General features: G+C 41.9%; 6 protein-coding genes across 6 annotated transcripts in view; 3 read left to right on the top strand and 3 right to left on the bottom strand.

Annotated features, from left to right (window-relative positions):
- Positions 1–11,517, bottom strand: part of LOC145413484 (protein takeout-like) — a 21,512-nt gene extending 9,995 nt beyond the window's left edge. Inside the window, exon 1 of the mRNA XM_080283181.1 lies at positions 11,316–11,517. Coding sequence (XP_080139307.1) covers positions 11,316–11,385 — 70 coding nt within the window. The 5' untranslated portion in view covers positions 11,386–11,517. The remainder of the gene's footprint in view (positions 1–11,315) is intronic.
- A 9,605-nt stretch (positions 11,518–21,122) lies between these two features.
- LOC145413483 (uncharacterized) lies at positions 21,123–29,785 on the bottom strand. The gene is made up of 6 exons (XM_080283180.1): positions 29,781–29,785; positions 28,744–28,857; positions 27,121–27,331; positions 26,121–26,312; positions 23,438–23,629; positions 21,123–21,483 (listed from the first exon to the last, which is right to left on the bottom strand). Exons 1-6 carry the CDS (start codon positions 29,783–29,785, stop codon positions 21,310–21,312), a joined length of 888 nt encoding a protein of 295 aa, XP_080139306.1. The 3' UTR covers positions 21,123–21,309.
- Positions 29,786–31,070: 1,285 nt separating this feature from the next.
- Sgf29 (SAGA-associated factor 29) lies at positions 31,071–47,043 on the top strand. The gene is made up of 8 exons (XM_080283134.1): positions 31,071–31,270; positions 34,279–34,411; positions 34,924–35,132; positions 35,734–35,868; positions 36,349–36,471; positions 36,778–36,936; positions 37,657–37,885; positions 45,509–47,043. The coding sequence occupies exons 2-8, from the start codon at positions 34,384–34,386 to the stop codon at positions 45,691–45,693; spliced, it is 1,068 nt and encodes a 355-aa protein (XP_080139260.1). The 5' UTR covers positions 31,071–31,270; positions 34,279–34,383; the 3' UTR covers positions 45,694–47,043.
- Positions 47,044–53,154: 6,111 nt separating this feature from the next.
- Positions 53,155–64,744, top strand: LOC145413439 (guanidinobutyrase-like). Its single transcript, XM_080283129.1, has 7 exons — positions 53,155–53,314; positions 54,235–54,424; positions 57,897–58,017; positions 59,038–59,238; positions 61,819–61,963; positions 62,571–62,665; positions 64,600–64,744. The coding sequence occupies exons 1-7, from the start codon at positions 53,164–53,166 to the stop codon at positions 64,699–64,701; spliced, it is 1,005 nt and encodes a 334-aa protein (XP_080139255.1). The 5' UTR covers positions 53,155–53,163; the 3' UTR covers positions 64,702–64,744.
- Positions 64,745–64,747: 3 nt separating this feature from the next.
- LOC145413438 (putative methylmalonate-semialdehyde/malonate-semialdehyde dehydrogenase [acylating], mitochondrial) lies at positions 64,748–83,438 on the bottom strand. Its single transcript, XM_080283128.1, has 11 exons — positions 83,398–83,438; positions 81,654–81,809; positions 81,193–81,342; positions 80,486–80,564; positions 79,534–79,688; positions 78,937–79,149; positions 78,089–78,240; positions 76,457–76,733; positions 67,798–67,977; positions 67,428–67,526; positions 64,748–66,658 (listed from the first exon to the last, which is right to left on the bottom strand). The coding sequence occupies exons 1-11, from the start codon at positions 83,428–83,430 to the stop codon at positions 66,557–66,559; spliced, it is 1,596 nt and encodes a 531-aa protein (XP_080139254.1). The 5' UTR covers positions 83,431–83,438; the 3' UTR covers positions 64,748–66,556.
- Positions 83,439–89,626: 6,188 nt separating this feature from the next.
- On the top strand, positions 89,627–91,732 carry LOC145413364 (uncharacterized). Its single transcript, XM_080283042.1, has one exon. The coding sequence runs from the start codon at positions 89,756–89,758 to the stop codon at positions 91,478–91,480; it is 1,725 nt and encodes a 574-aa protein (XP_080139168.1). The 5' UTR covers positions 89,627–89,755; the 3' UTR covers positions 91,481–91,732.
- The last annotated feature ends 13,268 nt before the right edge of the window (positions 91,733–105,000 follow it).

Here is a 105,000-nt window from a genome sequence, read left to right as displayed (position 1 = left end):
TCCTCCGCTCCTCTCTTCATCCCCCCCTCCCCCTGATCTTCTAACTCCTTTTCCCCTCCTTTTTTCCATGTTTTCCTCCCTTTCCTTACACCCCTTTCTCTCATCATCCCTTTCCCCTCCTTTTACCCTCATCTCTTTTCTCCTTCTCCATCTTTCCCTCAAAATCCTCTCCGTTCTTCCATCTTTCCCCTCCCCCTACACCCCCTTCTCCCCTCTATTCATCTCCTCTTTTTCCATCTTCTCTCCTCCTCATACTCTTTTCCTCTCGCTCCCTCAGTTCTCTCTTCCCTCCCTTCCCCCTCTCCCTCGTCCCCCATCTCCCCCTCCCCCTCTTCCCCCATCCTCCCCCTCCCTCTCTTCCCCCATCTCCCCCTCCCCTCACTCCCACTCAAATCCACGTTCCACCGTCACCACAATTAGTAATAAGTGAAGGTCCTTGACAAAAGGAACTTGGTAATAACACGAGAGAACCGGACACTCCATTTACTTTAACCACCTGCTAAATTATTATTATTATTATTATTATTACCGTATTGTAGTAGCCGTAGCAGTAGTAGTAGTAGTCGTAGTAGTAGTAACTTAACTGTAAAAGTAGTAGTAGTTGTTGCTGTTGTTGCTGTATTACTATTTTTACGAAAGTGGTGTACATTTAGATCAAAGTGTATTGCTGATTTCCCTGGCAGACTTACTAAACGGTCTCATGAGGGGGGCAACTCTACCACGATACTTTATTCCATCTAACCCCAGCTCCTGATTCAGAATGCGAGGCTAAGAGTCTTACTAGCCACCACTACCCCTCTCATGGTCGGGATAACTTTAGTATTTCATTACACCTAACAACAGACGACTTCATTCCGTGGCATGTTTTGGTTCTCCTTACGCTACATTATAAATCAGCAGTTTCCATTTGTGTATTTCTGGGAGGGTCGAGGGTTAATTTTAAGACCGGTATCCTAAGTAACAGAATTTCCTTATAATTTTCTTGAGACGAACTTTTCTGAGGAATCTTGTTTTTATCCTTGTCAACCTTCTTGTAAAGATCATACGGTACCTGGAGGCAGTGCAAGATTATTCCTGGAACTGAGATGCGGGTGATTTGCAGGGATACATTCAGAGAGGACAGTGAGGGAGTTCTGGCTATAAATTGGATGTTATTCTGTTACGACCAAACTAACACCCGGGTGCTTCTGAAATTCTTGTCTACCCATCTATTGTCTACCTCTCTATATCAAGCTCAACATCAAATCCATCAAACTGAGACATCCTAAATGGTTTCATGTTCAAGATGACAGTACCGTGCCTGTAGTTTTGATTTCTTGGATGATTTGATTTCATATCCGAATGTGTGTGTGTGTGTGTGTGTGTGTGTGTGTGTGTGTGTGTGTGTGTGTGTGTGTTGGGAGGAGATGCCACGGAAATGAAAACACTGGAACCATTATTATAAAAACTGTTATTATGATGGTAATATCCGTCAATCAGTCAGCTGTTCTCACGGTTAAGTAAAGGCAATGTTGACAATAAACTAAAATACTCTAATTAAACTCAAATCATAGTTAAATAAAACAAAACATTACATTATGAAGCAGTCTGCACAGGTTTCTTTGTCATCCTGCTTCTCTGTATTAAGAAAATCAGAACTAGTGTCACTGAATTATGCCATTTAAGTTATTAGATATGAAAACAGTAGTTACACACATTACAAATCTCTCCCTCTCTCTCTCTCTCTCTCAACCTCAGAAACGTCACCTGGCAAATGACTTCCGGGAAATCTTATCATACCTCCAATGGCCAACGTGACTGGAATATCAGGGAGGAAATTCGAGTTCTTAAATAAAAATACGAGTAATACTGACTCTTAATGACACACTGTTGCAAGAAGGATTATAAGTATATATATATATATATATATATATATATATATAAAAAAGACATCAGCTATAAACTAAAATAAAAAAATCAAATATGAAGCAAATTTACATGATCAAAAAATATATTACTAAATTCATAGAAAAACACTGACAGGATGATTTTTTTTTTTTTTTACTATATAAAAACAAAATAAATTCCTTTTATGACGTCACACTACCATAACAATCGAGGCGCCATTTTGATCGCATTGTTAAAGGACAAATAACGTTTTTCGAAAATGTACAGGAAAATTATGACAATCTAAAAAGCACACCATAAACTACAACCTAAATTAAAATATTTCACGTTATGTACTGCAGAATAAGAAAGCAAATATTTTCATCATTTTCTTGGAAACATATTCATGAGAGAGAGAGAGAGAGAGAGAGAGAGAGAGAGAGAGAGACAGAGACAGAGAGAGAGAGAGAATAGCTATAAAGGTGTAAATAACGCTACTATTACTATATTTGAAGAAAAAATAAAAGAGTACCGGTAGAAACAGTTCCGTATGTCAGTTTTTTTTTCTCTCTCTCGTCGGAAACATATATAAAAAAATAAGAATATATAAAAACTGTAAACATGGCGCCTACAATCACATTTGTGGTGGCGAGTGAAAGTTATTTTTTTTTTTTAGTTCACTTTCTTGTTCCACGTGTCTATGGAAATCTGAGAACTGTTCATCATCTTATCTGTTGTTTTAAAGTTATGTGCTAAACCTGTTTGAATAATAATAATAATAATAATAATAATAATAATAATAATGTTTTTTTTACTTTCTCCATCTCTCTCTCTCTCTCTCAAGGAGAAAAAATTGTCATGCTCAGCGGACACCACCTTAGAGAAAGTGAGAGCCAAATGCCATGTACCGTTTTCTACAACTTTCATTTTTCTTCTTCTAGGGGATACTTTTCTTTTTTCTTGTCGTGGGAATGTAAAAAAAAAAAAAAAAGAAAAAGCCCAGAGAATGTCACTCACGTCCCAAAGGAAAATGGAAAGTCGAATACTTAGGCCAAGTTCTGACGGATATTTTTTACTGAGAGAGAGAGAGAGAGAGAGAGAGAGAGAGAGAGAGAGAGAGAGAGAGAGAGAGTTATCAAAGGACATTAGAGAAACTTAACATGATGCTTTTCCTTCAAAATAAAGTCTTCATTGTGAGATTCACCCAAGTCTGAATCCAGGCCCTATTTACTAATTTATTTACTTATTCACTAAGGCTACCTATCTATCTATCTATTTATTTATCTATCTATAGCCAGATCCTTAAATCCCATCGGCAGGGGTGGCCACAAACAAATCGCCTCCATATTCCCCTGAACTCCACCATTAAGCAGCCCTTTCTCCAGCTCACACACCTCTCTCTCTTATACTGTACACCATTCCATCTCATCCTCGACCTCCCACTCCTGCCTTCACGTCACTCTCATACAGTACACTCTCCTAGTCAGTCTACCCCCTCCACCCTCTACTACACTCACATACACTCTCCTAGTCAGTCTCTCATTCTCCATTCTTTCCACAGGCTTCCTCCAAAGAAAGTGAGAGTTGAGCTGAATGCGGAACGGTACTGGTACTGGCTCACCGTTTTCTACTTTCGTTTTCTTTACACCTGCTGTGCACGACGCCAGGTGTGTGTGTGTGTGTGTGTGTGTGTGTGTGTGTGTGTGTGTGTGTGTGTGTGTGTGTGTGTGTGTGTGTGTGTGTGTGTGTGTGAGTTTATTTACATCTTTAAGGACGCTTTGGTTAACCCTTGTACAGCAGCAGAGTCAACACAAGGTTAAACAAGCAGCAACCATTAACAATATTCATTTATTTACCTATCTAGTCTTACGTTAATCTAATGCAAAAAAGAAAGAACCTAAAGCTGAATCACGACCCCTAAATCATCCATGAAGATATTTCCTCAGGTGAGAGTATGCTATTTTTTGCCCAAGGTAACACTGGCTTTCGTGCAGCAGGTAAGCATGACCGGGGGAGGGGGTGGGGAGGGCAGAGATGTTGGGGAGGAAATTGTGGAAGGGAGAGTAGTGGCGGTGGGGAGGGCAGAGATGTTGGGGAGGAAATTGTGGGAGGGAGGGTAGTGGCGGTGGGGAGGGAAGGGGGGAGAGGGTGGGGAGTACAGAGATGTTGGGGAGGAAATTGTGGGAGGGAGGGAGAAGGGGGAGTGTTGTGGCTGGGAAGAACTGATGGTGAATGAGGAGTGGGGGAGGTGGAGGGACTACCGGAGGGGAGTGGAGGGGATGGAGGGATTTGGAGGGGAGTAGAGAGGCGGTGTGGAGTGATGTAGTTGGAGGGTGATGATGGTGATGAGTGGGGAGTGAAGGGAACTGGAGGGAACGGTGGAGGGAACCTGGAAGGAAGGGGTGGAGGGAACTGGAGGGAAGGAGTGTAGGGGAAAGTGAAGGGAACCTGGAGATGAGACGTGGAGAGAAATGGGGGGAAGAATGGAGGGAATCTGGAGGGAAGGTGTGGAGGGAACTGGAGGGAACCTGAAGAGAAGGGGTGGAGGGAGCTGGAGGGAACCTGAAGAGAGGGGGTGGAGGGAACTGGAGGGAACCTGAAGAGAAGGGGTGGAGGGAACTGGAGGGAACCTGAAGAGAAGGAGTGGAGGGAACTGGAGGGAACCTGAAGAGAAGGGGTGGAGGGAACTGGAGGGAACCTGAAGAGAAGGGGTGGAGGGAACTGGAGGGAACCTGAAGAGAAGGGATGGAGGGAACTGGAGGGAACCTGAAGAGAAGGGGTGGAGGGAACAGGAGGGAACGGTGGAGGGAACCTGGGGGAAAGGCGTGTGGTGGGTGATGATTGGTCGGTCGGTCATTCAGGCTATTTTTTTTTTTCTTTCTTTTTCCTTTCCTTTTCTTTCTTTTTCTTTTCTTTTCATGCAGCCTCGCATCACCACAGCACAGGAGGGGGAAACAGCAGTCGTGGCCCCCTTTCTCCTTTGATTCATGTCCCTATTAAGCACAAACAACCGCGCTCTCAATGTTAGCGTTTAGTATCAAATGGTCTCAAGGATTCTAGAGTTGATGATGATGATGGTGATAATGACATTCTCTTTCTTTCATGTACCAGCCATCCTTCCTACGAGAGAGAGAGAGAGAGAGAGAGAGAGAGAGAGAGAGAGAATCACCCATTAGCAAGACACGGAACTAACGCAATCAAACAGCAAACAGACGCAGCAAACAGAAAGCAAACAATGGACAGGTGCATGAGTCGGGAGAGTGTACAAACAGGCGGAGTGGAGAAAGCACAAATACGAGGAGGTGAGCAGTACTTCTTCCAACTCTATTAGCATCGAGTGAGAGAGAGAGAGAGAGAGAGAGAGAGAGAGAGAGAGAGAGAGAGAGATTTTCTCTCCACCGACCCCGACAATCTCTTCTCAGTCCACGACCTTCCCTCTAGGCACAGAGATGGACCCTTTGACAGAGAGAGAGAGAGAGAGAGAGAGAGAGAGTGTGTGTGTGTGTGTGTGTGTGTGTGTGTGTGTGTGTGTGTGTGTGTGTGTGTGTGGTCTATCTTCGCAACTACACAAACAAACATGAAATGTGTGGTCTGTAGCTACGTAACTACATAACTGATCCAGTGAAAGGTGTGTATTGTCTCTGTCGCGTACCGTACCTACGTAACTACGCAACATAGCAAGCTTTAAATATGAGTGGTCTGTGTATTTACGTAACTACACAACATCACCCTATATTATGTGTGGTCTGTATCTACGTAACTGCACAACACCGTAAAGTTTGTGTGGTCTATCACCGTAACTGCACAACATCAACGTAAAGTACCGCATGTGTGGTCTGTGTATCTAAGTAACTACACAACTGGCCCAATGAAAGATGCAGTGGTCTATGTCGTGTATCTACGTAACTTCATAACTACTGTATATGGGTCTTTCTAAAGCAAGGGTGAAGGGACTGAAAAGCCTGACCCCACTCCATCTCAACTCACCACACCTTACCCCACCCCACCTCACCTAGCGACTCCCTGACCTTGACCTACGCTGGCCTTATCACTGCCTCCACCCTGCTTTGACCCTCTCACTGCTATTTAACACCTGCACTACTGCGATTTAAGTCACTTCACACTGAATATTTGGTAGCAGCATAAATATAAGCCAGTGAATGGAGAGGGCTGAGACAAAACTCCTGCTAAGGGTGACATTTTTTTTACCTCTTTTTACAACTAGGATCTCTCACCACATCACGATCAATTTTGTTACTTGCCTAATATAATAACAGAGCCAACAGTTGCGAGGTTAAGGTTATGCTCATAGAAAAATTAATGGAGAGTTTTCAGTTTGCAAGACGTTAGCATAAAATAGCAAAAATGCACAGAAAGGACACACAAGGCACTAGGAATAAAATTCATTAACTAAGAAAAGAGGAAAAAATGTTTCTAAAACACACACGAGAGAGAGAGAGAGAGAGAGAGAGAGAGAGAGAGTGTGTACGGTACCGCTAAAAATATATATAAAAAAAATAAACAGATAGGTAAACCTTATCACAGAATCTAGTACTTAATCACCTCCATCCTTCCATCCACTCTCTCTCTCTCTCTCTCTCTATTCAGTAACGACCCTTCCTCCTTTTATACTCTCTCCCTCTTCCAGGAACTCTCCTCCATCTCTATTCTTTAGATTCTCACGAAATAATTTCCCTTACGCTTTCCACGAACTGTTTTTGTTTTCGGTCGCATCCTGGGAGAGAGAGAGAGAGAGAGAGAGAGAGAGAGAGAGAGAGAGAGGAGGGGAAGTTCAATTTTTTTTATCAAAATCCAGTTAACAGACCTTACCGCTAAAATATCGGTATTCTCGTGGCAGTAGAAGGCTCCCTCGCATCTCTTCCTTAATAGTTTATTAGGATTTTTGCGTACGGCACTAATATTCTGTCGTAGAACACAATTTTTTTTTCCTTAAGTCTACCGATATTTCTATGTCTACGTTTGGCACATTCTTGTAGACAGGATTTTTGTTTTTCTTCTCCTTCTCCCCACTTCTTTTTCTTCCTTTTTAAACATGTCGATATAAAACACACAGCGAAAGAGTTCAGTATCATACGAGACTATCTTAGTTACACAGCACATTAATATTTTCTGGAAATGTAGGTAAGTGATGGAAACTGTCGACATTACAAACCTAAAAATACCATACATGACAACAGTATGATGTAATACGGCCTTATTACCTACGTCAATGGAGCCGGGGGAGGTCATGTATTCACCCCCACTTGTCTCTTTGTTTGTTCTGTCCACGAGTTATCCCAAAAGGTTACAGACGGATTCCAATTAAATTTTGTGTATAAGTGGGTCATGGGCCGAGGATGAGTTAATGAAAGTTCGGTGAAGATTTGACTCCAGTTCCGGTTGAGGACTTTATTTTTGTCCACAAGATATCTCAGTTATTAATGAATTTCTGGGGGAATCTTATGTATTGAAGGAACGACAGACACTGATAACCCTGAGCCGCCCCCACAACACACACGAAATTGCCCGACAGAGTGGAAAAGAAGCGTTGTACAGGTCCTGTCTATAGCACACAGAATGGCATAGTTGATCTACTTCCCCGCCCCTTTGCAACACTACGCGGCGTGATAAACAAGATGACTTTTTGTACGACACTTCTTGCGCGCCAAACTCTGACGTAACCCCTTGCGACACGACGAAATTACTGCTGAACTTTTTTTTCTGTTTTCATTTTTACCGCTGCGGCCAGTGAGCACGTTCAAGTACTGACATTATATATAGATCAAGGTGATTGTAATACGTAGGAAACTTGAACACTAGGCTAGGAATAGTGGCACTGAGACGATTTATTATTATTATTACTACTACTACTATACTATTATTATTACTACCACTACTACTACTGTTGCTGTTATTTTTATTATTGTCTCTCTGTTATTCTCAGTAGTCTTGTTAAAATGTTATTCCAGTATCACACCCAAGGGTATAAGAATAATGACTGTATATGAATTCTGAAAACTAATATCAACATTTTGCTAGGAATAATGGTACTGAGTCGTATCAAGATCAAAAGGTTGTATGAATGCAACAGTGAATATGAACCGCACAAAAAGATTTGAACAATAGCTACGCTACGTTTGACAGAACTAGAATTTTCTGCCACAATCATTCTCTACAGCCTCGTAAAACTGCATTATCATCTGACTATACGCTATCTATCTGGTCAGTCTATGTATCTAATTTATCTATCTGTCTAATCTCCGTTTGTATCTGTCTAATCTGTCTCATCTATCTAATCTTTCCGTCTGTATCTATGTCTAATCTGTCTAATCTATCTATACGGTATATAAAATCACGGTGCTTGTAATACATGGGAATTGTGAACATTAAGGTACGTTCAACTTTCCAGGACTTAACTGTATTTTGTCACTGCCACTTTCAACAACTTAGTAAAAGTGCTGTTTCAAACTTATGCCTGATGATATACAAACTAAGGTGATTTTGTAAGAATTTCGAACACAAGACGCCTCCTCTTATTTAATTATTTTGTGGCAAGGAAGAAGGAACCAAAGGCCAGAACCCGGCATGATTGTCCCAGAGGAAAAAAATAATATGAGAGCCAAATTCAAGATCCGTACACTTCGAGATGCTGTTACTTCCAATAGTGTCGTATCGCTATGCAAAATTTCCATCTTGGATTAAAGCAAAGTTGTAGTAATGACACGGAAAACTTAAGATTGTTATGTGTAATTATCACCTATATGGAGGACTTCTGTTATAACCACCTGTCACCTTCAACATCCTCAGATTTACACAGCATCCATCTTCATTATCTGCTAATATCATATCAGGATCATTGATATAACAAGAGACCATTATCAACTGCAACTCCCACCATCACTACCAGTCAAACCATCAAAACTACCACTAACACCATCAGCACAACCTATCTAATCATCATCAAAGATACTACTACCACCATCACCACCGCAACCTGTCTAATCACCACAACTACCACCACCAAGACCTAACACTCCTACCAACAATCACAACCACCATTCGGCTACTACAATCAGCAACAATTCCACCACCATCACAACCCAAGCCCTCCAGCAACACTACCATTACAACCACCATTCTATCCAACCTACTGAATTTATCACCATCATTACCACAACCACTACAACTGCCCCCACCTGCCACAATCACTACAACTGCCCCCACCTGCCACAACCACTACAACTCCACCCACCTGTCACAACCACAAATACATCCACCAGCCAAAACCACACAACCTACCACAATCACAAACACAGCTTCCACCAGACAATAGCCCATCCCTTCAAGCAACCACAACAAAGACAACCATCATTTCCACCTGCAAGCAACAGCACAGCAACCACCGTCACCACAAACCGCCAACCACCATCTGCAACACACACACACACACACACACACACACACACACACACACACACACAGTCGGTTTCACTTTCTGGGGTGAGGTGGTCAGGCAAGACGTTAATTCATCTTTTTGCTACTATTAAAGCATGGAGCTGTCTTTGCTAGGATGACGATGATGATGAATATTATTATTAAGTTAGTTCTGGCAGGCAGCTAGTCTTCTACTACACTGCTGTCCCAGGGCATCATCACATATTGCTGTTCGATGATATACGGTTTATAAATGTCACAGTGAGTGTATTCAAACTTGTAAAATTTGGAGGCTTAATTCTCTCCCTCGTAAAATTTAGAGGGGTCTCTCTCTCTCTCTCTCTCTCTCTCTTTCTCTCTCTCTAGCAAAATCACTGACAAAAACCGCACCATTGAGGACCCACGCTAAAAACAAGCCCCTCGCCATAGCCTTTGATGCGTGGACCGGGTCATACAGGCTAAGAAACTGGGTTACAACCGAGAAGGACGACCATGTGGCAAAACCTGCACACACACACACACACACACACACACAACTCTCAAAACAAGCAAATATTAAAATACTTCACGGGTAGCCTACATGCGTGCCAGAATTTTCGATAAAAATAAAAAGTACTTTCGGGTAGATATGCGAAAAACCTGCAATAAATTCACGCAAAAACTGTAGCTAAAATTTGCATAAGTAAATAATATAATTCCACGTGTCATGCTGAGCTGGGTAATTCACTCCCTGTACATTAATAAATAAATAAATCAATATTGAACAATAAAAACTGGTCGTGTTACATGCGGTGAGAGTTACTAGTAAAATATTGCCGTTTGGAGACTTCTCGTGGGCCTTGGAGTCTCCCTACCTCTCTCTCTGCTGCGTCACATCAATTACCACACACGGCATGTTATTACTGAAGTGTTTTATCTATAATTATGCAAACTCCTTAAGATATAATTGACATAAGTAGAGGTGTATCCTTATGTACAAAAACACACTAAGGACGAAGGCTTGGGTGTCCGTTAATAGTTTCCTTGCACCTCGTCCTTAGCGATTTATTTTTGGATACGTTTATATCAATTTGTGACATTTTATGCTGAGCACTGTAGTATTAGAATGATTTAAATGACACAGAATACGATAGTTAGGATTAATAAGCAAAATAAATCGCTTAGGATGAGGTGTTAGGGAGCTTCTTTAATACGGACCCATGACAATAAGGTTCGTATTTCCGTCGGTTAAGGAAGCTCCCTAACACCTCTTCTCTAGCGATCTATTTTTGCATGTGGCTGGTTAATGTCGTTTTGTATGATATTTATGCAGAGTATGGTGATATTCGAAGGATTTATGTAACACAGTAGAGGATGGCATGGACTAATATGAAAAGAAATCGCCAAGAAAAAGGTGTTAGGGGGCTTCCTTCAGCCACAGGAATAAGGGCCTCACATCTCACCGCCTCTTAATATTAATGCTGAAATATCCCCGACTCTTTCAATACGACATTTTTTTCCTGTGTTCAGTAATCAGCAACTCCCTAACTTATATATATATATTTTTTGTTCCTTGTTAACTTCAGACAACTTTATTATTTATTATTTTTTGACATCCGGTAATGTCAGGATTTTCTGGACACTATTATAGCAACTTTCCATGTCCAGTCCCAGTCAATAATTCCTTTACGCTTATGAAATCAACCGTTTGATTACTGTTGATCAGCACCTCATAAACTATATCTATGGCATAAATAAAGGTTTCCAATTAATGAAGAAATTAAACTGATTACTCATAAATTCTGCAGATTATTAGGCAGTCACTGGTTGGGGAACGTCAACTTCACAATTTAATGGAAAGGGTATACAGCGAAATTTTAACGGATTCTATTATAATTAACCAAAATCTCGTTAGGTTTGGACAATTTTAACAAGATTTCGAGTTTTTATATTCTGCAAAGTGTAGTGGAAATACTGACCGCTACTGAACCAATGAGTAACTTCAACTGATTCTAAAACTGCAAAATGATTCTTACCAAACTGTGTAGAAGAGGCCACAGCGACCACTGCCATCACCACAATCGCCTGCCTAAACCACCTGGACATGCTGTTGCGAGTCAGTCAGTCAGTCCTTACAATTGATGTGCTCGGATACTTTCACTGGCTTCCACAGCTCTGTGACCAGCTTGTATACGAGCCAACAAGAGAGAGGAGAACGGCACGTGTTACCCCCACCGAGGCGACCGACACACTGATTCTGAAGTTCTGATGTGGATGTGGCTTTTGATGGGAGGGAGGGTTGCTCAGGGACGGATATTAAGACTACGTATATTTTTCTTTTTTTTGTTTCTTTTTTTATGGGCATCTTAGCCATAATGGGTGTTTTTTGTGTTGCTGGGTGTAGGGACTGTTGCGGTTTTTCTCTTGCTTTTTATATATTTTTTATCGACCGCCCTGATGGCTTCTTTTTCAGTTTGTACCTTGATATTTTTTTGTATCTGGGTGCTGTTGCGGTTTCTTTTTTTCTATCACTTCCGTAATATGAATGCTGCCCTTCACCTTTTCAGTAAATATTTTGGCCATACTGGATGTGTTTTAACCACTGAGCTCAGTGATTTCAACTTACAGGCTATCACATTGTCGAGACACTCAAGTTGCAGGTGACTAATCATTTTTCCCTAAGTGGTGTTATGTGTGTAATCTTAGATCCGTATTCTCGTCGACTAAGGAAGCTCCCTAACACCTTTTCCAAAGTGACTGATTTTGCATATTGCACCTTGTTATCCTATCCCGTGCTGTATACAGTATTTCCAATATCGCCGTACTATGCATAAATAAAGTTCAAGAGGATATTAACCAGTAAATCGCTAAGGATGAAGTTCTAGGGAGCGTCCTAACCCAACGAGAATATGGGCCTTCGTGTCATCTCTTCCTTAGATATTTATTTTGCATATTACTCCTTAGTATTTTCTTATAATACAACTTCTATCGTTTCAATATCGACAGTTTGCATTAATAACATATACGAGGATAATGACGTGTAATTTGCAAAATAAATCGCTCAGGAGGTGCCACGACATATCCCAAGCCCACTTAACACCAGTCTTGACTCACTAGACAACAAGGTGTCCATGTGATTATATGGTTACCACCCAGCGTAGTAAAATAATTTCGTTAGGGTACAAGAAACTATTTGGCTTGTCATTCATTGCAGAAACATCTGAAGGTAGCGCTACATTGAGTGGATGGTGTGGCATATTTAAAGACTGTTGGGCGTATTAATGTGTGCTTAATTTGAGTGTCATTCTCTCTCTCTCTCACACACACACACACACACACACACACACACACACACACACACACACACACACACACACATACACAAAACACACACACACACACACACACAAAACACACACACACACACTGTCGCCTGTTTTGTCTGGGAATGTGCTTGTGCATGTTGAGAACACACACACACACACAAACACACACACACACACACACACATGCCATATTCCAGCTGAAGCCAGACGATTTTATTCAGCTCTGAGTGAGTCTTTGCAGCCTGGGAGTGTCAATATGCAAAGCAAGACAATGAGAGAGAGAGAGAGAGAGAGAGAGAGAGAGAGAGAGAGAGAGAGAGAGAGAGAGAGAGAGACAGGTTGAAAGGATGAAAGAGAAAGTGAGGAAGTCTACAGCAGTCCTAGTGTGAAAGAGCCTAACAAGAGATAGACGGACATATAGAAAGACAGACAGATAGACAGACAGACAGATAGATAGATAGATAGATAGATAAACATACACACAGTAGCCCTTTTTTAATCCCAGTGCAAACGCGCTGGGCAAATGACAGTCACAGACGATAAGTGATTCTTGGTTTCTAATGAGAGAGAGAGAGAGAGAGAGAGAGAGAGAGAGAGAGAGTCAAATACCAAGAAAGCAGAGGGCGAAAGGACGAGTGGAGAAACTATGCAAGGAAAGTCCAGGAGATGGAGAAAGGAAGGGAGGAGGGACAGAGGGAGGGAGGGACAGAGAGTGGGATAGAGGGAGTGAGCGAGAGAGGAACGGATTAAGAAGGTGAAGGATGGAGGGAGGGAGGGAGGAAGGGACAGAGGAACGGATGGATGGATGGAGAGAGGGAGGGAGGGGGAGAGGGGGAGACAGAGGGATAGAGAGAAGGAGGGATGGAGGGAACCTATTGGAAGAATGAAGGAAAGGCCAGAAAGGAGAGGGAGGGAGGGAATAATTGGAGGGATGCTGCAATACATAAAGGGCAGATAGGACGGGAAAGTCCAGAGGAAGAGAAAATGATTAAGGAGAATGAGAGGAGGGAGAAAGAGGGAATAAGAAAAGAGAGAAGTAGATAAGTAGACAGACAGATAGATAGACAGTTAATTTATAGACAGACAGGTAGATAGACAGAAAAAGAGACATATAAACAGGTAGATAGATAGATAGATAATAAACTTCAAATTTGGCAGTAAAACTCAACTTCTTAATTAATGTATGGGTAAAGAATATGGCTCATTTATCCTATTTACCTTTGCATTGGTGGAATCAGTTGGCGAGTTACCACCTCAATCAAGGCACACTGAAATAAACCAACAATTTTCAGTTATATTTACTCTTATGGAAAATGAATAAATGAATGCAAAGGCAGTCAGAATCACCGAACAAAATAATACTCACTGATTATATGCATTGCCAGGATCTCTCTCTCTCTCTCTCTCATCTTAGAAGCTTGACGAAATGAATTGGTCAGATGTAGCCTCCATTATTATTATCTTTTTTTGAGTCGTCTCACCGAAATGGAAAAAAAAAAATTGTCAGGTCGAAGCAAAAAATAAAATGAATCAATCAACAGTCTATATAAAAATAAAGTCGAGGGCTTGGATGGGTTTGGATACTTCAGACGTAAATGGGAGTCTTGTTATTTTGTGTGTTCTTACCTAATTGTATCTTTACAGGAATGAGTCAAGCTCGTATTGTCCCGTGTCTTAGACCATATTTATCGTACATATCCTTAAATTTGTGAATTGTTTTGGCACACACTATTTCATTCGGTAGTGCATTCCATTGATCAATTGCTCTGTTTGGGAAACTGAATTTCCTTACGTCTTTATCACCTCTCTTCTTATGCAGTTTTTTGCAGTGTCCTCTTGCTGATGCTTCTCCATATGTTAAGTAATCATTTATGTCTATTCTCTCCTTTCCTGATATGCACTTATATAGCATTATCATGTCACCTCTTTTCCTTCTCTCCTGTAGTGTTGGTAGATTCAGTTTATTTGGTCTTTCTTCGTAGCTTAGGTCCCTTAAGCTTGGTATCCATCTTGTAGCGGCCCTTTGAACTTTTTCAATCTTGTCTATATGCTTTTTGAGATGAGGACTCCGGACTACTGATGCATATTCCAGGGTTGGTCTAATGAATGATGTTATTATCCTTCTTAGCATGTCTTCATTTATGTATGTGAATGCTATTCTCATATTTGCAAGCAGTGTATACATGTTCCGTACCTTCTCGCTGATGTGGTCAGCCGGAGATAGTCTGTTATTGATAATCACACCTAGGTCTTTCTCTCTTTCTGATGTGTATAGGGTTTTATTTCCTAACTTATAATCCCAATCAGGTCTTTTTCCACTTTTACCAAACTTGATTACATGACACTTGTCCACATTGAATTCCATTTGCCATGTACTACTCCATTCATGAAGTTTATTTAATTCTTCTTGTAGCTCCCTACAAGAGTCTGTGATAGTAATTCTCCTTTGTATTTTTGCATCATCTGCAAACATATTCAGATAGCTCTCATTTCCAGTGTTACTGTTTATATCATTTATGTACACTAGAAACATGATTGGTGCCAGCACCGAACCCTGTGGTACTTCACTAGTCACTTCTTTCCATGATGAGTAGTTTCCTCTTAGTACTGTCCTCATTTCTCTTTTTATGAGAAAGTCTTGCATCCAACAAAACAGTTTGCCTCGAATTCCTCCTTGATGGTACAGCTTCCATAAAAGTCTTTGGTGTGGTACTGTGTCAAAACCTTTCTTGAAATCTAAATAGATACTGTCCACCCATCCTTCCCTTTCCTGTATCGTGTTTGTTACTCTGTCATGTGTGTGTGTGTGTGTGTGTGTGTGTGTGTGAGAGAGAGAGAGAGAGAGAGAGAGAGAGAGAGAGAGAGAGAGAGAGAGAGATTTAAAAAGTTGGAAGAAGGATGGAAGAGGAAGTGAGGGAGAAAAGGAGGAAGAGACTGGGTGGAGTTGAAGGGAGGGATGAAGAAGGAGAGAAAATGAGGAAGAACTGGAGGGAGGAGGAGGAAGAGGAAGGAAGGGATGGATGGATGGAAGGAGGGAGGGATCAGGTAGGACGAGTCAAGGTGAGGGAGGCGGAGTGATGCAACCTATCCCTCCCTCCCTTCTTCCCTCCCTCCTCTTTAATCTTTTCTTCCCTCCCTCCTCCAGTCACTTCTCATTCTTCCCCCCTTGTCCCTCCCTCCCTCTCTTCCTCCTCTCTCCTCCCCCTGTCTTCCTTTATTTGTATTCAGTCTAACACAGGATATCCCTGCATTAGCTATCATATACTATAGATATACTTGGGTCTGACAGCTGATTAGAGAGAGAAAGAAAGAGAGAGAGAGAGAGAGAGAAAGAAAGAGAGATAGCAAACATATATAGTTCCTTCTTATTTCCTGTCCTTGAGATTTAATAGGTAAGTCCAAGCAGCATAACATGTACATGTATACCTTCAGGCGCTCCCAAGGCTTGTGTGTGTGTGTGTGTGTGTGTTACATATTATGCAGAATGTGGATGCAAGACAAAAGCAGAGAGAGAGAGAGAGAGAGAGAGAGAGAGATGCATACACACTGTCTACTTACACCCTGTCCTTGAAACCTATTAGGTACAGCTCCAAACCATGAATAATGAAGGAGGGGGGGGGAGAGAGAGAGAGAGAGAGAGAGAGAGAGAAGGCTATAACGTAAAGCGGAACAAAGCCTACAACGGACTTATAATGTGGAAGAACTCATGTAAAGGGGGATTATGTGGCATGTAACAGGAAGGGTAATTCAGGGAGCAGAGGGTGTGTCAGAAGTGCCACATAAAGACAAAATAATGACTACGAGTGCTGGGATAAGGGGGAGAGAGAGAGAGAGAGAGAGAGAGAGAGAGAAGGATGCTGTAGGGTAGGATGCAAGGACACTTCCTGATGAGGCTGGCATGGTGTTGTGTGATGTGGGTGTGTGGTTGTATGGTGCTGGGGTGGGGTAGTGTGGGGTGGTAGGAGTGCTGGTGATGTGTGGTGATAGCAGTGGCAGTTGTGTGGTGTTAGTGGTTGTGTGATGATGTGGATGTGTGGTGGTAGTGGTTGTGTGATGATGTGGGTGTGTGGTGTGATGATGTGGGTGTGTGGTGGAAGTGGTCGTGGTGGTGTGGTGGGTGAGGTGGTTGTGTGATGGTTAGGTATAGTTGTGACTGTGTGGTGGTGAGGTGTGGTGGTATGGTAAAGGTAGTCTGGTAGTGGTAAGGTGGTGTGGTGGAGAGCAGAGCAACACACAGCACTAGGCAACAACACTACCTCAGACGCAACACCAATCCCTTCTCGCTTCCGATGTGGTTGCATGGGCATGTCGTAAGAAATAACAGTTATTTTGCTGTCACTTCCTACCTGCATGCAAAGAAGAGTCTGTACTGTATTCCAAGCAGCCTTGATTTTGTGACACTTCTTCTTTTGCGATTTATTCTATTGTTACATCTCAGTACAGTACAGTACTCTTGTTCTCTTGATGCAAACTGTCGATATTAACATGATACAGAACATGCAAGGAATTACACCCAAATTCTCTCTTCTGTCACTGATGCAAATCCTGTCATTATTAAAACAATATACAGAGAACATAAGACAGCACTGAGGTGTATTAAGCAAAATAAACTGCTGATGAAGAGGTGCTCCGAAGCCTACTACAACAGTTCAAAATATGGAGGTGTTGTCAGTTTGTTATACAGTTAACCAACAAATACTAGCCTTTCCTTATTATCTACCCTCATTTATACCTCCAACATTACTCATTATTAATCAAATAGCATGAGCAAAACAATAACAATAATAACAATTTTAAAAATAATAATAATAATAATAATAGCTTTTCCCATCTATCGTCAAATATGCTTCCATCAATACTGTTCTCATTATCACCTAAGTGATTAATATCGCAATTAACTTTCCTTTGCCGATGCCGCCACTTTACTGCCATCGCTACAACAATTAGTTTATCGCAAATATATACTGCTTACCTCTTTCAGTTTATTCCTTTCATTACAATTATTTTATTCTTGCTACATCCTGATCACTTCATTCAACCTAGAAATTGCTTCTCATTCTGAAAGGGCAAAGTTGGAGACATTAATTGGTAACTAAGCTTAATAAAATGGGCTGTAGTAAACTAGAAAAAAAAAAAAAGGTTAAAGGGTTTGAGAGAGAGAGAGAAAGAGAGAGAGTTGTATCCTCTCTGCTAATTAATTCAATACATACTGTACCTTCCCTGTTTAGTAAAGAGGAGGGGGGCAAGGTTAGGTGGATAAGGAAGTAAGGATGCAGATCTATGAGGGGAATTAGCTTCTGCTGAGAGAGAGAGAGAGAGAGAGAGAGAAACATTACAGCTCGTATCTTATATTTACAAGTCCACCCTCACTGATTCCTCCATTGCTTCCTTCATCTGGCATGCAGAAAACTATCTGTCTATTGATGCAACTGTAGCCACATGCTTTGACCTCAGTGAGGGTGGCCATGAACAACATGCCTTCATCTCACCTTGTCCTCTGTCATTAGGCTACCCTTCCTCCATCTCTCACCACCCTCTTCCTATGCCTTTCCACCCCATCCCTTCACCTCATTCTCGGTCTCCCTCTACCTCCAGCACCACGGGATGAGGAAAGATCCAGAAACATGGAAAGAGATGTACAGTAAGTACATGCGAGAACTATCAACAGCCTGCTCAGGGAAATGGATCACACAATCATACACACACCATTCAGTCCCTTGGAATCCTGACTCCATCTCACAGGCCTAAAAATCTGCACATTATCATCATCACCATCCAAAAACCTGTACACAATTTTTTTGTAATTTGGTATTTGATGTATGAGGTATTCTACATCAAACTGACTTTCAAATAAAACTTTATTTCAAAAGTAAGACAAGTATAATATGATCAACACTACAACACAAATATAATTTGTCACGCTGTTGTTAACTTCGTCTACCCATGCCCAGTTGGTATGATTGATCCCTTGAAATTGGGTGAGGTTTTTCTTAGCCCTCTCCTGTTGCTATGAGATGATTTTATTCAACTTAGGAAAGGGAGAGGAAGATTGAGGAAAGGCAGAGGAAGGGTTACTCAATACCTGTGTACTGCTTTAAGCCTTTGACTACTAAGGATTTTCACTGCTGAATAAAATCTCTAAATTCAAGCTAACCATCAATCATCCAGTCCCATTCTGCTCCTGATGGGGTAAAGCAAGATTGGATGATGGATGGTTTGAGTGAGTAAAGTACCCAGGATCAGCCAAAGTGAAAGGGTTGAATCACACCAGCTTTATAAAAATATGCTCTATCCTACCTCTGTATTTACAATGCTAATAACTACAGTACAGTACTACATGTATACAGTGAATCCATCCATCCATCCATCCATTATCCAGTCCTACATTGCCCCAGGAGGAGCATAGGAGCCCAGGGCTAGGCAGTTGGTCCTGACATTTAAGATGAGAGTTACCAGCCTCACTCATCCTTGAGTGGCATTACATGAGCAATCAACCCCAACCACTCCTTGGATATAAACCTTCACCGGCTCAATCTGACTGGAGTGCTATAATTACCCACTAAACCACCAGGTGCCAAAATTTGGTTATATGGTTACCACCCAGCGTAGTAAATGGCTTCCTGGTGCACAGGAAACAAATCTCGACTACTAATTTAAGAGAATTCCATATCGTTAAAATTCCCTATGGCATAAAAACAAGACTGACAGTAATGTGTTGTATGAGGTACAGGTATAAAAATATTCTTGAACATACAACAGCTACTTATTGTAGTCATCATGGAATTTATTTAATTTTGAGGGGGACCTGGATCCTGGATTACTAAAAAGGTTATGAATGAATTTTAATGAAATTTTGTGGAAAGGTGGGCTATGGACCAAGAGAGAAATGATTTAATTTTGGGGTGAATCTGGATCCCATATCCACGGAGCCAGATCCAGATCCTTTTTAATGTCAACGGCACTGGCGGAGGTTTGCATTCTCTGAGTGCTTTCTAGTTCAATATACAGTACTGGTAACTTGAATATATGATCTGTAACCATGTGTCTGCAATAAGTAATTTACAGACTACATATGAATCTTCCCACAACCAGCCATTCTGAATCAAGCTGGAAAATTTATAAAACAAATTAACATTAAAACTTAAATTTTCTTACAAAAACACCTACCCCAGGTTACAGGGTTGCATATTGTATATTGTACAGTAATTTTGTACTACTCACACAAAGGTTATACCTTCACCTGCATACAAAATAAGTAAAATAAAAGTATACTATAAAATTTGTCACATAAAATGCAAATCAGAGTTCACAGCATCAAATTTTGTACATGGTTGAGCACAAAAAAATAACAGGCTGTATTGTTCTAGGTGACTGGATGTCTAGTAAACAGAGAAGACCTATTCTTAGTCTAATACTAATAAAATCTATTTTTCAAATTCATCGATGATACACTCTACATTAAACAATTAACTAAATTCTCACTAAGTGAAAAAGTTGATATGTTATGCAACAACTGTCCTAGAATTAAAATATGTACACAGCTACAATAATTTCAGGGAAAACGTATACAGCTACAATCTAACAAGTACCACAACAGGAATACTAGGCAGATAAAATACTTCCTATGAATGACACACCAAAGGAAATACTCCTCAGTGTTGGGCAAAAGTCTGACAGATAGAAGAAAAGATAGCACGACAGCAGGACACATGTCATCCTAACACCACTTCCCACTAATAAATGGGATGGGTAGGATTTAGGAATGTGAAATGGGATACATATATGTAGGTTAATTATCAACAGTGCCCAAGGAAATGGTCTAAAACATTTATATAAGTCATCAATATCCTCATCCTGGCCTCTCCTACCACCTAAGGATAAGGAAGGCAGGTGCTCTTCCCACCTGCCATTTGTATTTCAGTTACTGATTTCCTCCCCACTGATCAAAGCAAAACTGTTGAAAATTAGGGGAGGAAAAAACAGGAAAAAGATGGAAAGATAAAGTGAAAAAGCAAATATGGCATGGATGATTCATAATGATGTGAGAAAGGTAGGAGATGAGTGACAAATGAGGAGCTCTGTGCCATTTTTTGTAACTGCCATTATGGCTGAAGTTTGGGAGTAACTGTCAAAGAACAGATAGCAGGTACATAGAAGTATCTACGTCATCCAGGATCTTATTTTGACCCCCCTGACCCCTACCTTATTTACTGTGCAGTATCTCTGTTTAAAGGATAATGCTGTGCACTATACCTAATACACAGTAAAAATTGCTGATACTGTCAATAAAACCATCATTACTGATGTACTTAACCCTTTCGCTCTCATGGTTTAGTCTGCATTTTATTTGTGGTACCTTATGCTACCTGCAGAGTGTAATATTCAGTTTAGATGAGACATCAGGTTGTGAAGGAGCTGATGGAGACTGTTTCTCTCTTTCACTACCAATAGTGGCACAAATAAAATAAAAAATACGTTTATGGATTGAGGGGGATAAATTTCAAGTCTGTCTGCTTCATGCAGCTACTGTATAAGCATTTGTCAATTCACTAACATTAATATATGCAATAATTAAAAATCTAAAATGTGCTTGGCCCACTTTTTGCTATCTTTGCCTCTTCTGTCAGCATCAACTGACAGATGTTATTCATGGTGCACTCGTCTGCATGAATCTCTCCCATGCGAGTCGTCAGGTTGTCTATGGTCAATTATACCTCGCAGTGACTGTATTTCGACCTGAGTTTCTGGCCTTGATCAGCCACGACGGGACTGCCTCCAATATGCCGGCCCTTGCAAGATCAACATACAAGTGGAAGACGGATGGCGCAATGACGTCTGCCTCAACCTGACTTATCCGATACCCAGCCAGATCAGAAACCTGTGTCAATGGAGAAAATTAATAGACCAAGACCCTGCATCAGTGGAGATAGTTAAAAGACCAAGAACCTGCATCAGTGGAGAAAATGAAAAGATCAGGAACCCCTGTCCATCCATCCATCATCTAATCCAGTGTTGCTCCATAAGAAGTATAGGAGCCAGGGCTTAGACAAGTTCGTCCTGACATTGAAGATGAGAGTGACCAGCCTCACTCATCCCTGAGTGGCATTACTTGAGCAATAAACACTAACTATCCCTCAATCCGATGGAGCGCCCCAATTACCTGTGTCAGAGGAGAAAATTAAACACAAGTACATATAGTGCATTTAGTACTGCGGCAAGCGGTGGTGGTCACCACCAACTTACTCAGCCTAGTGTTATCTTTGGGTGAGTCTACACTGAGTTACAAACCAAATGACTTCCTGTAACCAAAGAAAACATTTAGTACACTGGGTGGTGATCATATAATGAGCAAAATGATGTACACTAGGTGGTCTTGCTGGCAAAGGCACTCCAATCACATCTGACCCATAAAGGTTTAAATCTGACAGGTGGCTAGGGTTTTTACTTACATAATGCCATTCAGAGGCAGGGAAAGCTGGTCACCCTTGCTTAAAATCCCTGGACTGAGTAGTAAGCTGCTGGTGGGGAGGGATAACAGAGTGACATATATAAATCCACTGATTAGCATGGCAGTGCTCTAGTGGACATCTGTGCAAAGAGGGAGCTGGTGATAGCCAACACCCTCTTCAGACACAAAATGATCCACAGGTATATGTGGCGAGTGATGAGAAGGGTGGATGTTGAACTGAATGAATGGACAGCAATAACTGATAATGTGTGTGGATGATAGAATGAGAAGGTGTGTAATGGATGCAAGAGCATACAGAGGTTGGGGGAGTGGACTTTCTCACCACCACTAGGTGGTAGTGAAAGTCAAGGTTCAAATGAAATCGAGGAATAGAAGAAGGGAAGGACAGGAGAAATTACTTCATACAAGGTGGGTAGAAAGGTTGCAAGACGATGGAAAAACAGAATAAAATAGAGAAGTGGAGGAGCGATTGAGTAAATATAATTTGGAACAGATGGGGGATGTGGAAGGTGTGTGGAAGACATTCACAGAAGAACTCTGTGCACCATATGAGATGGTGTGTGGGGTGAAAGGAAGACGAAAAGGGGTGCAAGGAACAGCATGGTGGAATGAAAGGGTGAGACAGGACGTGGCACAAAAGAAGAAAGCATATAGTGCATGGATTAGAAACAGAGGTGTGGAGGAAGAAAAATGTGAAAAAGATTAGTGAGAGTAAAAAGAGAGTGGATGAGGAATTTGGAAGAAGTTTGAGTGTAAAGTGGAGGGAATGTAAGAAAATGTTCTGGAGAGAGGTAAAGAGAATCAGACAGGGTGTTAAAGAAGATAGTTGGGAAGTGAAAGATAAAAATGGTAGATTACTAGCCGAGAAGGGAGAAAAAGTGAACAGATGGAGAGAACACTTTAAGGAACTGATGAACATAGAGAATGAAAATAATGCAAGGATAAGTGGCTGGGGAATGGCTGGGAGAAGGAGGGATGTGAGAAGAGAGGAAGGAATCAGTTGGATGGAAGTTGTGGAAGCAAAGAAAAAAGTCAAAATGGGGAAAGCCCCTGGAATTGATGGACTGTGTGGTGATACGCTGAAGCATGGGGGAGAGATACAGTAATAGTAGAATGGATGCGGAAGATGTGCAGATTGGCCTGGGAGGAAGGTAAAGTTGCGGAAATGGGAAGTCAGGTATAATTATTCCCCTGTACAAGGGAAAAGGGAAAAAGAGTTAACATAATTGTTTGGGGGTGGCAAGTATAAACTTTAAAATCATATAAACAGATTCAGTTGTTTAAGGATTAACCTACTTCTGCCTGCAATATTCACCATATTTTTGACTAGGATAATAAATCTGCTTCTGACTGGAGCACTCACCTCACTTTTGACTGGGACATTATCAACAGTCAATGAGAGTTTCTTGATGCAAGGGATGAGCTCATCATGGCTGCCAATCTTGCCATACACTTCACTAGTCCTCTTGTCCTCATCACCAACACCCACCTCCTCCTCACTCCAAAGGGCACGGTCTACCACTTCTTCTCTAAGACTTGCTAACTGATCCGCTCTCTGAAACAAAGTATACAGCAATAAGCAAATGGCTTCCTGAGTTAAAGGAAACCATTTAACTTGTCATTTCATGTACAGCCACGTGAAGTGAAAATGAAAGTAATAAATAGTGACAAGATGGATGAGAGGAAATAGGAAGACAGGAGGGCAGACACAGAAAATGAATGCTAGAGGCAAAGGCAGCATTACATCAAGTTGGTGGATGATGGGTGCCCCTGCCTAACACCAGTGGGTGTGATAATGACAGAAGGCAAGGAATGGAAGCTGATGAAGCTAGGGAAATGAAAGGGAATTGAGTCCGTAGGACGAACTACGTATGGAGGAGCACACAACTAGGATTTGGCATCTCTTTCTTAACCTGAAAATTGATGACCTGATTTTCTGGAAAGTGATGTGAAGTGCATCTAGTTTCATTATCTCGTTTCACTTATAAAGGCTCTAACATGCTTGCATGTACTGGCCTTGGTCACCTTGTGGTAGCTCTCCATGCTGCTCGATACTGGTATCTAGCAGACTCGCTATTCAGCCCCTTATCCCTGAGGTCACATTCAATGACCTTGTACCAGATCTTTGTCAGTCTACCTCTCACAACCGTACACCAAATGTTAACACTTCTAACACTCTGTACCCAATTGTCATCCCCCATTCTCTCCACATACCCAAACCATCTCAATCTACCTCTCCTCAGCTCAACATCAATACACTCCAGTCCCATCCTACATCATAACTCATCCACTGTAGACCTAACCCCCCCAGGCCTCACACTGAATGATGCACTACACATCCACCTACTCACTGTCATTTCTGTACATTAGAGCCTGCAGATATCCTTTTCCTTTACTTCCCAGGTCTCACTACCATACAGCATTACACTCCTAACACATGCCACATACAGAGATCCTAGCATTGAGGAAGAACCCTCTCGATGTCAGGAGAGGAAACAGCTCTCTGAATTTCTTACAACCACTCCTCACTTTAGCCACAGAGCTAGCTCCAGCACCACAGAGCTAGCTCCAGCCCCACTTCTGGCACATAACATGTTTCCCATATAACAAAACTCTTCCACACACTCAAGAGACTAATCAGCAAAGTTCAAGCCTTTCACACCTGAATTTCTTCCAACCACTCCTCACTCTACCCACAGAGCTAGCTCCAGCCCCACTTCTGGCACATAACATGTTTCCCAAATAACAAAACTCTTCCACACACTCGAGAGACTACTCAGCATGTACAATCCTTTCACACCTTACAAGCTCCACATTTTATCTCCGACACACTGCATACACGAAATCAGCATTATCTTGCAGTCCACCTCTAATACCACTATATCTCTTATGCACCCACTTACCACAAACACTGCACAAGATGGAATTACTTTCCACACCCTTGCTGCAAATTGCACATGGCCACTTTCCCTCTTCTTTGACAATACTGCCATCAACCCTAAATGCCATCACCTGTTTTATCTGCATTTACTCTCAAGCCCTTGTGTCCCATACCATCTCTCCACTTTCTAATCTTTCCTCCACCTCCCTTTCATTCTCTGCAACCAACATCAAATCATCAGCATACAACATCTCCCATGGGAGTCTATTTCTGATGTCACATGAGAGGGCTTCAGTCATCATGATAAACATTTAGGGGCTGAAGACTGACCCCTTATGCACACCAACATTTATGGAAAACTCATCACTCATACCTCCACTCATTCTTACCTGGGTGCATGCACTCAAATATATAGCCATAACCACTCAACTTGCCACTCCTCGATCCCAAGCTTTCTCATTGCCCACGTCACCACTTTCCTACGCACTCTGTCAAAGGCCTACCCCAAATCAACAAAGTACAGACCCCTTTTCTTTCCTATATATTTTTCCTGAAGCTGTTGAACAATGAATATGGCATTAGTGGTCCCTTTGCCTGGCATATACCCAAACTGAATCTCATCAATATTCACTCCTTCTCTAATTATACCTTCTAAAACTCTCTCTACTACCTTCATTACATTGTCCAAAAGTTTTATGTACAGAGAAAATACAAAAAACAATGTCCAGATGGTCCTGCAAGGTAAAGCCAGGATTCTGAGTGCCTGAATGTTGAAGGAATGAATGTCTGGGTCATTTCACTGGGTATGATGTTGACAGTTCTCCCTCTGTTGTGCTTTCACTTTCCTTGTTACCTGACCCTACCGGACCAAATCCTTATTGTTGCTGTTGTAACCTCAGCCTCATCTGAACATGACCCAAGTGGACAGCAGGCTGAAGTTATCCTTCTCCTGCAGTCCACCATTCTTCTTTCGAGGGATAAGGAGGGTGGCAAGGGACATTAGTATAACCTAACAGTGGAGCTATCCAGTTTTATCAGCACCACCATACGATGCATCTCTCCAACACAACCCAATCCCTGGGTGGGAAAAAGAAATCAGGATGATGATAACTGATGACGAAGTGGGTTGCTTGTAAAAAGGGTCAAATTTCAGATATCTTCAAACCTGCAGTGCAACGATGCCTGGTCTCTGCTTGACAGCCTGGTTATGGAACATGAGGAGGTCAAGGGGAGTAGCCTGGCTCAGGTCCATGATGGTGAGATCCTCACACCTCAGCGCTGCCATGAGATACCCGCGCACCTTCATAGGGAGGCCCTTATTGGAGAAGAGCAGCTTCTCTTTCTCATTTACTGCCAGCTGAGGGTAATGACGTGAGAGAGAAGGTCATACAGTGATTCGTTTCTACTGCAGACATGGGCACAAAAAATTAATATTCAAGGTAGAATGAAAAGGAAGACTGAATCAGGCTGTAATGCAAAAGGCAATGAGGGAATATTGTACAGTAGCAAGCTATGACAGAAAATATGTTATTAACCCATAAGCTGGAACCAACATCATGACAAATAATGGAGGTCAGAATTTTCTTTCACTCACCACATCTACATTATGGACTGTACAGAAATGAGTGAAAAAGCACATCAGACATAATTCAAAATGACCTTTATCACATACATACATACCTCATCTAATCCTGTGTTGCCCCATGAGGAACGTAGGAGCCCAGGGTTAGGCAAGTTGGTCCTGACATTTAAGATAAGAGTGACCAGCCTCCCTCATCCCTGAGTGACATTATGTGAGCAATAAACCCCAACCACCCTTTGGATAGAAACTGACACAGACTTAATCCGGCTGGAGCGCCTTACTTGCCCATTGAACCACCAGGTGCCATAATTTGGTTACCGGTATATGGTTACCACCCAGTGCAGTAAATGGTTTCCTTGTGTACAGGAAACCATTTGGCTTGTCACTCAGTGTAGAGTAACCCACAGACAGAAGGAAGAGGAAAGAATGAAGGAAAAAAAGACAGAAGAGAAAGGAAGGAAGAAGAGAGGAAAGGGCTGGCACCCAAGAGCAGCACTACATTAAGTGAGTGGATAGTGAGTGCCCCCACCTACCACTAAAATACCACTAAAATAATACACATTAAGTGGTAAACACACTGAACTTTATATCTGTGGACTCTGGGCATCTTGATAACTGCTGGTGCACTGGCATCGCCAGGGGTGGAAGGCTGCTCCTGTACACCACGACTCTTTCTTCTGCTCTTCTTCCTCTGGGCCACACTCTCTTCCAGTGTTAATTCCCACAGAAGCAAGCAGTAGTAAGGATACATATCAACTTCAACTTTATAGTCTCTTTCAAACACCTCCATAGACCTGGAACAATAAATCATCATCATCCAATTTTTCTCTCCTGCCTAAAGATAGGGTTAGAGAATGAAAAAACCTGATCAAAACCACGCCCAATTAAATAGTCCACAGCCTCATTCACACACTATTCAAGCCCCAAGAATTCTGACTCCAGTTCAAAGGCATAAACACCCACATCATTCACATTACCAATCAATCAATACCTAAAATGATGCCAAGCTTCCTTGTAAGAAATCCCCATATTGAGGTTGGCCATGGTACAGCTGATGTTTTCCATGGACTGGAAGCTAAACCAAGTGCCAAAAACCATTAAATTACTTCTCAGAAGTTGCTGCAAAGAGACACTGCTCATACAAAACTGCTCACAAATTACAGAAACATTACATAAAAATGGTGGTTTATTTTAGAGCAGATATCTGTCCTAAAATACAGGTATCGCAACTTTTTCCAAACAACCAGTACTGCAAATGCAGGAAAAGCAGCTATTTAGCTTTATAGACTGCAATCAAACACTAACTGGCATGTTTCTGTACTATATTCTGGGTTTAACGTCAATAACAAACTTCACACAAAGCAGTTTATGACAGGGAATTACTGTAGGTCATGACTTCCAGAACTGTTACCTTTCTCCTAAAGCCCTGTATCCACTTGTTGAATATCTGCATATCGAATCATCATTGTGTATCAGTGTGGATGGACAAACGTTCCACCGTTGCATGTGAAAATGTGATACAAGGATACGTAATGGGCTCAATTAGCCATTTGTCAGTTTTTCACCGTCACATCAAAGAGATGATACGGCACTTGCTAAGTCAGTGCGGAAGGGGAGCACGTCATAACTAACCTGTTGCACTCTCATTCCTGCTGTGGATGGCGGAGTGTATAGAGCGAAATTTGTAAGCGTGTGTGATTGTGATTTTATTTGTTAGTTTTCTTTTGTGTTTACTGGTTTTTTCTTTATTGTGAAGCCCAGTCTGTCTGTACGAATGGAGTGGAGTAAGGAGACCATAAGGTTCACAGAAACCTAACACAAAAGGGACTTGACTTAGGACCCAAAACATTCGGATGTTCTCCTTTTTCTGGCTATATAATGAATAAAAATGGATCAGGCCACTGCTAACTGAAGAGGTGAACTCACTGACGCAGTCAGAAACTATCACGTCCGATCATTATCCCATATCCCCTGTTTTGATACAGATATGCAGTGATGATACGGGGAAGTGATTACCCGATTTATGGCACTGTTGCACTGTATCGCATCACTGGGTGATACGTCATTATAATATGAAACACGGATATGCAACATGTGATACTAGGCTTCAGCAGTACCATGCTAAAGCACCTTGATTAGTTTTTGTACTTGCAATAAGATACTGTATCACAGATGTGAGGGGTTAAGTGTCAAACACAGTACTAACCTTCTGATCTTGCCTGGAGTGAGGTGAACGGATGAGTCAAAGCCTTCCATAGTGAAAGAAATCCAAGACCCAGATATGAAAGCCTTTAGATAATCCACCTTGCCCTCTTCTCTCCTGCAATACACATCAGCATCATTGGCATCATCCTAATCTTACTCCCTGTTAAAAATAAATAATATTGTGGCTATGTATAATGAATGAAAATACAGAGACATATGCTCACATACAATATTTGTGTAAAGTCTCATTCTCCATCCTCGCCATGTGGGCAAACCATCTCCTTTAGGTATCCATATAGTATATACAGTATATTTATTTAGGTTCACCTGGGTGTTTTCTCCTTCATTTGGGTTCAGTCTGCTGTACTCTGTTCATTTTAACTTAGCCTAAAACTGTCATCTTTCCATCTTGAATGCTGTGCTATAGCAGGAGATTAACACTAGAATATGATGCAAGTCATGAAGTGCTATAGGAGGATGTACTGCTGCATATTCTTTGATTTTTTTTTTTTTTAATACATCTGGGGAAACAGTTCGAATATTTCACTTTATCCATCAGTAGCTCCTTCTTACTTTCATCAGCTGAGAGAAGTTTTGTGTTTCTCTGCCCAAATATGATTCTCTGATAAGATGCAAGGATGAGGGTAACAGACATGCCTAATATGAAGCATACATAGTGAAATAGCAAGCAAACTTTTGTTTCTCTCATTCAGCTTTACATTTTTATGAGTCAATATGCAACACACTACCGCTGCATTAGATTGGAGCTTCCAGATGAAGCTGCAGTACATGCCAAACTAAAGGGTGGTTATTATTAGTTTAAATGATACTGCTGGCTGCATATATACTATACTGACTGTATTATGAAGGTGGGATGCATACAAAAATGATTAATACATTTACTATATTTCGTTTTCCTTCATTTGGTAAAAAATTGTGCTGCCGTTTCCCAGCTCTCAAGAACAAGTAGCCTACTCTAAATTTCTGACTAGGCTAACCTATATCTGACTACTATGACACGTTTTAAATAGTACTCACGGCATGTTTCTAAAAGAATGTGGAGGGTTGTTGGGTACTTATACTCGCCAAGATTTGACAAATTACATAAAAATAACGTTAAAACCCCGCGCCCTTATATTTTTGAACAACCAAAACAAATCATAGTGGTGTCGGCTCGGCTACTAGTACCTCAGTTGTAATGAAAGTTAATTTTTTGCACTTTTTTGCTCCATATAGTTTGAAAAGAACAAGCAAGTTTTGGATTTTCAAAATCATAATTTATAACTTGCAATATGAAGAGCCGAGACCGTCAACAGTGACATATTTTCAAGATCTGAAACACTCTAAATAATTTTCTGAATGCCTTGATGCATAAGAAACAGCAGAGTTCCTAAAAGCAAGATTTCCTGACGTCAATATCAACAAACGGTAAAGCGCCCAAATATTAACAGGTCGTCAGTCGTTTGTTACTCGAATTCGGCACCTCGTTTCAGGGATGTTCTACGTACGATAATTATCGTATTTGTACTATAATTTGGGGTGCTTGTACGATATACGATATCACATTCAAATATACGATAATTTTTGTCTATTCCAGCTTCCCTAGATTTTTTATATATATACTGCAGGTTAACAACACTCAGTATTCCCGCCACACGGTTCATTGTGCCCACACCCCAGTAACCCACGCTTCCCTAAAGTCACTCATGAAATTCCTTTCCCCTCCCAGTCCCATGGGAGGTCAGGGCCAAGCCCGGCCGACCCCATAAATGTCAAGAACTTAGAAGTTCAAACTTTACTTGGTGCTTGGTAGTGCCACTACCAAGTTTTCAGCAAATGAAATTTAACAAAAACAAGAATAAGGAATAGACTGGCGACAAGAACAGTAAATGGGGGCCTCCTAGCATCAAAGAATCAGGCATGTCTTGCTCAGCATTTAAACCAATAAATGAAATGCTAAACAGAATGAACAATCAGACTTTGTATTCAGAGGAGTGTGAAGAAAGTGAAGTAGGCCTATATATCCCATCGGACTCGGAATGAAAATGCAATAAATGAAAATGTAGACTCTAATATTTTTAAGAACAATCATTTTTTCTGCATAACTAAGTTAAATAAGTAATTTCATTGTACCATAAAATACCTATGAATTAAAAATGAACAATTTATTCATTGTTTTAATTAAAAATTTACCTGTACGATAATTTTAGGGTAAGATACGATAATTTTCATGCTACGGTACGATATATTGGGTCACTGGGCAGAACATCCCTGCCTCGTTTTCATTTGCAACAAGTGAGGCGTTGTGGAAAGAGGCACAGAGTCACGGGTCTGCTTGGTCGAGGTGGATGCTGAGTTCAAATCCAAGCACGTGATTGGTATCGTATTTTCTCTGGAAATGTGCTTGTGAAAATGAAAATTATCAGTTTCTGAGGTGCATATTGAAGACGAAAGCAAGATACCGGTACTGCTTAATGTTTACTCAAGTGTATTGCAGAACAAGGCTTTCATCTCTGGTAATCAATATTGTAAGTTGGCCTTGTGGTTTATTGTAGTGGATTATTAACTCCTAGGGGACGAAAACTGTAGCCAGAGTAAACATATAAAAGATTTTAATGATTAAAAATATTAATGAAACATCTAGTTTCACAGTCATAGACTGCCTTACTTATCCTTATGGAAGTATGTTTACCGTTGATATTCTACCTTGTTACCACTGATGCCACGTGTAAATGAAAGAGGAACAGTTTTGAAATTGCTGAAATGACTCGTAGCACACATATGTTGTTTCATATTTTGGTTGAGATCTTGCAACCTTGTTATAGGCTACCTTTCCCACACTTTTTCATAATTGGCTGTTTTTCTGGTACCGTATTATTTTAGAAGTACACTCAAATAAATGACAACAATATGGGTTTACCCACCTTATATAGTGAACCCTCAATATAACATACTATTTGGGAGAAGGGGTGGGTCCCTATATCCGATAATTCGCTATATATGAGGGTCGTTATTATCCGAGGGATTACTGAACCTAGGTTGCTGTATCCAGGTAGTCATTTGGTCCTGCATGCACAACCACACCCTAAACTTACCCTATGAAGTTTTACATGGAGAAGTCAATGGTTTATAAAGTTGCACATTTAAATACAACACTGTATGAAGTTGTACATATAAATACAACACTTGTAATAAGAATACAGTATAATGTAGTACTGTTACAGTACACTTATTATGTCAGGAAGGGATGCTGTTGTCACCATGGGCTGATTCATGAACTTCCCCTGCATTTAGCAACCTTTGTTCGCAAAATCCGGGGGAAGTTTGGTCGCGATTTGGCCGTTTGCTGTATCCAAAATTCGCAATGCCGGGGTTCCTTATATCGAGGGTTTATTGCACTTTTGGAAATCTAAACCTTTCCTTTATGGCACTTTCATCAGAAATCACATGTTACTGATTTATATTTATAATGTAGTTATTTCCCATGGCCAGAGGGAGATACTTCCTTTGTACTATGATGTGTGTGGGTGGATAAAGCACATGCGTAGGTGGACCAAAACACATGAGCTAGTTTAAGTCAGTCAGATTCATATCCTTCAGCCAATCACATAGTAGGACTTCAAATTGAATTTGGTTCCCACACTAGGGCCCACTGGGTATGAATTTCAGTTTGTCTCTACAGTAGCCATGGCAAAGTAGGCCTATGCAGGCTGCGAATTGACTCTTCAGATGAATATTAGGAACCAGTTCTTGGACAGTCTTCACATTAAATTGGTAGGTAAATATTCAGGTCTTGAGTGAATATGGTAGGTCTGTTTTGGATAGGCAGAGATTGGTTACCAGTAGGTTAGGTTAGGTTGGTTAATAATGAAGCTTATAAAAGAGGTACAAGATAGGGTAGTGGATGTTGGAGTGGCCCTGGTGAGAGAGGATAGTGTTTGGAAACTCCCTGTACTGTTGTTTGCAGATGAAACTGTGTTGTTGAGTGAAGACGAAGGGGAGCTGCAAGGCTTGGTGGATGAGTTTGGGAGTGTGTGTAAGAAACGGAATCTAAAGGTGAATGTAGGGAAGAGTAAAGTGATGGTCTTTGAGAGAGGTGAAGTCAGTGAATGTACAGCAAGGTTGGATGGTGAGGAATTGGAAAATGTGAGTACGTTCAAGTACTTGAGTAGTGTGATGAGTAAGGATGGAGGTTTGGAGGGTGAAGTGCTTGAAAGGGTACAGCAGGGAAGAAAGGTTGCTGGTTCTTTGAAAGCAGTGATAAGAAACAGAGAAGTGAGCATGGAAGTGAAAAAGTTACTACATGACAGTATTGTGATACCAACTCTAACGTATGGAAGTGAAGCTTGGACGTTGTTGGAAGGACACAAGTCAAGAGTGAGAGCAGTGGAAATGAGTTATTTAAGAGGAGCCTGTGGAGTCACATGGAGAGTCAGGCTGATGAATGAGGATATAAAGGAGCGTTGTGGTGTGGATGTGGATGTGATAGGAAGCGTTATGAGGAACACACTGAGGTGGTTTGGCCATGTGGAGAGGATGGAGGGTGAGAAACTAACGAAGAGAGTGTATGTGAGTGAGATGGAGGGGGGAAGAGGGAGGGGGAGGCCGAGGATGAGATGGAGGGATGGGGTGGAGAAGAATATGAGAGGGGGGTGTGAGTTGGGAGCAGGGCAGTGAAATGGCGGGGGACAGGGCGACTTGGAGGCAATTTGTTTGTGGCCACCCCAAACGGGATTGAGGCGTTTGGCAATAGATAGATACTGGTAGTTTTATTTATTTATTTATTTTGTGAATCACAGTATTTGATTCTGAGTTGTATGTCTACTGTAAATAACTCATTTTTGTGTGTTTCCCCCATCCAAAAACTCTGGTTTCCTGCAGGTCCCTCATTATCGATGGTAGGGAGGGAGGAGGCATAACTCAGAAATGAGTGATTTCCGACAGATGGATATCAGATTCAAACGAAAAACATTAAAAACCTCCAGAAAAATTTAATTTTAAGCTTCTTTGGGAGTTGGGTGTACTGTATTTTCGAAAATTTACTATTTTTATACGGTGAGTCGAGTGGGATAGGAAAGGGTTGGCACTGTACCTTTATTACCCCATCCGTAGGTTTGGGACCTTTGGCTACTGCGGGCTACTGATGTCTGTCACTTGAGATAAAAGTAACTGGTTCTTTGCTGAGTGACACTGGTACGGTATTACACAAACATTGAATCTATTTGGATTTAAACTTTTGCCATAATTCTGGAAGGGATGGCCACAAATGAATTGCTTCTATGTTGCCATCTTCCAGTATTAGACTGCTTTCCCATGAACTTACATCATTCTTTTCGTATACCTCTCCACTCTACTCCTAACCAGTACACCTCAGCCTTGATTCCATCTGCTGTACTCTGATTTTACATTGCTCTTCCAGGTGGACTGCTTTCCCTCATATTCACACAATCCTCATTCATATACCTCTCCACCTTGTTCCTAACTGGTAGGCCTCATTCTTGATCCCTCCTCCTGTGATCCTATGTAACTCTTACAGGTATTGTTGGCTCTGGTGTTGGTCTCGTGGGTGTACACAGTATTAGCTGGTATCACCATTGCTCGCAGACATCTTCACGCAGCACAATAGTTACCCTCATACAACATGGGCAAGGGAAAGGACAAGAATCTTGGTGAGACTCATAACCTCAGTAATTTATTTTAATTTTATTTTATTGTGATGTTTGGAAAATAATTTTTAAAGCCTCATCAATACTGTGTATATACTGTACTATAAATAGTTTTAAAGTTTGTTGTAATTACTGAGATCATGAAAGGAGAAAGTTTAGCAAGTGCAATGTGTATGGTTTGTATGTTTGGTTTTCAGTGTATATATAAAAAGTCCATTTCAGTGGTCATAATCAGTCAGTAGCCTTAGTCAGTCATAATGATGGTATAGGCTACATTGGCTGGAAACCCTCATACATGGTATAGCAGGTACTTCCTGAGAGAAGCTGAACCAGACACATGAATCAACCAATGGCTTTTCAGTAATTGGTGAAGCTGTCAGGAAAAAATATAATAGTGTGCGGGTCTCAGCTTGAACTTTGTTTATTTGTAGCTAAACTTCCTACCTAAGGATGGTAATTGTGTGGTAAGTTGCCTGGGTTGAAGCCTCATTTCTAAACTTCCAAACATTCCTCAGGCAGTCCCAAGAGGAGTGTCGACAGCCCTAAGTCCCCAAAGATCCGAGGTGGTGGTGATGGGTCGTCGTCGTCGTCATCGTCCCCAGCCTTCAGGAGGGAACAGCTGTTGCGGAGTTCACCCCTTCCTCCCATCACCGTCACCCCATATCCCCTCTCCACCTCCACTGAGATGGCCATGGCAATGAGTTCGGAAGCACAGGCATTGCAGGTCAGCATTTTTTTTTTTTTTTTTTTTTTTTTCCCCCCCCAGTAAAGGGGAGGCAGTTGCTGAATCAATAGACAAGCTGCCTACAGTCCTACTGGACCCAGGATTGAATCCCGGCTGGGGAGGGAACAGTTTAAGTTTTTTAATTTCATAAAAAGCAGACTTTACTGGTCTCCCAGTAGACCCGCCGACATGTCAAAAATACCCTCGCCGGTACCAGTACACCAGCCCTGTATGAGACAGCCCTAGCTTGTATTCAGTATGGATGGTGGGTGTTAGCACTGAAATGATGACATGTGGAGGTGTGTAGGAGGACCACTGGGTCTAGGCCTTGAAGCCTTTGCCCAGAGTCAGATATGGAAGACAAAAAAAAAAAAAAGGTATTGATAGTTCTCCAACTTTTTCCAAACTTTGGATCCTGCCCACCCAGCTACCTCTCTGAAATAATTATGATTATGCCTGTTTTTAGTTGTATTTTATTTCATGTTTGTAGGTCCTGTTCAACCCATTTATTAGTTCTCAGTAAACCAGTTTCTCCTTTCACTGAAGTCTCTTGCTAGAGCTACCATTAGTTTTTAATCCCATTTATTTTTTCAATTTTCAGGAGCGCGTGAAGGTTCTGTCTGATATTGTGCACGAGCTGCAGAAGGCCCGTGATGACAATATCCCTCACATGAATGCCATCAATGCACTCTCCGACAGGATTGTTAGTGAAGAGAAGCTCACCGTGGCTAATAGGGTGGGTACTCAACAGGCATTAGGTTTTTTTTTTTTTTTTTTTTTTTTTTTTTTTTTTTTAAATGGTGGCACTGCATCTCATTCTTTATGTGTAGGATTCATGGTTGGGCAGTTTTCTGTTATCAGCTCTGGATTTTGTTGTAGCAAAGAAATTCAGAAGATGCAGTTTATGAATAAGGTTTTATTGTATAAATATGTGGATGGGGTGGCCTTGAAGTGGAACCAAGGATTTTGTAGACTTAAGTGAGTACTGAATGATTGGTATGCATTCACCAAATGGAACTGGATCACTCAGAAATGCAGTACTGATACTGTGCTATGTCACTTTTGTCAGATTTAGTGAAACCTGGGTATCATTCTGCTTAGTTACTAGATAAACTGACCCTCCAGTCTTGACTATCCCTAGCCATCAGCTTATGTGTGTAGTACTGTGAGCCACTAATTGCATATGACTTACTTTTAACCACTTAAAATTTTTCAGGGTAAGCTGAAGGGAATGTATGAAAAGTGTATTGCCGACACTGACCGGGAAGCAGCTCTCATGCAGAAGGCCCTCAGAACCGTCTACCAGATCCGCAACATTCGTCATGACCTTCGTATACAGGTGGGGTATTTTGCCACGTGTTTGGAATTTAAAATGGTTGGCTATGGTTCTTTATACAGTATCATAGTGTTTGTCCTCCTAAGCCAAGAACTCTGGGAACAAAGAAATTACTAAAACTCTATGAGATGTAGTTAGGAGTCCAAGAACTTGAATAGTGAATATGAGACTGTAGTCCATTTAATTGGACATACTGTGTTAGCTCTCCCTTTGCCAGATTTCATGTTTTCTAAACCCTACCTCATCCCATCCTTGGGTGGGAAAAAGATTGGGATGATGATAATTACTGAAGTTTTTCCTTTCTCCCAGGCCAAAAACTCCGGTAACAAGGAGACCATCCGGCGTGGTGCCCTGATGAAGATGCTACTCAATTGTGCCCAGACGCTGCCTCTCTGGATTGGCAACGCTGGAGAGAAGCCACCTGCTTTGTGTGGTGCCATACCCCCAGAGCCTAACTATGTGGCAAAGGTGAGTACAGTAGCAGCAAATCCCATCAGTAAGACTTCTTGTTTAGTTTATTTTTGCTTACATCAGACAAATACATTATCCTCCCATTGTGTGATGCTTTAGTCTCGGAGTCTGTGAGTGGGGAAAGTGAAGGGTCTATGGAGGAGGTTGCTGACCAGACTGTCTAAAATATTCTCTCATTCATTTTCACAGCTGGTTATTTCTGGAACTGTCTCCCTCAGTCTTGTTGAGAACAGGCAGATCTGCCTTACAGATAACAACAGATACTTGGATATTTGCTTTAACCGGGTATACAAATCACAGAAGTCGAGTGTTCATAAGGTTTAGTTGTTGTTTTAGCCCCAGGCACATCTGAGTGTGAACCAGGTGGACTGCAGACTGAAGTTCACCTTTTCTTGTCTAGTATCCTTTGAGGAGATAAGGGAGTGAGTTTAGGGATATGGTACTCGTGCAACCAAGATGCAGAGCTGCCTGGTTATACCGGTGCCAGCATGTGAAGACATTCCACTCCAGCGTTACATATTGCTAAGTGAGTGACAGATCCACCACAGTAGCAGAAGCTTTATTGTTATCATTATTTTGGTTGGAAGTATCATGGTAGTGTGCCTGATAAATAGTGAATTTGCATTTTTTCATATTACTTTACTGTATTTTCATCATCATACCAACCTCTTCTTCTCACCTGTTTATGGGGTGTCTTAAAGTTTATTTTGTGGATAGGTGAATGACATGGTAGCGTGCCTGGTGCGAGGGAGTGAGGGTGAGGACAACTGGATCCTTGCTGAAGTGGTGAGCTACAATGCCACCACCAACAAGTATGAGGTGGACGACATTGATGAGGAGCAGAAGGAGCGACACACCCTTAGCCGACGCAGGGTGTATCCACTCCCTCTGATGAGGGCAAACCCAGAACTCAACCCTGAGGCGCTGTACCCTAAAGGATCCATTGGTTGGTATTGCATTTGTAGTTTGTTTTGTCTCTAGCCAAGGCATTGCAGCTAATAATAGTCTGGAACTCATACCGGTAGGAGTTCTGTTTAAGCTACCACCAGAGTTTTGCCTGATGCATTGTAGTCAGTAATTTACTGGAGTAAATATTCAGAGTATTTAATCATTGAGATTTCAATGACACTTTTTGGCGTCATTTCAAATCCAACCTTGGAGATTCCAATGACAAATTTATTTGTTATTTTAACCCTATTCGGTGCAACCCTTGGCGATTTCCCACACTTACGACCCTAGTATCGAGAAAAGAATCTTGAGTAATATTATTGGTTTGACGAAGTGAAAGGAACGCATTTGGACACGTCGGCGCCGTTGCAAGGCAAGCGCCGCCAAACATATCGTACCGCACCCGCGCGCACTGAAACACACACACACACACACACACACACACACGTTTAACTATTATCAAATTTAAAATTAATGTAAATATCAAATGATAAAATATTTTACCATTCACCAACGCTTATCATGTTTGCCATATATCAAAGCCGTAGGCTATATTTTCAGTCTGAGGGCTGCAGTATCAATAAACCGTTTACTGTTGTGTCTCGCACACACACTGTCCATAACATGGAAGTTGATAGCTTACACATCTTCCTCATCATCATCACCACCCTTCCTCCCTCACACTCACCACCTCCCATCTTCCTCACCACCACCTTCCCTCCCTCCATCACCCTCACACTCACCACTATATTCCCTTCTACCATACTCTCCGTCTCACTACCACCGTTTTTTCTCACCACCATCTCTCTCACTCACTCGCCACCGCTAATACTCTCTCTTTCTTCCTCACCTTCATAACTCCTAAACCCACTTTCAGTGGATTTACTACTAGGTAGACTAGTTGATGGAGAGGTAGCTATTAGTCAAGGAAATCTAATAATGTAAGCATGTAAATAATACCTGGTTATACATGCGAGTTTTTTTTTTTATGAAATAAATAAGTAACCAACGGGCAGGACCTGCAAATTGCTCCCTCCAACAAAAAAACGACAGCAGAGCCAAATTCAAGATCAGTTCATTTCGAGATGCCTGGACACACTGTGTATGAAAGACTGGAGACCGTAGGCAGTAAAAAAAAAACAGAGATGGAGACAATTCCAGAGTTGACCTGTTGCATACATGAATGACTGGAGCAACGGTTAACTCTTGCATTAAAGTTGGACAGAAAAGAGGCTGAGTTTGTTGCTAAGACGGGTGCTGCGTGCCTGCTGTGGTGGTGGAGAGATGCAAGCAGACAGTTCAGAGGAGCAGTGACCATTGAAGTGGCGATAGAAAAGAGACTGATGCAACAGTGCCGCGAAGAGACAGAGGTTGAAGGGAGCCAGTAAGAGGAAAGTTAATGAGACGAAAAAAGTCTCCGACTCCATCCTGTTGAGAAGAACTGTGTGGGAAGCCTCCCCACACATCACAGCTGTGCTCTACACAGGAGCGAATAAAACCCGTGTATAAAGTCAACAACTGTGCAGGGCCGTGGGTTAGGGCTTCCCTGACTAAAACCTCCCTAAGTGAAGAGTCCAGTCCTGCTGTGGACTAAAAATGGAAAGTTCATAATGATGATGATGAGAATACTACCATATATTTCTTTCTAATGACTGAATATAATATTTAGCTACGCGAGTTTCAGCCACACTCAAAGTGTGTAACCTGGATATGGGACGAGGACCCAACTCGCCATGTATCCCACCAACCACTTTCCCCAACCTCCTCCCTTTAGAAAGTAGTTATTTATTTTTCAAATGTCATTACAACTATATAATAATGAATTTATAGAAGTAAAAGATTATTCTTATTAATTTTACACGTGTGGGGTGAGGACTGAGTTGGTGTGTGAGGACTGTGTTGGTGTGTGAGGACTGTGGTGGTGTGTGAGGATTGTGTTGATGAGTGAGGACAGTGGTGGTGTGAGGACTGGTGGTGTGTGAGGACTGTGTTGGTGTGTGACGATTGCGTTGGTGTGAGGACTGGGTTGGTGAGTGAGGACTGTGGTGGTGTGTGAGGGACTGTAGTGGTGTGTGAGGACTGTAGTGGTGTGTGAGGTCTGTGGTGGTTTGTGAGGATTGTGTTGGTGTGTGAAATATAATCTATTCGTGAGAACAAAACAGACTCGACCTTCTCATGGACCCACTTCACGTATAACTAAGGAGTGAGAAACAGGTAGACCTTTATCATACAAATGGATGGCGAGTGAGAAAGGGCCGGGGGAGTACAGGAGGTAGATAAGGCAGAAGGCGGTAGATGTACGGGAGATAAATGCTTGAAAAGGCATACATATTGCATAATAAATGCAAAATTCCACATCAACAGCCTTGTGCCTTACCTACCTCCTATTCTGCCTGCCTCTCTGTTGTATGATAAAGGTCTACCTGCTTCTCACTCCTTACAGCTGAAGGAGGTCCTTGAGAAGGCTGAATCTGTTGTCACCAATATATTATATAGGTATTTCTAAATCTGAGTACTGCAAATTAAAATTGAAGGGCACAGAGAAATATTTAGTTATAACCAATTATTCGAAGGGCACGGTAGCTCTATCTGCTCATGCTACGCCCCAAGGAGTATTCAGAGCAATGCAATAACAAATATTCAATTATGAATAGTTATACCCAAAACATCATCAGTATACAGTATAAATCAATGGTTAATCAGTGGGGCAGTCAATCCCAAAATACCGACAAATTAGTCAGTAGACTGTCCTTCTGATGTCAGTTTATTAATAATTTCCCACTGGTCAATCACTAGCCTATCACTGAGACCTTTGTCGGTCAGCCAGTCAGTCTCTCCAGAAGTCAGTCCCTTGATCCTCTGTTAGTAGTCACCACGAGAAAATGCAGCTGCCAGCCAAAGCTCCGTACATGCGGGATCACCATTAAATTCTTACGAGTAGACTGTTAACCAGGAAACGTGCCAGTCTTTGGATTACTGAATCGCTTAGAGCAGCCTGTAGCTTCCTGGTTAAACCCTATATCTCTTGTAACCGGAGAACAAGCTGTTCCCTGGGTAATGCACAGGCACAGTGTGGATATGAGGGTTAGGTCCAGAGCCTTGCCTGGCGCTTTCAAGGAGACAGCAGTCAATCAGGCCCCAGCTCCTTCTCTACACTGCGAGACCATGCTTCATTTCAGCTGATCCACCCCCTGTTGCATCGACCCCTGGTAAGTAAAAAAAGATCCCGGGTGCCAATTAACTAACAGGGCCCTCAGTGACCCACAGCCCGTCACAGGTCGAAAGAGTAGAAACCGTTAACTTGGGGCTATCCATGCCTATGCTCCTATGTATTTTCCGGCGGTATTTGATCCCTACGCACTCGAACATCCTTTTTACTCTACACTTACAACTAATATAAGTAAGCCGGAGGATTCTTATGCTGCAAGATCCTCACCTTCCGTATCTCTATTTACATCTATCATATAAGGAAATTTTTAAACAAAAATATAATCCGTATATAACGTAAACTCAGTCATAATCTATATTCACAGACATGCATATTCATTCTTAATTTCCAAAACAAGACTTTCACTGATTGGGCATGTTACTATAGCATTTCATACATACTTTATTTCAATTCTGATCACAGGTGTGCTAGTGACGTACTTGACATTGTTTCGTGGACGATTTTGCTTTGGGGCGATTCTGAGTGAATCCTGGACCATAAAGAGACTCCAGGCATGAATGACACTTGTGCTGCTTGCCTGACCTATTCTCATGTGTTACTTCTGGGACGGCCTCCTCTACATCTCCCTGTCCGAGCATAAGATTCATCTTAGCTATTGTATTCCTCGTCAGACCAAAAGCCTGAACTTTTCTTCTTTCAATTTGCAGATTACACAATGCCTTCACTATCTGCCAGCCATAGGAGATTGAAGCAATTTTTCTTGGGTCCTGATTATTATATAACGAATAAATTGTCTGTGAATTTACTCAGGCAGTGTCGACAATGTAGCCAAGGGCATTCACTGTCCATCTTCTAGATTTAGTGTGTACTGTATGATAACTTATTCTCTGATCCATGTCAGTGCCTCCTTTAGTGAAATCATACAATTTAAATATATATATATATATATATTATATATATATATATATATATATATATATATATATATATATATATATATATATATTTTTTTCAAATCATCATCCTTGGTAATGCCTAATATAGGGGAAACTGTGCTCAGAAGTAACACATCTTTCTTACCTTTGCTTTTGGTGGGTGTTACATAGGATTCAGTGTCATTTCCTCCCAGTGTTTCTTCCAGTAAACTTGGTATGACCTATCTTCCCTTTCTGTGACTATCTCTGGTGGTATGCCTTTCATAGTAGAATCTATAGTACCTAAGGCTGAGATACCTTGTGTTTGAAGCCACTCCAGCAACTCTATACTGGTGTACAATCTATCCAGGCTAATAATCCTACCTCTAAGGTCGACTGAGGCTTGTAACTGACTTACCAGAGCTTCCACTGTTGGGACTGTACCGCGTATGTAGTGTGGTCCTGGCTCTCCAGGTTTACCTGAATATACAGCTGTCCTAAAGGTAAATGGATATCTAACAGCATTAATAGATTTATATTGGAGGCCGTAGAGTACGGGTTTGCTCTTATTGTAGTCTGAACCCTATTTGTGTTCTGCACCCATACAACGTTTCATCAGTGGTCAAGAAGTCACCTGGCTCTAACACTGAGCAACAACAATTACTGAACTGTTCAAAAAGCTCCTGATTGCTGCAAACCGATCGTGTACCCATCTCTGGTGCCTGGTATCAATGTTGATCGTGTACCCATCTCTGGTGTCTGGTATCAATGTTGTCAAAAGTTATGTCGGCATGTAAGAAACCAAATCGTTTTACTGACATGACGGCTTCAAATATTGGGTGACCAAACCCTTCCATGAAAAGACGATTATAGCAATATTTATTTTGTCCCAACAAACCTCTTGGATAGAGCAGGCCAAAAAAAGCTTTTCAATTCTATGGCATCAGTCATCTTGACGTGTGTTGGTATTTCAGCACTGTCAGTATTAGAAATTCGGTAATTATGCCTTGTGTTAGCATGGGTTACAATACCATCAATCATATTAGATGTTATAAACAACTCCCATGCCATTATTTCTGTATTAGCTGACCTTGCCTCTCCTAACAAAACATCCTTCACTAGGCAATACCTTCTCAACAGGCCTACCTTCTGTATGATTGGTCCATATTATTGACTTACCGATATCTAATTTTCTCTGGGGTTTCTCTAAAATGCAGGTATATTCCCTGAGCTCGTGTGGCAGGACAAATTCGTCATAATTATGTTTGTTCAAGCACTGGTCCAAAGAACTGATTAATCTATTTTTCACCAGTGGCTTTCTGTTTCTGAGTGGTACCCACTTTTCTTCATTTTGTCAACATTCTGATCATCATCTACATCGTCGCCCTCAGCTACTCTATCCAAGGCAAGGTCATCATCATCATCATCATCGCCAACTACCTCTTCCAAGTAATCTTCGACTGGGTCGTCAACATAGTCGAAAATAAAAGCACTGACTACGTCCGTCGGCACATCCACCCCGTCCCCTAATTAATGCCTAACTAACCGTCGTCCAGCACGCCTACACGAGAGCCGCGAGGTTTGTGTGTGTGTGTGTGTGTGTGTGTGCACATTACAATGCACGTGTGTGTATCTGTGTGCACAATACAATGCACATGTGTGTATCTGTGTGTATGTGTACGAACAACCATTTCATTGGGTATGAGGAGTCATAGAGAAAAAACAATGAATAATACATAGATAATAAAATTAGTGAATGAAATAACTATTTCACTAGGTATGAGGAGTCATAAAGTATGAACAATGAATAATACATAGAAAATAAAGTAGTTTGAATGAAAATAGGAAACGTATCGTACGTCTGGAAGCTGTGTTGATGCCCGTTGGGCTTGCGTAGGCTAAGGTCCCAGATATTTCACTCATCTTCGAGCGTTTTCTTTTTGTTTAGCGCTCTCCACGGGGAAAAATCGTTAATTTTAGAGAAAACGCTCGTTTCAACCCAGTTTTTTCGCTCAGAATCACTATTTTGTTGTGTTTCCAGTAATTTAACAAGAAAACAATCGTGAGACCATGCATTGCTTACAAACTAGAGTTTATTGACAAAAATTAGTTAGGGCGTATCAAAAATGATACGGGGTGCACCGAATAGGGTTAAGATGCTGTACTTTTGTAAAATGTTCATTATAAATTGCGTTTATGCGTCATAACAAAGAGACTGTGGCATGATGTCGTGGAATTCTTGCTCTGTGCGTGGCAGCCACTGCATGCTTGGTATCATTCATTGCTTTGTCATTATAAATATATAATTGTAAATGTAAGAGAGTAAAGTGATGGTTATTGAGAGAGAAGGTGACTTCCAGTGTGATGTTACAGTGAATGGAGAGAGACTGGAATTGGTGAGAGAGTTCAAATACCTAGGTACAGTGATAAAGGAAAATGTGGAAAAGAAGTGGAAAGTAGTGTGACACAAGGAAGGAAAGTAACTGATAACATGAAGGCCGTGATAAGGAAACAGAGGCTTGAGTGTTGCAGCTGTGCAAGCTTAGGCCTACATGAAGGAGTGTTAGTGCCAACTTTAACATATGGATGTGAGACTATGGTATGGCATGAAAATGAAAGGTCAGGGGTAAGAGCAGTGGAGATGGGACTGCTGAGGAATGTATGTTGAGTGCAGAGAGTGGATAGGATAGGGAATAATGTGATACATGAAAGATGCAGAATGAGGAAGTCTGTGGACACAAGGATTGAAGAGAGTGTTTTGAGATGTTTTGGTCATGTGCAGAGAATGGATGACATTAGAGTGGTGAAAAAGAAATGCCTGAGCAAATTTGAAGGAGGGAGGAGGTGAGGTAGGCCAAGAAGAAGGTGGAGGGATATGGTGGATGAGTGCATGAGGAAGAGAGGTATGGAAGTTGGAGAGGCCAAGAGACTGAGCTTGATGGATGACTTTTGTGCAGAGGTGCACATAACCAGGGACTTGGCACTCCTTATTAATGTGACATCATTCAGATTGGCTCTTATCAGATAGGTATATATGAAGCTACAGAATGTGAAATTTTTCTGGCCTACCCGGTAAGTGATGGAGCCAGGAAACCTGGGGCTTGAATAATGAGTGAATGGAAGCGTGGCCCATTGGATTGGGCAATTTTGGGCTGTCTGGACATTGCTACTCCTCACCCTGCCCTTGGGTGGGAAAGGAGGTCCAGATGATGATGATGACCATTCTAATTATGGCTTGTTGGTCATTGATCATAACACTACCACAGGTGGTTTAGTAGTTTAGGGAGTTATTTTATACATATCATAGATATTGTCTAAATCTATGAAAATAAGACTGAAACATTCAGCCCATTCTTATCAGAAGGTCACTTAACCTCCATAATATGTAGTAATATCTGGGGACTAAAATGGTATGTTAATGTGTTGCCCATGTCTTGGATTATTCTCCATTTATTATGCTTTCCTGTTTCCTATCACACCCCTTCTTTGGTTGGGACAAAAAGAAATTGGGTTAATAATGCCTTTATCTTTCCCATAGTGATGGCGTTGTACCCCCAGACGACGTGCTTCTACAAAGCTGTGATTAACCGTCTCCCGACCCTGGCCACTGAGGAGTATGAGGTGTTGTTTGAGGACCCCACCTATGCTGATGGGTACTCTCCTCCACTCATGGTTGCCCAGCGCTATGTCATTCAGATCAAAGAGGGTGGCAAGAAAAAATGAGACACTGACACTTACTAGGGGCCACAGTGAGTGGATAAGATTGTAGTTTGAATGTGGTGCCCCAGGATTGCCTTCATTGTGAATATTGGCCACAGAAAAGAATTTTGGGTTCAATTATGTCCTAGTAACAACTGTGAATTATTGAGTGGGGTTTATTGCTGTTGCTGCAGCCCACCATCCTCCTTTTGGTCCACTGGTGGTGAGGGGAAGTTGAGAAGCATTTGTATATCTGGGCAGCTGCGTCAACTGGGAATATTGGTGCCACCACATGAAGGGATCCATTCAGCTTCTATGGCAGGAAGGATGTGATATTTTAGGTATTTGCAAAAGGGGCAGTTGTCGTGTTTGTTAAAGGCTTGGTGTTGGCCAGGTGGAAACATGGTACTATATGAATAATGTGGGAATTGTTTTGTGGAGGTGGGGTTGCTTCCTTTTTTAAATGTGAATTTGTACCAATGTAGATATTGAACTAAAGCCAGTCTGTTGCATAACAAGAATACAAAAAGTTAAGAACACTACACAGTTGTGAAGAGTATTGTCACATTAGTACTTTATCATCATCATCATCATCGTCATCCAGACCTCCTTTCCCACCCTAGGGCAGGGTGAGGAGTAGCAACGTCCAGACAGCCCAAATTTGCCCAAGCCAATAGGCCACTCTTCCATTCGCTCGCCATTCAAGCCCCCGGAATGCTGGTGCTGTCTGATACTTCATTAGTACTTTATTTATTAGTATTAATATTTTATTCATACAAAGGGATAGTGATACCCTGTGTATAGTATGACAAGTACAAGTATGGCCAGTGTGCTTTGTTTGGATCTCATGGTAGTTTTAAGTTATTTTTAAGAGTACATCATGGTCATATTGCCTTATGGATGGAACTCCTGTAATTATTATAATTGTAAGTATTATCACATGTATGAGTGATTAAATATCCTAGAGGTATGATGTATTTACTTTCTTATACTTGCACTGTTAAGCAATGGTGTTGAGAAGTGATAGCCCAGTGATTAAGGTGTGGATCTGAACTTTAGTAATAGCGTACAATTGAGCTGCAGGTATACATTAACCTTTTCACTACCGGGGATGTCGAAGCTAGAGTAAATTGCATTGCTCAACGGAATTTGGTTATAAAGGCTAATATTTTAGTGAGGGAGGGTTAGTGAAGTGTTCCCAATCTTCATGGAGAGGTTCTCCTAAGATAAATAAATAGTTATTTTGGGAGTAGCAAAAACAAAATTATAAAGGAGTGATGGTACTGAATGGGTTAAGAATAGTCCATCCATCCATCATCCAATCCTACATTGCCCCATGAGGAGCGTAGGAGCCCGGAGCTAGGCAGTTGGTCCCGACATTTAAGATGAGAGTGACCAACCTCACTCGTCCCTGAATGGCATTACATGAGCAGTCAACCCCAACCATCCCTTGGATATACACCTTCACCGGCTCAATCCGATTGGAGCGCAATAATTACCCTCTAAATCACCAGGCGCCAAAATTTGGTTATATGGTTACCACCCTGCTAGTAAATGGTTTCCTGGTGCACAGGAAACCATTCGTTTGGCTTGTCACTCAGTGTAGAGTCACCCACAGGCTGAAGGAAGTGTCTAGGGACTAATTTCATGAAAGCAGGTATTGTTATATTTGCACTTCATGGAAATAAGCTTTGTATTTGAATGATTGACTGAAAACTTGAAGTGCAGTATAAAGGCTGGTTCACACGAGCAAAATCGTGGTCGTTTTTTGCTGGAATTTGCATCCCGGTAGAAATTCTGGCTGCTTTTTTCACCGTTATGGAGAGACCGACATTTTGGTCTTTTTTTGCCGGAATCGTGAGAAAGAAGCCGGGCTGATTTAAATGGAAGCACCGAACAAGGCAAAGCTCTGGGAATGAAGACGAATACGACATCTTGTGTGCACACCAATCCTGCTACTAATCTCACTTTAATGTTCTTTCCAGTTTGGGTATATCTGATATAAGCATGAGTATAAAAGTATAATTATTTAAATATGAGTTAAAGGTAAAGGAATCTTGTACATGATTTATGCTTAGGAAAATTTATGTATACAGCCCCTGAAGCTTCCGGAAAGCTGAGTGGCAGTAAAGGTCTATTCACAGGAGCTAAATTGTGGCCGTGAGGACTCATCTTGAAACTGGAAAAGTGCAACTACAAGAGCTGCACACCTAGTACGAGTACGGTGGTCCATCTTTGTTTGTAAACACTGTTGCCGCGTTCCTGCCTCTGCTGTCCCCGTACGCTTGAGCACCTTGCTAGGAGAAATGCCGAAATCGGCATTTTTTCCCGCAAATCGGTGAAAAAAACGGCCGCGATTATGCCCTTGTGAACTGGCCTTAAAGCTGTTTACCCATACTGACATTCCTCACTCATATTTTCTTACACTAAAACCTCTTTATAACAACTATTTGATCATATGTGACCATTTTTAAAAAGTTGAAAATTAAAAGCAAGAGCCAAATAAATTAAGGAAAAGGTGCTACTCAGCCATTGCCACTTAAAATTTGCCCCTGCAGTTTTATACTTTGATAACATGCATGGTTTTAATTTCATGTTCTGCATGACAGCATATTGGGCTGAAAATGGTTGTTTTAGATTTTTTTGTTATAGGTACAGTGATGTTCATAACAAAGGATACACATCTGCCATACCTGCTTTGTCTCTTTGTATGTCCAGTGTTGGTGAAATATGGAACTTTCCCCTTACTGATTGGTGCATTGATGAGCAATATACCAGGCTGTAAGTGAGACAGTTCCATATCTTACCAGCAGCAGACATTACAGGAGATATTGCTAATTACAGTACATGGTGATTGGTGGGACAACTTAGCTCATGGTGAAAGGATTATAATATAGATATCCATGCGAAACGAAAATAGGAGCAGTAGTGGTAATAGTAATAATGCCTGCTGAATTTTTTTAGATACTAGGAAAGTACAATATGGTATATTTTTATAGTGAAGTCTGTAAAGCATTGTTTAAATGTAGTGCAGTATCAATAATTTCTATTTGACATGACTTTTTTCAGACGTTGGTTATCCAAGCAGTCAAAAACTTATTTTCTTAATATTAAATAAATAAATAAAATAACTTTTTGACTTACTCTCATCTTAAATGTCAGGACCAATTTGCCTAGCCCCGGGCTCCTACAGTCCTTATGGAGCAACACTGGATTAGATGATGGATGGATATTTATTAATTAATTATATATATATATATATATATATACAGTATATATATATATATATATATATATATATTTTTATATGGGGAAATGAATTCCACGAGCTAGACCTTGATAGATCATATAGCCCCGCAAGGTGATGGGAGAGCCCTACATCTCCCAGCAGAGCTGCTACCCTGGCAAGGCGTAAAATCTCGATCTTTCAGTCTCAAGTCAGTTGCTCTACCACTGAGCTACCCTGCCCCTGTCAAAAATCATCATTCACGATTTCTTTTTGTACATTTGCTCTTCATATACCTTGGTTCAGATGAGTTCACAGTCATAATTCATTGTTTTTGCATTTATGTATGTTTTCCATGTAGCTTAAATAAGCTCACCTGATAGCACTCCAGCTTGTTCAATTCTGCACCAGCTATACCCATACCTCTAGGTCTAAGACTGGATCATCCATGGTCTTCCTTTTGACTGCAGACATTTCTCTCGTCTGAACAAATATCATCTAGTTTTTGCTTGAACAAAATATCCCAAATGTGTCATTAGCAACAAGAGGGTTATTTATGCATCCATTGAGAGATGGCATGTAAATAATTTAGTCAGTGTGTGCAATCCAACTGTCGTTGCTAATTTAGGATGGAAAGATATTTGTACCTGGTGTTGAGGCAGTTTACTGTATCAGATAAGCTGGTAATTTTCTTAAGTGTTTTCCAAGGACAGAAGACAAGTTGTTATTGGTAGTTAACAATATGGGTGGGAAAAAGAGGCAAGATGATGATTAGTCACTCTTTGTGGTTGGTATACTGACTGTTTTTCATATCTGAGTAGTCACACACACACACCACAGTTATCCAAAAACTCCAGCTAAACATCATTCTTCATGGACCCCCACCAGATTCATCCCTCGGAAATTGCCCTTCCCACAGTGATACAACTGCACCTAGCCAGACTACAGGGTGGTTATCACCCATCCCTGCTTCAAGTAGCTACTAACACAGATTACAATTATACCCTCATTAATGCTGCCCCATACCACAAAACCCTCACCTCACGCTCACAGCACCCTGTTACAAAAGATCTATATGAGGCTGAAATGGTTGGTTTCCTGCAGTTCACTAGGTTCATGTCCAAATGAGTCTTGGGTACTATCAGTAAATTTTTATTTACCACTTATTAAGAGAATGACAGATGTTAAATGACCATAAAAAGAGAGTATACCTGCAATTGGCAAGTACCCATGTTACATTAAGAGCTTCCCCATTTTCACATCGTGCACCAACTGTTAACTGTTGGTCGATGAGTACTCGTTACATGGCTTAACACTGACGGACTGTGGATATTGCTACTCCTCTCCCTGCCCTGGGGTGGGAAAGGAGGTCCGGATGATTATTATTATTATTATTACTATTATCATCTGATCACTAAGCGTACGTGAAACCAGCTACAAAAAGAAATTCTGGGTCATAGTAAGGTGAAATGGCTACACTCGAAGGGTTGTGAAACTAAGCCATTGTCTGAGTTTTGTGTTAAGCAAGAGCAAAATTAACTATTTGCAGATAAGAATTGGCAGCGCTGTGAGATAACGCGTCGACGGCACTGGGCTCAGTGGTCAACGAGTTGGTCAGTTAGGTGGCACGGAAGTACCCACGGTGAGGTTTTATCCACTTCAGACTTACTAGAAAAATGTTCCCTTCTCAATATTGTTATAAAATGGTGAGATTGGTGGCCGTATGACAGTCGTGGTGTCAGAGTAAAGGGTTGTTGTTTTTACTCAAACGACCTAAAATTTTGATAACTGCTTTGCTGAAGGAGGTGCGTGGCAAGCCCCACCACTACAACTTTGAGCCCCACCACTTTTGTTTTAGTATTTAGTACTCTGTACACCTTTACAACAATAATCATTTCAAGCAATAATTCAGTAATTTGAAAAGGATACAGTTGTAGTGTACGTTAAATAAGATGCAATTGGATGAAAATAAGGATGTTAGTGTAAAAGAACTACAGTGATGAGGTGGCGGTATCAGTGGGTTTACTTGAACTCGACCGGGGACAGACATTAATCTAAACTGTTCTATAAATTAATGACCCTACTCTGATGGCAGATGTTTTCGTCTGACCGAACTATAGCTGTGCGTGTGTAGGGATGGGTGGTTGACACTGAATATTGTAGAGCCAGGCCACAAGGCTTTTGCCAACAAGGTAGAGGAAGGCGCGACAAGGACAGAGATAGGTGGGTTTGTGTGTGTCCATTTTTCCATGGCTTACTGTATTTCACTCCCATCATTTATTTTTACTATAATAATACTGCCTCTTATTCAGCTTAAGGGATATTTCTTTTGTTGAAGGGGTTAATGAAAGCTAATTAACTCCGCCAGCCGAAAAACTCAAGGCCATCCACATTCCCTACCCGTCTTCCTACTTATCTTGCAACTCAAGATCCTGAGTACAGGACAGTGGCTTTTACTATCGTTGTTGTCTTTGCTCGCTTTTGCTGTTGCCCTTTGAGATAACTTTAAATTAAATCCTCGTATACCTCCCCTGTGGAGGAGGGGAAAGAAGACTTCCCCAGCATCCTTGCTTGTCGTAAGGCAGTGGCGTGCCTGGGGGGGGGGTGCTATTTGAAACTGTCCCCCGGGCCCCCGAAAGCCTTAAAAATTTATAAGCTTTTTTATTATTTAAAAATATATATATATATATTTATCATCTCGACAATCCTGGCTGAGATATTAGATGTTTTGAGAATGTGGGGGGCTAGGTTCTTTGCGGAGGGCCCCCTCCTGGAGGGGGTACGCCCTGCGTAAGAGGCAACTAAAAGGAACCTTTTTTTAACCAGTCACTGTGCTTTTCTTCATATTCTGCCCCACCTCGCTTCTTCATATTTCGTTGTTTCTTCCGGCCTCTATTTTCCCCTCAACCCCTAACAGGTTAGACATTTGGTCTTATGACATGGATAGTAGGGCCTCCCAGCTCATGGAGTAACTGCTAATGCACCAGCCGTGAAACAGAGAAAATGGAGGATAGAATACAGAATTTTGGTGCCTTTTATGTTCCTTCACGGAGCGCCTTCTAGTATATTTACGACAACGATCGATGGAAGCAGTCGGAAAGCAGCATGGTTAAAATTAAAGTATGTTGTTTAGCCTCTGGGGTTTAATGCGATTGTCAGGTTAGGAATTACTCCACGGAGCTCCTCCATTGACACTGACCCTTCCTGTGCTTTAACGTCAGACCATTTCATCGATAAAATTAGTTCACCACCAGCCCTAGTGTCATATACCGTAGCAAGTTTATGGCTTGATGCAAATTCTTCATTATTCCATCCTTCCTGCCACATCCAGTAGGTCAACCTGCAATGCCCATTTTCACTGTGTATGTACTCCACCATGCCCCACCACCATCTCAGTCCAATAACCTGCTCCTTCCCCCCCCCCCCTTACCTTCATCTTCCCTCTAAAAAATCAGTTTCTTAAACCTTCCCACTGACAATGCCGACTCTTAAATAATGTCTGTCTTCACTAGGTGTGCTTATCTCAACCTGCCCTATCTCCCAGCACCCCATGCCCCATCCTGTTTACTCCTTTCCACTCACCTCTCTTGCTTTAACTTTCCAATATATGATAAGAACCCAGCTGGCATCCCAACAACACCCATTCACAGGTTATACTTCCCCTATCAGGCAAAGCCTCCATCCCAGCCTATCCTACCCACTTCTCTGCACCACCCCACTCTTTTCTGTTTTGATATAATCATACAATGGCTGCTGCTATTAGCAGTTAACCAACATTGTTCTTAGGCTCACACTTGCAGGACATACTTCCCCCATTTCCTCCCACCTGCTAGTATCTGCCAATTTCACCCTGTCCTGCTGACCCCACATGGCATCTCAAAAACCAATGCACTCCTTCACAGTAAATTGCAGAATAATTACCTATTCATGTTCTAATATGCTACTGTTGCTTGCCACCTCCGTGTTTTCCTAATGCCAAATGCATAAAAATGTTATGTTATTCTGGAACACACCTCTAACCTGTAATGAGACTGCACATTTCAGGACAAGTGTGAGAAACAGCAGATAACATGAATATTTGTTTTAGTCAAGTATGGTGACATTCTTTAAACACATCCCTGACCTGTAAAGAGAACCAATTTACACATTTCAGGATTTGGGACATGGAGTAAACAATATGCCTGACACAAGGACTACACATTTCAGGACCTGTGTGAGGCATGGAACATTTAACAAGGGGAATGTCTGTTATGGTTCGACACTGTGTGATGGCAGGCATGGCCCCACGCACTAGGTTCCGGCATATGCATACCACCCCTGCACATTCCACCTTCAACCAACCCATGAGTGCTGATCACATGCCCCGGGCAGGAGGTATTGCATCATTCATGAGGCTACCAGTACAAGACAACACTCAGGGTAAGAATGAAATTAGTCTTGTGGTACAGAATGCACAAGTTATTGCTGCTGTGGCTCCACACTCATTTAATATGAACTTAATGGACTGCAGACTGAAGCTGCCTTTCTCCAGCAGTCCACTGTCCTCTCTTCGGGGATAGAGTTGAGGGAATGTTTATAGCCTAATCAAGCAGCAGAACTGCCCAGTTATATCAGTAAATCAATAAACTGGCTTCTGCAAACCTTTGATATAAATCTCTGAGATAGGGAAGGTTGACATCACTGGTGGTATTGTTGTTGTGCTAGAATTTATAAACAAACTTTCAAAATATGGTAAACATGTTGTACAGCTGATTTGGAAGTAACCCAGTGTGATAAAAAACAAAAACAAAAGGAGGACATCTGTCAGTGCTTTGTACTTTCTTTGGATATAAGACTACAGCCTCATGTATCAACAGAAGGTTCAGCTTGACAATGTGGGTCACACACGATTATGTCATATGCATACTCATTTGATTCTGGAATGAACAAAGAGGTTGTTGATATACCTTAACATTTGTTAACTTCAGCTGCTCTTGACCCTTAGGGGTAAATCAGACAGTTCTGTATACCAGATAAAATCTGGCAGGTTTAGTTTTGATAAAAAAATTCTGATACATGATAGTAGGGTTCAGTAGTATGTAGGAGTAGTTAGGTTTACTGTAGGTAATAAGTGCCCTCTGGTCAGTACTCTGCAGCTGGTGGTCAGAACACTCCAGTCAGTGTGATGAGTTTGCAGAGGCATGATTCCCAAGAAGTGCAGGGAGGGAAATGGGCTGGTTATCTCCTCATAAATGTAGTGAACAGTGGCAGCCTCACTTCCGGCCCCTATACCCCAAAGGGAGCAAAACAGGACTGGCTGTTACTATTTTACAAGTCCTTTTCCATTCCCCCATCTCCAGGGCTGGATGCATGCTTTGTAGGTGTTCCACTGGATGTTGGGGTATCAAACAGGAGTGGAGCAAGGTTGGGTCCTCGTCAGATCCGCACAGAGTCTGTGGTGGTACGCCCTTGTCACCCTGTCTCACGAGCAGCTCCATATTCATGTCTCAGTGTTGCTGATGTTGGCGATATTGCAATGAATATTTTCAAGTAAGTTTGCGGCCATCCTCTCCAGAATTATGGTGTATGACTGCAGATAGTCAGACAGACATTCTTGGCGTCTAGCGATATCATGACTAGTCTCTCATGTGGTATTATTCATGTGCCTAATGTTGCCACCTTACTCTTTCAAGAAGCTACAATTTTGGGAGAGGTGTTGTAACATTATCATTTATTATTATTATTGTTATTATTTTTTTTAATGAAGTCTGTATTATACTGTATATTAGAGATACCATTCTTGTACAAGCATAAGTGCTAGTGAGAATGAACTCCATAGGAAACACTTGTGCCTTTGAGAAACAAAAGACCACATTTGTTATTTATTGTACTGGATTACAGTACCCTAGTCTCAGATTCCAACACCTTGATGGATATGCTGTTACCTCTTTTGCTGCTTGAATAACATACCATACTTGACTGCAGGGGAACACCGGTTCACTGCACAAGATTGCCCCACATGGGTGGTTGCTTGCCTGCAGTTGTTAGGTCTGCTTCGCCAGACTGACTGGGGTTGATGAACGACAATGACAATACTGTATACAGGTACTGTGGCAGTAATAATGAAATAACTGCAGCAAGTGGCTTCCACATGCCTAAGATTGATATGCAACTTTATAGTACTGTTATCACCTTGTTTACAAGAATCTTTACAATGAACGTGTCTTTGACAACTTGGAGAAAATACTGAAAATATTTTCTGCTTGAACATATATATTTCATTAACTTACCTATCTGATAAGCTGTGGGAAATCATTACACTCACCATATCTTTGGTAAAGATGCAGTATTGTGCTGCTGAATGCTGTTTACGGGGAAAAAAAATAATGTAATTTAATGGTACAGTACTGAGTATATCCACTTTTCCCATTTCATCAAACTACTGTAGTGTAAGATAACCCAGTACTGTATATAGTGGACCCTTAAACAGTTTTCACAATTTCCTGGTGAGAGGAGAAAGAGCACATGCTACCACAACTTCCCTTTCCATTACATTGTACCATCACAAGCCCATTCACCAGCAATATCCTACCAGTATTGCATCTTGTGTTCCACATTTCTCACTCTTCCTTGTATGTCAGAAAATTTGTTTTACTCATTTGTTGTGTGCTTCATATTGCTATTCCTCTTCATTAATGTTTTAATTCTAAGCAGAATGCCTTCCATCACAGCAGTTGGGAGGGAAGTGATCATGTACTTTTGGTCCTGATAGTTTCATTTTGTTTTTAAAGGGTCCAACAAGCTTGCATGTGTCAGCCTTGGTCACCTAATGGTGGCTTTCCATGCTGCTAAGTCTGTGGCAGCTTCCCTATTTAGTCCCTTATCCCTGAGGTCACACTCAATGACCTCGTACCAGATCTTTTTCAGTCTGCCTCTCGCAACCCTACCCAAAACGTTAACACTTCTCACTTTCCACACCTAATTATCATCCCCTATCGTCTCCACATGCCCAGCTCATCTCAATCTACCTCTCTGCATTACAACACCAGTACACTCTAGTCCCATCCTACCTGTTAACTCTTCCATCGTAAACCTAGCCCCCTAGGCCTCGCACTCAGAGACGCACTGCACATCCACCTAATCATTGTCATTTCAATATGGCTGAGCCTGCGAATATCCTTTCCCTTTACTGCTCGGATCCCACTGCCATACAGCATTACACTCCTAACACATGCTGCATACAAAGATCCCTTAGCATGGAGGAAGAGCCCTCTCAGTGTCAGGAAAGGCAACAGCTTCCTGAACTTCTTCCAACAGCTCCTCACTTAAGCCACAGAGCTAGCTCCTGCTCCACCTCCAGTGCATAACATGCATCCCAGATAACAAAACTCTTTGACATACCCAGAGACCACCAGCAAGGTCAATCCTTTCACACATGACAATCTGCGCATGCTTTCCGACACAACACACACATGAAATTAGCATTATCTCGCAGTATGCCTCTAATACCACTACTTCTCTTATGCAGCCACTTATCACAAACACAGCACAGGATGGAATTACTTTCTACACCCTTGTAGCAAGTCACACGTGGCTACTCTTCCTCTTCTGACAGTACTGCCACCAGCCCTAGGTACCATCACTTTTGTTTTAAGCTCCTGTGCCCCACACCATCTCTTAACTTCCTAAATCTTTCCCTTGCCTCCCTTTTATTCTCTGCTATCAACGCCAAGTCATCAGCATACATTTCCCTTGGGAGTCCATTTCTGAAGTCATGTGAGAGGACTCCAAGTACTATACCATGATAAACAACAAGGGGCTCAAGACTGACCCCTGATACACACCAACATTCACAGAGAACTCATCACTTATACCTCCACTCATTCTTACCTGGGTGCATGCACCCAAATACATAGCCATAACCACTCAACTAGCCACTCCTTGATCCCAAGCTTTCTCATTGCCCACTTTACCACGTCTCTAGGGACTCTGCCAAAGGCCTGCTCCAAATTAACAAAAAATACAGATCCATTTTCTTTTCTATATACTATAATTTTCCAGAAGCTATTGAACAGTGAATATGGCATCAGTGGTCCCTTTGTCTGGCATAAACCAAAGTTCCATCTCATGTCACTCTTTCTCTACTTATACCTAGAACTCTCTCCATTACCTTCATTATGTGGTCCAAAAGCTGAAAAAAAAAAAAAAAAAAAAAAAAAGTGGTATGAACTCCCTTTTTGTATCAGTGTTGGGATGCAGCAGCCCCACCACTAGACCTTAACTCTCACTCTGAGGACGTCCTTTACTAGTTAATTCTTGCAGTCTTCAGCCAATCTTTTCTGAGGACGGCCTCTGCTAGTTTATTCTTGCAGCCTTCAGCTGATTTTCTTAACTTCAGAGAAACCATCTGCAGTGACGTGTCCATTAACCCCATCACAACCTGCTTTCTTTCCCTAGGCTCAAAAACCATCTTCAGTTAGCACAAATAAAACAAAAAAGGGGTCTTTATAGTGGAAGTATTAAACTGTAAGTAGCCCTACACGTCTACAGAATACAGGTGGGGTAGGGATGGGGGGGAAGTACCGTGCCTGTTGCTTTATTTCCTCTCTGATCTGCATCTTCCACCACTCTCCTAAGTCCTCCCACTCTCTTCACTCTCCACCAACTCTCTCCTGATTCATCTCACTTTCTTCTTTCTTCAACCTCTCCTCTTGCTATCGTCCATACCTCTCTGTCCCTTTCTCTCATTATCTTCCATCTTCAGTCTGACTCTTCCCACTGTCTTCATCATTAGCCACCATTACTCTCCCCATTCCTATCATTAGTTTTTGTTTCCCTCTCCAATCCCATCTCTTGTTATCTTCCATACCTTTCCCTCTCAGTATCTTCCCTCTCCAACCAGACTTTCCCCAGTCTTCACCATTCTTCAACACTCCCCTCATTTCTCTTGCTATCTTCAACCCCTCTCCAACCTTTCCTCTTATGATCTTCCCTCTCCAACCTCCTTTTCCCCACTCCCTAGCCTGCCAGAAGCATGCCGGCACATAAGTGAGAGGTACAAGGAGTTGCTGGAAGGATCATGTATACCTCTGACCATGGGTGGCGACCACACAATTACCTATCCAATCTTGCAAGCCATAAAGGTACAGTAAGCCAGCAGCTTGGTTTAAATACATCAACACAATGAACCAAGATATGTTTACAGGGATTTCAAGTGAAGTGCACTGGGGAAGGTCAAATCAGGGTTAATAATGTAAGCCAAAGACTCCATCTCATTAACTCTCCTCCTCTTAGTGGCTCCCTTCAACCTCTGTCTCTTCGCTGCATTGCTGCATCTTTATCTCTTTTCTTTGCAATTTCAATGGTCACTGCTCCTCTGAACTGTCTGCTTGCATCCCTCCACCTCTACGACGGGCTTATAGCACCCGTCCAGCAACAAACTCTCATCCCTTTTCTGTCCAACTCTTCAATGCAAGAGTTAACCGTTACTCACAGTCCTTCATTTATGCAACAGGCCAACTCTGGAACTGTCTCCCTCTGTCTGTATTTCCTGCTTCCTACAATCTCCAGTCTTTCAAACGCAGTGTCCAGGCATCTCAAAATGAATGGATCTTGAATCTGGCTCTCTTTTGTATTTTGTTTTTTTCTTAGAAGGAATGGTTTGTGGGCTCCTGGCCTTTGGTTCCTTTTTCCTTGCATTAGAGAGAGAGAGAGAGAGAGAAAAAAGGTTTATAAACACGACCATTTAAAACAGGGTGAGCCACAAAACATCATTTGCATTATTTTCGGCCCACAATTCCCATCACTGTATTGGTTTTTCAATAGATACTTGTAAGGTATTCATTACAGTATTTTACACTGTGTAAGTGATACAGCTGTAGCTTTTCATTATTGATATGATTGTTTTAATCTTTTAATAATAAGTACTCATTCCAAACCCTACTGTCACAGAATTTGGTCTAAACTGTGTCAAAGGAGAATCATGGTATAATTCACCTGGGCCACAGACCACTAAATATTGAAGTAAATGTCAAATAATGTCAAATGATGTTATTCTTACTTTTAAGAAACCACCAAACTGAGGTTGGCCATAGTACAGCTGAAATTCCGATATGGACTGAAAGCCCAACTTAGTGCCAAAACAGCTAATTACTTCCCACCAGAGTCGTCACGGGCGTGTGGGTTTGGTCCACATTGATGCACACGGTGATGTGTCAGACAGCATGTTGGGAGCTAAAGTGACACATGGCACTCCTTTCCGACGGGCACTGGAGGAGGACCTGATTGACCCTAATGCTACTGTACAGATCGGCCTCAGGGGTTCTTGCTACACAACAGATGCAAATGATTGGCAGATAGAACAGGTCAGAGAGCAGCACGCTGCTGAATCACATTACAGTGGTCTTCATTACACTTCATAAAAATATTTAAAAGTACAGTACCAGTAGTCATAATTATAGTTAAGGGACAACTTTAAAAATATAACTTTTTACATAAGTCTCAATGTAAATGGGAGACCACTAGTACTTCTGTGATTTACCATGCAATAGTAAAGATGTTATTCAATTTGCAAGAAGAGGAAAAAGGAGGAGGTAAATAATAATCTAGAAAGAAAAATGAATGCAAATCAGTCTGAAAATAGGAAGTTACTCTGGAAAGAGGTGTGGAAATGTAGAAGTGACAGCAGAAAGAAATGTGAAGGATGTGTTAGATTATTAACCCATTGGGATGAAGTAAGGGCCAGATGGAAAGAATATTTTGAATGCCTGATGAATGGGAATAGTGACAGCAGAGCCACTGTAAACGTGATTGGTTTTGGGGCTGTACAGACGAGGAATGCAGTGCCAAGAAACAAGACACTCGCACAGGTGTAACTCTGTGAAGCAGCTGAAAAATGGGAAAGCAGCTGGGGTTGATGAGGTGTATGCAGCGATGATTAAGTGTAGTGGACAGAGCGGAATAAAGTGCTCGTTGGAGATTTGTAAAAAGGCATGGATGAGTGAAACTGTACTAGTAGTGGAAAAAGGCTGTGACTGTACCCCTGTACAAAAATAAAGGTGAGCAAAATGAGTGCGAGAATTATCGTGGCCTAAGTTTACTGAATGTGGTTGGCAGAGTATATGGAAGAATTATTATAGAGAAAGTAAGAGATATATTGGAAGTCCTAGTGAGTGATGAACAGGGTGGCTTTAGGAGTGGCAGAGGATGTGTGGATCAAATATTTACAGTAAGACAGATAGTGTAGAAGGCTTGTGAGAAGGATTATCTGGTGTTTATGGCATTTATGGATCTGGAAAAAGGATACTACAAAGTAGACAGAGAAGGATTGTGGAAGGTTTTGCACATGTATGGTGTAGATGGTAAGCTGCTCGGTGCCGTCATGAGTCTTCACGATAGTAGTGAAGCATGAGTAAAGGTAAATGGGCATCTAGGTGAATGGTTCGCGATCGGTGTGGGCATGCAACAAGGTTGTGTGATGTCCCCATGATTGTTCATTATATACATGGATGGGGTGATGAGAGAAGTAAAAACACGAATAATGGAGAGAGGGATTGGCGTTGGTAGTGAATGGTGGTGGATGGAATATCACAAATCTGTTGTACGATGATGATGCAGTACTACTGTACTTGCAAATACCGGACAAGAACTTGGTAGACTGGTGCAGAGTTTTGCTGATGTCTGTGAGTGTTGTGCCTTGAGAGTAAAAGGAGCAAAGTGATGGTTATTGAGAGAGAAATTGACTCCCAGTGTGATGTTACAGTGAATGGAGAGAGACTGGAATTGGTGAGAGAGTTCAAATACCTGAGTACAGTGATAGAACGAGGAAAATGTGCAAAAGAAGTGGAAAGTAGAGTGACACAAGGAAGGCGAGTAGCTGGTGCTATGAAGGCCTTGATAAGAAGCAGAGGCTTGAGTGTTGCAGCTGCACGAGGCTTACATGAAGGAGTGTTAGTGCCAACTTTAACATACAGATGTGAGACTATGGTGTGGCATGAAAATGAAAAGTCAACGATGAGAGTAGTGGAGATGGGACTGCTGAGGAATGTATGTGGAGTACAGAGTAGATAGGATACGAAATAATGTGATTCGTGAAAGATGAGGAGTGAGCAAGTTTGGACACCAGAATCGAAGAGAGTGTACTGAGACGGTATGGCTATGTGGAGAGAATGGATAACAATAAAGTGGTGAAAAAGGTATATCTGAGTGAATTGAAGAAGGGAGGAGGTGAGGTAGGCCAAGAAGAAGGTGGAAGGATATGGAGGATGAGTGTGTGAGGAAGAGATGTAAGTCGGTGAGGCTAGGGACTAACAAGAAATAGAGATGCATGGATGAATGTTGTGAAGAGAAGTGCATGATCAGGGATTTGGCACCAGTTTTTAACGTGATACCGTCCAGATTGACTCTATCAGATACATTTATGTGAAGCTACAGAATGTGGTGCATGTAATTTGGCATATCAGATAGAGCCAGGAATTCCTGGGGGTTGAATGATGCGTGAATGGAAGCATGGCCCATTAGATTGGGCAAACGTGGGCTGTCTGGACATTGCTACTCCTTACCCTGCCCAAGGGTAGGAAAGGAAGTCCAGATGATGATGATGATGATTGTTATATGATCTTAGTGATGAGTGAATGGATGATGGAATGGACGTGTGGCTCATTTCACTGGGCACTCTGCTAACAGTGATCCCATTTTTTGATCTCTCTCTTTAGGGGCCCTGCCTATCCCATTTTATTAAATGAAATAGAGTTATGATGACAAAAATGATGATAATGATGTCCGTGAGAGTAATGATGATGATCACAATGGCAGTGACTAATGGTGATGATGATGATATAAGAACACCTCTACCATACCATAGTGCAGATGCTACCTTTAAAAATTTTCTGATATGATTTTAAAATATTCCCTCTGGGCCGACTGTGCATGATGTGGAATGGCAGGGGTTCATGGTGGTGCCGGGTCATGAGTGTTGGCACCGCTCCCTGACGCCAGTTATGCAGGAGGTGCGGGAGAAGCTTGGCAACCGTCCCGTCTACCTCTCATTTGATATTGATGCCATTGATCCAGGGTTCTGCCCAGGAACAGGTCAGTGTGGTTTTATTCAACTTTAATTCTAACAGTAATGAGTCGTAGTTTGCATCTGATATTTAGGGTATATAAAAGTATTCTACCTGTTTACTGTACTGTATACAGTAGCTGAAATTAGCCTATCTATTCATCTATAGCCAGATGCCTTAATCCTGGAGGGGGTGGCTACAAACAAATTACCCCTATGTGACCCTGTCTTCCATCATCAGGCTGCCCACCCTTCAGCCCACGCAACCTTCATTCATACAACTCTCCACCAAGCAGAGTTTTATACACATGAGGGGGAAAGCATGCAGCTCAGATACTTATTACTAATTATACTGTCCCATGAATATGAAAAAATACAGTATACTGTAGTAATTTTTCTTGCTGTGAGGTTGTTGTGATTGCTTCTGAACATAAAAGCATTTTTTTTACCAACTAATAAGACCAGTATACATAACAGTATGTGGGCAACTGAAGACAAAACTGTTCTGTGTTTCTTTACTGGAAAAGAATCCCACAACATTTTTTAAAAATAAAACCATCCCAATATACAGTGCTGTACTTCCCAAACAGTCATGTCAGTATAACACTTAACACAATTTATTGATACATTACTCAGGTACCCCTGAGATTGGAGGACTGACTCCCATTCAGGCGCTAGAAATTATACGAGGCTGCCACGGACTCAACTTGGTTGGCTGTGACTTGGTTGAGGTAAGACAGATATGCACTTCATTATGGTTAACCCCTACAGTCTGATGATTTACATTTCATTCTCTTCTTGCTATCTTCAGAGTTTTATTAATTTTGGTGAAAGACTACTAATGGAGAGGTTGAACCGAGTCTTCAGTTACTCATTAGAATGTCTCCCAAAAACTGATTGAAAATAATCCAGAAATGGCATGAATAAAATGGTAAAACACATCACTGGAATGAATGGGGTTAAGCTTCACATCTGACTTTCACGTACGTGATCCAGTACTGGGACATTCTGATCATGTTACACGTCTGAGATTTCTTTTTCTTTTTCCAAAAGGCTCCCAGCAACTGCTGGGAAATCAGTTGGTGTTAGCATTTAGTTTAGTGTCCGGTCCACAAAAGAACTTTAGCTGTACCACAGCCAACCTCTCAGTATGGAGACACCTGAAATAGTAGCCAATGGTATCTATTTGATTTTATTATTACAAGTGCTTGCCAAATTTGCATTTTCATTTTTTTTTGTTTTTGTTCTCATCAGAATGGGGAAGTCTGTATATGCATATTAATCTACTTGTTCTGCTGCCATTGAGCTCCCTTGCTAGTACTCCCTCCCATGAGATGGCCATAGCTTCCAGGCTAACCTGTCCTTTTACATCTCCCTCTCTCAACCATTCACCCTCAGTGAATAACTTGGTAGACAAGAGCTTGGTAGACGAGTGCAGAGTTTTGTAGATGTCTGTGAGCATCGTGCCTTGAGAGCAAATGCAGAAAAGAGTAAACTGATGGTTATTGGGAAAGAATGTGACTCCCAGTGTGATGTTACAGTGAATGGAGAGAGACTGGAATTGGTGAGGGAGTTCAAATACCTGGGTAAAGTGGCAGAAAAGAGAGGAAAATGTGAAAAGGAAGTGGGAAGTACAGTGACACAAGGAAGGAAAGTACTGTAACTGTGCGACGCTTACATGAAGGAGTGTTTGTGCCAACTTTAACATATGGATGTGAGACTATGGTGTGGCATGAAAATGAAAAGTCAAAAGTGAAAGCAGTGAAGATGGGACTGCTGAGGAATGTATGTGGAGTACAGAGAGTGGAATAATGTTATTCGTGAAAGATGTGGAGTAAGGAAGTCTGTGGTAACCAGAATCGAAGAGTGTACCGAGATGTTTTAGTCATGTGGAGAGAATGGATGGCAGTACAGTGGTGAAAAAGGTGTATCTGAGCGAATTTGGAGGGAGGAAGAGAGGTAGGCCAAGAAGGTGGAGGGATATGGTGGATGAGTGCATGAGGAAGAGATGTATGGAAGTTGGAGAGGCTAAGGGACAGATAAGAGACCGAGCTGGATAGATGAATTCTGTGCAGAGACGCACATAACTGGGGATTTGGCACCCCTTTTTAATGTGACAGTGTTTGGATTGGCTCTGTCAGATAGGTACTATACATGTGAAGCTACAGATTTTTTTTTTTTTTAACCAACAGGGATTTGGCACCAGGATACTGATGAAGCCAGGATTTTGAGGACTTGAATGATGAATGAATGGAAGCGTGGCCAATTGAATTGGGCAAACTTTGGTTGTTTGGATGTTGCTACTCCTCACCCTTCCCTCGGGTAGGAAAGGAGGTCTGGTTATTGATGAGCAGAATGCCTTCTTGCAGCATCACTCATTATCTTATGTTAATTTTGGCTGTAACATCATCCATAAAATTAATGAATAACTACAGAGAGAAGACACAGCCAAGTTTCACTCCTACTTACCTCAAAGTTGTCACTCCAGCAGCTTTCAATAGCACATGCACTACAGTCCATGTAGATAGTTTTCACTGCCTCCAGTAGCCTCCTATGAAGTTCAAACACTCATAGTTTAAGATATCCGCTGGCCTCTGCATCATATATGACAAGAGTGTGGAAGCCCATTTCTAGTTTCATCTAACATCACTTTCTACGTCCCCAGGTGTCTCCCCCATATGACTTCGAGGGAACCACAGCTCTGACAGCGGCCAACCTCCTGTTTGAGATGCTGTGTGTCCTGCCAGGTGTCAAGACTAAAGCATAAGCACAAACAGACACAAGGCTTAGAGCATATGTATTGTTGCCACATGTTTATTGATAGGCAGCAAACGTTTTGTAGTAAAGACAAATGATTTACATGGATTAAGATGTTTACACAGATCACTGATTGTTAACTGAAAGTTAAATTTACTACTGATTAACATTTTAAGCCCAGTGGTGTGGTGAGATGGTAAACAAATGGTGAGAGGAGCCATTAGAGGTGAGATAAAGGGGACCAGACTCTGAATGTGTTTGCCATCACTCACGACAAGGAGTTGCTTACACTGTAAAGTGTAGGGAGAGAAGGCAGTCTGGAGGTAGAATTCAGAGAGTCAACACATACAGGTGCAAGTTGATGCAGTTAAGAGTGTGACATTACTGTAGGTAACAGTAACATCAGAGACCACATACTGTGTCCTGTGAAGCCAAAGACCTTCATCACGTATGTTGCTACATCACGTGTGTGGTAACACTAGTGCTTAACAAAGGATGTAGTTGTGGTTTGCATGTGTATGCATGTATATACAGACAGACCCTGAGACATTATACCCCGGCATAGTGATGGGGATAGAAATACCACCCTACCCCATCAAACGATGGCCAAATGAAAGTATAATGATTTTTTTTTTTTTTTTTTTTTTTTACCAACATTGATATTTTAGACAAATTTTGTATTTAGGTTGATTTATAAACTGTTTTTAGACTTAGATTAATGTGTATTAGTCATAGATGGGGTGAACATTATCATTTTTAGGTACAATTTACTAAGTTTGATTTTTTCCAGACTTATTTTTGATGATTTTCAGATTTTATTTTTGGGTTTAGGCGAGTTTTAACTTTTAGGTTTAGTTTAGCTTGTTTTAAAGCTATTTGAGGGTTTAGGTTAGCTTGAAACTTGTTTTTGGACTCATTTGGGTGGGTTTAGGACTTGGTTAGGGGGGCAACCCAAGGCTCAAAAAAGTATCCCTATATTTTACATGTTAAATCTACCCAGGGATACAATACCTTGCCTAGCGATGGGTTTTTACTTAACCAATTTACTGCACCAATAAAATGCCATTGGCTGATGCTTATATAAGATTGGATGAGTAATACTTCTGCATGTACTGTAACTAATTTATGGCACCTGGAGTCACTATCCACAAAACAGCACATTCTGAAGTACATTGTGGTTTTCTGGCCATAATTTTATCACTGTTCTAAGAACATTAGGTTGCACTACATTTATGGAAGAGTTTCAGAAACTCTTCTGCTTAGGAATGTTTTCTACCAGATAATAAAGGTCCCTGTAACTTCCCAAGAGGCAAATCAAATTCTACCATTCATTTAATGTGATGGTAGTTAGTAACTGATTAGTTCATGAGCAACTTCTTGATACTGCAAAAAAGTAGTACCAATATTGATCCCTTCACCCAGAGGACATCTTTTCCCCTATATTCTGGCTACCAAACAGATAATTTTATACAACTTGAGAAAACCCTCCAGTACTTAACCCCTCTGATTTGATGAATCTTCAAAGTTGGAATAAAATCATCTGGAGATAAGACCACACATACATACATCTAATCATAACAGCAATAAAAAAAAAGGGACACCCTTGAAATGATGGGATTAATATAGGATACTACAGTGACACTGACATGACAATGTCAAAGGATTACAATGAGGAAGATGACTAATTGCATCACTGACATGGTCACAAGAAAAGTATAATAATATTTTAAGACTGAAGCAGTTGAAAGAGGCTACTGTGATGTGAATATAAAGAGACTAAGGGGTTAAAACAGACTACTAGAATGTGACAACTGACATGATGAGGCCAGAGGAACACACAGCAGCTGCAGTGTGAGGAAGCAGGTTCAGCGCATCACAGGCATGGCTGTGGCAGAATGGGTGGGAGTTACATCTGTCTCGCGCCACATCTGAGTCACTGTCTTTATCTGAGTGTAGAAGTTGATACCCTGCAAGGTTAATATACACTCAATTAACATCTTGACTCTGAGTGACATCCTCTTGCTTTATTACTGCTGCTAATAGCTGATTTTAATAAACTTAGGAAAACTCCCTCATGCAAGATGTTTATGAAGGATGTATATACCCCTGTCATGTCGAAAGTGTATCATACACTGAATTAAATCTTACACAGATATAGAATAATATTAAGAATATGTCCCTGGGTCAGGGCTTGACACTGCTACAGACTGTTCTGAAGGAATAAATAACATCCAAATGAGTATAGTGAAACTGCATGCACTATGATGATGGCAGTTTTGGCCTGACTTGACACTTCAGGGTCTACTAAGAGGGTCAAATATCCAAAACATCTATCTTCACAATAATGATCTGGCATGTAAAAAAAATATATAAATAAGGACTAATGGAGACTGTTTCCAATCCCTTCAATGCCTGTGGTCTCCCCTATGCTGAATAAAATTATCTATGGCAGCAAGAACTAATTACAAAAGAAGGTTACCGGTACACTACTGAAATTACTAAGAGTGACTGCTAGGTAACGGCATAACAGAAACTGGCAGACACTTCTGACTCTCCTTTCTATTCCTGCACCAGAGTCCTTCAACTCCCTCACCAAGATCAAACTTCTCTCCAGTCACCTGAACATTTCGTTTCTCTCCACTCATCAGCACACTTTGTTTCTCTCTATTCACCAGCAAATCACAATGAGAGTTACCTTCTCTCCCAGCACTCCTCTTACCCATGGTGAATACTTACTGCCTTGCCATAGAAGTTAGCATCCCCAAGGAAGGATCCTCGTGACCCAGTGAAAGAGAACATAGGTAGAGGCACTGGGATGGGGACGTTCACTCCAACCTGAAACAAGTAGATCAACATCATCATAACATCCAGACCTCTTTTACTACCTAGGGATCAGGTGATATAGGATCCAGAGACAAAGAAAAAACCTGTGACGGGAAACTAATAAAGTCCACCCAATTAAGTGGGCCACACTCTCATTTGCTCACCATTCAAGCACCCAGAATCCTGACTCTACCCACAAGCATAAACATCCACAAACATGCCCCACATAAAAAAAAAAAAAAAAAAACAGCTAGAGCTGTTACCCCTTCATTCTCTGCCTCACCTGTCCCACATCAATCTTGTTGGTGAATTTGCGAGCAGTGGCACCATTGGTGGTGAAGATGGCAGTGCCATTGCCGTAGGGGTTGGAATTGATGATACTGATGGCTTCGTCTAGGGTATCAGCACACAGAGTCACTAGCACAGGTCCAAAGATCTCCTCCTTGTAGCATGTCATGTTAGGCTGGTGGCAAAGAATCATGGATGAGTGATGAAAAAAAAAGAAAAAAAAAAAAGTACAGCAGCAGCAGCGGTGTTTGTGACATCAGTTCATCAACCCAAAGATTTCCTTATGGCATGCCAATTTCAGCTGGTGGAGAGAGATTTATAAATGAGTGGGGTGAAAAATATTATCATTACCATCCTAAAGATCTTCTCTCATGTCATTTCAGACTGGAAGGAGATACGGTTGTAGATGAGCTGCGTGGAAAATGTATCATTATCATTACTATCATCATCATTATGATTTTTTTCTCATCTAAAGATGGGGTGTACAGCCATGTGCTAAAGTTCTCCAAAACTTCTCTACTGGCTGTGGAAATGAAATATGTCACCTGAACTATTTTTATTTATCAGCAATATGAAGTACACATTCTCTGCTGGCTGTGGAAATGAAATATGTCACCTGAACTATTCTTATTTATCAGCAATATGAAGTACACAACAAAAGTGTACGAGAAGGAAAGATACTGGTTCTGGTTTTCGTTTGGGGAGGAATGAGAAATGTGGAAAGCAGGACACATTGCTGGCAGAGGACTGCCGGAGAACTTTGCTCATGACTGTATCACTAGTAGGTTCAGAGGCAAAAATAAGTTTATAAACACAGGAAAAAAAGAATGAAAAGATCATCAATAAATTAATAATTCATGGTAAATGATAGGAGGAGGCCGTAGCACGGGCCGAACAGGGTAGTACTCCTGAGGGGAATGGGAATGGTGGTGATAGGGAGAGCTGGAGCTCCTGTTTCACTAGCTATCTAACCATCCCCCTTTGCTGACCTTTTCAGTGTGACAGTAACATGGAGAGTAGACCAGCATACTCTCCCAAACATTTCCTCTAACTATCTATGCACTACACCACATGCACTTTACATTTCGCACAACGTATCCCACTACGTTACAGGGGTTGGCGCCAGCAAGGGCATGCGGCCAGAAAACTTTGCCCCCGCTACCTAGTGGCGGACTTCTGGGGGGAGGCGTGGCGGGGGTTCCGCCGGCATAGATCATGGGTCCAGGGCGAGATGGGGCTCGGGCCTGTGCTAGAGGGTACAGGGCATTGCGGTTCCCAGGCTGCCGCTTCCACCCAATAGAGAGGGGCCCGAACCTGGGAGTAGCGTCCCAGGAGGCTGCCCTATCAGTGGGTGTATAATGGCGGGATAGTTGCAGTGCCAAGACGCGCTTGGAGGGTGTCCCTGCAGCTGTCCTGGCAGGGTGCCCCGAGGCCACTACCACAGCCACTGGTAAGCTGGTGGGCTAGGGGTCCCAGATCCATTGCCTGGACCTGGGCTTGTGCGGTGAGTGGGACCTGTGCTGTGTCTGTCCCCATTTATTAATACTGAAGATGACAAAACAAAAAAGGTTTCAAAGCAAGCCTGAGGACAGTAAATCACCCATGGGGATGAGGGTGGGTTCATGGAATGTGGGAAGTTTGAGGGGAAGAGCAGGGGAAGTCGTTGAGGCATTCAGTAGGAGGTGGGTGGGCGTGGCGTGTTTGCAGGAAGTCCGGTACAGGGGTGGATCAGCCAGAAAGATTGTTGGGAAGGACTGTTGCTATAAGTTGTTTTGGCAGGGGAGGACAGACGGATATGGAGGTGTTGGTGTGATGGTTGCGGAGAAATGGGTGGAATATGTTATGAATGTTTTGAGAGTAAGCGATAGGATATTGGTTGTGAAAATTCTGTTGGGAAGAAAGATAGCTGTGATTATATCGGCATATGCTCCACAGGCAGGATTGGATGAATCAGAGAAAGATAGATTTTGGGATGATTTAATACGTGTAGTGGGTGGTATGCGGGATGATGAGATAGTGATTTTGGGAGGGGACTTAAATAGTCATGTAGGTGAAGCAGCCCAAGGTTATGAAGGAGTGCATGGGGGATGTGCATATGGTCTAAGGAATGCAGAAGGGGAAAGGATACTCGAGTTTGGGAGGCAACGGACATGATTGTGTGCAACACATATTTTAGGAAAAGAGACAGTAGGTTAATTACGTATGAGTCTGGGGGAAATAGCAGTCAGATAGATTATTTTCTGGTTAGGAGGGCCGATAGGAGGTTAGTGAGGGATGTTAAAGTTATAGGAAGTGAGGAGTGTGTGCAGCAGCAAAAACTATTGATTTGTGATATGGTGCTTAAAGAACAAATGATGAAAAAGAGGACTTATGTACCTAGGAGGAAAATATGGAAGCTGAAAAACCAAGTAGTAAGGGATGCCTTCTATAGCGAGTTGAGGAGAGTGGTGGCTGAACAGGGAGCTGTAGACAGAGGCGTTAATGAACAGTACAGAGCCCTCAAGAACAATTTCTTGAGAGTTACTGATGTAACATGCGGCTGGACAAGAGGACCACCAAGACATAAAGTAACTTGGTGGTGGGATGAGGGTGTAGAAGCTGCAATTAAGGAGAAAAGGCTTTTCCGGGAATGGAAGAAGGGTGGTAGCAAAGAGGAATATTTGGCTGCCAAGCGTAGGGCTAGGAGAGAGGTATACAGGGCAAAGTCTGAGTCACAGAGACAATTACTTGATAACCTAAATCATGGGGAAAGGAAAAATATATTTAGGGTGGCAGGTCAGGTGAAGAGGGATAATCGGGATATCATAGGTGAGCAGTGTGTGAAGAATGATGAAGGAAGGGTAGTGGTGAACAGTGAGGATATTAAAGATGCATGGAGAGAGCATTATAACCGGTTGTTGAATGAGGAGTTTGACTGGGACAGGGAAGGTTTGGAGCCAGCAGATCCAGTGTCTGGCCCTTGGCCTTTGATTGATACTGCTACTGTGAGTGAGGCAATAGGCAGGATGAGGGTGGGGAAGGCAGCAGGTGTGTCTGGGTTGACTGCCGAAATGTTGAAGGCCTCAGGCGATATAGGGGTGAGTTTAGTCACTGACCTGATAAATAGGATTATTTATGAGTGTGTTGTCCCAGATGATTGGCTGAAGAGTGTAATTGTAAATGTGTATAAAGGGAAGGGTGATGCCCTGGAAAGAGGGAATTATAGAGGTATAAAGCTTTTAGATCAGATAATGAAGGTAATGGAGAGAGTTTTAGAAGGTATGATTAGAGAAAGAGTGAATATTGATGAGATGCAGTTTGGGTTTATGCCAGGTAGGGGGACCACTGATGCCATATTCATTGTTCGACAGCTTCAGGAAAAATATATTGGTAGGAGAAGGGATCTTTATTTTGTTTTTGTTGATTTGGAAAAGGCCTTTGACAGAGTCGCTAGAGGTGGTGAAGTGGGCAATGAGAAAGCTTGGCTTGGAGGAGTGGCTGGTTAGGGTGGTTATGGCCATGTATGTGGGTGCTCACACCCAGGTGAGAGTGAATGGAGATTTGAGTGATGAGTTTTCCGTGAATGTTGGTGTGCATCAGGGGTCAGTCTTGAGTCCCATGTTGTTTATCATGGTACTTGAAGCCCTTTCACGTGACTTTAGAAACGGACTCCCGTGGGAGTTGTTGTATGCTGATGATTTGGTGTTGATTGCAGAGAATGAAAGGGAGGCGGAGGAAAGGTTTAGGAAGTGGAGAGATGGTATGGGGCAAAAGGGTTTAAGGGTAAATGCAGATAAAACAAAGTGATGATATCTAGGGTTGGTGGCGGTACTGTCAAAGACAAGGGAGAGTGGCCATGTGCAGTTTGCCACAAGGGCGTGGGAAGTAATTCCATCTTGTGTGGTGTGTGTGATAAATGGGTGCATAAGAGATGTAGTGGTATCAGAGGTAGACTGCGAGATAATGCTGATTTTATGTGTACGGCGTGCCGGGGTGAGCAGGTGGAGATCGTCAGACGTGAAAGAATTGAACTTGCTGGTGAATCTCTTGAGTGTGTGGAAGAGTTTTGTTATTTAGGAGACATGTTGTGTGCTGGAGGTGGGGCTGGAGCTAGCTCTGTGGCTAGGGTGAGAAGTGGTTGGAAGAAGTTCAGGGAGCTCTTGCCTCTCCTGACATTGAGGGGCTCTCCCTACGTGCTAAGGGGGTCTTTGTATGCAGCGTGTGTTAGGAGTGTAATGCTGTATGGCAGTGAGACCTGGGCAGTGAAGGAGGAAGACATTCGCCGGCTCAGACGTACAGAAATGACAATGATTAGGTGGATGTGCAGTGCGTCCCTGCGTCCATGGCCTGGAGGGGCTGGGTTTACAATGGAAGAGTTGAGAGGTAGGATGGGACTGGAGTGTATTGGTGTTGTGATGAGGAGAGGTAGATTGAGGTGGTTTGGACATGTGGAGAGGATGGGGGATGATAGTTGGGTGAGGAAGGTGAGAAGTGTTAATATTGGGGGTGGGGTTATGAGGGGTAGACCGAGAAAGACATGGGACGAGGTCATTAAGTGTGACCTTAGGGTTAAGGGACTGAACAGGGAGGCTGCAATGGATCGTGCAGCATGGAGAGCCGCCATTAGGTGACCAAGGCCGACACATGCAAGCATGTTGGAGCCTTTAAAAACGAACGACGAATGATTATCATCCCAACCCTTCTTCACATATAAAGATAGGGTTCATTTGTTCATTCATTCATTTTTGAAGGATCCAACATGCTTGCATGCATCGGCCTTGGTTACCTAATGGCGGCTCTTCATGCTGCTCGATCTCAGGCAGCTTCCCTATTCAGTCCCTTATTCCAGAGGTCACTCTCAATGACCTCGTCCCAGGTCTTTTTCGGCATACCTCTCGCAACCCCACCCCTAACATTAACACTTCTCACTTTCTGAACCCAATTATCATCCTCCGTCCTCTCCACATGCCCAAACCATCTCAATCTCCCTCTCCTCATCATAATACCAATACACTCCAGTCCCAACCTACCCCTCAACTCTTCCACTGTAAATCTAGCCCCCCCAGGCCTCACACTCAGGGATGCACCACACATCCACCTAATCACTGTCATTTCTGTATGTTAGAGCCTGCAAATATCCTCTTCCTTTACTGCCCAAGTCTCACTACCATACAGCATTGCACTCCTAACACATGCTGCATACAAAGATCCCTTAGTGCAGAGGAAGAGCCCTCTCAATGTCAGGGAAGGCATCAGCTCCCTGAACTTCTTCCACCCACTCTTCACTCTAGCCACAGAGCTAGCTCCAGCCCCGCCTCCAGCACATAACATGTCTCCCAAATAACAAAACTCTTCCACACACTCAGAGACTCACCAGCAAGATAAATCCATTCATCATTCATTATCATCTAATCCTGCGTTGCCCCACTAGGAGCATAAAAGCCCGGGGCTAGGCAAGTTGGTCCTGACATTTAAGATGAGAGTGACCAGCCTCACTCATCCCTGAGTGGCATTATGTGAGCAATAAACCCTAACCACCTCTTGGATATAAACCTTCACCAGCTCAATCCAACTGCAGCGCAATAGTTACCCACTAAACCACCAGGTGCCAAAATTTGGTTATAAGGTTACCACCCAGTGTGGTAAATGGTTTCCTGGTGTAGAGGAAACCATTTGGCTTGGCATTCAGTGTAGAGTCACCCACAGGCAGAAGGAAGAGGAAAGAATGAAGGAAAGCTTGAAGAGGAAGTGTAAAGTCACCTGTAGGCAGAAGGATGAGGAAAGAATGAAGGAAAGAAAGACAGATTAGGATGGAAGGAAAGAAGGATGGAGGAAAGGGCAGACACCCGAGAGCAGCACTACATCGAGTGAGTGGACCCCCCACCACATATAAATCCTTTCACACCTGACAATCTCTACATGCTCTCCCCAACACACCGAACACATGAAATCAGCATTATCTTGCAGTATGCCTCTAATACCACTACATCTCTTATGCACCCACTTATCACAGACACTACACAAGATGGAATTACTTCCCACACCCTTGTGGCAAATTGCACATGGCCACTCTCCCTCTTCTTCGACAGTACCGCCACCAGCCCTAGATACCATCATTTTTGTTTTATATGCATTTACTCTTAAGCCCTTGTGCCCCATACCATCTCTCCACTTCCTAAATCTTTCCTCTGCCTCCCTTTCATTCTCTGCAATCAATACCAAATCATCAGCATACAACATCTCCCATGGGAATCCATTCCTGAGGTCACGTGAGGGGGTTTCAAGTACCACGTTAAACAAGGGGCACACCAACATTCAAGGAAAACTTATCAAATCTCCATTCACCCTTACCTGGGTGCGAGCACCCACATACATGACCATAATCACCCTAACCAGCCACTCCTCGATCCCAAACTTTCTCAATACCCAATTCACCATCTCTCTAGGGACTCTCTCAAGGCCTTCTCCAAATCAGCAAAAACAAAGAATAGTTCCATTTTCTTTCATATATATTTTTCCTGAAGCTGCCAAACAATGAATATGGCATCAGTGGTCCCTTTGCCTGGCATAAACCCAAGCTGCATCTCATCAATATTCACTCTTTCTCTAATCTTACCTTCTAGAACTCTCCCCATTACCTTCATTATCTGGTCTAATAGCTTTATGCCTTTATAATTTCCTATTTCCAGTGCATCACCCCTTCAATTGTGTACATTTACAATTACACTCTTCAGCGAATCATCTTGGATTACACACTCATATATAATCATATTTATCAGGTCAATGACTACCAGTAACCTCACTCCTGTATCTCCTAAGGCTTTCAACATTTCAGCAGTCAACCCAGACACACCTGCTGCCTTCCCAACCTGCATCCTGCCTATTGCCCCACTCACAGTAGCAGTGTCAATCAAAGGCCATGGGCCAAACACTGAATCTGCTGGCTCCAAACCTTCCCTGTCCCAGTGTCACGAGTCCGCGCGATTATGCAACTGAATAAACTCGTGACATCAACTTTGGTGGGAAACCGCAAATTCTAGTGGAATCCCAGTATTTATCACTCAGTCAACTGCTACGTATTCACCCAGTTGGGAGTGTTTTCAGAACAATTTTTCACTGTGTCATAAATGATCGTCTTTGTGCGAGACATTAGCACTTCCGCTGAGCGATTTATTATGGGTGTGTTTCGCTCATTCTAGCCGTTAGCAATGTGGCCATGACACTCGCCTCTTTCTCACGATTTGAAGTCAGTCAAGATTTGTACACCACGGAAGCAGGTAGTGTGTGTGCCAGTGTCCTTCCTCAACGACGCCTAGTTCCCACCGCCGCCGTATTCCCACCTAGTGTGATTGGCGAGAGACTTAGCGTGTGCAGTGTCCTTCCAGTAAGGACGCCCAGTCATCCGCTTTGTCCACTTTTCTGACCAGTATTTTCTTTTCGTTTTTTCCTAGGTTTAAGAGTTTAGCTTTTGAGTGAGCGAGTGAGTGCGATCTCCTTATTTTCAATTCATTTTGAAATGTAACGTAAATTCATTTTACTGTAATCAATAAATTTAACTTCTTTTTCTTGAGCTTAATGTAATGTAAATTCGTGTTTTATTTTCCATATTAAGCTTATTTCACTTATAGCTCCTAGTTTGCATAAACGCTTTGCTATTCATAACTGGTACTTAGGCCAGTCCTTTTGTATTAAGCTTAAAATCCGTTGTGCAACCAGGAGTTAATGCATCAGCAAGAACCTGTTATCATTAATAGCATTAGTTTTTAATTGTCAGGGGTGAAGGCACTTTCTCCAGAGGCTAACAGTACTAATAAACAGCATTTGTGAGTAATTAGTCTCTGCTGTGTACTGTTGAGAAAGTTTATAAAGTCTCGTCCTTAGAGAATCCGTGAAGTAAGCCAGCATAAAGTAATCATTGCTTGATTTTCACAAGCCGGCATAAAGTAATCATTGCTTGATTTTCACAAGACAATTCATTGTCCTGTCCTGTTCTCAGTATTACTGAATAATATCCTTTAATATTACATATACTTTAAAAACCCCGTGACACCCAGTCAAACTCCACATTCAACAACTGGCTATAATGCTCTCTCCATGCATCTTTAATATCCTCACTGTTCACCATTACTCTTCATTCAACATTCTTCACACACTGCTCACTTATGATATCCCTGTTCTTCCTCTTCCCCTGATTTGCCACCTTAAAAATCATAATCTTCCTTTCCACACAATTTAGGTTATTACAGAAAAGTCTCTATGACTCAGACTTTGTCCTGTAAACCTCTTTTCTGGGATGCCAGATTAATTAGGTCAGTTATGGTAATGACCAATCCCACTTAACTCCCTTCAAAGTGTAAGGGCCCCAAGGCCAGTCTGCCCATGTCGGGTACATTTAAAGGGAGATGAGGAGCATATTTTCTTGGGGAATCACACTTAAGGAAAGCAGCTCCTGCAACTGGGGCATTCTAACCACTTGATCACCAAGCATTCCTAACCCTTGAAGCAGGGTGACTTTTAGTTTATTCTCACTAATACCATACAATTTTATTCAACTCAGGGAAAGGAATTTAGCAATGCAATATTTAACCTTTACAGTTCAAAAAGTCTCTAATTAAATATAACCACTTGGGGGAAAAAAAAACACACTAAGTTTAAAAATATAAAACAGTACTCACCCTGACATCTGTGAGGATTGTCGGCCCAACAAAATTCCCATTCTCATACCCTGGCACGGTGATTTTTCTTCCATCTAAGATACACTTGGCTCCCTCGTTGATGCTGGCCTCTACCAGTGAACTGATGCGCTCCTTGGCCTGGGGTGAGATAACAGGGCCCAGGTCGGCTCCGGGGACATGGCCAGCATTCACCTTCAGCTTCTTAGATCGCTCCACCAGCTCTGGCAGCCATTCCTTTGCCTCGCCCACAAACACTGCTGTGCTCAGAGCCATGCATCTGAAGACATGGAAGTTAAGTTTATAATAACAAGCAGCATAATCAGTATCGCCACACCCAAATGTGAAAAATATGGCAGAAAATATGCCTTACCTACACACACCAGTCCTCAAAACCATAGCTACATCTAATTACTTGGAAATTAAATGAATAAATACAGTACTGTACTTAGATTATTCTGATGCTGATACGAGTATACAGTGGTTAAAAAACTAAATCCACACAGCATTTATACTGGTTACACAATACCAGTCATTCATTCATCACCCAATCCTACGTTGCCCCACGAGGAGTGTAGAAGCCTGGGACTAGGCAAGTTGGTCCCAACAGTTAAGATAAGAGTGACCAGCCTCACTCATCCCTGAGTGGCATTATGTGAGCAATATACCACAAACACCCCTTGGATATAAACCTTCACCGGCTCAATCCTACTGGAACGCTGTAATTACCCATTAAACCACCAGGCATCAAAATTTGGTTATATGGTTTCAACCCAGTGTAGTAAATGGTTTCCTGGTGTACAGGAAACCATTTGGCTTGTCATGCAGTGTAACGTCACCCACAGGCAGAAAGAAGAGGAAAGAATGAAAGAAAGAAAGACAGAAGAAGGAGTGTAAAGTTGCCCATAGGCAGAAGGACGAGGAAAGAATGAAGGAAAGAAAGACAGAAGAGGATGGAAGGAAAGAAGGATGAAGGAGAGGAAAGGGCAGACACCTGAGACCAGCACTATATCGAGTGAGTGGATGGTGAGCGCCCCCAACTACCACAAAAATGTATTTTTACAGACGAGATGATCAGATATGAAGGTACCTACTTTTGCTACTTTCACATTTTATTACGCAACAATGCATCATGAAAACATGATCACCAATGAACTGACTGGAAACTGTGGCATCTTCCCTCTGGCATGATGCCATCACAGATCCGGGGAAATACGGACTGATGAGACTTTCCTAGCTTTGGCTGTTATTTGATACTCTGACTCAGCTGTTAATGCTACTTATAGACGAAAAGTATAAGGTCAAAAGTGAAAATATGAACAACTCACTACTGCCTGAACTCTCCTTACTTTAGCAACCCATTAGATGCAAAGACAGAAACTCAAAGAGGCTTCATTTATTAAGTTGTGGTCTCAGGCACATCTGAAATATAACCTGATGGACTGCAGACTGAAGTTACCTTTCTCCTATAGTCTACCATGCTCCGTTTGGGAGACATCTGTATACCTGGACGGTGAAGATGATCAGTTATACTGGTGTCTCCATGTGAAGGTGTCCCACTCCAGAAGTGGGCTTCAGCTGCAAGATTCAGATGATTAACTAAAGCACAACAACATTATCTGCATCCAGTCTCACCTCTGCCCTGCAGCCCCAAAAGCAGCCCCCACCAGCTGTGTGAGGGTGCTCTCCTTGTTGGCATCAGGCATGATGACACCATGGTTCTTGGCACCCATGTTGGACTGTACACGCTTCCCCTTCATCGATCCACGCTCGTAGATGTACCGACCCTGGGGGTTGATATGAGGTTGATGGTTGATTACAAGGACAAATAAGTAACAAGCAGTGGCACACTTACTAAAGGCAGACAAAAAATTGGGGAAGGGCAGCATGCTAACAAAAGGTAGATAAAAGCAGGAGAAAGGAGTGACATGTTTACAAGAGGCTGATGAATAACAAGGATGAAGAGAGGAGATGATGACTTATGTTTTGTATCATGAGCTGCACTGATGTTGTCAAAACCTATTACACAACCATAGATTCACAGCCTTTATATATCCTGGCTCTGCAAATGATACAAAAATGAATACATTACCTTGAAACTATCCCAGGCAATAGATACACTGTATTTTATACTTGTGGCCAGATAATTATCTTAAACTGTAATGAGAAATCCTGGAATGTTAGGGATTAATATACTGTATAATTATCTTAAACTGTAATGAGAAATCCTGGAACATTAGAATTAATAAACTGTACTTCCTAATACACTACATGCTCACCATTACCTGCTCAATGGCATAATGCCTGAAAAATGAAGGAGGCAACCTCATTTACTTACACTTGATCTCCCTGCTTCACTTAATTTGTGAAACTCCACACTTTTTTAAACATAATTAACTAATCAGAGAAACTTAAACAGCTAATGAATCTAATAAATAGTAGTATCAGCCAAACTGTATAATGAAACAAGTGCTGATACTCACAGCAGTATCAGAACCAACAAATGAGATGGCCCTAATATGTGGGTTGTCACATATGAAGTTAACGGCAAGATGTTGCCCATGGATGATATTAACGACCCCCGGTGGACACCCTGCCTCTTGCAGCATCTCCACCAGCAGCATGGTGGCACCTGGTACTCGCTCTGATGGCTTGAAAACATATGTATTCCCACACACCAATGCCACAGGGAACATCTGGCAAAGGGAAAAAATATACCGTACATATTGAGCCATATATTTTACCTCTTGAATCTTGGTCACACCTTTTAAAATTTATTCTTGCTATGCCAGATATTTATTCAACTTGGGAGAGTCTGCTGGTAGTGAAGGGGTCACTGAAGCCTATATCCAACCCCTATAAATCAAAATGTCTCCTAATCTGGGTAAAAATGCCTTGAGATTAAGTATGGTACATAAAATTAAAATACACCAGATTCAATTGGTCAAATAGTTTCCACTTTCTCGTCTCATTTTTGACATTTGATAGACATGAGAAACATTTCTGAGCTCAGCAAATACAAATGAAGTAATGTTTCATCTGCCACTAAGCATTAAAACAAAGGAACCACAAAGAAATACCCAGAGAGGAATCATGGCGGGGAAATTAAAAGGTGCGATACCAGCACAGACTCCGAGAGGCACCCGGTAGGAGTGAGTGTCCATGTCACGGGAGATGCCAGGCATTGTCTCACCCAACTGCAGGCTGGTAATGCTGCAGCAATGTTCAACAACCTCTGAAACATTGCACAGTTATAAATAAGTTACAACACTTACTGATACATGATCTACAAATGGCTCAATGCCACCCCATCACACACCTTGTACAATACAAACTTAATACCGAATGAAAATTACATAACAAATGTGTAATGCTGGACATAATATTTAAATTTTGAAATGTAAAAAAATATAAAAAGGCAGTCATTATGTACACCACAGACAATACAGTTTGCTTTACTGGCTGATAACTGTCGATGACTGAAAAATCAGAGAGCATAAATGCATGGTTAACTAGTGTAGTAATCCCAAAAATAAATAAATTTATAAAAATACTTCCTTCTTTCCTTTGTTCTTTCCTCTTCTTTCTGTCTACAAGTGACTACAATGAGTGACATGCCAAATGGTTTCCCATACACCAGGAAATCCTTTTACTATGCTGGGTGGTAACCATATAACCAAATTATGGCACCTTGTGGTTTAGTGGGTAATTAAGGCGCTCCAATCGGATTGGGCCGGAGCAGGTTTATATCCAAGGGATGGTTGGGGTTTATTGCTAATGTAGTGCCACTCAGGGATGAATGCAGGTCACTCTCATCTTACATGTCAGGACCAACTTGCCTAGCCCCAGGCTCCTAGGTTCCTCATGGGGCAACACAGGATCAGATGATGAATGAATGAAATAATGAATTTTTTATCAGAAAATAAACAAAAAGATGAATTGTTGCTACTAGCTTGCACACATCTGAAGTTCTACACATATTAAACCCAAATTTTATGAGCATGAACAGGTTTTGACGGCACGGGTACTCACGCAGGCCTCTGAGCACATCGCCCTCTGCATCAACCAGTGTCTTGCCCTGCTCCTTGGTGATGCTCTTGGCAAGCTCATGCTGAAACATGTACAGTATCTCTTGTTAACACCTGGACACATTTTATAAAATGAAATAGTACTTTGACTTAGTATTTTTCCTTGCCAAAGCTCCATAAATGTTTCAAACACTAATTCAGTACAGGTACATAAGGTGGTTAAATGTGCTGAGCTCATGCAATGTGGCCCATAAGCACCATGACTTAGCACCCTGATCCAAGTCAAGAAGTACAGTTTTAAAGACATACTCTAACTCAGAAGTGATGTCATTCACAAAACAGTACGGTACTTCTGTTGTACACTAGCTATATCTGAGATACAGCACCATCTACATAATCTCAAGAATTATTCTGACACAATCTGCCTAGCTTTTAAATTTGAAAATAATGGCAGAAGAAATGCCATATACAGCAGATAACTGTCTATGTACAGTATCTCGGACGATACAAACTTCAGCATTAAGCATTTTAATATATACGGTAATCATCACCATCCTACCCCTTATTTCTACTAAACAAAATAAAGTAAGTTAGGCTCTAGGACTCTGGAAACTAGCAAATAAAGTAGAGGGTACAAAAGCAAAGGAACAATCAATGCCACAAAAAGACATCACACGAGGGGTATACATGCATGTCAAATACAGTACTTACAATGTTGTCCTTGATGAGCTGCTGGTATTTAAACATAACTTGCTGGCGTGTGAGTACTGATGTTTCTGACCAGTCTGTGAAAGCCTCTCGTGCTGCTGTTACTGCTGACTCCATCTCTGTGTCTGTTGTCAGGGGTACTCGTGTCACCACCTGTGAATTACAGAATACAGTATAAGGATATGGGGTAGTTAACCACTGTATGTGCAAAAACTGCTAGGCCTCAAGGAACAGACCGTTTATATACTGTTGTTAGATACAAAAAATTATTTGTAAACCTTCTACAGTATATTCAATCCCTACAGTAGCTGAATTAATACTGTATTTTGAAGCTGCGTACTGCATTTTACAGTACAGACCTTTATGTATTTTTATACATCCTGGGTGGACACACTGAAAATGCAGGCTGAAAGTTACTCAATCTGTGGAGAGGTTGTGTGAATCAATGAATTCTGTTTACACACCTCATTAGTGGCTGGGTTGTGTACATCAACAAATTCAGTGGCCTTGCTGTTAATAAATTTGCCATTGATGAACAGTTTTGTGGTAGGTGCAGATGCGATGCTTGCAGCAGGAGCAGCTGAGCTGAAACTGCGGAACCACCCGGCTCCTGACGCACCCTGGAGATGAGTGGGTTGACACATTAACAGAGATGGTATGTACCTTATAAACTTTCCTGAGCTTAAATAATGTATAAGATCATTTATTAATGTGTTGAATTTCACTTATATGGGCACCTATGACAGTATCAAAAAGCATACAAAATAAACTGTACCGTACCTGATTATGTGCAAAACCAGAAATAATTCCTCCTCCTAAACTGCTGCTGTGTCCAAATGGTTAGTTGCCTGCCTGATAACATGAATCTTAATGCAGGCAACTGACCGTGCAATTCAACTGTAAGGCATCAGTCTGCCTCTTTCAAGGTGACATGCAAAATGAATACTTAGGGTTATACCTAAGATAGGTACCGGTAGCTACCTGTAGTAAACCTGCTGATGTTGTATCCTTGTATCCCAGCAAAAAAAGTGAATATCTTGTCACATGTTCACAGCCTACTTTCAAGGAGCATCACGTTAAGCACTTCTTGGCATCTGCCTCCAATTTACCTTTACCTAAACCCTACTGTAATGACCAAAAGGAAACTTAACAAATTAATCACACTGTCCTGGCCAAGATTCAATGCCAGGCCCTTGCGCTTGATACGTGGACACGTTACCACTGAGGCAAAGAGAGGATCCCGCTTTACCTCCAGCAACGCGGGCTTTTATATACACCATTAAACTACCCCACTCAACTACAAAAGAGGACACCTCTCCTTTTCATAATCTTACAAACACTTTCAGAAATAGACAATGTTACTTTTTTCTCCTGCGGAATAAATACTGCAAATGTTCCTTTTGTGTGTGTGTGTGTTTTTTGAGGCCAAGGCTGATGCTTGCCAAGAATTTTGCTTGCTCTGGTAATTTGGATATTTTAAATCTGCATCATTTACTTAAATCCTGGATGGACCAAACACACCCTAAGAATGAAAACGTAGTACAGTAACTTCCTAAATATTAATTCTTACAAGAAATCTCTACTGGAATTGCTAACTCCTTCAGTGTGGTCATGCTTAGTGTTATTTTCTTGTTATCCTAAGATTTTTTCACTTATCTCTGGAGATATATTGAATTGCAGAGTTTAGATACAGCCAATATCAACTTCCAAACACAAGGTGCATATAAATCATCTGGTGATGGTGTGATAAAAGTAGGAAATACATCATTGGGTTAAAGAGAGGGGGGTGGTATAAGTCTGCCCTCCCCCTTACTGGTCCCTTGTTATTTTCATGTCATACATAATGGAACCCAATGAGCTTCTCTCACTTTCATACAAAAAAGTTGTGATAATGAACCCATTCAACAAACAGATGACTTAGACAATTGTAGTACTCCATAATCTTTTTTTTTTTTTTTTTTATGGGACGACTCCTGGGCCTCAAAAACAGAGTTAATCCTGAGTCTGCATTCTGACAATTCTACGGCCTAAATCACCACAGTTAGATAACGGTGCTCGGAATGAAGCCATACCCAATAGCCTACATAACCTTATGACAACGGATGCCTTTAACTCGGAGATTTTTTATTCAAATGGAGTTTTCTTTAACATCTCAATGCAGGTTAAAATTTATGAATAACTACATTATGAATGGCATCAAATAGTAACCTTTAAGGTGCGGAGAAGTTGAGCAGACGCCATACCGCCAGTCTCTCAGCCACGAAGAGAGCAGACTATATTGTTGTTGTGCAGACAGGCTTCACTATGCCAGATCTCACATTACCTAACATATTATACAACCATCTAGCTATCATTGCTTTACTAAGCATTTTATATTGTACATGATTATTTCACCATAATACTTGAGACTGAAACATTATCCATCTTGTATGTAAATGGCAAAAAAAAAAAAAAAAAAAAAGCCAATGGATAAGCCCATTTGGCACCGTGTGTTGTGTGGAGGCGAGATGATGATTGGCGGATGGGGAGGTGTGGCAGACATCCAGCCAATGACAACTGCGGTTAATATCAGCTTCATATCTATGACCCTCTCTTCATAACCAGTATTTATATTATACAACAAGACTTATAGAATTTTTAGAGCTAACTCTTAACTCCTGTAGGCTACTCTAATAAACACCAAAAGCTTATTCTGTAACCATGAATATGAGGGCTGTATTAGACTATTAACATTCTACTTTATAATTTTATATAATTATATGATTAGTCGTAATCAGTTTCCTACAGGACGGTTTAGGTATGTTCCAAAGTAAATTAAGAGGGAAATTCTACAGTCTGCCCTTACGAGCTTCGCGACTATAAGCCGGCAGTACAGCATGTACTGCACCGACGTACAGTTGCTGTACGTCAGTACTGTACATACAATGGGAGTCCAACTTTTGGTCATGCCAGCAGCAAACCTAATACGAAACCCACAATAAGTCTATCTATTGCCAGACGCCTTAATCCCGTACGGGGTGGCCACAAACAAATCGCCTCCACATCGCTCTGTCCCCCGCCATTTCACTGCCCTGCTACCAGCTCACACACCCCTCTCTCATATACCTCTCCATTCCATCCTTCCATCTCATCCTCGGCCTCCTCCTCCCTCTCCCCCCTCCACCTCACTCACATACACTCTCCTCGTCAGTATCCCACAATAAGTGCTCGTGAATAAAGAAACTGATTTATAATAATTTATAAACTACAGGCTATCATTCTCTCTCTCTCTCTCTCTCTTTCTCTCTCTCTGACGAGGGGTTATTTCTCATGTGAGAACATGTATTATTATCACAGGTGTTAGTCTCTCTCTCTCTCTCTCTCTCATTCCATTCCCCGCAGTGAGCAGACACGAGGGATACAAACTACGCCCGTTTTCACCAGTTCGAAAGTCGACCTCAAGTCCTCCTACCTACGATCTGTACTCGTATATGCTAACCACTGACACTACCAACACCCCCTCATGATCGGAACACGTCTAGTATCCCATTGCAATAGGAGGCTTTATTAATCTGAGTCATGGGATATCGTTTTTTTTTTTCTTTCTTTATCTGAGGGGGATATATATTTTTTTCCGGCTTGGAGATCCGTGCACCTCTCCATAGCGATTTATTTTAAATATTACACCTTAACTTTTTTTTTGTTTATATAACCCTTTAATATCGTAACATACGTCAAGAATATACAAGGGGATACTGAGGTGCAATGTGCAGAATTAATTGCTATGGAAAAAATGATGCGAAATCTCTAAGGCCGCCCGGAATACCAGGAGTCACAGAAACTTAAATTAATGAATTTTGGCTAAAATAAGTCGCTTTGGAAGTGGTGCTACGAAGCCAGTGCCAACAACAAGACGGCTCACAGTATGCTATGCTAAGAGCCAAAAACGTGTATCGTCTTTCGTAACATCTCTTCCTTCGCGATTTACACCTCAGTATATCGTCTTATACGTTACTGGTTCAAACAATGTCGATATTAAAACGGAACAAATAACACATAGGATATTGTCAACGAGTAATATGCAAGATAAATCACTACGTGGTGGGCTCAGCAGGCTTAAGTTGACCTGCAGTTCACCTTCCTTCTTCCACAGATGGGAAAGTGGATAAGGGACGTTTGCATAACCAGGCAGTCGAGCGACCTGGCTATATCGGTGCCAGCACATGAAGGCGTCCCTCTCCAATCTCCCATCCCACTAATAATTCAGGCCTTACCATAGCCGCATTATTTTTACCTGGCAAAAATCCGGAACACCTCAACTTGGGTGATGGCCGGGTGTAGTCAGACTGGAGGAGAAATCTGACTAGTAACCAAGGAGACTCATTCCCACCCCATAACGAAGGCTCGTCGAATTTAACGCAACCACGGCGTAAGATTCAGGTGGTGAGAATTTTCCAGTTCCGTCAGATAGGGACATCGGCTATATCGCTAACACCAGGGACTGATAACCCGCCTTGCCCTCTAACCCATATTCTCCTCGCGTAGAGAAACCCTAGCACCTCTGCCTCAGCGATTAAGTTTTGGATCTTGGTTGTTAACATCCCTCTGTACGTTATCTATGCAGAGTATTTTTAAAAAGAAGGATTTATATAACACACGCTAGGGAAATGGGATGTAATAAGCAAAACAAATCACTTACGAAAAGGTGTTGGGGTCGTTAATAGCGTTTTGTATATTTTTATGCACAGTATGACGATGTTGGGAGGATTTATATAACTGGGAATGGGGCAATAAGGTCTAATAAGCAAAATAAATCGTTTAGGAAAAGGTGTTAGGGACTTTCTTAACCGACTAGAATACGTAAGGGCATTTATTTCCACATATCCATAAGTAAAGTTCGCCTACCGTTCTCTTAAGTGTCCTGCCTTACACATTTTTTCATTCATCCCCAAACGACTGATTATACCTCCTTCATACACTTTTTTTGTTGTGTGCTTGATATTGCTATACTTTGTTCCCTTTGCCTTGGCTTAAAATTGTCATCCCTCAATCTTGAAAGCTGTTATAATAATTACTAAAATATGATGCTAGTCACGAAGAAGTGGTACAGAAAGAATGCAGAGCCACAGTCTTCACTTTTTCTGCCTCTGAGCTACGTGATATAAGCCTCTCAAAGGATGAAAATTTTGAGGCACGTTAAAGTGAATAAACAATAGCAGCAGGAATGAATACACTGAATCGGGTAAGCAGAACTAAGTAACACATTCCAGCTACCAGAGACAGAAATGGACTTCCTTTTACCGTGTCTTTTTTAACTATTCACATGGCGGCCGTGGGTATAGTTCCGGCCTTGAGACATCGAACAGTTTTGTGCTATTTGACAAGATATATTGCATGTGTTGCAAGGTAGCCCATGGCCTAATTGACCAGATCCTAAAATAAATGGTTAAAGATCGAGGTCACAAGGAGAGGACGACTTTAGATTTTGACTTGCAACTTTGACCGTACCATACTTATATAATTATTTTTTCTCTTAGGTTTTAATAACTGTAAACGACATAAAATGTCGAAACGTTTGGCAGAAAGAAATTAATGACGCTGTTCATAACGACTTCGGTCATTTTACTGCTCTTGAAGATGAGATTCCCAAAGAACACGCCTGTACAGCTGGTCATCAGTAACTGTATCTCCCTAACAACTGAGAATTTGGATCCACGTTCCTACAACATTTTATATATCTATCTATCTATCTATATATCTATATATCTATCTATCTATATATATATATATATATATATATATATATATATATATATATATTATATGTGTTACAGGCAAACTGTGAAATCAGTTATTTCATGAAATGAGAGTTAGACAGGGTCCCCAAAAAAGTCAGTCGGGGAGTGAAAGATAAAAATGGTAGATTACTAGTGGAGAAGGGAGAAAAAGTGAGCAGATGGAGAGAAAACTTTAAGAAACTGTTGAACATAGAGAATGAAGTACCGGTAATGCTAGTATAAGTGGCTGGGGAATGGCTGGGAGAGAGAGGGAAATCAGTAGGATGGAAGCTGTGGAAGCAATGAAGAAAGTTAAAATGGGGAAAGCCCAAAATTGATGGAGTGTGTGGTGAAATGCTGAAACATGGGGAAGAGACAGTAGTAGAATGGATGTGGAAGATGTGCAGGTTGGCCTGGGAGGAAGATAGATTCCCGGAGGATTGTAAGTCAGGTATAATTATTCCCTTGTACAAAGGAAAAGGGGAAAAAGAAGTGGGTGGTAATCATAGGGGCATTTGTCTACTTAGTGTAATGAGAAAAGTACGGTATATGGTTGGATACTTATTGACAGAGTTAGGGAAATAACAGAGGAATTAGTTGGAGAAGAACAGGGAGGTTTCAGAAAGGGAAGAGGTTGTGTAGATCAGATATTCATTATTAGATTTTTATGGAAAAGTTTCTAGAGAAGGGAAAGAAGTTGTATGCGGCCTTCATGGATTTGGAGAAAGCATATGACAGAGTGGACAGACAAGGACTGTGGAAAGTATTAAGAATATATGGAGTTGATGGGAAGTTGTTGAAGGCCGTGAAGAGTACGTATGAGGGTGCGTGTGGATAGTGAACTGAATGAATTTTTCTATCTGAAGGCTGGATTAAGACAAGGATGTGTCATGTCTCCATGGTTGTTCAATCTGTGTATGGATGGGGTTATAAAAGAGAAACAAGGTAGGGCACTGGATGTTGGAGCGGCCTTAGTGAGAGAGGGCAGTGTTTGGAAACTCTCTGTACTATTGTTTGCTAATGATACTGTGTTGTTAAGTGAAGACGAAGGGGAGCTGCAAGGCTTGGTGGATGAGTTTGGGAGAGTGTGTATGAAACGGAATCTAAAGGTGAATGTAGGGAAGAGTAAAGTTAAGGTCTTCGAGAGAAGTGAAGTCAGTGACTGTACTGTACAGTGAGGGTGAATGAAGAGGAAATGGAAAATGTGAATTCTTGGGTAGTGTGATAAGTAAGGATGGAAGTTGAGAGGTTGAAGTGCTTGGAAGGGTACAACAAGGAAGAAAGGTTGGTGGATCCTTGAAAGCAGTGATAAGAAACAGGGAAGTGTGCATGGAAGTGAAAAAGTTACTACATGACAATATTGTGATACCAACTCTAACTTATGGAAGTGAAGCCTGGACCTTGTTGGAGGGACAGAAGTCACGAGTGAGAGCAGTGAAAATGAGTTATTTGAGAGAAGCATGTGGAGTCACATGGAGAGACAGACTGACAAATGAAGAAGTGAAGGAGCGTTGTGGCGTGGATGTGGATGAGATAGGAAGCGTTAGGAGAAACACACTGAGGTGGTTTGGCCATGCGGAGAGGATGGAGAGTGAGAGACAGACAAGGAGAGTGTATGTGAGTGAGGTGGAGGGGTGGAGAGGGAGGGGGAGGCCAAGGATGAAATGAAGGGATGAAGTGGAGAGGTATATGAGAGAGAGGGGTGTGAGGTGGGAGGAGGGCAGTGAAATGGCGGGGAACAGGGCGACATGGAGGCGATTTGTTTGTGGCCACTCTTTACAGAATTAAGGCGTCTGGCAATAGACAGATAGATAGAATGAACCTCAGAATCATAGCGCGTTGTCGTTCTCTCAGGAGTGAGAGTGGTAACATGGAGGATGGGAGTCGGCTATGGGCCATCACTAAGCTGTATAGCATAGAGCTCAGTGTGGGCCATCCACTGGTCTGTGGTCTCAAACATTTTCCTTGTTTACGTACGTGTTAATCCCAGTTCATCCCTCGGCTACATTTCAGTTCGCAGGAAATAATCAGTTTTAAAACTTCGTTATTCAGATTTCCTTGCTAGCATCCTTGTTTTTAACCTGCTCTATATGGAGCTTATGGCATGAAAAAAAATGTAGTGCCGAAGGCATCTACGACCTCCGAACGTCACAAAGCAAGTGTTTCTCGTTCATGACGTCATGAATAGGGATGCCGCGGTTTGTATTGCATCACTGTTCCTACGCAGTATCAAGTCAACAATGGCTCGTCTAACTCAAAAGACAACCAAACCGACTGCAGGTATGAAATTTACAGCACATACGATGTTACTGGCGTGAGGAGTAACGTGTTGAGCTCGCCCACTTTCAGGCAGTATGCGACAACTTGACCCCCCTGGCAGCTGTGAGTCAAGTCGGGATTCAGGAATGATCTGTTGCCAAGACAGCTTTCTTTTTTCTCCGCTAGAAATGGAGACATTAACTTCTACTGAGCAGCAAGGATTAAAGTCATACTATAAGATCTCTAGCTATGTTCAAGAATTTCTTAAGTAATTGGCGGCAACAAGGAGACTGCACTTTTCTCTACTGATTTTCTGGGGAGCTTTTGCACTTAGCAACATTCTAGTTGTTTTTGAGCATGTTTAGCGATATCTGCGGCGTTGGATTTGGCAACCGTAGGGAGTAGTCTGGTGGTCACCGCCGCTGAGTGCAAATACGTAGTATTATCGAAGGGGCCATGCACGTACACCTTTACCTGCGGACGGGTTGTGGCGACTCCGAGGGCGTGTTGAGGTGAACTTCATCTCCGGCGGTAGACTGAGAATGTGCACAATGGCGGGTGTGTCTAGAGTGAGCTTTACACCACAGCAGCTGGGGATGGTGGTGGTGGTGTTGTTGCTGTGTGCCGTTGTGCATCTCGCCTCCTCCCTGCAATCCTGCGCGGTTTCGTCAGGCAAGATGCGGATTGCCAACCCAGGGATTGGGTATTTCAAATCAGACTCGGATCAGGTGCAGATCAAAGTGCGCCTGAGGGATGAGCCCCACTGCAGAGAGGTATATAAGCTGCTAGATCTCGATATGGATCCTCTTAATGAAGTTTACACATACAATATAGACATAAGCGAACTCACAGCAACTAATACTACAGTGATCACGGCGGCGGGGCGGCGCAGACGAGACCTGTGGTACGAAATCGGTGTCGTGCCTTGCAAATGGGTGGGTTTGTTTTTGAGAATCGGTTCCCGCCAGCACAGTCTATCGCTAAATAAAACCATTGTCACCGAGATCCAGACAATGGCGTCGTTATTCGAGGGTAAGGGAGACCTGGCCTTCCCCTGCTACCCCTCTCACGTCGACTTTCTGGTGAAGGATGGCAGGATGGGATGCCCTAAGGCCCAACACGACAGAGATCCTCTGTTGTCGTGTGCCCAGACCTTAGCCTTGCCCACGGTGATAGGACAGTCTGTGCCACATGGATTCTTAGGCGTTGGATCAATGGGAGATGGATCTACTGAAGGTGAATCTAGAAGCGGATCGTCAGGAGATGGTGAATCCTCTGCAGATGGATCTGTGGGAGGCAGATCTAGAGACGGGTCTTCAGAAGGTGGATCTTTGGGAGACGGATCTTCGGCAGGTGAATCTTCGAGTGGTGGGTCATTGGAAAGTGACCCTGTGGTAGGTGGAAAACTGAGAGGTGTAGATCTACCTTTCTTCCTGCACACATTACCACCACCGCTGCCACCAACACCGCCACCGCTTTTTCCGTCCGGCCCATCCATCCCACAGTCCATCTTGGACGCCATCGACCCCCCAGATGTTCTTAGAGAGGCACACCTTCCCCCAGACCACACAGGGGACCAAGACACTTTTGAATACAGAGGACAGGGGGAGGAAAACGCTGTGCCTATCTTCATCGGGGTGCTCGCCTTTTCACTAAGCATGTGTCTGAGATTCTGTTTGTGTCGAGGGAAGAGTGTGGTGCAGCGCGTGACGACGGTGACGGTGATACGGAGCAGACCGGTGGACGAAAGTCAAGAAAATCAGGAAAATGTGCATGACGCCTCGCTCGATCCACCTCCCGCGTACGTCGATGTAGTGAATGAAACCCCCAGCACGTGCCACAGCAGCAACACCGTTCAGGATCCACCGCCCCCACCGTACTCCGACATTGATCCGCCCCCGTATTACGAACTGGAGGGGGTGGGGGGACAGGAGAGCACCCCACAGCAACCCTACACCTCCCCACAGCAACCCTACACCACCACACAGCAATCCACTAACACCTCACAGCAAACCCCCTTCTCCCCTCCATACCCTACCCCAACGGAGCAATCCCACTCAGCGCCACAACCTCCTCACTGCACCCCGCAGCAAAACGGCATGTCCCCACAGCAACCCCACAGCACCCCGACGGAAGAACAGGAGCCAACAGGAACTCCCTCAGGCTCCGTTAGCTCAAACATTGCCCGAGCGATTCAGTCGAGGACCAGATCGCTACAGAAACAGTTCTCTTTTAGACCGTTAGAGGAAGAGGAGGAGGAGGAGGAGGACAAGTGAGGAAGATGCGTCTGGCTGCGATAGTGAGGTGGGTGATGGAGGATGGTGTGTGTGTGTGTGTGTGTGTGTGTGTGTGAATTGTAGGGTGGCGGTGAAGTGTGGAGTGCGAGAGTATGAATGTAGCAGAAAATGAGGAAGAGGACGGTAAGTGAAGAGCATGCGTCTGTCTGCGATGTGAGATGGGTTGTGGAATATGGAAGTGTGTAGTGGAATGTGAAGGTGTGTGTGGAATATGAGAGTGTGTAAAGAAGTATGAGGGTGATATGTGGAATGCGTGGGTGAGGGTGTTTTGTGGTGAATGACTGAGGTAGGCAGTGAAGGGTACGGTAATAGGTGAAATGACAGCCAGGTGTGATTTTCCAACCCACCTCTCTCTCTCTCTCTCTTTCTCTTGCAATGAGTTTTCCCGGCAAGGGCAGTCCACGTCAGTTTCACTCAGATTTCTAACACCGAATAATATCGTACAAGGAAAGGATTTATATCTGGTACAATACCTGGACACACCAGTCCCTTCAGTACGATAATGCGGCACGACTATTATTTATCTGAGCTTGAGGGGTTAGATAAAGCCTTCATAAACTCCTTTACTGCAACAGATTTTCCTTGCAACAAAATCAAGTGGTTATGACAAGTGTGGAATACGGGTTAGGATATTAGTAACGAGCCTCAGGAGTGTTTTTGAACAGGGTCTCGGAATAGTATGAGTCTGGCTGATAAGTTTTATATATGCTGTGGGATATATAAACCGGATATATAATAAGTGTATAATACGGATGTATCGCAATATCAGTGCAGAAATAAAGAACCAAAGGCTGAGTTTTCACATAATGTTTCCCTCCTGAGAATTGTTTTTCTTTGGATCTAGCTATTGTATCGGCATCAATTCTCACCCCCCCTGCCATTTTTTTTTTTTCTTACTGGTGGCCCGGTATATACTGTATTTTTTTTAAATATTTCCTTCCAAGCTCTCCAATCACCTTTGTTATTTACACAAACTTACCTACAACTCAGTCTTTTAACTCAGTGTGTCCAGGCATCTCGAAATGAACGGTTCTTGAAGCTGGCTCTCTGCTATTTTGTTTTTAATTTTTCATGGAGCGAACAATCTTGCCGAAATGACCGGAGATTGAATTTGACTCTGTTATTTTGTTTTTATTTTTTCTTGGAACAATCTTGCGGGTTTCTAGCCTTTGGTTCCTCCTTCCTTGTGTTTAAAAAAATTTATAAGTCTCCACCACTCCCCATCACACCTTTTCAAGTCCTAACACGTACCACACACCTCTGCATCCTCTGGGTTTATATCTATCTCAGTTCCCTCTCGCCTACACAACAAGGCCCGTATTTCTACTTGCCCTTGGAGCTTTCGTAACACCAATTCTAAGCTATTTATTCTGCCTGTTACATCGGTTACATCTTGTTGTGCGTTACTGGTATAAACTATGTCGGTATCAGGAAGGTACAGCATTGATTACAGAAAGATTTTAAGGTGCCCTACGGAAAATAAATCGCTGAGGAAGTGGGATTACGAACTCTTCAAAGGAATTAGATACAACCATGTCTTCCTCTCTCTCTCTCTCTCTCTCTCTCTCTCTCTAACATTCAGGTGCCATTCAGGACTGGTGCATTGACACAGACTATCAACGATTCTGGCCTAAGGTGACCTGGCTTAATTAGGTGTTATTAGTACCGTTATTACCGACAGCCTCGAAATAATTACTCTGATCGCTGAATGGAATTTTTTTTTCTCGTTTTTTTAAAGCAGATAATTATAGGCAAAAAACCAATTTTCAAACAGGGCTTAGAATTTTGAACTATACCGTACCTTGAACAATAATAAATAAATAAATAAATAAATAAATACTGAAACAATTTAGTGAAGTTAGGTTTAATCTCTACTGCTGGAAAAATTAATCCCTAGCTGAATAAAAATCGATAGGAATTGGCAAAAATTATATATTGGAGAGAGACAGAGAGTCCTCGGGCTCACTGGGTTAAGAGAAATCCTTTACTGTGCTTTAAAAAAAGGAAAAAAAAAAAATGTCTGGCGACTTTCTCTTTCTCCATTGTGACCTACTGAATGACGTCACGGTGCGACAGAGTAAGAGGTGCAAGAGGTGGTTTAGCAGCGGCTCCGTTACCTGAGGCCCATTTAGTACGGTCATATAGGCCTGCGGTACATGTTAGTGGTGAGAGAGGTTGCCCTAAAGGTGCAAGAGGCAGTTTTTAATGGTGCAAGACGTTGTTAATGGTGCAAGACGTTGTTCTAAATGGTGCAAGAGGCTGTCCAGAAGCAGATCCACTACCTGAGTCCCACCTACTACGGTTATATAGGCGTGTGGTACTTCTTAGAGTATACTTCTTACCAACTGACGATTTTATTCAGCCCTCTCCTGACGATTATATTCAAGTTAGGACGGACCTCTATTAATAAAGGGGTTGATGAATGATATACCAAACCCCTATTGCTAAAAGTCTCACTGGGCTGAATGAAATCGTCTGGAGTTAGCAAAATCATCCATACCTCCATTTACAAGTTTTTCCAGTAATACGTCATTGTGCGGTAGGGGTTCAGTTTGCGTGTGTGTGTGTGTGTGTGTGTGTGTGTGTGTGTGTGTGTGTGTGTGTGTGTGTTTAAGGGTAGCTACTAGTGCTATATGTTGTGGTTATGATGTTCTAGTGTGTGTGTGTGTGTGTGTGTGTGTGTGTGTTTAAGGGTAGCTACTAATGCTATATGTTGTGGTTATGATGTTCTAGTGTGTGTGTGTGTGTGTGTGTGTGTGTGTGTGTGTGTTTAAGGGTAGCTACTAGTGCTATATGTTGTGGTTATGATCTAGTGTGTGTGTGTGTGTGTGTGTGTGTGTGTTTAAGGGTAGCTACTAGTGTTATACGTTGTGGTTATGATGTTCTTGTGTGGGGGGGGGGGAAGCTGGAACAAAGCAAAGGAAGTGAGACATGCGCAGTGTAAGACAGAGTTCCGTCTCCGCCATAACACCGGATGTGTGTAGTGATTTTCCCGACTCATCCTCTTCAGGTACTTGTGTGTGTGTGTGTGTGTGTGTGTGTGTGTGTGTGTGTGTGTGTGTGGTAACAGCTGGTATGTGCAATGATTTTCCTGACTCACCCTCTCCAGGTACTTGTGTGTGTGTGTGTGTGTGTGTGTGTGTGTGTGTGTGTGTAAATAATAAATTCACTTCGTTTTAAGTGGTACTAGGGGTTGTCATGATGATGATGATGATGATGACGAAGAAGAAGAAGATGTTGATGATGATGATGATGATGAAGAAGATGAAGAAGAAGAAGAAGAAGATGATGATGATGATGATGATGATGATGATGAACTTTACACCAACTAACCTGTTATGGAACTGTTAGCCCAAGATCAGCACAGGCTAAAAAAAAAAGTTATTCAGTGTTCAGCGAAACTCAGTAGCTACCGAATATGAACAAGTTTTATTCGTTAATTTACCTATGTTATTTATTTAAGCATTTACTTATTTGGGTGTTATTTATTATTCAGTTTAATATTACCGATAACGATGTTGTAATCCCGGAAGCTTATCTCGGACCCTGACCTATTATCTTATCGCAAACATCATAACCTTTTTTTACGTAAACAAAATTTTCATGTAGTGTCAAACGATTTTATTTCGCTAGTGTCATTAAGCTTTATAGTATTGTCAGGGAAATACCGTTTACTACTTTATTTTTTGTTATGGTGCCGTTAACTACCGTACTTTATTATTTATTATGGTACTGTTAACTACTTTATTAAGGCCAACCCCAAGCGATGTTTTTTTTCTACTGAGAGAGATGCCCTTCAAAGTTGGCGCAAAAAGCAGTCCGTTAGCGAGATAGGCTTGTAGAGATGAGTGGCCTTGTTGTCAGTGGGTAGGAATACTGTCACCTTGCAAGACGGAGATAATAGGAGGTTTTAGGCCTGTGTGTGTGTGTGTGTGTGTGTGTGTGTGTGTGTGTGTGTGTGTGTGTGTGTGTGTGTGTGTGTGTGTGTGTAGCAACTAGTGTTATATGTTGTGGTGATGTGTGTCGATGGGTATGATATTTTAGTGTGTGTGTGTGTGTGTGTGTGTGTGTGTGTGTGTGTGTGTGTGTGTGTGTGTGTGTGTGTGTGTGATGTTCTGGTGGCCTTGTTTATTCCCTGACACCCTTGCCCTTTACACTCACAGACACACATTGTTATTGTACAGTTGATAAGCTTAGCTTGGTAGGAAATTTGTCTAACTTAGTAACAGCTCCAAAAATAGTATAATTGCTGGTTTGTTCACGGTTCCCAAGAAGTGTGGGAGGATTTGCGTGCATGGGAGGATTTGATGTGGTGGGAGTGGGAGTATGAGGCTGGGGTGTGTGAGTCAGGGTGCATCATCAGAATGTGTGTGTGTGTGTGTGTGTGTGTGTGTGTGTGTGTGTGTGTGTGTGTGAAGTGTGAGGATAGGGTGTCAGCTCATACGCCCCTCACCCTCACCCTCATCCGGTGCGGGAGGACTCTCTTCGTAGTACAAACAGCAGCAAACACCAACACATCTATTGCTTTTTTTTTTTTTTTCTATGCTCACACAAAGTATGTTATGACTTGTATCTTTTTTTTTTTTTTTTTTTTTTTTTTATGTGTCCGACTCTGGGCATGGGCTTCACAGCCTGCTATCAAGGCCCAGCAGTCCTCCTACATACCATACACCTCTATCTACTAGGTATATATTTTTTTTGTCTTAAGTACTAGTCTGGCTGGAACTACAATCCTTTTATTCCAACTTGGCTTAGATTTTCGTCCTTTAGCGGGAAGGTGGACTTTTTACTTACTGTCTTAAGCGTGTTTTGGTGTGGATTAAAAGTTACTTGTATGTGCTTCCCCCAAAAATATTCTTTTAATGTTAGTAAGGTGCTGGATAACAAGGCAATAAAGTCTGTATGTCTGCAACGCTTCTGATGAGCAAATAGCAAATCGGAAGTGAAGGGGTTGGTAAATAGCAGTTAGAAGTCTAGAAACAGGTTAACGGCAAGTCAGAATATGAAAAATAGCCTTCAAGTTAGGACCGAAGAAAGGTAACATATTTGTATTCCTCGTGCAGAGTGGAGTCATGTGGAAGAATCTCAAGTGGGATGAAAAGGTGGATGAGGATGAGTGGATATTGCTGTAGTGTGGAGAGGCAGGTGGACGTGACGTGGATGGGAATATATACAAGAAAGACAAGGTGTGTGCCAGAATATACAGGGGGTCTCAAGAGAAGTATGCCGCATTTTAGGAAGTTAGGCTGATTTTTTAGTATCCTGGTTTGATTTGACAGGGAGAGGCGTAGGACCCAGCTGTATGACGAAGATAAAGAGAGATATAAGTGGGAAATAATGGAAAAAGATGAAGCCGAATATGATGAAGATGAAGACGACGACGACGACGACTACGAAGAAGAAGAAGAAGAAGAGGTCTGATGTTCAGTATTAAGAGCAGTATTAACATGGGTCCAAATCCAAGCAGTACAGTGCATCAGATACGGCAGTAATGACCGAAGGAGTTAGTTAATAAGTTAGTTAATGAGCAAAGGAGTGAGTTAATTAGGAAGGACAATAATTTCGCCCGTGACGTCATCGCTAATTACGGCCCCCATAACACCTGATGATTGGAGTTAATTGTGGTTTTCATTACACAGATATAACCCTGCATATATCACCTAAAGTTTGGCACACTCCTGTATACATAAAAGAGAAGAGGATATGTAAGTGTGGTGGTGTGTGGTGTGGATATGTGTAAGCAGAGACAGGTGTGGTGTGATGTGATGTAGATGTGTTTTATGGTGTGATGATATGTAGTATGGTGTGATGTGTGTAAGCAGAGGGTGGTGTGGTACAGCAGGTGATGTGATGTGGTGGATGGTGTGATATGGATGTGTGGTGTGGTGTGGTGTGTTGTGTGTGTGTGTAAATAGAAATGTAAATAATTAGTAATATAAAAATATGAGTATAAATACCTGGAGTAATGACAGTGAAAGTGAAAGCTTCGCTTTCCAAGCTAGTTTACTGAACGAGAAAATGAATGCTTGGAATGAAAATAAACTACTAGTACTGCAGGAAACTTATGGATAAATATTGTATATGATGTGGTAGGTGGTGTGATGTGTAGTGTCGTGGGTTGTGTGTGTATGATGTGGCAGGTGGTGTGAGGTGTGGTGTGCTGTGGTGTATGTGTGGCGTGGCAGGTGGTGTGAGGTGTGGTGTGCTGTGGTGTATGTGTGGCGTGGCAGGTGGTGTGAGGTGTGGTGTGCTGTGGTGTATGTGTGGCGTGGCAGGTGGCGTGGCGTGGACCGGCTTTAACGTATTCAGTCTAAGGTTCCGTCCACCTGAAGAATAAAGAAAATAGCTCAACCTTCAATCAGATGACGTGTGTGTGTGTGTGTGTGTGTGTGTGTGTGTGTGTGTGTGTGTGTGTGTGTGTGTGTGTGTGTGTGTGTGTGTGTGTATACTTTCAGACGATTTTTCTCCTTAAGTTAAATTAAATCGTCTGGAGAGAGAGAGAGAGAGAGAGAGAGAGAGAGAGAGAGAGAGAGAGAGAGAGAAATAAAAAAAATACGTCTGCGGACAGCCTGAAATAGGGATGGTCTCTGTCTGTCTGTCTCTCTCTGTCTTTGTCTCTGATGATTTGCTGTATCATGTTTGGACTGAGGGACCCGAAGAGGAGGAGGAGGAGGAGGAGGAAAACCAATATAAATCAACAACACAGGGGTGATTTGGGCAGACATTAAATTTTTACCAATGGTCATCTTGTAGGCAGCTTTGGAGATTTCGTAACACATCTCTCTTCCCGATTTATTCTGATTATTACACCTCAATATCCTCATGTATATTAATGATGCAAAGTGCGTCGATATTAAGACTAAATAAATAAAATAAAAAGAGAATGTTAAGGTGTAAAATGCAAAATAAATCGCTAAGGAAGAGGTTCTACGGAGTTTCCTATGCCCCAATTTTCCCCGGACTAGGACAAACAACCGTCAAATGTTCAATCTCGGTCCCCATTTCAATTCTGGGGGAGGTATTGACGTAACTGGAGATAAACTGTTTGGTTCCACTTCCCGGGATGTGACGTCACGCAACAGGACATGACGTCAAACAATACTCATCAGCATCAATGGATTTTTCCCAGGTAGAAAAACTGGGGTGGAGACGATGCAGATAGTTGCCGATATTATTTTACTACTACTACTACTACTACTACAATTATTATTTTCGTTATTATTATTTTTATTACGTATTTTCGCTTAATTAATTCTCAAACGGACATAAACTTAATCTGAGGAACCCTTATTGATGACAAATTTCAGCCACTCAGGTATAGACTCTCACAAACAGAGTGAAGGAGTCTGGGGAGAGTCTGGCAGGAATAAAATAATGGAAGTGACACAATTTTTCTGTGTTTTAATTTACTGTGGTGTGTGTGTGTGTGTGTGTGTGTGTGTGTGTGTGTGTGTGTGTGTGTGTGTGTGTGTGTGTGAGGAATATTATTACTCGTCTTTATTTGTGTCAAGGCTCCACCATATGTGATTATGCACGTGTGTGTGTGTGTGTGTGTGTGTGTGTGTGTGTGTGTGTGTGTGTGTGTGTGTGTGTGTGTGTGTGTAGGTGAGGTATTATATGTGTCTATTTTGTGCCTAGGCTCAACTAAATGTTACTGTACGCGCGCACGCACGCTTGTGTGTGTGTGTGTGTGTGTGTGTGTGTGTGTGTGTGTGTGTGTGTGTGTGTGTGTGTGTGTAGGTGAGGTATTACATGTGTCTATTTTGTGCCAAGGCTCAACTAAATGTTACTGTACGCTCGCACGCACGCTTGTGTGTGTGTGTGTGTGTGTGTGTGTGTGTGTGTGTGTGTGTGTGTGTGTGTGTGTGTGTGTGTGAGAGAGAGAGAGAGAGAGAAATACACGTACTGAAAGTGCCACGTCGAGAGGATGTTGGCAAAGATAACCTACACTGCATCTCTCTCTCTCTCTCTCTCTCTCTCTCTCTCTCTCTCTCTCTCTCTCTCTCTCTCTCTCTCATATTATGAAAGAATGTTAGGAAAATAGAGACAGGAGGGGGTACACCATCCTTTCACTCAGTATAGTGCCGCTTTCGAGTGACTTACAGGGTGACAAGGCAAATGAATTCGTGTAGCTAAACCAGTTAACAATTTACTACGCTGGGTGGTAACCATATAACCCGATGACGCCTGGTGGTTTAGTGGACTGGGGCGCTTGTACCGAATTGAGGCTGTAAGTTTATATCCAAGGGTTGATTGTATTTTACTCCACATAATGGTCCTCAGGGGCGAAGGAGGCTACGTTCATCCCTGAGGTGCCTAGCGTCGAGTTCCTACACTCTTGATGGATCAAAAAAAAAGAGGATTGGATGACAGAAAAAGATTGCTAAACCGTTCACTGTGAAGTCTTCCCTTTAAAATATAGACAGATAGATAAAAATAAAAATACTAACTAAAAAAAATCGATAGTCAGTAACAAGATTGGGAAGTCATGCTGAAAATCCTTGGTGTTTCTTTTTCTCTTTTTTATTCGTTCAAGGTTACCAGGTTATTGCTTTTTTTGGTTCGTTTTTTTTACTGCGAGTGGCTGTTCCCTTTGTTTCTGGTGGCTAATGGTGTTTATTATTATTTTTTCAGTTATTTTGTTCTGGTGACTGGGTTATTGTTATCATTAGTGCTGGTGTTATTATTATTATTGTTATGATGATGATGATGATAAGGATGAGGATGAGGAGGAGGAGGAGGAGGATAATAATAATAATAATAATAATAATAATAATGATAATAATAATAATAATAATAATAATAATAATAATAATAATACCATCACCACCAGCACACCAGCACTACACCTGGTATTACTATCATTACGCACGGAGGACAAGGTAAAGGAAATACAGGTGGCAGTGTAGTCCTTGATCATGATGCTTACTGAAGGTTGGAGAGATCGGCGTGTCTTATTCGCCTCTAGTTGTTGTTTGCGTGGATTCGGCATACGTTTGATTTTGTTTTTATATTTTTCCTGTTTTGATTTGTTTTGGTGGTTGACTGTGTTCTGCTTATTTGTTGTTGTTATTGTAACTTATCATCATCACCCATTGTAAGTCCGCTGCTGAACAAAGGCCTCCCTCAACCTTCACGAATTCCTTGCCTGAACCACTCTCTGTCAGCCCAGCCCAAACATGAGTTATACGCCTATTATTACACTTTATTATATACTAGTCTCTCCCATGCGTATTACCTTCTCTAATTACACTTTGATAGTCCTTAATTGGCTGTTAAATAGGTATACTGTTGCATAATGATTGTGACATACTTCCTTACCTCTGGCTGATGTTTTTTTTTCTTTCTATTCTTCTTTCATTCTTTTTCTTGTTATTTCTTTTCTTTCAATCTTTTTCTTGTTAATTCTTTTCTTCTTTCATTCTTTTTCTTGTTATTTCTTTTCTTCTTTCATTCTTTTTCTTGTTCTTTTTTTTTTTTTTTTTTGGCTCTGAGTTGGGGTTAGGTAGAATTTGGGTCCAAGTCTGGGTGCAGCTGTATAAACCCCTTCAATCCGATGAAATACAGTATTTTGCTATTCTCGTTATCATCGCATTATTATATTCAAGACAACCCCCTCGCGGTGAAGGGGTTAATGAAAGCTATATCCAACAACTCCAGTTCGGAAAGTCTTCTATAAAATCCTTTGTAAATAGCAAGGACAATACAAAATACGTCATCAGGTTGAAGGGGTTCAGGTAGGGACCAAAGATAGCGTTTTGTGTTAATCTTTCGTATTCTTACTTGCCCTAGAGATCGTAACTCATCTCCTTTAGCGATTTAGTTAAAGGCATTATACCGTAATATCAACTTATGTATAATGGGCTTTGAATCTTAACAAATCCACCGAGTTAATAGGGTCACCATAGTAGGGGCGTCTTGTGATCTGGTTATATGGTTACCACCCGGCACTGTAAATGGTTTCTTGGGTTACAGGAAACCATCAGACTTGTCACCCAATGTACAGCCAGGAAGGAAGGGGGGAAGTGGGAAGGGAGGAGGGAAGTGGGAAGGGAGGAGGGCAGACACAGAAATAGAATGATAAAGGTGAAGAAGGCAGCACTACATATACGGTTGTGAGTAGGTGATGGTCGTCACCACTTAGGTCTACCACATAACGATGATGGTAAAGTTAGGTAAGGATGCTGATGATGATGATGATGGCAAGGAAAATGATGATGACGATGACGGTGATGATGAAGCAGAAATGAGTGATGGAGGTACTGCTAGGTTATGCTGCTGCAAGTGCCCGAAACTCTTCTTCTGTGGTTAGTTAAAAATAGGAACAATAATTAAGAGTTATTAAAGTAAAATTTGGTGGTGGTGGGGGGGGGAGAGGAGAAGTAGAAAAAAAGATGATGATGATGGGGATGGGGTGGAGGCAGTAGGAGATTAATGATGGTGTTGTTGCTGGTGGTGGTGGTGGTGGTTGTAAGGAATATAATGATGAAAACGATAATAATGACGATGCTGCCAATGCTAGGTAATGCTGCAACTGCCAAACAACTTCTGCAATGGTTGGCTAGGGCAGTAAACATGCTGCAGTGGCAGAGTGGATTAAACCAGTGAGAACCGGCTACAGCCCGTCTCAGGGGTTAAGTCTGCCAACGGGGACGAAAAAAGACTGTAGAAGGACTGCTTAACACACTGCTGGTAACGCCATCTAGTTCAGTACAGCTACACTCAGTCTTTCTTATGTAAAATATGCTGGGATAATTTTTCTTATGCTATCTGTCTATATCATTTTTTTTTTCTTTTTGTTTCTTCAGTTCCCATCAGTAGCGTATGAAACTTGGCTACTCATTTGTCACATTTAAGGCAAGGGCGACCAGTCTTGGTCTCCCCTGAGTAGCATCACTTGAACAATAAACCCCAGCTACTCTTCCAAAGTAAGCCGTTACCGTACTTACAAGTCCCATCCGATTGCAGTGCCTTAACTCACATGAACACCAGGCATCAGTTGGCTATATGGTTACCACCCAACTCTGTAAACAGTTTCCTGGGTTAAAGAAAAATACCCTTCTTTCTCCTTTCGCTGCGGTTGGTTAGCTTTGGGTATATAACACAAGATTATTTTCAACTAAATGAAATCCTAGCAGTCCAAGGCTTCAGAAATGAAAGTCCATGGCTTATGCCTCCAACCTCCAAATGCGGATGTGCCAACAAAATGTCATTGCAATATATATATATATATATATATATATATATATATATATATATATATATATATATATATATATATATATATATACTTTTAAGTTCACTCTCCACAAGCTATGACCAAGTATGCATGCTGTGAATTGAATTCTAAACATTACGGGGCCTGGGGGCGAAGTCCCCTCCACCCCGTTAGGTTTTTGCGTCTACAGTTAGGCTACCCCTCGTGTCTGGAGGCTGCTGCTATGGGCGTCCTTAAACACTGTCTCAAGTAACTCTTTCTCTGCTGTTGCTAGGGACGACCAAGGCTTGAGCCTCTTGATATCACCCTGCGAATGCACGATACCCTGAGGTGCATGAATATCTATCTAACTGGGGGCTTCACCCCCTCAATGTTTATGAATCGCATCACAGCACGCATACTTGGTCATGGCTAGTGAAAACTGAGACTGAAATTCAACATTCTGCGAGGTTAATTAGTTTGTTATTGCTTGAGTATTTTAGGGTGGGGCGGCTGCGGTTATGGGCTTTTTTTGGGAGCTGCATCTATGAATTTTTCTCTCGGTAACACCAGTCGATTTTGCCCATTCAAGGCTAATCCTAGCAGGGTTAAGGGATTTGTCATTACACTATGCGACTCTAATGGTCCTACAGAAGAGAAAGATTAGACAGTCACCATGTTGGTGCAACAAATGTGGATTTTCTGGGCTCAAATCAACTTCTTATAGCTGCAAGATAACACCAAAGCAGTTAACTACTGTCCATATTTCATGGCTTATGTTCTGAAAAGTATAATATTCAGTGATTGCACAAGTGCTAACCTCTATGTAAAACTGTGACAAAACGTGATTGTCTTCGACATTTCAGCTAGATTTATTTCCAACAGTATACAGCTCAGTGTGCTGCCAGTTGACGCTGGACAGAACTATACCACGCTTATTTATTTTGAAAGCGGTTTTCAAGTTTCATGTGAAAAATCACAGACGTCACAGTGGTCCAAAACATAAAAAAAAAAAAAAAAAAAAATTGCTCTATCACCCCATGGCTTTGTAAACCCCTAACAATTAACCATTCAGTAGAAGAACTGCCTTGACAATCCTTCGACTGAATGGTTAATCACGTCAGTGTGGGTGTTCTTACATCTTATCTCCATTTATGAAAATGTCCAGTAGTATACTAACACTACCTCGTTCAGTTTGTATTACGGTAAGATAACTTTTCATCTAGGCGCAATATACATGGAAAATGGAACAAAAGTTACCTGGCAGAGCAGGTGTAACCACTTGCAAGATCAGTTTGCTGTCTTCATCTTCACTCCCCATCACTTCCGTCTTCTAGCCGGACCACTTGGGAAGCTGAAGAACCTCATGGATTCACATAAGGTCCACGAATGCTACTTCACCCGAATACGGCACAAATAATCAATAATAATGTAGGAAAACACCGTAACAAAGCACAACACTGAACCAGCAACCAAATCGGATGTAAACATTACAATTCGGCGATTATTGTAGTAATACCTTAAACTTCGAGATATAATAAATATGTAAAGATGAAGCTTTAAAATAAAGTCTTTAGTAGCTTAAATTTAAATAAAATAATATCGTTCAAACATTTTGTTTGCCAGTCATGCGTCCGAGTTGGTGGCGAGATGTGTTTTACGATGAATCGACGAATCAACAGTCAACATCACCCGGGCAGTGAGCCAGTAATACAGTAGGTGTGCATATCACTGGGGAGTGTTGCTTGACTAATCAGGGGGCAGCTGAAAATACTGGTTGCCTTGTCCTTATCTTCTTCTCCTTCTACAAAGTCCATATTAATTCCCATAATATTCCCTCCAGTTCGAAGTTTTAGATGAAAATATATCTGACAATAGCAATATTTGCCTCATCAGTCAGTTTATCTATCTGTATCTGTATCTATCTGATTATCTATATCTGTCTATATATTTATTTATGTATCGATGCCTCAGAATGCGGTTGTGTCTTCTTGAAAATACAAGTAATGTTCAGACACGGTAGAGTGACAGAGCATAGAGGACACTGCTCTTCATACGTGGATAGTCTGCATCTTCTTACACTACACGCACATATATATTAATTTCTACCTATTCAAGCCACGAACATGCATTTCCAGTTGATTCTACAAGGACGATAATCACATAAAACTGATATAGTCAAGTGAACTGAAGCATCCGTAGATATAACGAATAAAATGAATAATAGTTTAAAAAGGACGATGTGACTGTGAGTCGTTACACCATCTTTCCTTCCTCCTGCAGTGGTTTAATTATCCACATT

The sequence above is a fragment of the Coenobita brevimanus genome, chromosome 96 (assembly GCF_032717465.1).
Source record: "Coenobita brevimanus isolate Jiangsu-jjx chromosome 96, ASM3271746v2, whole genome shotgun sequence".
In the NCBI taxonomy this organism is placed as follows: Eukaryota; Metazoa; Arthropoda; class Malacostraca; order Decapoda; family Coenobitidae; genus Coenobita; species Coenobita brevimanus.
This window is presented reverse-complemented; position numbering and strand designations above follow the sequence as displayed.

Bases quoted from the DNA above. Each gene is read 5' to 3' on its own strand.
- LOC145413439 (XM_080283129.1), top strand. From the start codon at position 53,164: ATGGCAGGCATGGCCCCACGCACTAGGTTCCGGCATATGCATACCACC. The intron at 59,239-61,818 runs GTCAGAGAGCAG...GTGGAATGGCAG, and splicing joins ATGATTGGCAGATAGAACAG to GGGTTCATGGTGGTGCCGGG. The intron at 62,666-64,599 runs GTAAGACAGATA...CTACGTCCCCAG, and splicing joins TTGGCTGTGACTTGGTTGAG to GTGTCTCCCCCATATGACTT.
- LOC145413438 (XM_080283128.1), bottom strand. From the start codon at position 83,430: ATGGCGTCTGCTCAACTTCTCCGCACCTTAAAG. The intron at 80,565-81,192 runs GTAAGTACTGTA...TACATGTTTCAG, and splicing joins AGCTCATCAAGGACAACATT to CATGAGCTTGCCAAGAGCAT. The intron at 67,978-76,456 runs GTGAGTACTGTT...CTTTGCCACCAG, and splicing joins CAATCCTCACAGATGTCAGG to CCTAACATGACATGCTACAA.
- LOC145413364 (XM_080283042.1), top strand. From the start codon at position 89,756: ATGGCGGGTGTGTCTAGAGTGAGCTTTACACCACAGCAGCTGGGGATG.
- Sgf29 (XM_080283134.1), top strand. From the start codon at position 34,384: ATGGGCAAGGGAAAGGACAAGAATCTTG. The intron at 35,869-36,348 runs GTGGGTACTCAA...AAAATTTTTCAG, and splicing joins AGCTCACCGTGGCTAATAGG to GGTAAGCTGAAGGGAATGTA. The intron at 36,937-37,656 runs GTGAGTACAGTA...TTTTGTGGATAG, and splicing joins AGCCTAACTATGTGGCAAAG to GTGAATGACATGGTAGCGTG.
- LOC145413483 (XM_080283180.1), bottom strand. The intron at 26,313-27,120 runs GTTCAGTGTGTT...CATTACCCTCAG, and splicing joins CCAGAGTCCACAGATATAAA to CTGGCAGTAAATGAGAAAGA. The intron at 21,484-23,437 runs GTGAGTGCTCCA...CCATTGACACAG, and splicing joins ATGTCCCAGTCAAAAGTGAG to GTTTCTGATCTGGCTGGGTA.